Source organism: Bacillus rossius, chromosome 1, assembly GCF_032445375.1.
Source record: "Bacillus rossius redtenbacheri isolate Brsri chromosome 1, Brsri_v3, whole genome shotgun sequence".
Lineage (NCBI taxonomy): Eukaryota > Metazoa > Arthropoda > Insecta > Phasmatodea > Bacillidae > Bacillus > Bacillus rossius.
Window position 1 is genome coordinate 14,562,799 of NC_086330.1, and position 130,849 is coordinate 14,693,647.

Here is a 130,849-nt window from a genome sequence, read left to right on the forward strand (position 1 = left end):
AGCGACCCACCGTCATCTCAATGAACAATGACGTTTCTCTTGACCTCAAAATGTCATCGGTGGGCCTGAGCCGTGAAACGTCATTAGGAGATCCAGACTTCAATCTCTATACTCCTAACCAAGGTATAATTTATCTTATGGACACCGAGTTCTAGCCAATAAAGTCTCGTTGCATATGAATAGACTAACCATAGACAGAAGCATGGACTGATTTTTAAATTCTGAGAATGGATTTGGTTTTTTGACGTGACAACGTCTAATAAATTGATGAACGCCGGCTGCACGCACGAAAAAGTGTCCCGTAACGCACATTGTCCCACTACGGATGTCCCACTACAGATGTGTCCTGTTATGCTCATTGTACGTATGCGTAGCATCTATCTTCCACTCGATTGGAAGAACCATCGATTTGACTTTTCAATCATATTTTCGTCGTTTGAATTATTAATATTATGTAATTTAACGATCGTCCACCGATTTTCAGCACAATCGGTACGGTTATTAATTTCCCGCCTACCACTATAAGAAATAAACATGGCGGACTACATACGTTTTTAAAACTTCCACAACATAAAACAAAATTTTTATAAAAATATATATATATATATAACATCTGAAACAATAATTTACAATATGGCCTCGTGGCCGTGCGGTTAGCATCGCTGACTATCAATCCGAAGGTTGATGGATTGTATCCCGGCCGCTCCATTACCTTCATTTTTGTACTTGTAAAAATAAATACGGCGCGCGTGACACTACAAAAGTAATAAATATATTTGAATTAATTAATGTAAATAAAAGTAAATTTATCAATTAAATTGTAGATTTAATTTCACTCCTTCTTTGTATCCATACAAAATAGTGATAATTCAATAAAAATGATTCAATTTTATTCATAACAGTATGCAGAGGTAGATTTTATCATACAAAAGATAGAAAAATTTAAAAAAAAAATTCTTCTTCAAAGAATATAATATTTTTAATGCCTAAATGGTTTGGTTGCAAAAACCTATTACGGCTCAGTCTCAGGCCGAATATGATATTTCATTTTCTTCTGGATCAATCATTTCATCAATGTTTTGCTATGACGTTGTCACGTTAAACTATTGTCCGTAAACCAAATTTACAGACAACCAATTTTTTTTTAAATATGTTTTATTTATCGGAAGTAGATTACATATGACATAAACCAAGAAATACAACCGCATTAGTAGTGAGTAAATAAACACAATACATACACACAGCTGCAATGCCAGTCACTTTTTTCCATTGTCTCTTCTTGCAGTACATGATACAAATAAATATACAAGGGATATCACAGCTCACAGGAAGTGATAGCTTGGCTTCTGGGTTGTAGCCGTGTCCTTGGCGAATAATTCACCGACGTTTCGGTCGACATTGCAGTCGCCATCATCAGGGAGCAGTTACCTACTGAGGTTCCTACAAGTCATCCTGCCTTTATATACTCTCGCCCGAGGGGAAGGTGCTTCCTGATTGGCTGCAGCTGAGGGGCCAATCAGAACCTTCCTTTCTTCTGGTAGCACACAGGATTACAATACACGATAAAATATACATAACAGCATGGGGAAAATTAGACCAAAAAAACATAATTCTGCGCATGGACCTTTCGTTGAATTTCGATCGACCAGTAAGCGGATACAATCAATCACAAACGCGTTCGTTTCTATCTGATATTCAACAGACCCGTTTTTTGTAAGAATTGTTCAACTCGAAGAATCAGTTCAACGCAGTTCATATTGTAACGTACTTGACACGAACTATCAAGCATTTTCACGTATCGAAGTTCAGTCGTAACAAGTGCCAAGATATAACATAACTTTGGAAGTTATCTTTAAAAGATTTGTGGAATGGGAGTGCATGACTTGATGTAAGTTTTTGGACATACGCCATTGCTAAGAACTTTTTCTGTTGAAGAAAAACTAATAAATAAAATAAATAAATAAAAATAAAAATACTCAAAAAAATATACAAAAAACACACAAAATTAAGCAAACAATTGCTGTTGTCAACAAGGATATGAACACCACAAAATATTCCGAAACAGGAATATGGTCAGCAAACAAAGAAAAAACAAAGAAAAATGTACTAAGAGAACGAAAAAATCCCCATAAATGATGACAACACAAAAATATTGAAACCCAAAATAATTCAGCACAACAGTTGAAGCGAGACAAAAAACATGACAAAACGAAAAAACAAACAAATACAATAGTTTTACCTAAACAGAAACAAGCGACGTTTCGGGAACTGCTATCTGCTCCCGTCCTCAGGCAGAGACGCACATGGCACGGAAACACAGTCGCACCTGTGTTTCCGTGCCATGTGCGTCTCTGCCTGAGGACGGGAGCAGATAGCAGTTCCCGAAACGTCGCTTGTTTCTGTTTAGGTAAAACTATTGTATTTGTTTGTTTTTTCGTTTTGTCATGTTTTTTGTCTCGCTTCAACTGTTGTGCTGAATTATTTTGGGTTTCAATATTTTTGTGTTGTCATCATTTGTGGGGATTTTTTCGTTCTCTTAGTACATTTTTCTTTGTTTTTTCTTTGTTTGCTGACCATATTCCTGTTTCGGAATATTTTGTGGTGTTCATATCCTTGTTGACAACAGCAATTGTTTGCTTAATTTTGTGTGTTTTTTGTATATTTTTTTGAGTATTTTTATTTTTATTTATTTATTTTATTTATTAGTTTTTCTTCAACAGAAAAAGTTCTTAGCAATGGCGTATGTCCAAAAACTTACATCAAGTCATAACTTTGGAAACGGCATTTTTTTTGGACAGTTAGTTTTGGAAGTATTCTGATCCGAACATTCGTTACTGCGCGGCTTACGTCTCTTACTTTGTGGCAGAAATCATTTCCGTGCTTAGCCATTCAAATGAAAACATGCACTCTTAAAAGTTACGGTTTACTGAATTCTCAACTAAGAATGCGTCTCAAACTGAGGGTTATCGAAGTCACTAGCACCTGAAGCTTCGTAGAAACTACATACACTAGACTCTGACTTCTGAGATCTGTGTTATGTTGTAAACAACGTAGACATGCCCGTGAAAGGAAGCAATGACGTACGCAGGTCCGTTACTGAGGTTTCCCCACGACATAATTATGCATTTTATCCGGAAATGGCTTATGTACCAAAAAAAATGTGAGTGAGTCAGAGATGTGTAACATCTATCCTCAGTAACGAGCAATTTTTTATGAGTTCTGATGTTGCAAATACACTTATAATACGAAACTGGGACCCGAAACTCAACGTAAAATCCTTAAAAAATAATGCCGAGCGTATTACATATACGCCAAGTGTGTTTTCAAATACATTTATTGACGCTGATCACACGTAGTTTCCGCACCCGCCGCTAGAATTCGTTTCCGGAGCAGCTATGTCGTCTATTGAATCATTCCATTTGAAGACCGAAAATTTAAACTATATAACGAGTTGGCTCCGATAAAAGAGAAAAAAGACTTGAAAAAAATACTTAACTCCGTGTTTTGGACCTGATTATCGACAATGCATTTCATTAAAATACTGCCCATCTTGTTAAAATTCACTAAACAGTTAATACCATAAAGTTTCTCTTTGGCTTTGCGAACTTTTGGTTCGCGCCATCCGCCACAGATGGCAGCACTGTTGGTTACGCATTTCCGTTCCGTGCTACTTCCGTTCTATTCACGAAATCAGTTGCCGTTGTTGATTTTGATGTGTGATCTTTCTCGTAAATTTGTAGTTGATGTGTTTTTTTTTTTTCTCTTCAGAAGGTAGCAGCGTTTCTTCACTCTCCCCCCCCCCCCCCCCTTCCTGGTCGTCCTTGGTTGGAGGAGGAGTTGGGCAGGGTGCTCTGCTTGGGGAAGGCCGGATCGAACAAATGAAGGTATTGGTCAAGACCCATCCTCTACAGCGGCGCTCGCCCTCCAACTGAGGGAACGTCCTCATCAAATATTGCTGCAGCAAATTATCTGGAGCTGCGCGCCGCAGCACAAGAGCTCTGCTGCAAAGACCAGCTCGGCGCCGCTGCGGCGATGCTTGACGCCGCACAAGCGGGTTCCTCCCCGGTTGCAGACTCCGCCGTCACCCCTCCCCTCCCCCTTTTACACGCTCCAGCTGTCCCTTCATTATTCAAATAGTGAGAAATAAGAAGATCTATGACATATGGCGAAGCTACATTTTTTTAATTAGAGGCTTGAACGTTTTGACAGCTGGATACACGAACAATCATTGATGGAAGATTTACTTTCCGATACGGAATCTGCGAATCTCTACACAAGTTTCTTGGTTGTTCTTCTTGTGTATGCGTAATCGCACAGTCTGATTTGAATTTTATTCTTGTATTTGAAAGGAAATGTCTAAGGAATATTGAACAAGCAATACAAACCAGATCTCAAAAAAAAAAAAAAAAAAGGAATTAAATGATGACGGAAAAGCTATACCCTGGAAACTTGAATAAGTCAGATGAAAGGAACTGATTTATTATATAATATAAACTGTATTATATTATATAATATATACATAATATTGTGTGTGTCAATTATAATTTGTGTACTACAATTAAAACATACTACTCTTGCAAGCTTTGAAAAAGGATTATATCCAGAGTAGTTTTAAGCAATATATATAACCTATAATAAATGTTTCTATAAGCTATAAGTTTAATCTGTCCCTTCAGGGCGAGTACGAGAACGTGACAACAGTCACATTACACTTCGGATCATGGTACTTTCCTTTAGTATCTGCTGCATGGCCGAGGGTCACTCGGATCAAGTGTTACAATGTGTAGGTATAACAACACGGCATTAAGGAGTTAAATTTAATTATTAATTTGTCACTTACAGCTTATATATTCACATCCCTATATATTTTGTTTGTACAAAAACTTAGATCTCCGAAAGTTCTTCATAGATTGCTTTGAAATTTTGACACAACTTTGAATTCGTATACATGCGGTTTTTTTTATATATAATTAAATAAAAAAGAGCACGTGTGAATCAGTATACGTGGTAGAAGTGAAACTTTTTTTTGTAATTCGAACCTAGACTCGTAAGTGCTCTCTTTATATCTTTTTTGGCGTCAGAAATGTTTCAAAACAATTTTTCCACGAAAACGTTGCGTTAAAATTCGGCCTTCAAATAGTAATTGATATTTTACTCTCATAGCGCCCAAAGAAGTCTAACTTTTGAAAATTGTGAAATTAAACATATTAGAACGTGTGCTTTCTTTTTTCTTACTTTTTTTTTCATTTCAACCAGTCTGGGCCACAGCAACGCGTGGCCGGTACAGCTAGTGGTGTGATATTGGTTTACTGTAGCGTTTATACCAACACCAAGGATTTGGGAATTGTCAGGCGATGAAATGCTCACCATCGCCATATTGCAGCACTCAAAACATTTCAGAAATGGTGCTTGATAACGCCTGATGGTGATCAATAATTATTATTCCTCCGCGTCACCAAAAAAAAATAATTTTAAATAAGTGTGCCACCCTTGATTATTTCCATTAAATAATTTTACTACAGCGACAATATTTGCTGTGTTTGTAGAACTTTGTCCCATTAGATATTACGTAGAAGCTTAGCTTTTCATCATAAATAGCGTGTTTATTATTTTAAAATAAAAAAAAACCTGTTCAGAGACGTATACCAGTGTTGGGATGTGAAATTTAGGCCGTACGGCTTTGTATTAGCTTTCCATTATTTTTACACGATGAATCTGCAGGTGAAGTTTGTGGGTTTTGAATTCAGACTCATCCTGTATGATAGCCTCTCGACCCCAAGGCAACCTTCTGCCTCCTCTTGGCATTAGCGGTGTTTATCTAACAAGGATCTCCCGGTAAGTCTTCGTCCTTCGACATCCTCAGGTGTTGGGAAAGAGGTGTTTGCGAGGCGGGAAGGTCCTCTTCTGCAGGCAAATGAAAGTTGGTTCAGAAACATCGCCAATGGGGGGTAAGGCCGTCGTATCCCGAAGGCCTCCGTGGGAAACCAATGGCTGACGGCAAAGGCTTCTGCCATGAAAGGGCCGGTGGAGTATCCCAGGGGCTGGTCCTTCAGGACTCCAGCTTCCGAGGCGCTCCTTGTGGCTTGGACTGGTACAGTGGCGCGCTAGCTCTAAGCCGACAGTCTGTGTGAGCCAGCAAGAGACGTGGCATATCCAGGCAGTAGTGAGGGACTACCCTTGTTGATACTGGGGGTCCCCGCTGATGCAATGGCGGCTTCAGGATGACTTTTCGGGAGGGGATATCGCACAAAGAAAGGTCGTAGTTGCAAAAAAAATGAAAGTGGTCAGATATTGGCCTTGGAATATTATTTACAAATTACAGGTTTCAAATACACATAACCTTAGTAGCTCCATGCAACTTTTGATGAGATAAAAGTTTAACATATGAAATTAAATATTTAAGTAAACACTAAATATACACTAATCAATAAAAATTGGTCTCGGGAGGGGCTGACGCCCCCACCGCCCACCTTCTGGAGCCGCGCTTGCGCTGATGTTTCCCTGCGCGGCGAGGACTCTCGCTGGCAGTTGGTGGCTCTGACCTCTGAGAGCACGTCCTGAGGAGTCCCCACCCTGATCAGCGGCGATACTGCCCTGCTACTAGCTAGTGCAGGTTGGACGTGCTTCGGCCATATCACAGGCTCTCTGGGATTGTCTGTGGGGATGCGATAGACTTGGATAAGCGCCGTGTGATGGGTATTCCTCTGAGGCAACCACAGGTTACTTGTTGCAAGCTTTTGGACATACGCCATTGCTGAACACATGTACGTCTGTAGAAGAAAACTACAAAAATTACCCAAAAGACAAAAACACAAATTAAGCAAAAACTTGCTGTTTTCAACAGGATATAAAAACCACATAATATTCCATAGCAGGAATATGGTCAACAAACAAAGAAAAATGGACCAAGAGAACGAAAAAAAAACCCACAAATGATGAAATGAACCCCCAAAAAAAATCAATACAACAGTTGAAACGAGACAAAAACACGACTAAACGAAAAGACGAAACAAACACAATAGTTTTCCAAAACATAAGGGAACGTAAAAACCCCCACAAATGATGAAATGAACCCCAAAAATATTCAGCACAACAGTTGAAACGAGACAAAAACACAACATAACGAAAAGACGAAACAAACACAATAGTTTTCCAAAACAGAAGAGAACGAATAAATTCCTACAAATGATGACAGCACAAAAATATTGAACCCAAAAAAATTCAGCACAACAGTTGAAACGAGACAAAAACACGACAAAACGAAAAGACGACACAAACACAACAGTTTTCCAGAACAGAAACAAGTCATGCACTCCCATTGCACAAATCTTTCAAAGATAATAAAGGTTAGCTGATAGGTTGGCAAATATGCTGGGATAATTGCCTCAGACTCTCCTTGTAGCTCCTCGGACAACTCCATGCCGCTATGAAACGCCGTATTATTTTTCATATGACTTTTGAGTCCACGCCAAACTTTACTGCCTCTTCAGGGGAGAAGGTACACTGTTAAAAATTTTCACCTTCAATTTACGAAGAACTATTCATGGATCTCTGGAAACTTCCTGTTATCTTCGTAAAAAAAACTGTCTTAACTTTCATACTCTGAACATTTATCCAAAAGACTATTATTTGTACGTCAACAAAACATTCAATAAATTATGAAGTTTACAGTAAGAACAAACCTTTTTTTGTCATTTTTTGTTAACAACGTGACATAAATCCCAGGAGTCTAAATACGGTGTAGTTTCTACAAAAATTCAGTTATTTTAAATTATGCAGTACCCTTCGTTTATTTCACGTGAAATCTTCGTTGGTAAGTCTGTAAATTTACTGTAATTTCAAACAGTGTATCTAATGGTCCTACAAGGGATAATTGACGCGTAATAAATAAATTGTGGAACGGATTCTGAATTACACGCCAGAAAATATTATTCGTGAATGTTAAGAGCACAATTATTTTACGCTGGTTCCAGTATATCGAGTGGTTTTACAGCAAAGCAAAAAAAAAAATTTCATGCATACGTAAAGTGCGTAGTAAAATTTGTAAAATTAGAGTGAAGAGGGGTTTAGTTTCTGTTTTCCCGGGAGGGAATTCTGGTTATTGCATGTATGCGATTGGCAAACATGCACGAACAACAGATATTAGCACTGGGCAGCTCTATCGACACCCGGGAGCGTGTGACAACCTAGCGTGAAGGTGTGAAAAAAAATTATATTTTATTAATAAATATTTACTTTCTTTTCATTTTATTAACGGTTGTCAAATACTTTTCGCTTTTTTAGGAAATTTGAATCACTGGAAGTTTATTTTTTCATGAAATTGTGTAACGTTTTTATAAGAAAAGATAAAATCATTTTCACTCTTGTAATGTTGGTATCACAAATTTTAAATAGTGTTAACAAGGTATCATGAATATATCAAGTTAGAGAGTTGTTTTATGCAATATTTGCCATGTTAATAATTGAAATCAAAATGAGAACTTTGTCTCGCCTTTTTTTTTTTCATCTGAAAATCAAAACATTGTTTGTCATAGTAATTTTTAACGCTATTTCCTTACTTATGTGTTGCTAGCATCTATGTTTAGCAATGTTGACTTAATGATGACATATTTACGATTCTGCCTAGCGAGGTTCTTACAAAACCATCAAACATACTTCTAGCATTAGCACAACTACAGTTTGTTTTAATGACCAGAGTGACTTAACTTTAGAACAGACACCAAATCTACGGACTAATTCCAAATTCCATACAGCTGTGCAGTATTTGAATCGGCCAGCGAAAACAACCGTACCAGTATAAGAAGTATGTGAAATAGCTTTGGAGGAAATAGCTAAAAAATAATTCTAAAAATTTCCTCTTGAACTGAGTATATGTTTTTAAACAAATATGTTTAACACAGCATTAAAATTCATTCAAAGGAAAGAAAAAATCCGTAAGGGAGGGGCGGGGATGAAGTGGTCGTTATCATTATGACTTCCATTATTAACATAACAAATGACTGTACACATCTACTCCCTATCTTTTCATCCCCATGCCCTGGACATATCTTCTTGCCGTCTATTGGGCTGGTTTGTGTGTATGTGTATTGCGTATTGTGTGTGTGTGTGGGGGGGGGGGGGAGAAGATAAAGAGAGAGTGTGTGTCAACAACGCCAGGCTTGACAACAACACGGGATCATGAAGTAGCTTGGCTTCTGGGTTGTAGCCGTGTCCTTGGCGAATAATTCACCGACGTTTCGGTCGACATTGCAGTCGCCCATCACCAGGGAGCAGTTACCTGTTGAGGTTCTTACCAGTTGTCCTGCCTTTATATACTCTCGCCTGAGGGGAAGGTACTTCCTGATTGGCTGCCGCCGTGGGCCAATCAGAGCCTTCCTTTCTTCTGGTCGGCTGGGCTGTTTTGCCAATCAGCGGCGATCTGTCTGATCAGACTTCAGACAATGGCCGTGAAAGCCTGCGAACATTATTAACACGGGAACATCACAACAACGAGTACCTACGCGGGAAGTGATAACCGCCCAGGATAAACTTCCAAGTGCACGTTCTACGCTCTGCAACACTTACTTCGCTCTTCCGCCGCCCAGGAGCGCTGCGTCAGCCCGCAAGAAGGCGGACCGCTCCTTAAGAGTCTCTACCCCTTCCCCCCTCCTCCTCCACCAACCACCAGCTCGCTGGGACTGGGAGATTTCTTCCGAGTTATTTTTCATCCTGAAGTTTGCACGAGCACCGCCGTCCCCCTTTTTTTCACTCGACACCTTTTCTCGTTCTCCCTTCTTCCACACCTATTTTTTTTTTTCCTTTCCCTTCCATTTTTCTCCAGCGTCGAGGGTTCACATCACGTCACTCCCCTCCCCCCCCCCCCACTACCCTCCATCACCACCAATCCTCAAATCCACCTTCCACCAACAACCTTATTTCTTCACTGTTGAGAATTATTTCCTCAGATGAAACCCGGGACTGTTGCAAGCAGCTTCCAAGCCGAACTGCCGATACGTGAGCTGGGAGTGAGATGATTTCATTTGGACGCCTTTTCCTCATCGGGTTATGCGCTGTGTCGTCGTTCGCAGTAGAGTAGTTATTTCTCGTTACGTGTTTTATACTCTCGCCGCCGCCTTTTTCAGAATATTAATGATTTAGCGTCACCTCTAATCGCCTGTGTTTGTTTACGGGTCGGGTAAGGTCGTCAACATTTTCAAACACCTGAAGAAACTTTAAACCGATTGGAAAATTGCTTGAAACATGTTTAAAGCATTAAAGTTAAGTTCAAGATATTACGTCCGTATGTTAAATCAAGAAAAAAAATATTATTATTATTATTTTAGCTTGAAGTGTTACACCAGTTATTTTATTTCGAGAACTCTTAAGATAATATGAAGGTAATTCTTTGGCATGGCAAACCTGCTCTTTTTTTTTTTTTTCATGGAATCGAAGTCAAATTTCTTGTTTCTACCATACATCTGTGTTAAAATTTAAAACAGATCTTAGGTTAAATCAGAAACCTTTTTTTAAAACATATTTTATAAGCATTGGTTCATCATGAACAGTTATTTCAAACATTTTACTAACTTTTTGACTATGAACAATTTTAAAATAAATTAATTTAAAGAAGCCTTAAATAATACATAGGCCTACATATATATTTGGATTAAAAGTAATATCTTAAATTGTGGTCAAATGTATTTTGTACTACTAAAAGATAAATAATTAATTCTCATTCGAAAAATTAAAACAGTAGAGAGAAAGAAAGCTATAAAACCTTTCAGGTTCCCCTTGTTATTTCTATTTATTGCTGATACGGTCAAATTTCATTATATATATCGGACACACAGTCAACATAATGGAACATTCAGGAAAACAATTTTTCCTCAAAACTTAAATCGGTCACCTTTCTTACAGCTGAAAATTGTTAACATGGTTGCCAATTGTTTGTGATCAGAATTAGACTACGAAGAAAACACCTTAACCCCTACTTTTTTTTTGCTTTTGCCAGATGTTTACATACTTTATGTATAATAGTGACGTGACGAATGGAGCAAACATCCTTTGACACTCAAAAGAAGAGGAAAAATTTTCTGTCGAAATAACGAGCGGTTCTTTAGAAGAAAACATGTTATCCGGATGTCTTTGCCTGCCTCACTGTGTTTCTCTCTTTCTGCGCGTACATCAACGCACGACCAGCCAAGCCCCTTAAATGTTTTCGTCCCACAGAGCAGCCAATCCGTGCTCACGTGAGCTGAGGCCATCTTTAAGGCAGGCGCGATCGTGACTAATGCTAATGCCTCGAGTCAAAGATAACGTGCGTGTAACAGCATGTCCACAAAGAATGCCCCTGATATAAAATGTAATTGTATCGACTGCAAGCGTTGTAGATGTGTTGGATCAAGGTGACAGTTAAAGAGTAACTCAAAATGTTTTTAGATAAGTGCATGCGCAATACTGCCTTGTTTTATCGCTTGCAGCGCGGAAGAATTTCTCTTTCCCCAATTAGTAGAGGGTTTACCTGAAAAAAACTTTAATTGGAAAACAGGATAAAGCCCCTTTCCCCATTGGAATTTCTTTGTCCAAGAGTGGTTGAACGTCTAAGTCCCTGACCGTTGGATTTGTCGAGACGACAGAGCTCTTTTTTTCTCTGGCTTCAAAGTTCACCTGACATGCGATTATTTTTCCTTTGGGGTTTTATGAAAATTCATGTGTGGTAAGAATTGGACTCTAGTTTGGATGTGTGCCATACAACTGAAGGCACACGTATTGAAACATTTGTAAAAAAAAAAAAAAAAAAAAAAAAAAAAAAAACTTGGTTAGTTAAACCTTCCATTTGATGTATTTGTTGTAAAAAGTATAAATTAAACTGTGTCATAATATACCATATTTGAAACTGGGACCGTTCTTTTGTGGTCACTTCGTGTTAATAATAAAGCAGGGATCAACAGTGTGGTTCCTGAAGGAGTGTTTTCCCACACGTACGTTTTCTTGCACGCACACACACACTCTCTCTTCTCTCTCTCTCTCTCTCTCTCTCTCACACACACACACACACACACACTCTGTTGCCAGCTTGGAGAGACGATCATTCCTCCTGCCTCTCTTACCCCCCCCCCCCCCCCCCCTCGCCAAGCCACATGCAATATTTCCGGCTCACCAGGCCCGGGGTTCCCCGCGACAAAGAGCCACGGCAATAGAGCAGTGACGGGATGAATGTTGGCGAAGAAACGGAAAGCTCTCGGAGGAAAAGAAGGGGTTCGCCCCCTTCCTCCTCCATAATAAATCTTACCTGCTCGCACGGAGACAATATCGTGTGGGGGCGAAACCCCCTCGCCACCCAACTAAGCCGTGCCTGACGTTATATAGATGGGGGGGGAGAGAGAGAGAGAGAGAGAGGAAGAGAGAGACCAGTGGGTCCATTAGCCGACTCTTGGGCTCGCGACGGGCTCTGCGCACTTAATTAGGCGGACACGTAACACAGCTTCGGACTTGTAACTGGACTAAACGAAACGTGGTCTTAAAAAAAAAAAAAAAAAAAAAAAAAAAAAAAAAAAAAAAAAAAAGAATAACATATTTGTTCATATAGAAATGGGAATATTGTAATTTCGCGGATTTTACTTGTCCGATTCGCGAAAAATTTTCGTTTTTGTGTTGGTGAACATGTATGAAAAGTAAGTGTAGAATATTTTTTCGCCATTGCGGATGTTTAGTCTGTTGTCAGCTGTCAAAAAGGTTACATTTTGTGTTGGTACCATCGGCGAATTTTAAATGCATTATGAATTCTTGCCACAATGTCAAAAGGAGTACCACCTACTATACATTTACAAAACATCTCTCACTATCTCTCTATATATGTCACTCTATAGATCTGATTAGAATTATATATACATTTATATCTCTCTATCTTATATATAAAATTCTCGTGTCACAGTTTTCGTTTCCATACTCCTCCGAAACGGCTTGACCGATTTTGATGAAATTTTTTGTGCTTATCCGGTATCTATGAGAATCGGCCAACGTCTATTTTTCATCCCCCTAAATGTTAGGGGTAGTCCACCCCTAAATTTTATTTTTTATTTTTTAGACAAAATTTTTAATTTCTATTTTTTTATGATACAACATACAAAAATACATACAATCCTCAATTTTCACCCTTATACGATCAACCCTTATTTTTTAATAGAATTTTATATTTTTCAACCCCGGTCGATAGCTGATCAATTAACACTTGATCAATCTTCCCCGCCTACAGCGAGCTCATTACCTGGATTAACACATAGACCACATATTAATATGAAATTCCATCCCTAAGGGAGTGAAAAAGTGATAATTTAATTTTATAACAGAAAAAATCATGGGTCATAGACATACAAATAGTGAGTGAGTGTCATTTCTTTATGTCTGCCACACGATCATACACATAGTAAGGTCTGGCAAATTCATATTTTTCTCCTTGGTGAGACCAGCCCGCTTAGCGGAGCTCGCAGAGGCAAGCAAAATAAAGGCGCTCATAACAATATTGTTCTTAACTTCGTTAATAGATAGAGTTAGTTGCCTTAAATTTTAAACGCACCATCGTTTTATGTGTTTGTCATGTCTTTAATTTTCGTTTGTTTGTGCCGTATGCGTTCCTATACCATTCATCCGATTGCGATGAAATTTTGGTGAGTTGTTATGCGCATGCCCGTGAAGGTTTCTGAGTCGGTATAACTATTTTGCAATAGTTGGAGCACGAATCGTTTAAAAAAATGTGTTTATTTCATATTATATAGTGGCACTTCGTCTGTTTTTGTTGTATAAGTGCGCACGCATGACACAATTTATTTAAATATAAAAGAGAGTCAGAGATAGAGTGATATATATAGAGTGAGATAGAGAGAGAGACAGAGAGATAAAATGAGATAGAGCGAGGTATAGAGAATGAAATGGGTTAGATAAAGAGATATATATGTATAGAGCTATATAGAGATTTATATATAGAAGAGATAGAGATAGTGTGAGATGTATATGCAAATATGTAGATAGAGTTAAATATATGTCTAGAGAGATGGATAGATGATTTGTATATGTGTAACTACTTCAAACATATTACAAAACAAAACTGAATGAGGCATTGCAATGAATGCTGAGCATTAGCTAGATAATGGAATCTTTTCAATATTAGTAATCTCTTATTTTTAAGCTTTTTTCTATAGTGCTTTATAGAGTCTAGACTACATACAGACCACCAATTTTTAGATATATACAGGTAAATAACTATACACTGGCAGAACGTCTGTCGGGATCTGAAAGTGATATAAATTATTTTGCACACTTGACATTCAAATTAAGAAGACAATTACTAACTACATCTGATTTCAAAAAATGTCCCCTTCACCCTGTGTTCAGCCCGGGAAACGCCGGGTACTGCAGCTAGAAATTCCCTAGAAATAACTTATATGGCAAAACAACGTTTGCCGGGTCAGCTAGTATAGCTATATATCTATCCATAATCTTCATATCACTATCTATATCTCTCTATGTATCTATGCTTCTATATATATTAATTATCTCACTGTATATATATATATATATATATCTGCATCTCTCTATATATCTGCATCCATTCCTCGCTCTATCTCTCTATATATCTGTAATTCTCCCTCTATAAATCTCTCTGTACCTCTCAATACCTCTTTACACCTCTCTATATCTCTATCTCTCTGTGTCCATGTCTTATCTATATATTTATATTTACAAAACAGAAGACGAACACACAAACATTCATACATATTTTTATTCCAATCTAAATTACTGTATTTTTGTCCATCACAGCTGTGGCATATATATATATATATATACATATATATATATATATATAACACGCGCGTATTCGAATGCAACGTTGTGTCAAAATTTCTTAGCAATCTGAGGAGAACTTTCGAAGTTTTAAGATTTTTAACGAACGAACATTTCAATTTTTTTTTTATTTGTACGGTTAATACATGTATAAATCATTACTCGTACTTTTATTATTGAATCAATATAAATTATAAGACAAACACAATTCTTGAAATATATAGTAATTGAGTCCCTCGGTGCGTTACCGTGTGGCGTTAACATCCCGCGGGCAGACACAGGCGCGGCGCTGATGAGGTGGAAGGGGGAGTTCCACGCAGGGTGTCCACAAGGAAAAAATATTTCGTACCAACTTAGGCGAGAAAAATATGCTAGATTTGAAGAAAAAAAAGTACTAAATTATAATTCATTATGGTTTTAACAATTTAGGAAGTTATTATGACATTGCAATACTTGAAACTAAAAAAATCACACCACACACACACACACACACATGCATTCCATAGTTTTTTTTAAAAATAATTACGCTTAATAATAGAACATATTGAAGTTACGTTAATATTATTATATTAAAGAAAAAAAGTACTAGATCTGAGCGTAAATGTACTAGACCACTAAAAGTACTAGATCTAGTGGGAAAGCACTAACTGTGGACACATCTGGTCCCACGTCATGCCTGCGCGTGTCCGGAGGCGAGCGGAGTTGTCACAGGAAGTGCGCAGTAAGATGTCTAATCCGCGGGGTATATGTCGGCAGACACGTGGAGCAATCAGGAGTTACTTCCCCCCCCCCCCCCTCCATCATCCCAACCCTCTCCCACAAACACACACACTTTTTTTCCTTGTTTTAATCCAGCAGCCGACAACTCCCGCTCAAGCCTCACATCCCCCCCCCCCCCCAATTTCACCCCTTTTTTTCCCCTCCGTCGATTATTTCCCCCCCGGGTGATTTTTTTTTTTTTTTAAAGAAATGGCGAACCCCAAGGGAAGAGGAACAAAATAATAAAAAAAAACACCTTTTGAGTTTCACACCCGACTGCACCGTCGACTAACAAATGTTTACTCACCGACCGTTGCAATACATCCGCGTGCTCTTACGTGTCAACAACACAGGTTGTCGCCGTCGAAATTGTTATTTCACCTCGCCCAGAAACATCCTACTCGCGTGCGCAACTACCAGCGTCATAAATACAAGTTTTGATTGTAGTGGAGCACATGGATATAAAATCACTCTTTATATATATATATATATATATATATATATATATATATATATATATATCTGAAATACTATCGCAAGGCGAAGACATCTTGAACGTATCATTTATGAAGTGAGGGGCTACTAAAAATCCCCAATTTTTTTTCTCGTTTTGTGCTAGTTAATCCTTATGTTATTTTCAAGAATTAAAAAAATATATATATATTTTACAAATCACAAATTTAATGTAATAATATTTTCCGTTCGGAAAAATGTACGAAATTATAAACTTTAATTTAAATCATAATTTATATATATTAATTTGACCCCTGTTAATGAATAATCCATTGAAGTGACCACCCCCCCCCCCCCCCCCAAAAAAAAAAAAAAAAAATACGTCCGCGTGCTTTGGTGCGAAGACGCAGAGTTCTGTGTCCTGACGCGATAAGGCGTGAACATTTGGCAGGGACGATGGATTTTTTGACGTGACAACGTCTAATAAATCGATGAACGCCGGCTGCACGCACGAAAAAGGATACTCATAGTCCCGTTACGCACATTTTCCCGTTACGCTGTGTCCCGTTACGCTCATTGTACGCTTGCGCCGCATCTATCTCTCTTCCACTCGATTGGAACAACCATCGATTTGACTTTTTCGAGGCACATTAAACTTGAAATACTCCCATTCGTTTCCTACTTTTTCTATCAGCGTCCTATCCTTAACAGAATAACACAGATTGGAAGAAGTTAAATAGCAAACATGTATAAAAGTTATAGTTAAAATAATCTGTTCGTTAAAGTAATAAACATATTTGAATTAATGAGTGCAAATAAAAGTAAATTTATCAATTAAATTGTAGATTTCATTTCACTCCTTCTTTGTATCCATACAAAATAGTGATAATTCAATAACAATGATTCACTTTTACTCATAAAACTATGCAATCATTTCATCAACGTTTTTTTATGACGTTGTCACGTTAAATTATCGTCCGTAAACCGACTTTACAGACAACCAATTATTTTTTTTTAGGTTAGAGTACCTATACATATACACAGTGCCTCTGATAACGCGCGGGGTGATCCTGTAATGGCTTGCCTTTACCTTCCGCAGTATAAAGGAGAAGGAACGACACGACACCAAGTACACGAGAGAAATTCCCTCAACTCGTCAGGGAATGAGACCCTCTTCTCACCATCCAGGACATCCTAACATTGTTATTATGACTTTAAGTGTATATTACTAACTATGTACAGTTGCGCATGTAATTGACACACAAATGCAAGGACACCATTTTAGTGACTCCCAAGCTGTGGTTATCGCATATGGATGAGTATTAGGAATACAAACTAAATGCATCCTCCAATTAAAAAAAAAAAAAAAAACATAGACGAATGAACGGCAGCCATTTTGCTAACCTTTTTAAGAACAATCGTATGTAACGAAACGACAAAGAGAAAATTCTTTACGCAATTCCCACAGAATTAAATGCAGAACCAAGTTTTAAAAAAAAATTCCCTTTCACTTAGCCTACAGGTGCAGGTAGATTTAAAAGTACCAATTTCTTCAGGAAATGTTTTGGAAACTTCTATAAACTTCTAGAACATTTTAAGAACTTAGTGTTCATAGCATATTTATGTTCTCCAATATTACAAAAAGATCGATTACATATTTGCTCATTTTCCATTCAGCGGAAATATTACGACTAATTTTAACTTTAATAACTTACAACGAATTTCTTATTATATGCCAAATAATGTAATTATATAATTGTTTTAACCTTCAAACACTGTTTTTAATCCCTTGCAGTATAGTAAAAGCACCTATTATGAGACCTTTCCTAATATGAGACCCTAGACTTTCTCAGCCGGGAGCTCCTGAACTCTAGCGGACAATACACTAACTCGGTGCAGTGAACGTTTTCTTGCGTGTGTATTGTTTTCATTAGCGAGCGAATGTGTAGACAAGCGTGGTTACCGATTTTGTGTTTTACGAGCTATCGAGTTTTCCACCGAGATAACAGAAACGGCTTACATATAAATCAAGGTAAGGTTACTTGTTATAACATTCATACACGATGATTGCTATATAGATGAGTGGTTATGTGCATGCTAGTGAGATTGTGTTTTGTGCACTTTTTGTATCCGCAACACAATGTCTTTTGTTGCATATTGATGGCTCCTATTATGAGACCTACAGAGTACCCTTTTATGGGATACTATCTCATATTAGGAACCGGGTCTCATATTAAGAGCTTCCTGCTAAATAAAGTGTTATGCATTTAAACATCAGAATATCATTTAACTATCGCCTTGTTACAATACAATGATTATTTATTATGTTATAATGTAATTAAATTGCTTCATATCTAGTATATAGTAATATAATTCTCGTTATTAACAAACTGTAATGACATATATCATAAGTAATGCTGGTCTTAGAATATAAATTCATAGTCATAAATTAAGAGTTTTCTTTGCCTAAAATGACATTGATTTGAACTTTATTATTACCTTTCATATTAATGTTTTTCTTTTAGATGGATCCTAGCCGAAATCCGAAAAGGAAGAAATGGGACAAGGAGCAGATGATCCTAGCTGTCAAAGCTGTACAAACAGGTACTATGGGTTACAAGTCAGCAGCGAAACATTTTGGGGTACCAAAAAGCACAGTGGAAAGGTATGTGAAAAATACTGAATTGCGTTCTGATGATTTGGTAAATGTGCCATTAGGAAGAAGGCCTACATTAAGCTGTAAACTAGAAAATGAACTTGTAACGTACTGCATTGAGATGGATAAAAGGTTTTATGGGTTGAGGAAATGTGATATTAAAAGGATGGCCTTCCAACTCGCCATTGCTAATGGTATCAAACATCCATTCTCAGAAAAAAATAAATCAGCTGGTAAGAAGTGGATGGGTTCTTTCTTAAAGCGTCATCCACAGTTGTCATTAAGAGTTCCCCAAGGCATTTCTCATGCCAGAGTAAAAGGTTTCAGTCCTGAAAATGTAAAAAAATTTTTTGAGCTCTATGTAACTGAATTTGACAAAATTAAAGGCCGTCCTCATAGGTTGTACAATGTTGACGAGACTGGGGTAACTGTGGTACAGCACAGAGCTGAGAAGGTAATATCCCTGAAAGGAAAACGAGAAGTATCTGCACTGACATCAGCTGAGAGAGGGTCACTCATAACAGTCGTTACTTGCATGAATGCAGTTGGTTCTTTTGTCCCTCCATTGATAGTGTGGCCAAGAAAGAATATGAAAATAGAACTCATGGATGGGGCACCAGCTGGTTCTATTTGGGGATGCCACCCTTCTGGATGGATTCAGGGGGATTTGTTCACAAAGTGGTTTGATCATTTTATTGAATATACAAAGCCATCACTTGAAGACCCTGTTCTTCTTGTTCTCGATGGCCACTACTCACACACCAGAAATGTTGATGTGATACGATTGGCTAGAGAGAACCACGTATCAATCATTTGTATCCCTCCTCACAGTTCACACAAAATGCAGCCACTGGATGTAGGCTTCATGAAGCCACTGAAAACCTATTATGCCTCAGAAATACAGTCTTTTTTAAGAAACAACCCTAACCGTATTGTAACACCACTCTTGGTTGCAAAGTTGTTCAGTGCAGCATATCAACGAGCTGCAACAATGGAAATAGCTGTCAATGCATTCCGCAAAACAGGATTGTACCCATTCAACAGTGATGTGTTTCGTGAATGTGACTTTGTAATTCACAGTTGTCAAGAAATTCTTGATAGAGATGTTCATACCAGTGCAACTATCATCGCCACTTCGAATGACACATCAACTGGTGCAGGACCATCTAATTCTCACCCTGTTCTGCCTATGGATCGCCCACATTTTTCTGGCACAGAGCCTTCTGATGCTAGTCCTGCTCAAACTATGGACATCACACCTATCTCTCCTAAAGACATTAAGCCACTTCCTAGTCTTTCAGCAAATTTACAAAGCCGAAGATGTGGCAAAGCATCTGTAATAACCTCATCGCCTTACAAATCTGATCTCCTGAAGAGTATGGAAAGAGCTACAACAGCAAAAATTAAAAAAGAAGCTGCATGGAAATGTCATAAAACCCTGACGAAAAAACCTTCTGCCAACACACAAAAGACAAGATCACGAAGTTGTACAAGAAGATTAATCGAACAATCCAGCAGCGACGAGTCGGATGATGATTTCGACATCTTATCAGATAGCTCTGGTGAAGAAGACAACGATGCTGAGTGCCTCTTCTGTGGATGCATATTTTCAGATGACAAACATGGCGAACAGTGGATACAGTGTATTGTCTGCTGTCGTTGGGCTCATGAACATTGTGGTGCCACTGACAGTCACTTTGTGTGTCCTCAGTGCCAAAAGAGGATAAAGAAATAATGTGTCCCATATTAGGAAACCTTTTTTTTTCTTTGGAAAAGTGCAGTGTCTTCCTTTTTTTGCATAGGACGTAAATTTATTAGTTTAAAACAATATGTATATATTGCATTTTATAGTTAAACATATCAAGTGATTTATTAGACGTCAAATGTTAATTTATGTTCACTTAATAAAAATATATGAATTTTATTTAAAAGGGGTCCCATAATAGGTGCCTTTACCTTAATAATGTGGTCGTATACAAATTCGCTTTGCACCAAGTTTTAAGAAAATACTAAGATGGTTTAAAATAAATTCGAATGAACATGATACGAAGAAATTGTTTTTTATTTCGACCCCTGTTTTTAAGGTAATACTTCGTTTCACCAAATGTATTTCAGTCAAAGCTTTCGACGAAATTTAGGATTCATACAATAAATTATAACGGATTTTATAGTAAATATATATTTTTTAAAGTAATAATCATCTTTTTTTACTTTCAAACCTTGTTATTTCCACCCCTTGCGGCAATGGTTGATTATATAAAAATTTATTTTAGCAATAGTTCTACTCAATAATTAGAAAGTTCAACAAAAATAAGGATGGATTCGGTAGTGTACATAGTTGAAAAGTTTTATTTATTTTCTTATGCAAACCACCTTGGTTTTTCAACCCCTTGAAATAATGGTTTGTTTTGTCAAAAAATTTTATAAACAACAATTTAGATAATTATAAGATTTACAATAAATATGAATGTGTTTCATATTGCGCCTACTAAGGGAGTTATGAATTTTTTGTCATTCAACCCTTGTATATTCCATACCCTTGCAGTCATTGTAGGTCGCATAAAATAATTATTTCAGACAAAAGTTGTGTATAATAATTAAAGGTTTTACAATAAATTAGAACGAATTTGATAGTGTACATAGTACAGAATTTATGAATTTTTTAAAAATCTACCCTTTTTTTTAACCCCTTGCAGCAATGGCTCAACTTATTAAAAATTGCTTCAAACAAAAAAATTAGATAAAAATGATAAGAATTACAAACAATTGGAACGGATTAGATTATGTCCTAAGTGAGTTATGACTTTTTTGTCTTCAACCCTTGTTTTTTCAACCCCTTGCAGTTATGGTTGGTCGCATCAAAAACGTTTCAGGACAAAAGATTTTGGTATTACTCCTGCAAGTTATAAGTTCAAACGGATGTGATATTTTTCATATTATGGGAGTTACAACCATTTTTCTGTAGTTTTTTTTTTTAAAAAAAACCTCGATTTCTACCTCTTTATGTTGGATATTGCCCATTATCAAACTCGACCGATATTTTCCACTACTAGATTTTATTTATCAGTTAAGAAATGATTTGTGAAAAACTGCGATAGTTATCGTGTCCACAAAATTGTGATATATATATATAAAAACATTTAAGTTGACGATGGTTTTGGGGTCTATGGACCATGAAACGAAAAACTATACAAAAATTTTCCGGAAGTCACGCCGTGGTAACAACTACAGTAGGTAGCATTTCTTTGAACGCTACCCGAGCCGGCAGATTGCCAGCCCATTGCCATACGCCGCTGACTTAAAACATTGTGAAGAAATATCTCCTGAACTCTACTATAAAATCTTTAATGAGCTTTAGCTCTGTTCCTAGGGCCCACTCAGGCCTACCTGTTCCCACTCGCAGAGTTTAAGCAAATTTTGTGAGCCCTGTTTCGGACCCTCACCTTAGTAAGGTTTCAACTCTAAATTTTCCTGGTATTGCAGCTTGCCATTTATTTATTTTTTTATTTTAACTTGACGGTTTTAAGCCGTAACCTTCATTACAAGGCACTCTCTCACCACTTCAACTTAACTGACGAAATTCGGAAAATTTTAAATTCATTGGTACAGATTAGGCATTTACCCAGCACCCAAACGAATGAAAAAAAATAATTCTGGGGAAAAAGTTTAAAAGTTGAGACATAATCAGGAATAATATAACATTTTATATGAAACTCCCATTGAACACAATGTTAATGAAGTGTTCCACTGCTACTAGCGCCGTTAGTTCGCAGGCCGCCGCGAGCTTCACTAAGCCGACGAGACACGCCAAAGCACGGGATATGAGACTGAGACACTGTTGTTTTTAAGTAGTTTAGGGTCCACCCGTTTGATAGCAGCTGTCATAATATATTGTTACGAACGTGAGCAAGGCCGCGACACATGCAGGTGCAGCGCTAACTGGCTGACAGGTGGCCGCCGCAACATGAGACGTGCTGGGTCGCCGCTTCCCCCCTCCTTCCCACCGCTCCCCGCGTGGCGCTGATAGCTAGACACCTGACACCTGACAGCTGCGGAGTTACGCGAGCCGCCGACAGGTGTTTCGAGAGATTTCTGCCGTCGGGTCGGCGCGGAATGACGCGACAAGGCCCCAGCAGCGCTCGTGAATTCTAGAAGTGGCGTCTTTGATATATAAGCCGAGGATGCCGGCCTCAGAGTCAGTGAGTTCAGTTGGGAGCTCTCCCACGGCGGAGTTTCCGAGGCGATAGTGTCGCGGGCGCGGCGGAGTTCCGAGCGAAGTGTCGAGAGTATCCTGAGCGAAGTGTCGAGAGTATCCTCGGCGAAGGGTAGTGCGACGGCAGCAGCGGAATGCGGCGACGGAGTCCTGCGACGGAGATCCACGAGGGGTGCTGCGGCAAGAGTTGCACCAGAGGTGTGGCCCAGCGAGGTGTGTGGATTGTAAGAAACGAGTGACTGGGGAAGCAACATGATTAGGCATTTTTAGAAGACTATTTGTTAGTGATGTAAATATTGGAAATCAATAAAACTGTGTGTGATAAAAATCTTTAAAAGGGCTATCCTTTACGAACCCGATCGCAAAATTTTTGGTGTCAGAAGTGGGATAGCCCTAATTAATAGAATTAGGATTTGGTTTTATTATTAGAATAAAAGTTAAAAATTAGAATTTACTTTTTCGAGAATATAGTTAGTTTTTAAAACTTTAGTGAATTTGGAATTTTCTATAGTTCGTTTGAGTGCAGTTAAAGTTGTAGTTAGTGTTCGTTTTGAATGTAAGAGAGTTATTGTTAGAGTAATTAGAAGTTTAGTCTAGGTCGTTCAAAATTAATAACAGTAATAGAAGTACATAATTATTTAGGTTATTTAATTAGTAAAAGCTTTAGACAGAGATGGCTGCTAAAGAGGTTAGTGTAGAAGATATCCAGGAGATAAGAGTTGCCCTGGAAGAAATTTTAGTCAGTATGAAGAACTGTAACGAAATTTTAAACCAATATGAATAACTATAACAAAGAAATGGTAACCAGTATGAAGAACTTTACGGAAGAAATGAAGAGTGAAAGGAAGGAGAGAAAGAACCACCACGAAGAAAAGAAGAGTGAGTCAAATAATAGCCTAGAGGAAATGAAATGAAGAGAAACAGGGAAGAAATGAAGAATGAAATGAAGAGTAACAGGGAAGAAATGAAGAGTAGCCAGGAGAAAATGTAAAATAGGCTGGACGAGATGAAGAGTGGCCAGGAAGAAATGAAGAATAAAATTGATAACTGCCGAGAGGAGATGAAGAATGCTATGAAGACCGAGATCGAATACATCAAGAAAAACCAAGAAGAGATGCGAAACGAAATAGTTGCTGCACAAGAAGAAATGAAGAAGAAAATTGATGAAACCAGCATCTATTTGGAAGGCAAAGTGCAGTGTTTGGAGTAGCATCTTGCAGAACAAATGAAAGAGCTAGCCGAACATGAAGAAATGATGGCACAACAGCTGGCCCAACTCGAGCACACCACAGAACAGCGAATGGCACAACAGCTAGCTCAGCTCAAGCAGACCACCGAACAGCGTGTAGCAGCTGTAACTGAAGAGTGCCGTTGGATGATCAAGGAAGCTGCATCGGCTACGAAAAGGAGCAGTTATTCTGGAGATGTGAAGGTGGAAGGCGCAACCTGTCACCCAAAATTCAAGCCACACACCTTTGATGGCCAATCGTCATGGGCTGTCTACAGGCGACAGTTTTGAGGCAGCTGCTGAAGTAAATGGGTGGGACGATGAAGAAAAGGCTACGGAACTCGTCTTGGCCCTGCGAGGATCTCCACTAGAGCTGCTGCAGACCATACCAGTTACAGAGCGAAGTTCCGAGCGAAGCGTCGAGTGGATCCTTGGCGAAGGCAAGTGTCGGCGGCGGCGGAGTGTGACAACAGAGTCCCGCGGCGGAGATCCACGAGGGGTGCTGCGGCGAGAGTTGCGTCAGAGGTGCGCCCCAGCGAGGTGTGTGGATTGTAAGAAACGAGTGAATGGGGAAGCAACATTATTGGGCATTTTTTAGAAGACTATTTGCTAGTGATGTAAAATTGGAAATCAATAAAACTGTGTGTGATAAAAATCTTTAAAAGAGCTATCCTTTATGAACCCGATCGCAACAATATATTACTAACATAGCTACATTGATTGTGAGAATTAATGCATCAGGCATTATCAGGAAAACAAACCAGCTAAAATTAATTCACTTAACTTTGGTAGCCACATATTTTGGAATGTGGCAAACCAGAAATACTGTTATTTATAACAAAACAGTATTAAGTGGATTTTTTCTGCACAGTTTGAATTTATTCTTCTAAGCAATTAGTCGTCACGTACTTAAATTATCATTATAAAGCTAAATCTTTGGTTTTGAACCTCCCGCCTGAGTATTTCTTTTTATGCTAGTAGTTATGGTCCCACCCAAAAGATAGCGTCACGTGTCACGCTAAACATGGTTTCAGTTTCCACTGTAAGAGTCGCACTTCTATAACTCCCTCCTTGTTTTATGCACCGCACCACTACACCAGGTAGTGATGTGGCTTTGGAAAGAGAGGGCACACACAAAGAAGGGTGAGCGTCTTCCAATTTTCAAGTTACAGTTTTTGCGAATTTAATTTAAATAATTTGTTTAAATATAATCACGAACAATTAGTTAAAAAGCCCGCCCTAACCTGTTTGATATCATAGAAGATTTTCTCGCACGGTGGTTGACCGGTTCTTGCACGCTCGGCTCAGGCGGAACGTGACAATTTTTTCGTGCGTGGAGCCGACGTTCATCGATTTATAAGACAACTCGAGAATTAAAAATGGCGGGAGCATCCAACGAACTCTGTGGCTCCTGAGCGGAGGTTGTCCGCCCGGCAGATCCACCACGCAGCAACAAGCACGCCGCAGAAACAGCTGCGGGGATTAAAAACTTCACGGATTCGCTCGGACGTAAGCGGCGCTTCCAAACATCCCCCCCCCCCCCTTCTACAAAACCCAACAACTCCCTTTCCCCTGCCCGGAACTGGGCTCCGAGCGGCGTCGGATTAATCTCAGCTTTTCGACACTCGTCTGTGTTCTTTTGTCTTTTCCCGCGCCGTTGTAATCCGTCACTCGGCTCCTTCCGTTCTCTTTCGCCGCGTATCCGCAGTTATTTCTTTTTTTTTTTTTGGTCTGAAGATTTTTGGCTACACGGTCTTCCTGATGAAAGATTTTTTTTCCTTCCCTCCCCCACCCCCCTTTTTTTTTTTTTTTTACAACAGTACACTGAAGCCTACTCCTCGAATGCTACCGTCTAAAACTTTTAGTGGATGAACGCTTCGTTACTGATGAGCGAATCAATGCTTGATGTGACAAAACGTGTACAAAAACAAAAATAATAGTTGGTTTGATATTCTGAGCGTGCGCTTGTGAGTTTTATTTTCTTTCTTTTGAAAACTCTTTTCGTTGAAATTTTAAAATTCAACTTCGATTTGCGCGGAAGGATGCTCGCCGGCGCGCGGTGCGAGGGACTCTGTGTTGTTGAGTTGGTAGGAATGGCGACGATCTATCGATATATCGGAACTATCGATATCTAAGATTTAAAATATCGATAATTTGGTATCGATATTTCAATACGGGTAATAATGTTCGCAGGCTTTCACGGCCATTGTCTGAAGTAGCTTGGCTTCTGGATTGTAGCCCGCGCGTTCTTGGCGAATTATTCACTGACGTTTCGGTCGACATTGCAGTCGCCATCTTCAGGGAGCAGTAAGGTAACTGCCACACGGCTACAACCCAGAAGCCAAGCTACTTTAACGCCGGTAATTTGTATCGACATTTTGTTCCAATAATATCTATCAACCAAACACAAAACTAAACTCATCCCGTTCTTTCGAAAATTAAGTGAAACGTCATATCCAGTGGTAAGTAACGCAAGAACGTAATCTGATTATTTTTTTTTAAATCCAGCTAGTCAGCTAAAAAAAAAAGTTTCGTTTCAAAACCATGATGGTGTTCGTTTCAAACTCGGAAATTCGAAACACTCCATAATTGCGTAAACTTAATTTATTATCTTTGGATCCTTTAAAATAAAAAAATAAAAAAACATATCCCTGGGGAGAGAGGGGAGGATATATTCTGTTTTAAGCCCGAAGCGACTGAACGAGGAACGTTGTTAATAAAGCCGCAACGCAGAGAAGTCGGCATGAAATACCGGCGACGGAACTCTTTTTTTTTTTTTTTTATTTCCGCGTTTAGGCGGGGCTCGCGCATTCCGCCGCAAATTATTCATTAGCGCCTTTTGCTCTCCGAGCCAGGCAGAGCGTCGCTCCAATCAGGGACGTGATTGCCGTGCGATCCCACACGGAATAATTGATTGCGCCCGGGCAGTCGGAACAACCATTGAAGAGGGTTGAAATGGTGGAGGGGGGGAGGTACCTTTTCCTCTGCCCCCCTTCCCCCCCCCCCTCCCCCACCAGACTCCATCCCGGACAAGAGCGGGGGCTGGACAGAGACCATCAAGTATTCCGTTTCTTGTCGCGACTCGACGACAATGTCAGCTGGTAGCAGAGGGACCTCTAGCTGCTCCGTCACCATCAGGGCGTATCTCCCGACACACAGCCTCCCTCTTTGAACAGAAAGTGCGTTCAGAAACCTTTGCTGCTTTGTTTTGTTTCCTGTTTATTCTTCTACACCCCCCTTGCCCCTTCCCACGCCTCCGGTGTCCCCCAGGGAAATACGGGGCAGGTCCCAAAACATAGCTTCCTCCAAGAGTACAAAAAAAAGGGGGGGGATTTTGTCTGTAAAGTAGGTTTACGGACGATAATTTTACGTGATAATGTCATAAGAAAACATTGATGAAAAATTGCAGACTTTTTAATTTTCAAATATTATTTACAGTTTTTGAAAATTCAATTTAAATAATTCGTTTAATTAGTTAAAAAAAAAAAAGCCCGCCTTAACCTGTTCGATATTATGGAAGATTTTCTCGCACGGTGGTTGGCCGATTCTTGCAGGCTCGACTCAGGCGGAACGTGACAATTTTTTCGCGCGTTCAGCCGGCCTTCGTCGATTTATAAGACGTTATCGCGTCAAAAAAGAAATGAAAATGGACGTGTAGCTTGTCGCCCGAGGCAGGGTCTGCATGGATGGAACGGGGCTGATCCTCCCACCCGGCCAGCCTGGATAATGCGTGACGTGGGTTGAGTCCAGGGTATGGAGCAGCGACGGAATCAATTGGTGGGGGGAAAACGGGAGTACCCCGAGAAACCACAACGTCTGCCCGTTTTTTCCCGTGACAAACTATCAAAACTCAGATTTTAACTCTGACACACAAAATTCTGCGAGGTTTTGTAACCTCGACAGCGCGTTAGATTCATCCTCCATGGGATGCTGTATTTTTCTAACGTGCGACATCTTAGCTCTCGGTATACGGCATTTTGTAGGAGTAATTCCGTGAATGGAACAGAAGTCTCGCGGAACGGAAATTTTGTAACCACGGTGCTGCCATCTGTGGCGGATGGCGCGAACCAAAGTTCACAAAGACCAAGGGAAACTTTGTATTATTAACTTTTTAGTGAATTTCATTAATATATGGCAGTATTTTAATCAAATTCCTTGTCGAAAATCAGATCCAAAGCCGGGGTTCGGTACTTTTTTTAAAAGTCTTTTTTTCGCTTTTATTAGAGCCGTTAACATTAAATAGTTTAACTTTTACGCTCTGCAAACCGAATGATTCATTTGTCAACGTAACTGTTCTGGCAACGAATTTAAGCGGCGGGTGCGAAACTACGTGTGATTCGCGTCTGTGCATGTACATAGCTAAAAACGCAATTTTCGTATTTTTAACACGTTCTGAATTATTTTAAAGAATTCTAGGATAAATTTCGTGTCCAAGTTTCGTGGGTACTATAAGTGTATTTGATCGTTATCGAGGTTAGACTATACGGGAAGCCTACGATTCACTCGTCCTTCTGGACATACCCGAATACTCACGTTGGCAAACCTTCTTTTCACAGACAAGATAGCCAAACCCATAAGTTCCCCGAAGTTCATGCTCGCTTTTTTTTTCCGTACCACAGGAGGTATATTTATTTGGGGGAAACCGTTTACATGATTTCACAGTATCTTTAATGTAGCTATCCTAACCAAATCAACCGTTCACAATGTTTTAAAGTATTTATAATGTAGCTAACCTAACCTAATTGACCATTAGCTATCATGAGTTGTATATTTATTTAGAATGAACAAAAAAAAAACAACCGAAGATGCACGATCGGGTGTTTGGCTCTCTCGTCTGTTGAAAGAAGGCTTGCCAACGTGAGTATTCGGGTATGTCCAGAAGGACGAGTGAATCGTAGGCTTCCCTAGACTTTACACATCACTGGCGAGTACTGAAAGACTCGCCCACACTTTTGAAACAAAACTTCTTTGGGCGCGATGAGATTAAATTTTCAAGGCCGAATTTGAATACCTGCGTTTTTTGTGAAACATTGTTGTGAAACGTTTATGACGCGAAAAGGACAGAGAATAGGTACTTGGCCAAAGAGATAAGAGCACTATGCTATATACGTTTCTGGGCTCGTTTTAGTTCTTCTCTTTGTGCGATGATTCGAGCCCCGCCCAAAAAAAAACTGAGAGAGACAGATGAATGAAAGAATAATACAGAGAGTGTACCCATGCGCTTCTTTCAGAAAATAGGTACATGCATGTATACAGTCAGCTGTGAATGCCTTGAATTTTATATTTCCCACCAGCGCGCTCGCGTTCCTCCTTGTTCAACCAGCAGCGTAGAGAGCGCTGTGGAGACAGTCCCTGCAATTTACATAGATAGCGCTACCTGTTATGAATTTCATATTTCGTTCAGAGATTTGGCGTGTTCTAAAATGGCATAATTGTTTGAAGAAACAGTAACACGCACAGTTTTTTTTCTTTATGGTGAGAGTATTTCAACTGGAAGTAATATTTATTAAGAAATTATATATTTTTTTCTCTTTCTCTCTCTCTATCTCTCTCTCTCTCTCTCTCTCTCTCTCTGTCTGTCTCTTTCTCTCACTGAATTGTTACCCCCCTTACGATGTACTTACAAGTCGAGGTTTTAATTGCTAAAGAAGTTTCACCTCTATCGCGTGTACTTATTTACATGCGCTCTTTTTTTTACAATATTATTGGCCAATAAGATCATCAACGTTGGGGCTGAAAAAATATATATTTTTACTGCCAGCTCCCGCCGTGGTCTACACCAATCGCAAGTACATTCCATCGGCGGTCAACCGCCTGCCAATATCGGGTCAATAGTTTAATATCCTGCCACACCAGTGGATAATAATTACAACCTAGGTGCTGAATAAAATTCAAATTAGTAATGAGTCAATCAAATACTCGAATCTTCAAATACTATCAAATAATAAGTGTTAAACTTATCTGATATTCTAGGGAAAAGCTTAAAAAAAAATATTTGAGAAAGAGCAATTCAGAAATTCAAACATCTAACACTTTTAATTGACAAGACTTGTACTATTATTTTACACAGATTAAAACAATCATATCAAAACGTTTGTGTTCGCCGTCAGATACAGTGCTCTATCATGGTTTGTTTAGCCCTGCTGGATACATTAGTGATAACATATTTTTACATATACTAAAAATGTAAAAAGTGTTTTTACTAAAAAAAAGTAATATTTAATTGTTTTTAGGACTTTAATTGGCGTGTTTTTGTTAGCATATATATATTTTTTTTTTTTTTACATATATCTGGTGAAGTGACACTTTTAAGTAGCTTGGCTTCTGGGTTGTATCCGTGTCCTTGGCGATTAATTCACCGGCGTTTCGGTCGAAAATGCAGTCACCATCATCAGGGAGCAGTTACCTAGTAGGCCAGATACTTCAGACAATGGCCGTGAAAGCCTTCGAACATCATCAAGTGACTCTTTATTTACAATCGACTTGCAAAATTATACAGTTCGTAATTTTAAGCTAGTTATTTTCCGAAAATGAAAGCTGTGATTTTATTGATACTATACCCAGTTAACCCTAAGTTATTTTTTTTTTTGCTCGCGAACCAAAATGGCATTAAATCAGGGGGGTGGGGGGAACGGACGGTGCGTATTTGTTTTTAATAACTAAAAAAAAATGTGCCCATGCTAAGATAAACATTTTCGTCCGCTATTTTTTTTTACGTGACAACGTCTAATAAATCGATGAACGCCGGCTGCACGCACGGAAATGTGTCCCGTTACGCACATTGTTACGTTACGCTGTGTCCCGTTACGCTCATCGTACGCTTGCGCCGCATCTATCTCTATTCCACTCGACTGCTTATAAAGTGAAGTGAAAAGTTAATGTGGTTTTCATTGCTTATTACAACAATTTCGGCAATAAAGGTTAATCATTCTTGCGTTTTAAAAAATCTGATTACTAGTATAATTTCAAGTATTTATTATTTTATTATTAAAATAAAAATGATTCAATGTTATTTATAAATGTATGCAATCGTTTCATCAATGTTTCGTTATGACGTTGTCACGTTAAACTATCGTCCGTAAACCGACTTTACAGACAACCAACTTTTTTTATCGTCATTATTATTTTGTGATCGGGCCTCGTTGCGCTAGGGTCGGGCCGGGTCTCGTGTCTACACCCGGGACACGACCGCGCGGGGCGGCACTCGACGACTAGAGGCCCCGCGCAGTGTAACACATCCTCGAGCAGTCTCTCAGAGGAGAGCTGTCAGCCGCACGCCCGCCCTCTAGCACCCCCCGCCCCTCCGCCTGCTGCAACCACCACGGCGCCGCCGATAAAAACAACTGGACACATTCATTACGGCCTTTGTCGCCGCCAGATGGCCTCTGGAGCACCGCCGGGGCGACCCCTGTGACTCTTGTTCGGGGTCCGCATCCCCCCCTGCCCCTCCATCCCACCTTATAGGTAGAGACCGGAAAAAATTCGCGGATTCATTTCGTGATAGGCTACAATTCGGACATGTGAACAATTTCTGCTGGTTCTGCTATTGGCTCGCAGGTTTAACTGGAGCTCTCTGGACAAATGACAAGACTATCGACCAAAGAAGCCTCGAATCACAAGCTACCCCAGTGGAGACGCCTCACAAGTTAGCACCCAATGGACACGCGTGTTTGCTTGAGAAATGCAGAGGACAATGGAGGCTATCCTAGAGGTCATTGAATCCGCGAATTTTTCAGGTCTCTGCTTATATAGGAAACCTAGGGTTGCTGTCATAACCTATAAACACACAGGTTAGAATTGTCTAAGTTATGCCTGTTCTAAGTTACCAAATTTTTAAGTTATGTGGTTCGGCGTTGTGTGTTCCTAAGTTTTGGCTGTTTTAATTTTGTGTTTCTAAGTTATGTGGTTCGACGTTGTGTGTTTCTAAGTTATGACTATTCTAATTTTTGTGTTTCTAAGTTACGACATTTCTTAGTTATGTGGTTTGGCGTTGTGTTTCTAAGCTATGACAGTTCTAAACTGTGTGTTTCTAAGTTACGATAGTTCTAAGTTATAATTGTATAAGTTACGAAGTTTATAAGTTGCGCATTTCTAAGTTGTGATCTTTCTAAATTATGACAGTTCTAAGTTATGTGTAATTTTTTTTCGAGAATTCTTAAGTAATGACTATTCTAAGTTGTGTTTGTATCCCGGAAACCTACCGTTGTCGTCGGTGTTGTCGTCGTTGTGTTGTCTATAATATATGTTTTATCTTCATCTTTGGGTTTGTATGTTTGCTACGTTGTCCAGGTTTCATTGTTTGCCTGCATTTACTGCTAATGTTAAAACAGTCTCCCACTGTGTTCGTCTGTGCGATTTTTTTTTCTTCATGACTTAAATTCCTTCCACGGAATTGTTGTGCTGTCTGATATTTAAGTTTGAATGTGTTCGCATGTGCTGTCGTCGTTGTGTTGTCCATAATACCTGTTTAGGTTCGTCGTTGGGTTTATCTGTTTGACATCAGCTTCTTTAGGCATGTTCTATGTTGGTTTATGTTATCATTTTTATTCCTTAATTTGCGTTCTGGAAATTTTTCCCATGGCAAAAAGCGCAAAACTGCAATGGCATATCTACAAGAAATTGAATTAATTCAAAATTCTCCAATGCATGAATCATTTAAAGTGACAAACTCAGCTTAGACTTCTGGGAGTGGCGGTTTTAAGTAATATGGTATTACGCTCGGATAAATAAGTTGTAATTTTTTTCTTTGAAAATAAAACATATATGCTCACGTAAAATAAAAAATGTATTTTTAATATTTACATTTACATGAAAACTGTATCACTACAAAGTAGTGTTCGCAGTGATAATGGGTTCGGATTCTTACCCGGACATTAAAAAATGTTTCTAAAACCTTCCCTGAATAGCTTCCAATTAATACTGCGCACATTAATAATTAACAAAAAAAAGTCGAATAATGATTCATAATTCGATTATCTGTTCCATGGTTTAAAAAAAATAATGCTTGGATGCAGCATCAAAGAAAATATAAAATTATGTGCCAATTTTCGTGAGAAATAGTCAGTTTTATCTCTAAAAACTAATTTCTTAAATGCAAAAAATAACCAGAGCCGTGTGTTGTGAAAAGTTACAATATCTTTCTTGTAGTATTACAAACTGTTTCTTGGAAACAGTTTGTACAAAAGAACACTTTTTTCTGTGTGGAGAGTACGAATTTTTTTTTAAATAATGGTGCTCTTAAAGGTTTTTTTTAAAGCATTTCTGACTTCATGTCAACGGAAGTTAAATTAATATATAAAAATATAAATGTATACGCTTGTTTTACTCTGAAACGACTTTGGTTAGGTGCTGTCCGTAGTATATTATTTTTTTCTTGGCATTCTAGAATTTTTTTCATCTTAGGCTTCCAGCGATGGGGGGGAGGGGGTGAGGGGGAAGACTAGCCTCTATCGTCCCTCCCAGAGGACTGCAAGTCCCTTCCCCCTTTCTGCTCTTTCTCACTCACTGGTTCGCTCTCCTTCTTCCGACTTCCAAACCCACATGCGGATGCAAATCTAATGCGGGCCTCGTGTCCAAGATAAAGATAAAAAAAGGTTAAACGCATTTGGGAACTTTTCTGCCCAGGCCTTCTCTTCTCCTGGGCTATCCTCTTTCGTCCCGTACCTAACCTGCACTGTCGTCTTGCACCCTCGCGTGACTGGTGTGCCATTGCACAATTTGTTAATCGGCATACTCACATTGTCTATCTATTTTATAGTTATGGTTTTTACTTTATTTTGTATAGCAAACTGGGAGCCATAATTTTCTTTATTATTCTTGAATTTGTAAAGTATTTTGTAACCAACATGTTCAGCATAATTTACATTTATATATATATATATATATATATATATATATATATATATATATATATAAAGGACAAGTTTGTGTGTTAAAATTCCTATATTAGTTTTACAACAAAATGGTTTTACTTTTGTCCATAATTTTGATTTGGGAAACTGCGCCATAGTGTAACTCTATTTGTTTTACATGTGCAGTCTTTCATGTCTCAACTCTATGGTCTTCTTCAGTTACATAAAATAATAGTTATATATATAAATTATGCTGAACATGTTGGTTACAAAATAATTTACAAATTCAAGAATAATAAAGAAAATTATGGCTCCCAGTTTGCTATACAAAATAAAGTAAAATCCATAACTATAAAATAGATAGACAAAGTGAGCATGCGCATTACCAAATTGTGCAATGGCACACTGAGCCCAGGGTTTTACATGTGCCCAGTTGTACCTGGGCCTAGCGTAATTAGTTACATAGTCATGAAGTTAGGATTGGAGAGTTAAGCTGTGGAAATGATGGTTGCCGTGGCTGGTCAATCCCCTCCTACACAGCACACCCCTCCTGCCCCTCCTGCATGGATGAAACCCCGAATTACAACCCCCATGGGCTTCGGCTTGAGACGCACTTAGAGTCTTTCCTAACCCAGGCCCCTTCCGACCTCAATACACTTAGGATAAGATAAGTTAGAGGGAAGGGGAAATACTTCTTCCGCCATGTTCAAAAGAAGCTTAACATGTCTTCTTGTTTCAGGTCATTATTTTCTAAATACTTTGAAACCTGTTGAACTTGCGGACTTTTCCAATGGTTTAAGTTTCTCAAAATGAAAATATATACATTGCATCCTTTTTTTGCATAATTAGCTGTCAAAGCTACTTTTTTTTTAAATTTATAAGACGTGCAAATAATGAGAGTTGAATGTGCTACAGAACTTATTTTTTTTAATGTTTAAATGAAGGTAATACTGACTACTTCAAAATATATTGTTTTGTTTTTTTATTTTATCTGGCATTCCTTAAAATTTCGGGGAACATACATAGTCTTATTTTGCTGACGTGACCTCAGCACAAAAGCCAAGGGGGAAACCTTTAAATAATGATGAATATATTAAGAAAAAAGAGTATTTATCAAAGTCTACAGTTTCCAAGTAACCCCCTCCCCCCCCCCCCCCCCCCCCCACCCGGGCAGGACTGGTGCCTGGCCCCGGGTGACACAGCACCCTGGGGGCGACGGAAGCGACTGCGTTGTGCGCAACTTTCCGGAAGATATTGACCGAGGATGCCCCTGCAATTAGGGAAATAGGTGCGACTACAAGGGATAGTGGATGAGGCAAGGGGGGTATTATAAGGAGGAAAATAAATGTTTCCCTCAATTCTCGTAATTTCAAGATAATTAAGGACGGGGGCGGTGGGGGGGGGGGGGGAAATAATAAAAAAAAACCTAATGCAAATTGCCTGCCATTGGGAGAACGTGAAAGTAACTGAAGGGTTTTGAAGCTGAGCTCACAGAAAATTGTGGCGTGGAAAACCGTGGAGTCTACAAGACCAAGTGTTTTTTTATTTTTCTTCTCCTTTGAAATAATTGACAGTAAAGGTACATAATTTGATCAGACGGAACTTTAAAGAAAACAGTAACCCTCTCATTAGGCATGACTCATTGTCACGTTCCGCCTGAGCCGAGCGTGCAAGAACCGGCCAACCACCGTGCGAGAAAATCTTCTATAATATCAAACAGGTTAAGGCGGGCTTTTTTAAGTAGCAATTTAAAAATTTTTATATGACGTTATCACGTAAAATTATTGTCCGTAAACAGACTTTACAGACAAACCCCTTTTTTCTGTAAAAATTCGCAGGAAATGTTTCGGAAAATACCTTACATTCACAGAAATCTGGTCGGTAATGCGATATTACAGAACTTTCCGGAATTCTTGTTGTTTCGAGAAGCCAAGGCACACGAAGCAATCCTACGACGATGAAGTCTGAAATTGTTTTTTTTTTTTTTTCTGTTGAGACAGTCACAAAATTAGCAACTACATCTTAATGACTAAAAATGAGGCACAAATCTCCTGAAACAGACGAACACATTTGTAACTTCTCAACGTGATAGCAAACTGACACTGTTTGCATTTTATTACATTAGTGTAAATGGTAGCGTTTTATCATTCACGGTATTTTAGAGTCGTTGGGATCAAGTGATTAATGAGGAAGAGTAATTTTTGACGTGAATTTCCGACAGGAATATGAATGTCTTAAATCTCAGGTTGGGAGTCACTTCGGCTGAGGATTCGACACCGCATAACACTCGTAAACTATGAAAGCTACAGAGTTGAAGTAAATATATCTTATTAGGAGCAGTTTTTCTCGTGGTTGTTACGTATGACTCACCCGGTTAACATTTGCAGTGATGACGCAATGAGCGTTGGTGGGGAGCGTCGAATGGAAGTCAGTGAGAGTTGTGACTACGAAAATAAAAGATCGATTTGCGTGATTTAAACTTTAAGTTGCTCGTGAGTGCGCGCTGAGTGGTGCTAGTTGAGTGGAATAACTGTAAAGTTACTCACTTTGGTTTTGGAGCTATTAATCGAAAAATGCCTAAACGAAAACAGGTTAAGTTTGAGAAAATAAAGGAAACAAGATAAATCACCCAATCGACACAATTAAAAATGCATAGAAGTGTCGTAGGTATTGAAAGAGGCAAAGAAGTAGCCGAGATAAGTGAGCCAGTAGGGCAAACGAGACCTCAGAAAGACTAATTGTCGCTCGAGCGAGTTTCACCTGGTAGCCTTCTTTTCACAGATGAGAGAGCCAAACGCCCGATCGTGCATCTTAGGTTGTTTTTTTTTGGTTCATTGTAAATAAATATGGCGGTGTTGATAAAAGGATACTAATGGTCAATTAGGTTAGGTTAGCTACATTATAAATACTTTAAAACATTGTGGACGGTTGATTTGCTTAGGATAGCTACGTTAAAGATACGGAAAAAAACATGAACTTCGGGGAACTTCGGGTTTTGGCTCTCTCGTCTGTCAAAAGAAGGCTGCCCAGTTTCACCCATCTACCTCGTCAGAAGTGACAAGGAATGCAGGAAACTGTTTTGGAAATTGATGTGGATATGATCTCTGGTGATTTTGATGTTGATATGGAGTCATTGAAGCCAGTGGTTGTGAACGGTGGGCCAAGTTTGTCGCGGTTTGGTGTCGCAATTTTTTTCTGGCGTGGCCACCCGACCGTTCATCGAATTCACATAAAAAAAATAAAGCAACATCATTGTTTTTTTCTTCTTTACTTCATACACAACATTCCCGTACAGCGCGGTGAAAATTCATGAAACTAGCCCTTGGCAGCTTTAGTCCAAAATAAAACCTACTTAGAATTTTTAGGTAGATTTTGAAGAAATTCTACATATTTTAGCCGTTACCATGGTGCGACTTACGGAGTATTTTTATATAGTTTTTCGTTTCATGGTCCATAGACCACTCAAAAGTTTATATATATATATATATATAAATTTTATGGACACCATAACTGCCCATTTTTTACAAATCACTTCCAAACTTATACATAAAATTTAGTAGTAGAAATCTCTGTCGAATTCGTTAATGGACAATATCCGAAAAAAGGAGTATAAATGGGGAACGTTTTTGAAAAACAGAAAAATCTATGTAACTCCAATAATATGGTAAGTATCACATCCGTCTGAATGTATTATAACGCGTAGAAGTAATGCCGAAATTTTTTTTCTGGAAATGTTTTTGATACGACCAACCATAACTGCAAGAGGTTAAAAACCCAAGGGTTGGCAGACAAAATAAAACCCTGTTCGTATGCATAAATTTAATCTTAAAATTTTTATTTTAAAAATTTGTCAGAAACAATTTTTTTATTAGACGAATCATTACTGCAAGGGGTTACAAAAATTAAAAAAAAAATAACTCCCTTAGTAGCTATACTATTAAATCCGTCCAAATTGTTTGTAAATCTTATAATTTTTACCTAAAACTTTAGTCTAAAACAAATTTTGGTAAGACAAACCATTATTATACCTAGTGTGTTGAAAAAATAAAGGGTTGTATTTAAAAAACAAAATTCATAATTTATACGTTCCATGTACAGTGTTAAAATCGTTCTGTTTTAATGATAAACCTTAAATTATTAACTACAACTTTTGACTAAAAAATTTTTTACGCCCAACCATTACATCAAGGGGTTGAAAAAACAAGGATTTGTGGACAAAAAAAATCTTAACTCACTTCATAGACAAAAATTCGAAATCGTACAGATTGTGTATAAATCTTATATTTTTTTATCTAAAACTTTGGTCTGAAATAATTTTTATTAGACGAACCATTGCGGCAAGTTGTTGAAAAAATAGGTGGTAGAATTTAAAAAAATTCTTAACTCCTCAGTAGGTACACTATCAAATCCGTTTAAAAATTTCGTAAATCTTATAATTATTTATACAGAACTTTTGTCTGAAACAAGTTTTGATAATACAAACCATTACTGCAAGTGGTGGAAAAGAAAAGGGTAGATAAACAAAATGTCATTACTTTTTTTAATACATTTACTTTCATTTCCATTATAATTTATTGTAAAAAACCTAAACTTTATCCAAAACCTTTGGCTGGAACAATTCTTGATGAAACAAACTATTACCGTAAAAACAGAGGTTTAAATTAAAAAAAAAATTAGTATTACATTCGTCAGAATTTATTAATAACTATCTTAAAACTTTGTCCCAAAAATTCAAAAAATTTATACAACTGCGTATTAATTCAAGGGATGAAAAACAGTGTTTGAAGTTCAAAAATAATTTCATAATATTACCTAATAGTCATAGTATGAAGTTCGTTAAGATATTCAATGCTAGATGCATTAAAAACAATTTGTAATATTTTCCCTGCATGGAATATAAGAAAATGTTGAATCGGTCTTTTTTTAATATTGACGAACATATAGGATGTTATGTAGGCTACATTAAGTTGTTAAAATGTTCCATAAGTTTATAATAAGTTTCCAAAATATATCTAAACTAAAAGATGTTTCGTAATTTACATATGGCTGTAGACTGTGCTGAAAGGTAATTTTTTTACTTGCTTTGTTTTTATACGGTACAGTAATTCAAGTTTATTTTTAAAAAATTCCCTAAACATTTAACAAATTAAATAATAATATCTCAAACTATGAGTGTTCCTTTATTTCACGGAAACATTTAACCTCGGTAACGAACAAATTAACAAATAATACGAATTTCGGACACCCAATTTAACGCATAATTCTTTGACACAATGGCGAGCGTGATAAAATATTAATTAGAAGTATATTAAAATTATTTACTATAGGAAAAAATGGTAAATATTTCACCCCCTAGCTAAAATTATATTTAACAAGATGATATTATCTTTTTTAAAGTTATACTTATTTAGGCTAGTTGAGGGTGAAATTTCGGCGGTATGCACCAGAAACGCAATGAAATAAGCGGGCATTACACAACGGAAATCTGACAGGCTGAAAGTCTAATGCGCATGCATGCAGAAACTGCTATAGCCATGAGCCGAAGTCGTCAAGATAGTGGACCCACAGGGGATATACTAAGTTGATTGGTGTGCCAAAGTAAACTTTATGGTAGTGAAACTATCCTGGAATACATTTGTAAACTTGAGTATTCGTAACCAAATAAAATAACTTTTTAAATTCCTATAAAAAAAATTTTTCTGTGGTTGTGTACTTAAATTAGTTCATGTTGATGATTTAATTAAGTTTCTGAGAGTTTCATTGTTGGAAATAAAACATTTATGCTCCTGCTAAACTCTGATGTATGCTCCCGCTAAACTCTGAGGTAAGCTACTGAGGTAAGTAGCCTACTGCAAGTTCCAATAAAATATACCTATTTGTATTCAAATAATGAGAAAATTTCTAAATGAGAAAGCAAATCTCACAAAACTAGTATCATCAAATTTCTTAGTCTTCACAAACGATTTAAGGTCAGTACTGTCATTACCTGAAATTCCGGCGACGTCAGTATGAAAATGTATATTTTAATTTGACATCTCCAGCACTATCATCGATTTAGTAATTAATTTAAGATTTTGAAAACGCCTATTTGAAACACGAAAATATATCAAATTTACACTCATCAGACACCTTAGGCAGCTTCGACCAGGTATTTAAGCCAACGATGTATTACATAAATGCGTAATAGTGTTGATATAATTAGTATTGCAGAGAAACGACGCACTGCTGCCATTCCTAAAGAAAAATATCGTTCTGAATTTTTTTCTTTCAAAAAATATAATTTTTAAAGTTAAAACACAATTATTATTTAAACAGCTGAAAATTCAAACACTGAGATTGTCACTGCAACCAGCCAAAACAACGATCTAATCAAACAGCAAAAAACATACACAAAGCCATCATTTAAAAAGTTCAGAGATTTTTAAGTAATAAATATTTTCCATATTGGTTGCTTCACAAACTCACAGTTTTCAAATTACTAAAATTGCAATAGAATTTAAATTATTGCATGAGTGATAGTCACTGAGTTGGCCAAAGGAGAAAATTCCGTAAGGTTAAGTGTTAATGCCAAAAGTGAAATAAAAAAATTTAACTTTTCTGTGGCTTTAAAACCAAATAAATAAAATGTTTATACAATAACTTCATGCTTGTAAGCACATGCATATTTGAACTAAACCACTCTTTTAATATCCAACATTTATTTCAAAATAACTTTACCATCGACAGTGCAAGCTCTTACATATTTTTTTACTAGTCTATATTTCTATTTAATTATTGTACAGCGGGACTGAAAGTTTGTTTTCAGGAAATCAACTAAAAAATTGTCAGACCAGTTTTACAAATTATAAATTCACTGTTATGAAATTACCTAATTCATGCTGAACGAACAACATAAGAACACATAAATTTGTTCGTTACCGTGGTTAGATGTTACTGCACGTGTTAATGACACACGAAACTACAGATATCGTGGAATAACATCATGTCAGTGTTAAGAAGACTGCAAGTATCCGCTCTACCACTCTGGTTCTGGGGTAGAGCGCCTGCCTTGTGACTTGTAGGACCCGGGTTCGCGCCCCGGCTCCTCCAAGGCGGATTGCCCAGACAAAATGGCGGCATTTTCTCTGGTAGGAATACAATCCCTTGTAACAAGTCAGGCTACCAAAGAAACGGTGGGTGGAACAGAAAAAAACCTTCCAGGTGGCTTCCAAATGGGGAGCCCGTTTCTTTTCTTGGGCTCCCCATGCGGTGGCCATTCCGGGGGTTTCTCCGGGGGAACGGAGTTTTGCAAAAATATTTTTTGTAGTTTTGTAGCGTTTCAGTTTTTAGTAACTGTAGCTTTATCATTCCACCATGTTATAAATTGAGCTCAAACCAACATTGAAAAAAAAAATCTTTTTGACGTGACAACGTCTAATAAATCGATGAACGCCGGCTGCACGCACGAAAAAGTGTCCCGTAACGCACATTGTTCCACTACGGATGTGTCCTGTTTGCTCATTGTACGCATGCGTGACATCTCTCTTCCACTCGATTGGAACACCAATCGATTTGACTTTTCAATCATATTTTCGTCGTTTGAATTATTAATATTATGTAATTTAACGATCGTCCACCGATTTGCAGCCGACAATATATTTTTAATTTCCCGCCTACCACTAGGTAAAGGAAATAAATATAGCGGACTACATACGTTTTTAAAACTCCCACAACACATAACAAATTTTTTATAAATATATATATCTTTTGAAACAATTATTTTCAATATGGCCTCGTTGCTGTGCGCTTAACATCGTTGATCCAAAGGTTGACGGTTCGAATCCCGGCTGCTGCAAAATGTTTTTTTTTTTGTACTTGTAAAAATAAATACGGCGCGGGCAACACTTCAGAGGTAATAAATATATTTGAATTAATGAATGCAATTAAAAGTAAATTTATTTATTAAATTGTATATTTCATTTCACTCAATTTTGTATACATACAAATTAGCGATAATTCAATAAAAAAAGATTCAATTTTATTCATAAAAGTATGCAGAGGTAGATTTTATCATACAAAAGGTAGAAAAATTTAAAAAAAAAATTATTTCTCAAAGAATATAATATTTTTAATGTCTAAATGGTTTGGTTGCAAAAACCTATTACGTCTCAGGCCGAATATGATATTTCCTTTTCTGCTGGATCAATCATTTCATCAATGTTTTGTTATGACGTCACGTTAAACTATCTTCCGTAAACCGACTTTACAGACAACCAATTATTTAAAATAAAATAGGTATTTGAATAAACTGTGTATCAGTCAGTGAAAGGGTCGCATGTGGAGATCATGTTTTTGATATTTTAATGTGAAATTCTAGTATGTAACTGTCTGAGCGCACACCATACGTTGGCCAAATTTGGTGAGCCAATACCAAAACTCTCCCGGATATTTATAGTCACAAAAATAAATAACCTCAACTTTAAAATTACATTGTAATCAGGGGATTGCGACATTGATAACACAAAATTCTCAACACTAACTGCGTGTTAGTCCAGTACAACTGGAACCTTTTAACACTAAACTTTTGATAATTATATAAAACAATTGTTAGAATTACTTTTCATACTTAGCTCAGCACATTTTTTTTACAGAAGGTGAGCATATAAATTTATTAAATTTTTGCTAGTGACATATAAGTGATAGCATTAATTAATTTTTAAAGCAGGAATTACGCGTCAGAATTGCAATAAAACAACAATTTATTGCCACGATATGACTGAAAAAAATGTACGCGCGTGAGAAGTTATACTTCTTTGGCATCATTAAAAAATAGCTTTTTAATGCATGCAAATAATTAATTACAATAACATAACAAAAGGGCTGGAAAAAGATAGTCAATAAAGTTCAGTTTAAATTAGAAAAATTAAATAAATAAAATTTAGAGAAGAATAAATATATATGACATAATTTGTACTAATTATTATAATATTCTTAATTATTTATTATTGATTATTCAATATTTTAGAAGAAAATAAATAAATTTAATAATATTCATTTTTTTAAATATTTATTATTTTCTTAATTTAATATTCCCTTCTCATTTTTATTTAAAAGTTTTCATTAAATTTGATCATTTACTTTTATAAATATTTATTATTTATTCAATTTAATAATAAATATTAATATTTAAATTTTTATTTGATTTTAATTTTTATCAAATGGTTTTATTAAATTTATTTCTTTATTTTGTAAATATTAAATAACAAATAATAAATATTTAACATTTATTAATAATATTTATTATTAATTATATTAAATAATAATATTTTAATTTATATTAATAAGTAATACATACGGATAGTTAACCTCAATTATATTATTACGAATAGTAAATAATATTAATCAAAATATTCAATTTAAATCACTACTGAATATAATTTATTAGCACATATATAATGAATGTAGAAACTAGAAACATGTGGATAAATATTATAAATATGAAAACAGTGATCAGAGGCGACGAGCGTGCCAACATGCGCGACTAATAGAGGTTCTATTTCTATTTTGTTGGTAGCTTTTTTTCGAGACTTAATGAGCGGTTTAGCGGGCAGCTTCAACCTGTTAATTTTGTGTTACAGTGATGCGCGCGCATCTTAAAATTTCACTCTCATCATTTTTTCATAACGCGCCTAAAGAAGTATAACATCAATAAATAGGCTACAAACAGTTATCTAGTGCCGCCAAAATGGCCTCCTACTCTACTCTCATTGGTTGTTGCGCCATGCGTCCGTAACAGAAATAAAATATATTAATTTCCCTCCTGTGCGCACAGGACCGTCCTATGCGCCGCTGTGAATCAGTAGGTCAGCAAACATGGCTGTCAAATCTCGTGCGCATGACTTGCTGTTACTGTTATTCTTTTCGATTGCACACCCAGCTTTAAAGTTTTGCGCACAGGTCGCTTTGGCCTCTCCCATGCGAGAAGGGAGGGGGGGGGGGGGTTGTCACTCGCAATCTTGTATGATACTGCATGGCACGTGCTAAGAAGCCCTAGTGCGGTTATTAGGACCACAATCACTTCGGCCGTGTGGGACTCCTCCGTGCAGTTGGATGGGGAAAAAAATCATCAGCCATGGGGACTGTCGACAGAAGTGAAAACTTAAAATTTTGTTTTTAAATGTGTAATATGAAACCATGAAACCATTTCTACGTCAAATGTACGCAAGGAAATGATTTTGGTATTACATCACTAGCATGTCGGTGACGCGAACCCATAAGTTTTGCCCCTACCAATAATAACTTTAAAACTAGAAGAAATTAAGTTTTTTCATTGAAAAAAAAAAAATATTAACTTAAATCTACAAATAATCAACATTATCTCTAATAAATCAATAACCTGACATTTGAATAAATTCACATCTTAAATAAATAAATAAAAGAAAAACATAACCTCAATTAACAACCTACTAAAAAATATCCAATAGGCTATTCGCAATATGTACTACACAATAACGTTAAAATTTCCTTGGAAAATAAAGATAAAATTAAAATCTTGTATCTTCAAAAATAGAATAAATTAAGTTTTATCCTTGAAATATAAAAACATTTACACGTCAAGTGACCATTTCGATGACGACTTACATGAATTTACTCCCTATCAAAACCTTCCTATAGAAGTTTTCACTTCAAAAATAAATGCGCGTGTGTATGTACGCTCGTTAGAAGATGTACTTACTTGGCGTGATCAAAATCTAAATATAAGTAATTTTGCATGAAATTAATTAACATAAATAGAAATAATAAAATAACTGGAGTCATGTTATGAAAACGTACTGTAAAGTATAAATTCAATCAAATTTAAAAATTAAAAAAAATTACTTATTATTCAATATTAATATCAACAAGTGTATAAAATTTATTATTTGATTTCGTAAAAAAATCGACAGGAATTTTAATTATTTATTATATAATAATTTAATAATTTATAATTATTTAAACTATACATACCGAAACTTTACCTCGCTCATACAAATACACTTGAAGAAGGTTATAAACACATTCACAATAAATAAACGTTTTTAATGTTATGGAGCATTATTCAACATCAATTACTTAAGCATAAGATTTAAAAGCTTTTTTTTTTTTCATCCTGTGAAAATGTCGTTGCATGGCGCGCATCATTGTCTCCTGACGCGCATGAAGAAGCAGGCCTATAACCCGTACGAGTCGGGACTTGGCCGAAGAAGTCTCCCAGCCAGCGGCCGAAGGACTCTTTCGGATGGGGGGGGGGGAGGGCTTAGCCCAACCCCTCCCTCCCTCCCTTACACGACCACACCCCGGGGGGGAGCGCAGTCAGTCCACGTATCCGCGCCACGCGGCCAATATCTGATTAGCGGACCATTGTTCAGCAGGCCGGGGAGGGGGGGGGGGGAGACACACACACACCCCCACCTTTCCCTCCTGCACCCATTTCTCCTGCGGCTGCGATAAGCTGAATCAGAAGCTGCCCGTGGGATCAGGAAGGGGCAGGAGGGGGGGAGGTGGAAAGCAATTACTGACGGGGCCCATTTTGAAACAGTCTCCCTACCCGGGATGGAGGGGGGGGGGGGTGTAGCTGTGGTCACAGACTCCCAAACGAGGGGGGGGGGGGGGTTGCAGAGCCTGCGCCGACACCAACACACACGTGGAGGGAGCGCTACGAGGGAAGATCTCTGGTTGCGGGTGAAGAGGGTTAGCAGCATGGGGGAGGGAGGGGGGGTTGTAGTTTGCTCAGAGACGCCCGCGCAAGCAGCAGGTGAAGTGTAAACCTAGCGCGCCTGTACCACCACCGCCACCCCTTGTCTGCGCAACCCTTCAACACACTCCCGACGATGACGCATTACCCCGCTGGAGACCCGACGCGCTGATGGAGGGGGGTTGACGCACAACCGCTTCCCTCCTCCGCGGGCCGGAGCTCTCCACGGCTTGCCAGCAAATAACAAACAACCGCGCGTAATCTCCCCGGTGCGGCTGTCCGGATCATGTCTGCGCCGGAACAGCCCAATCAATTTAAATGTTTGTTGTCATAGTTATAAGTGCTTTCCGAAAGTCATTATTCATATGAATTTCAGCGCTACACAGTAATTTTTTTTTGACGTGACAACGTCTAATAAATCGATGAACGCCGGCTGCACGCACGAAAAAAGTGTCCCGTTACGCACATTGTCCCGTTACACTCATTGTACGCTTGCGCCGCATCTATCTCTCTTCCACTCGATTGGAACAACCATCGATTTGACTTTTTCAAAGGCACATTAAACTTGAAACACTCCCATTCGTTTCCTACTTTTCCTATCATCGTCCTATCCTTAACAGAATAACACAGATTGGAAGAAGTTAAATAGCAAACATGTATAAAAGTTATAGTTGAAATATTCTCTTCGTTGAAGTAATAAACATATTTGAATTAATGAGTGCAAATAAAAGCAAATTTATCAATTAAATTGTAGATTTCATTTCACTCCTTCTTTGTATCCATACAAAATAGTGATAATCCAATAAAAATGATTCAATTTTATTCATAAAAGTTTGCAATCAATACTAATATTATAAATGCGAAAGTAACTCTGTCTGTCTGTTTGTTACCTTTTCCCGGCTAAACGGCTGAACGGATCGTAATGAAATTTGGCAAGGAGATAGATTATATCCTGGGGATGGACATAGGCTATATTGTGTCTAAAAAAATAATCTTTAAACGGGTTAAAAAAATATATATCTTAATTTTATGTAATGTGTGTCATAGATATACAAACTGTTAGTGTCATTCCTCTATGCCTGCCGTGCAATAGCTTTCAAGCCATTACGTTACGTTTTTCTATTGTAAGGAACTAAGTAGAGAGTGAGAAAAAAATTAAAGATCTTGTCAGTTTGTAGTGTCGCCATATTTGTTTCAATTTTCAATACCGTTTTTGTATATTACAATTCAAATTGCAGAAAAAAATCATGTTTCATAAACACATAAATAGTGAGTGTGTGTCATTTCTCTATGTCCACGAGGTCTTGCCGCGTCAATTTTCTCCTTCGGGTGAACCCGTCCGCTTGATTAAAAAAACAGCTTTTATCGTTGAATGATTTCATGATTTATTTCATGAAAATCTGCTCTCATAAAAAAGTAAGTTTTATAGACATTCAATAGGTCTCTCTCTCTCTCTCTCTCTCTCTCTCTCTCTCTCTCTCTCTCTCTCTCTCTCTCTGAATATCAATCTATGAATCGTTACAAATTTATTTCCTTTATTTTTTTTAGTTTGATTTGATACAATATGATTTCACTAAAAATAATTTATACCCCTTCCTATTTTCATTTCCACATTACGAAGTTTCACTTCTTCCGCGCGTTGGGACTCCACGCAATATTTTTGCATGCAATTAAAAACTATTTTTTAATCATGCCAAAGAAGTGTAACTTCTCATGCGCGTACCTAAGTACACGCACCCATTTTTTATATTTAATTTCTTCTATATATATTTTTTTTCTCTCTACCTAGGGCACTCATAATTCTTTTAAATTTCACGTGTATGTTTTCAATGTCATTCGAGTTGTACAATTTTTTTTGTCAAATTGGTCATTATTTATACTTTGTTTCATTTTGTAAACATAAGTATTTTAGGTATTATGACAAATAAAAAAAATTAGTTACACTAACATTCTTAGGTTTTTATTGTGTGGATAGTTTGAAGTTTAATATTATGTAGGTATATAAATTCTTAAACTTATAAATTTCTTCGAAATTTATTCATAGGTTGGCAGGGCCTACTAATATTTTCTATTTTTCAATATTTTAATTTTTTTTACAGTACCTACTTATTTGCAAGGAGTTTGGTTTAATGTTTATAATTTATCTGCCGACCGTTAAGAGTCTTAGGGCTGCCGAGACCGAAGACCAGAAATATTTATCAATTATGTAATATATTGCTGAAAAATTTGAATTTTACTATTTCAGAAAAGTTGATTTTTTTTATTAATTAGAATAGTTACGTGTAATTGCCATCTTCCTTTATTTCATATTAAACATTATGTTTGGTTGAGTGTAAGATAATTTTATTTATGTATGTTTTAATTTCATTTAATTTCTTATATATATTCTTACCTACCTACTTCTATTAAATTTCAGGCGGATGTTAACATTGTCATTCCAGTTGTATAAACTTTTTTGTCAAATTAGTTGTTATTTATACTTTTTGTTTCATTTTGGACTATGTTTTTTTTACTTAATTCAAAGATTTGTGGTGTGTACAGGGCGTGATATCTCTATTAATTTCTATACTCCTTTGGATAAGCGGAATATTGGCACCACAGTTTTACATATAAACAAATCCTACAAATGTTTTAAACATTATGACAAATAAAAAAATAGTTTCAAAAACATCCTTTTTTTTTTTTTTTTTTTTTGGTGTGTATACTTTGAAGTTTAATATTATGTATGTACGTAAATTCTTAAACATAGAGTTATTTATTAATTTATTTAGAAAATTATTCATAGGTAGGTAATAAGTTTTTCTATTTGTCAATATTGTTATTATGGTAGATAGGAGTACAGTAAATGCCTACATTCTTATATTCCTTTATATCTCTTTCGATTTGGAGTGTTTCCAAGCCATTCGGGGTCCTCAACATCACCCCCTCCCCCCCCCCCCCCCCCCCCCCGGTGGTTAAAGCCCCAAAATTTCGAAAGTTTAAATTTTTTTAAAAATCTTTCTCTTTAGATTTTAAGTGTTTTCGAGTCATTCAGGGTCCTCGAACACCCGCCCCCCCCCCCCCCCCTCTAGGAAAAAGCCCCAAAATTTCGATAATTTTAGGAATTTCAAATATCTATTCATTCAAGATGGAGTGCTTCGAAACATTCGAGGTCTTGAACCTCCTCCCTTCCACAAAAGTGAAAGCCACAAAATTTCGAAAAATTGGAGGAATTTGTATTAAAATTAAGTCATTACGAACTAAAGTGTCCGGGGCATGGTGGAACTTTTACCCAAAGTCGACTTCCTACCCAATTTTGAGGGAGGGGGGAAATGCAAAACCCCAAAATTTCGAAAAATTTCTTAAATTTAAGTATACTTTTTTACTATTTGGAGTGTTTCCGAGCCATTCGGGGTCCTCAAACTACCCTCCCTCCACAAGGAGTCAAAGACCCAATAATAAAAAAATTTCCCGAAATTTCTAAAACCTATTCTCTTTCGATTTAGAGTGTTTGCGAGCCATTCGGGGTCCTCAACATCGCCCCCCCCCCCCCCTTCACAGGGGTCAAAGCCCCAAAATTTAGAAAATTTCAAAAATCATTTTCTTTCGATTTTTAGTGTTTTCCTGCTATTCAGGGTCCTCAAAATAACCCCTCCTCCTCTGGGGACAAAGCCCCAAAATCTCGAAAATTTCAGGAATTAAAATATCATTTCTTTCGAGATGGAATGTTCCGAACCATTCGAGGTCCTGAACCTCTACCCCCCCCCCCCCCCCCTTTTTCTCAAAAGAGAAAGCCACAAAATTGCGAAAAATTGGAGGAAATTGTATTTAAAATAAGTAATTACGAACTAAAGTGTCCGGGGGATGGCGGAACGTTTACCCAAAGACGTCTTCTCTAACAAATTTGTGGTAAAGGGATTGGGGGAATGCAAAACCCCAAAATTTCGAAAATTTTCTTAAATTTAAGAATACTTTTTTACTATTTGGAGTGTTTCCAAGCCATTCGGGGTCCTCAAACTACCCTCCCCCCACAAGGAGTCAAAGACCCAATAATTAAAACATTTCCCAAAATTTCCAAAAACCTATTCTCTTTCGATTTGGAGTGTTTACGAGCCATTCGGGGTCCTCAAAAACACACCCACCCCCTCAGGGGTCAAAACCCCAAAATTTAAAAAATTTCAGATATCATTCTCTTTCGATTTTTATTGTTTCCCAGCCATTCAGGGTCCTCAAAATCACCACTCCCCCTCTGGGGACAAAGCCCCAAAATTTCGAAAATTTCAGGAATTTCAAATATCATTTCTTTCGTGATGGAGTGTCCCAAACCATTCGAGATCCTGAACATCCACTTTCCGCAAAAGTGAAAGCACTAAAATTTCGAAATATAAGAATATATATAATTGGATGTTGGCATGTATGACGTCGATAAACTCTTACACCGTTTGACCGATCGCCATGACATTTGGCACATCGAAGTGTTTTTATCATGAAGAAGGTTTTTATGCTATCCATTTTTTTGTAACTCGCCGCTAGATGGCGCTGTAGCGCATCAACTTCTAAACCTTTCAACCGATCGCCATGGGTAAACAAAAAATCATAGGTCACAGATACACAAACAGTAATTATGTGTCATTTCTTAATTTCCAACACACTGGACATATCGCTATCCATTTTGCTGTAACTCGCGGACAATATATCACCCGGTGTTCAGCACGGGCAAAGCCGGGTACTGCAGCTAGTCATTTCATAAATGTTTTTTTTATGACGTTGTCACGTTAAACTATCGTCCGTAAACCTACTTTACAGGCGACAATTTTTTTTTGTTTGTGAATGGAACAGAAGTATACTTGTAAATTTGTACATGTAAATGAAAAACAGTGTAACCTAGCATTTATGCTTTGTGCTGTTCCAGTACCTCCAATTGTTAAAGTTAATTGTAAACCGTTGCATGAGTAGCTTTCCAGTATTAACTGCATACGTTAATAAGCTTAATAAAACAAAATAAAGTCCAATTCTTGACTATTCGATCATCTTTTCCGTGATTTAAAAAACATTATGCTAGCGTGAAACATCAATTAAAATATATAATTATGCACTGATTTTGTTAAGATTGGTATTATGTCTGGAAAAGACGTATTTCATGTATGCAAAAATAAACATAGCCATGTGTTGTACGAGGGTTATTTTTTTTTTCAACCTCCGATCGGCTGTAATAAAAAAACGGAAATGAATTGGGAAATTATTTTAATGTCAAAAGAAACGTAATACATCTTTACTCTATTTTTCCACATAATCACCGTGCAGATTGAGGCATTTGTCGTACCGATGCACCAGCTTTCCAATACCCTCTGCATAAAATGATGCCTCCTGCCTATTCAGCCACGTTTTAACACACAACACTCATTCGGCGATGGATTTCTGCTGCAGTGTGCCCTTCTGCCTGTAAGAAACGGACGACTCCACGCAGCTCGCATTTCGCCGTACAGTTTATCGTTGCAGCCATGTTGACATTCCCATAACCAAGCTTCAACTGAGGTGTGAGTTGGCCGCTCCACATGGTTGGTGGAAGGGGGTAAAAACTACGAGACGTGTCGATTCGTGAACGAGCGATTAGGGTATCGATTAATGGGCATGCCATGGAGAAATGAAACTGTAATCACACTGCAGGGCACTGTTAAAACGTGGCTGAATAGGCAGGAGGCATCATTTTATGCAAAGGGTATTGGAAAGCTGGTGCATCGGTATGACAAATGCCTCAATCTGCGCGGTGATTATGTGGAAAAATAGAGTAAAGATGTACGTTTCTTTTGACATTGAAATAATTTCCTAATTCATTCCCGTTTTTTTATTACAGCCGATCGGAGGTTGAAAAAAATAACCCTCGTACAAAGTTACAATATCTTTCTTGTAATGTTACAAACTTTTTCTGGGCATCTGGTTTCCAAAGGAATCTTTTGTAAAAATACAGAAAAAAAAAATTTCTGTGTGAAAAGAATGGTTGGACGGATAGACTAGTATAATGCGTGGATTAATGAATGAATGGTTTGTAGAATGGGCTTAAAGTCTCGTCTATATCGAGGTCATGAGAGGTGATAAGAGGATATGAGATAAGAGAGTGGAGCACTGACGGAATAAACCGGTGATGGGTAATGGGCTTACCCATGGCTCACGCATCGCTCGCCACGTGTGCCCTTGGGAAAGACACTTGAAGAGTGAATAATATAAAGTTGAAGTATGGACGAAGCTACGTAGTGATGAACAATCAGCGTAGAGGACACATACCCGCAAAAAGAAAACGGTTTTTTTTTTTCAATGAAAACATAACCATAGCCACGCTACTTAAAAATTATTTTTAAAACTTATTTTAAATTTAATTTCTTCATTTTGTGTTCGTATTTCATCGACAAAGCTTGTAACATAAAAATAGTGTCATGAACCTGAGAATACTAAAATGTATCATTGTGTTGACTCTTGATTTTACCACGGACACGATAGGAAAAAACAAACAAACCATGTTTGGCCTGCTCTGTAACGCACTGTATCTTAGCGCTTTGCGCGGGAAACTCGACTCACTCTATATGTACATAAACTCTGCGGCAAGATACAAAGGTCACGAGGCCGGGAGGGGAAACAGCACGAGAACACGGATGCGAGAAAGGGAACGACCTCTTGAGCAAAGGACACCCCTTGGCTTCCCTCCCTCCACAACTCTCTACCACCCCTTCTCCCACTCAACCTCCTCCCCCCCCCCCCCCCCACCACTCAACCTCAAGCGTCCTTTACGTCCTTTGGCAGCGCTCTACAAAAACCGTAGCGCCGCGCTCTGTGGCAGATACAGCCGGCAGCCTCGCAGATAACTGAACGCATTTCAGACGAAGCCCAGAGGCAATTTCGCAGCGCCATCTTTGATAAAAAGCGCCCAAGGGACAGGAGTTGCCAACATGGTAAAAAAAATAGGTTGTGTTGGGAATAATACGTAGGTACGTAGCAATTTCAACGCTGATCACTTTTTTTTTAGTATTATTTAATTTATTCTAATTCATAGGTACTATATTTTTTTTATTATTATTTTTCTTAGTTCATTCATGGAATAGTTACTAATATTATTTTTGAAACTGTAAAATTTTCCATTGGCTGCTTTTATCAATATCTTTTTTTTTTTTTTTTTTTTTTTTTTTTTTACGTTTCACACGTGAAATCGACACTCAGTCACTATAAACTTGAGCAAACTTTTGAGTTGTACTTTGTTCTTGTAACAATTGATTTAATTTATAAACCCTAAATACATTTTAAAGTTAAAATAAAAAATTTCTATAAACTGGAATCCATCTCTCTCATTCTTGATGAAACGCGTCTAGTACTTCTCTTTCAAAATGTCGTACATATATTTTTTTTTGTGGTTGAAATGTTTCGCTTGGAGGAAACGCAATTGCTACACTTTTAAAATGGTAATTTTTTATTATTTTGGCTAATCTAATATACAGTCATAATTCTGTGATAACACAGAAATATTATATTATATGTAGACTGGTCACGGTTGTATCTGTGTTAGTGAAGCGCGATGGTAAGTGCGATGCTCGCTGGTATTATTACCGCAATATCGCCTCTAACAGCAAGTTTTTCTCGTTATGCATTGGGCAAAATACGAGATTTGAGCGGTAAGCATCATTCGACTGCGGAGAAATGACGATAAAGATGTAATGCAAGGTCCTTCCAAGAATTTTTACGAAGCGTTTCATGTCAAAACATTATTCTAAAAACAACTATTTCAGCCCTGTTCACTCTCCTAAAAACATAGTTTAAAAACTAAATGCGAAAACAGAACTACCCATCCATCCTCAGCGCAATCTTAAATAATAATCTTAAACAAACACCACTCGAATATCTTGAGCAGTTTTCAAATTTGAAGCTCTGCATATTGCGTGTGTGTGCCCAGGTAGGTGGGCCCCTAAAGGAAGATGTCAATAAGGATAGCTTAATGAATAAGATCAGGTGAAATTCTGGTTGATTTTGCATAAATTTCACTGAATAACGGACATTAAGTTATTTCTTGAAAGTATTTTGAAATGAAGTATAATTTCAAAAGCAAATCCTCTAATTGGTCCTTATGATTTAGGTCAAGACCGATTATTTCACACTTTCCCTGTACTGTGTATGTAAAGTTTGTAAATTTTTCCTACACCTCATCTTCGACAAAACAGACAACCCATCGCACGTTATACATGTAACTGAAATTTGGCACCTCAATTATCGACCGCAACGATACCACAAAATAATCAATAATATAATTTAAATATAAAACTAAAATATAAATTACACAATGGAGTTTCACACTGGAGTATCACACAGGAGTTTCACACTGGAGGTTCACAATGGAGAATCACACTGATTGATCACACCGGAGGACCACACTGGAGGTTTACACAGGAGGTTCACATAGGAAATTCACACTGGAGGTTCACACTGGAGGATCACACTGAAGGTTCTCATTGGAAGTTCACACTGAAAGATCACACTAGATGATCACACTGGAAGAACACACTGTATGATCACACTGGATGATCACACTGGATTATCACACTGGAGGATCACACTGGAGGTTCACACTGGAGGTTCACACTGGAAGTTCACATTGGTTGATCACACTAGAGGATAGCACTGAAAGATCACACTGGAGGATCACAACTGTAACAAACATGCCGACGAAAAATCTGCAAATAATCATACAGTTGTCTGACTCTCTACTGTTTTCCTATCTCTCTTCCTCTCCAACATCTATTGCCCCACTCGTAAGCGTTGAATTTTTGTTGTGCTCCGACGAGTCATCGCCTTGACTTACCATAACGCTAAATAGAGTGATGTAAAAGTTCAGGTAATTATTTCAAGGACCTCGTTATACACAGAGTTTTTAAAATTGTAATTAAATTACTCTTCCTGCGCTGTTTCTAAACGACTCTTGCGTTTGAAACAGGGTATTAAAAAGACGTACGTACTAGCCCATTTAGCCCTTCAGTTCAGGTGCACAGCTGCCAATGCCGCTTACTTCAACGGAAAGTGATTAAGGTGATTTAGGGGCGGTGCCCGTCCTGTTAACTGTGTAATCCCGTATCTCCTCCCCCCTCCCCCCCCCCTCAACACCCCAACACTTCCTTCCGCTCTGTCCGCTTGTTGAACAGCCCTTCTGCGCGCATTAGCCACACTCACGGCTTAATACGTGTTGTTGCCGCTACTTTTAATGTGGCGCGGAGTTCGAGCCACTCGCCCCCCTCCCTCCAACAATCCCTGGGGATCCCGCGCCAAATGGAGTCCCGCGTTTGGGGTCGGGGTTGCTGTGGCCTCAGCGTCTCGCTAACGAGGTGGCCTTGGATCCTGTATCGAACCACAGCAAATAGTTCAGTGGCGTGTGCAGATATATATTTTTGGAAGTTTGTCCGAGATTGACATTTTAAATAATTTATAATTATTTTTTTCAATATCAATTTTTTCTTAATTGTATATGCCTTAAATTATGTTTTATCAACTTAAAATGTAAAAAATTGGAGTGTTTTTTTACATGCTAATGCACTTTGTTTATTTAGTTTTAAAGTTTGTTTTTCACGGTATTGTTTATCTAGATTAGCCAGAACCTATAATTTTTGTTATTATTTTTACATGTTTGTGTTTTTAAGTGGTACACATAATAAAAACCTTAAAAACAATAAAAAAAATATTAGCCTGTACATGTAATTGCTTGAATAATAACGGTTCAAGATGGAGCTGTGGTGAGACACTGGGCTCGCATTTAAGAGGACCCAGGTTCGAGTCGTAACCCGGCCATCCTGCATTTATAGTTTGCATGATTTCCTGAAATCACTCCAAGGAAATGCATATCCAACATCCTCATTTTATATTTTTATTGTTTATATCTCTTCATGGCATAGATATCGACAAAAATCAACTCCCGAAATGAATTAAGAGGCAAGAAAATGTCTCGAACAGATTTGGAAACATGTTAACCACAAACATGTGTACACTGCTAGAAATTACAGTTCATTTAAATACTTTTCGACGAAGAATTCACTTCAAATAAACACAGAGTTCGTAATTTAAGATAACTGGATATTAATAAAAACTACGCCGTATTTAAACTTCCGCAATCAGTATGAACAGTGTAAATACATACGTGGGAGAAATGAGTTTTTGAATTAGTTTTCTATTTGTTTTGCTCATATACCAAGATTGTTCTTGTGGCTTCATGTTCAAAGTGAGTGAACATTTTACCCGTTAATTTACAAAGATAACGACGAAACTTTTACGAAGATCCCTGGATAATTTGTAACCAGCGTTTTTCTTGGATTTAAGGAGGAAATTTTTGAACGGTGTGTATAATTTTATTTCGTTCGCGACTGGACCAGAGGTTTTTGGACACGCCTCCCTGGGGCTTTTGCAACCAATTGCAAACCAGTTACAAAATCAAAGCTCCGAATCCCCTGTCAAAAAGCCATCACTAGAGACCTGCAAAATTCGCGGATTCAATTACCTCTAGGATAGACTCTACTACACTCTACACACTCGGGCAAATGCCACCTGTTCATTGGCTGCTGACTTGTGAGTCGTCTCGACCGAGTGTCTGTGATTCAACACTTCTTTGAGCGATTGTCTCTGATTGGCCCTCATTACTCCAGATTAACAGTGAACCAATTGCAGAAGCAGCGCTAAGGTATAATTATTTGAATTGTAGCATATCACGAAATCAATCTGCGAATTTTGCAGGTCTCTAGCCATCACCAGGGACCGGAAAAATTTGCTGGTTCAATGACCTGCAGGATGAACTCCATAGTTCTACGTACACTCGGTCAAATGTCACCCACTCATTGGCTGCTGTGTTTTGAGACGTCCCAACGTAGCAGCCTGTGATTCGATAAAGCCTGAGGTTAGGTGTTTCTTATTGGCCCAGAGTCATCCAGGTGAGTTGTGAGCCAATAGCAGAGGCAGCACTGAGGTATAACTATTTGTATTTTAGCCTATCGCGAAATGATTTCGCGAATTTTTACGGTCTCTAGCCATCACAAACCCAACAAACGTGATCGGCTCTGGTGCGTAGAGGAGTGTGAAGTCTAACGCGAAGGCCGCTGAACTGGCGAAGTTCTCCCGACCCTAATTTAATCGCAAAACCAAGGATATTGGGAAATGAACGTAAACGCTCCCAGTATCTGGGATACAGTTTAAGTAAAATAACCTTAAATCAAAGTGACCTGACTAGGTATTCGTAACCCACGACCTCCAAAATGTCAGTCCGGTGTGTGTTGCTATTGTTCCTCGTTCCTGTACAGTGTTTGCTGGCTGGCGCATCCCTCTTTAACACTTGTAGTCTGTTCGGCAATTGAAGTGAACAATCTATATTGTAATGATACGCGGATTAATTAAACGTTTGTGTGAGTTATGGTGTAGCATACATTCTAGTCGACATCATTCATTAGGGCTATGAAAAATAAAAATTACATTTAGTCATATCTAAAGACCAGAAAAAAATCGCAGATTCATTTTATGGTATGTGAAATGCAAATAATTATGCCCTTTAGCTGCTTCTGCTATTGCTTTACTGTCCATTTGGAAGAATCTTGGCCAATTAAAAAGACCCCCCAATCAAATGAATATCGAATTACAGGTAACCCTTTTCAGTCGCCTCTAGTTCAACAGCCAATGAACAGGCGACATTTGCCCAAGATTGCAGAAGATCTTTGAGTCAATCCTGCAGGTAATTTAAACCGCGATATTTTCCAGTACCCAGTTATAAGTTATAGTTATAGTATAAAAGTTATACATTAATGTGTATTATAATTAAAGCTTAAGATTTTTGCTACGTACAAAATCAAATATAGTTTAGTTTAAATAAAAAAACAATTAAAATATTATCTTAAGAAATACAAATTGTAACCAAACGGGTTAAAGAGCCGCGAAATACTAACAAGAAAATAGCCGTGTTCCCTAAAGTAGATAGGGTCTCGAGCCATTGTCTATTGAAATACCTTGGCTTTATTTCGAAGTCGATCTGCGTCGGAGAGGTGTATTGCACCGACCGTTTCGCTTCGCATTGCAGCAGGCATCTTCAAGGTTGAAAAAATACAACAACTCTCAACCCTGAAGATGCGGGCTGCAATGCTGAGCGAAACGTCGGTACAACCTACCACTCCGACGCCGCTCGACCTCGAAAGCCAATGTGGTTTAACCTCTTTCCCGATTCGCCGTAACGTGACGTCGTCGGCGCGTGGGGTAGAAGATAATTCGACACCCGGAGGCCGTGCGATCGGCGCGCACGCGCGAGATGGGGACGCACCACAACGCCGAAATACCACAACGCCGAAATACCACAACGCCGAAATACCACAACGTCGAAATACCACAACGCCGAAATGCCACAACGCCGAAATGCCAAATTGACCACAACGCCGACAGCTAGAAAACTGCTGTGTACCACAACGCCGAATTACCACTACGCCGAAATACACTAACGCCGAAAAATGTCATTGCAGGACTGCCACAAAGGTTAGGTTAGGTTAGACTAGGTTAGGTTAGACTAGGTTAGGTTAGACTAGGATAGGTTAGACTAGGTTAGGTTAGACTAGGTTAGGTTAGGCTAGGCTAGGATAGGCTAGGTTAAGTTAGGTTAGGTAAGGTTAGGTTTGATTGTGGTATTTCGGCGTTAAGGTACATTTAAGAAACACACACAAATTCATTCAGTTGTTATTTCGGCGCTGTGGTACTCAGCAGTTTTCTAGCTGTCGGCGTTGTGGTCAATTTTGACATTCGGCGTTATGGTATTTCGGCGTTGTGGTGACGACCCGCGCGAGATAACGGAACGGTGTTCGTGCATGGCAGTGCGCGGGAACACGGCCCACGATGCCTCCGGGTCACAGCGAAACAGCGCGAGTGGCTAACAACAATTAATTACATTTTGCTGATCAATTTCGATTAAGTTAACAAGAAAAAAAATAAGGTCTAATTTTTTTTTTTGGTTAGCGAGAGAGCCGCCGACTGTTTACGGTGTGCAGGCGAGGTACTGTATAGTCGGTTCCGGACATCCATTTTATGTTCAAGCAGTAATTACGTTATTTATATGTTATATTTCAAATATTATTTAAATGGTTAATGTGATTCCTTTACTTATATATTTTTTTCTCAAATAAACATGCTTAAATTTTCCAGTAAGAATGCATGTATGTGTTGATGCTTTTTAACGTGATAACGTCACGCACGAAAAAAGCATGACTCATTGTCACGTTCGGCCTGAGCCGAGCGTGCAAAAAAAAACCGGCCAACCACCGTTCGAGAAAAATCTTCTATGATAGCAAACAGGTTAAGGCGGGCTTTTTAACTAATTGTTCGTGATTATATTTGAACAATTTTTTTTAAAATTAAATTTGAAAAAAAAATAATAATATTTGAAAATTAAAAAGTATGCAATTTTTCATCAGTGTTTTCTTATGACGTTATCACGTAAAATTTATCGTCCGTGAACCGACTTTACAGACAACCCTCTTTTTATATATATATATATATATATATATATATATATATATATAAAACTCTTGTAATAACTTTCGTGCGCTTATTTCTCTCCTGAAACAATACAACAGACGTTCCCCTACAACTTCCCGGTAGTAAATTAGCATCAGCCGTTACTCGAGCGAACTGCTGCTTCTCTGTCGGAGCCTCGCGGTGTTGCCAGCTCTCTTCGCCGCAGACGGGAACTCGCTCTTGCATAATGGCGGATGTTGGTCGCTGTAACTTGGCCCGGCGGGGATGGAGCTCCTCCTTAAACACGCCCTCCTTAAACACGCTCCGCGGAGCTAGCTCGTGCATTATTACTGATGATAGTGCTCCCTCCCTCCGTGTCTGGCGGTCCCTCTCGCGTGTCTGCAGGGAAGAATGGAGACGACCTCGCGGGTGTAAACAGCGACAACCCTCAAGTGACGGAACTCCCGTGTGCATTATTCCGAGGTTTATACACTCTTGAGTTATGAAAGTTCATTGCAAAATACAAACAACAAAACATCATAAAACATTTTGTTCTCACTGTCTTCCCTAGACGTCTTCAAACCTGATACTCTCAAGCACGAACAAATTAAATACACCACTATTACGTATCTTACTATTTTTTTTAATTCAATCTGTATACCTACTTGTTACCACAGAAAGGTGTAACTAACGAGTAACTAAAAACTGAAAAATTTATGTAAAAGTGTGGTAATGCACTAACCTCGAAAAAAAATTCTAAGTAGGTCTACTTATTTACAAAGTTAGCCAAAAGCTTGGATCAGTCTAAGAACTAAAAAGTCTTTATACCACAAGGCTAGAGATAATGGTTTATGGGAAAATTGTGTCTAGATAGTCTACAATCAATATTTACTTCTTACTCTTGTGGTTGGAAGAAATATATTTCACATGCTGTAATTATTTTAGAGAAAATCGCAATGTGCTCTATTGCAATGTGTGTTTCCTCATTATTTGTGTTATGCGCAAAACAAGATTCTTTTGCCACAGAATAAATAAGAAATAAAATGTATCGCAGTGAATCATTATATCTACATATAGATTGCAATAGTGTACCTAATCATCATAACATGATATAATTTTAACCACCATGAAATGGTTCATAACTGGCTAAAAATGTTTGGAATTTATGTCGGATTTTTTTTACAAACGTTTACAAAGTTGATAATGTTTTACTCGTAGGTTATTCTGTTTGGTAATAGCGTATTTTTACTCCTTGATGTCGGTTATACGTGATTATGTCCTGGTGCTAAGTGGAAGAGTGTGCATGCAAAAAAGAGAACATGTGTTGTTTTAAACATTTTATGTGAACTTGATTGGATTAGATCTAATTAAGTGTGAATAAACGTGTGTCTCTCAGCACAATTTTTGTGTTCGCTCGGTTTAAAACCCTTTTTTCCCCACTCAGGGGGGAGGGGGAACTTAATTAATGGAATGCCTTGTTATGATGGATACCAAATTATACAAATAGTTGCTTCGGTGAAATAAAAAAACTGGTGTTTACAAATAATATTTATTTATTTAAGAATTTATACAGCTGTAATAATAATATCAAAAGACAGATTTTTTATGGTCTTGGCAAAATCAAGAAATAGTAAAATCTAAAATATACCAATAACTTACTATAATTATTGATATTATACAAATTAAGACTGTTAACAAGCCGGATTGTATCATTCTGGTAACAATGGACGCCATTTTGTCTGTACTTCAATCTAAGCGACTAAATTCCCGTGTCCCTATGCCTGGCTCTGCGTACACGTGCCGATTTTTCACTGAAGTTTCTTCAAACGTATTTAACGTGAAGATTTTGAAAGAATAACAAGATACAAATATACTTCGAACAGGCTCTATATAAATATTGGAGTCAGGGCGTGTGCTCTCAAATTCAATGCAATAAAAATCGTAATGAAATAACCACAGGTATTACTGGTGGGAAAAAAAATGCTTATTCATGTTGAGAATAAATTTGAATCATAACTGGCATTAGAAATACAGACTTTTAATATCCTTTACGAATTCACGGGTTTACATGATTTTTCACATGGATTACTAGTGATTACTGGTGGATCGAGAGGGGAGGGGTATAGCGGCTTGCCCCCCTCCCCTAACCCTGAATTTTTTTTTTTTTTATTTTCTCCTAATTCCTTATCGTAGTTTAAAAATTACTTAAGTGTTATTTTACAGGACGTTTTTGAACCGCAAATAAAGTGTAGGTATTCATTATTTCAATTATAAAAGTATTGTAATTGTATTCAGGGACCCAACAACTAAATTTCCAAAAGAGGGGGAGGGGGGCAATATACCGTTTTATAAAGAATCATCGATCCCCCCTATATTTGTATTTCAAGGTGGAAAATGGTGCTATTTAAGCAGTTTTATTATCTAAAAATTGATTACACAGCACTTTCTTTGCCCCCGTTTGCCCCCACTCCAAGGTTACCCTTGCCCCCCCTCCCCCTCCCCTGTTGTTGCGTCCCTAATTGTATTATAAAAAATGAAGTCGGTCCTCCCCGGAGAACTATATTGAAGTTCCTGCGGTTGCTCGGAGGAGCGCAGAGAGAGCGCCGCTGTGCAGTCGGGTTGTAGTTCCTGACGTGTCCGCCCGGGGTGTTGCAGCGCCAGTGTCGCCGCCGACCACCGCCCGCTCGCCGGCCGAGGAGCCCGACTTCCGGCTGCCCATCGGCAACGTGACCACTCCGCTGGGCAAGGAGGCCGTGCTGTCCTGCACCGTGGACCAGCTGGGCAAGTACAAGGTGCGTTCCTTCAGCGCTCCGTGCCACGGGCAATCCTTCTTCCTGGGCGTATCACATGCCATCGCAGTCCTGCACCGTGGACCAGCTGGGCAAGTACAAGGTGCGTTCCTTCAGCGCTCCGTGCCACGGGCAATCCTTCTTCCTGGGCGTATCACATGCTATCGCAGTCCTGCACCGTGGACCAGCTGTGCAAGTACAAGGTGCGTTCCTTCAGCGCTCCGTGCCACGGGCAATCCTTCTTCTTGGGCGTATCACATGCTATCGCAGTCCTGCACCGTGGACCAGCTGGGCAAGTACAATGTGCGTTCCTTCAGCGCTCCGCGCCACTTGGGCAATCCTTCTTCCTGATGGGCGAACGACACGCCAAGGCTGTCTGTCTGCGTCTGGTGACGGGAATCGTCGGAACTGTCTCGCCACGGGAAACCTACTACGTAAGTCGGCAAAGTGCACTTTCTCTTCGTCGTTGTTTTCGTATATTTGCAGGGTGGTTCATTCACTTTTCTTTTTTTTTTTTTTTTTTAACTGTTTCATCTGTGCTGTTGACTAAATTCCTCCCACGGAATTTTTGTGCTCGTCTGATAAATAAGTTTGAATGCGTCGGTCTGTGCTGTCGCCGTTGTGTTATCCATAATACCTGTGGAAAGGTGCGTCTCTGGCCAGGTGGGTCGCTGGAAATTTGCGTCGCTGGAGCGGAGAGTGGCTGACGAGATGTGCGTCGCTGGAGCGGTGCCTCTACGCTCCTGGCCGTCGGCGTGTCGGAACGAGCGCTTGTTTACTCCCCTCTGCTCACGCGCCGTAATGGATTGCGAGCTGCGCCGAGTCGTTTCACCCTCCGCTGTCGTTACTGCGGAGAGGGAAATACATAAATAAGAAGTGGAATGGGATTTCTTCACGCAAACCCGAGGAAGGAACGAATTTTTTTTTCCCTCCCGGGCTAAAATTGGCACGCTCACAATATACTAAAGATTTACACAGCTTTGGAACACTTTACGAAATGACTTGGGCTCGAACGAAATTGTCTTTTGGGCTGTAAAAGCAAACAACAGAATAGCACTCTTCCGGCTTTTGTTTTGCAGTCTAATCTGCCGACCATAACTCTCAGTTTGTGTTTGTAATATGTAATTGTGTTGTTGTAAATGCGTGCTATGTTCTATTTCTTCCCGTGTTGAGTGTCAACCTGCTTTGGTATTACGACTGTTTGTGCGTCAATTAAAAATAATATGTAGTGTTACACTTCACTCTCTCTTGATGAATTGTGTAACTGGTGGATATTTTAGTTTCAAAAGGCAAAATAATGATTTCGTTTAGATATAAGTACCTCTATGTTTATTTGACTTTTGATTACTTTCACATATAATAACAAACTTGATAAATAGATTGACAAATATATTTAAATTATTAAATTATATTAACATGGATTTAAAATTACATTATCTAAAGAATGGGCCGGCCCTAATTAGAAAAATATCATTTATCATTGGACATAATTAAAATAGAATCAGAAACAATAAACAGGTTAAGTTTTTTACAATCCTAGTACGCTTAGATCGATTAAAGTCCAGAAAGAAAAATTTCTGGTGTTCCGAACTTTTCAACGTCGTGATTTAATGTTATTCTGAATAAATATATATATAAAAAAAACTGAAGAACTGGAGGTTTGACGTTCGCTGGCCGAAGTTGAGCTGCTAACGAGGTGCCAGGCTGTCTTAGTCGTCCTGATTGCTGGAGGAAGGACTCAAGGGTGGTGTTGTTAGGTCCGCATCCGGTCCTTGGACCCTGTCTGTGAACAGGTCCGAATCAAACATGATCAGAACATTATCACAGATAGTTAGCAGAAAATGCCTACTAACAAAGATTATTGTGGTCGGGGAATAAGGTTTGTCAAAAACTCACCATACAGGGAGATGGCTTCTAGCATAAGCCAGGGTGCGGAGCTCGCGAACACGCGGTTGTCGCGGACGTTTCCATGATTCGAAAGATAGAAAATATTATTAAGTATTATTAATAACGAAGCATGACTACTTCTACGAGGTACGCAGACTGACTAATTACTAATTACTAATGTTGTAGGGATCGCATCCCTTGCCTAGCCGATTACATCTTTAAACAATGACCGGAGTGAAGTCTTTATGTGCGGCTCGCCGACGATGCGGTGTGGTCAGTCTGGAGTCGCGGCGCGAACTAAGTTTGGGGCGGCAGCGACTCGTAATTAAAACCAGAAGTCAATCAAAATAAAGGAGGGAGGCTTCGGCTTCTGGACCGAAAGGTTCCGAACATTTCCGAGGGAGTGGTCGATGAATACTAACTTTGATATCTCGAAGTTGGTGGTACTGGCAGATGTCAGCGCGACCTACTGAGGGGTTTCCGAAACAAGGAGAGATCGACTGACACGAGGCGACTGCTAAAGCATTGGGCTTATGGAGGGGACTAGTGCAGTGCTCTGGTGGCTTGGAAATGAACTATGGGGCACTGTTTGTTGCGTGAGGCGCCAGGGAGCAGGCGTTTAGCGAGCGTTCAAACGCCCAGGGTAAATAACTCGCAACTCTGCCACTAGAGGGCAGAGGCGATCCATTCTGAGACTGGGGTTGTGGCCTCGAGATTGGCTCGGGGTTGACGCTCGGCCATTGAACTGGCCCCGTGTCCCTGAAAAAACGGTAAGGGGGGATGGAAAATGTGCTGCTGCCAGTGGGAAATTAAGCCAGCGATGTGCCGAAACGTAAGTTAAGACGAGCCGCGGGTGTGCCTGAAATCGCTCGCGTAAGGCTGGCTCTCAGAACCTAGCTGCTCTAATAGCTCGCAGGACATAGCATTTCTTGTCACGACTCGGATGAGAATTACGGGCGACGGACATGCGCCAAAGGCGGGGATAAGACGATAGCACTTGCTGAGTCAATAGTTGGTAGGCAAAATTATTTTTATGCTGGGAACGATTGGGGAGACAGGTCTGACAAAGATTAAACGGGAGTGTACAGGAGGCGGATGAAGTTTAAGTTCTTGCAGCAAAAGAATGACTGGCGACAGCATTTTTCAAAAATTCAAGTTTATAATTGTGCCAAAAATACTAATTGGTGGCACACTAGTATTAAATAAATATAAGTTATTTATTATATTATCGTTACAACGGCATGTAAATGAGATATTAAGAGCATTTCCATGGCCACAGAAACATATCGTGTAATCATCTCAGTTACATCACCAAGGTATTTTGTTTTTAATGTTTGGTAATGACTTAGTAATAAGAGCAAACGAAAGCTAGCTTACTACTATAAACCAAAAATTCCGGAATCAAACGTATAGAATTCTCAGCAGTCCAAGAACCTTCCAGGTGATTATGAAGTGCTATTGCAACAAGCTCTATGTGTGACTAACTTGCAGAAGGCTCTCCACTGATCCAAAGTAACGATTACCAAATATAAAATGCAACCTAAATCGCTCAGATACAGTACAGCACTACAACGAAACAGGTCATTGAATCCATTTTTACAGAGATAAAAAAATTGTAAATATTTCCAACTACAACCATAGTAAAATCAGAATGGACATCAACAGAGAAGACGGGTATGGATTGAATAATAAGTAGAACTATTTGTTTCGCCATACTATGACGTTGGCGGCGGAGGGAGAAATTGTTTCTGTGAGGTCCGGATTTCCCCTTTTCTGGATTTAAAATTAAAAACTAAACACAAGCAAATACAAAATAAGAAAATTACAGCAACTTAGTTACATACGTTTACAGAGAGATTAGTTTAGAAGGATGATTGTAAGTCTTAGTGGGCAGCAATAATGTATATTATCCCCAATATAGCCCTACATGCCTCAGATAAATAAGCGGCAGGAATTGTGTTTTTAATGATACTGTAGTCATGTCTTTCATAAACTCTACATGTGTGTTTCATGTATTTAATAATACTTATATGTATTTATTTATGACTTGTTTTGGCGAAATCGACAAATCATATGTTGTCTACTATTCCCTGATATATTTGTAAGGCAATCAATGCTTTTTAATTAAATTCAATTATAAAGAAAGAGTTAGCAATAAAAAATACATAGCTGATGTACGGACACCCTCCTTCATAAAACCTTGGCTACGGCTTTTGCCGTAATCATGAACAGCCACAGCTAAGGCTGCTCCACCTACTAAGTAGACTTATTGCGATTGGTCGTAGAACCCTCCCTCTCCCCATCCAACAAACGGCTGCTCACAAGGACCAATCCCAGCTCGGCTGTGAATATCCCTACGTAAATACCATGCCAGAGAACCCGAAGCCTCCAAACTGTTGATTGGGACTCGAAAGGAAGCTGCCGAAACGTACGGCACATATTCATCATTTCCACGGCCGAGACTTGGACCGAGAACAACGAGAAGTAGCTTACGACATGAGTACAGTACAGAGCACCGGTAGGTATTGTGTGCGGCACTCGAGTTTCTCCAGCCGGCGTGTGAAGCATATTGACTCTTCCCCCGTGTTTGATCTACTGTACCTCCTCGTGTCTGAAGGCGTTCGCCTGTTCGGCCAGTGACTGTTCAAACTTGGCAGACGTTGTTCTGCTTACAAGAAACTCGCAGCATTTTCTATCTCTCTCTCTCTCTCTCTCTCTCTCTCTCTCTCTCTCTCTCTCTCTCTCTCTCTCTCTGTCCTGCGTAATTTCTCATCAAAGATATTCCAATTTCCCTCCCGTGAGCTCGTCCCTCTTCAACAATCATCTCGCTCGAACGATAACAATTCCGGCGCTCGTGCTTTCAATACACAGTTTACTCAACATCGTCCTTCCCTCCCCCCCTCCCCCTCCCACCCACCCATATTCCATCCAGCGAGCCGCCGCCTTCCAACGGTCCAATCAGGGAGATTGCTTTATCGCGCCGGCTCACTATAAAACGATCACTTTCGTGACGTCGCTCTCGGAAATAATGTTCCCCCAAGAGCCACTTCGCAACAACTGTATTTTCGGAGTACAGTCGCGTGCGTCGTTAAATAAACTTCCCCCCTGGGCGGAACTCCTAGCCCTGCCTCCTTCCCTGCGGCGGGGCTCGACGGAGTTACGGGCCCTGCGACGGCCGAGGTCTGGCCGGCGCGAGACGGCACACGGTCATGCAGCGTGCTCCAGAGAGTCGCGGTCCCGCAGTGCTGGTACCACATCAGGGACTTGATGTAAGCTTTTGGACATACGCCATTGCTAAGCTCATAGCCAATGGTTACCCTGTCAACACCATCAAACAGCATATGAAATCCAACAAAACACTCAAATCCACAGAAACCGGCAGGAACCCTAGTCATTCCGTATGTTCAAGGGCTTTCAGAAAAAAAATAAGACGCCTGGGAAACAAATATGGACTTAAAACATGAGTATAATCTTTTTAACTTAGCTTAGCAATGGCGTATGTCCAAAAGCTTTCATCAAGTCATGCACTCCCATTGCACAAATCTTTCAAAGATAATACCTACCACATTAGTGGAACGGGCGCGACGCGACTCGACGCGATGGACGCGACAGATGTACCGCGACGGACGCGACGCGACGGGTTTGACGGACGAGATGCGACGGACGCGACTCGAATGACTTGATTTTCCAGCCAATCATATTCGACACATCTGTGACGTCAGCTCGGAAAAAACATTCGCGGACGTGGCAGTATTTCCATATTTGAAAGATTTCCTATTTACATTGATTGAGTCGCAGACGCGATAGTTATCTGAAACGCGATTCAGAATTTTGTTTTTGTAATGATGGTTGGACTGGTACATGGGTAATATTTTCAGTGTAGTTTTTTTTTTTTTTTTTTTTTTTTTTTTAACATTTTGTGCACGACATTTATCTGTGGAATCTTATAAAATCCGAAAGAGATTTTTTTGCCCCAAATGAACTTTGATGATGATTGAATCAGTTTCTCTCAGACATGTCGATTGAAAAGATGCTGTGAGATAGTCTTTCGGGAAGCCTAAGATGTACCTACATAAAGTTCTGTCCCTGCCCGAACACGCCCGAATATTCACCTTCGGCCGACCTCGGGTTTATTTATATATATATTTCTCTGTTTATTTTAATGTAGCTATACTAACCTAACGAACAGCCCATAGTGTTTTAAAAGTGTTTTAATGTAGCTAACCTAACCGACCACTTTTTAATATTTGAATTCATTTTTCCTGCGCAAAAATAAAACAAATCCCGAGGTTGGCCGAAGGTGAATATTCGGGCGTGTTCGGGCAGGGACAGAACTTGATGTACATCTTAGGCTTCTCGAGTCTTTCAGTACTCGCCAGAGAGGTGATAGTTAGATCTAACCTCGGTAACGTATATAGTCATGTGTTCTCATGTTGCAAATAAATACACTCATAAAATAGGAAACTCAGACACGAAATTTTACGCACGAAACACGGAAACAGAAGTATCCATCCACCCTCAGCGCATTTTAAAACACTTTTCAAAAACACACCCCACTCGGATATCTTGATCTGTTTTCAAATATCGTGACTTCTTCTGAATCTCTGCACACACCGTGCGTGTGCCTGGGGGACTTAAGGCTCTAATTACTTAGCTGTTGGGTTGAGGTATAACCCGAATTGTATCCCATGAAAAGTGTTTAGTTACCAAAGGGAGTATTATCGTCAAATTCTACCAGAGGCTGATCAGAAGTTCGAGTTAAAACTTTTGAAGTAACGCGACTTCCAACAAGGTTGCTTTAAACGTTTAACGCTACCACAGAGGGGGTATGAAAGCACTGTTGCGTTAAACGTTCAACGCTCCTGGGGAGGGGGAATAGAAAGAGACAGAGCGAGAGTGAATGCGTGGCACTCGAACGCATGCGCGTAGTATACCTGTTACAGGCCAGCGCGAGCGTTAGCAACGAGTAGCGTCCAATATTCCAAGCACATGCGCGTGGTATTCTTGCTAGGTATGCAGCGATGTTAACAGTGTGAGCGTCGTGAAATTAGCTGAAATACGTACTGGTTGTTCTATTTTATTGTTCTATTTTAATTTATAATATTCATTATTTCATTTACTTAATTTTTTAGTTTGATTTGATACAATATGATTTCACTAAAAATCAATTTATACCCCTTCCTATTTTCATTTCCACATTACGAAGTTTCACTTCTTCCGCGCGGAGGGACTCCATGCACTATTTTTTTTAATTTTAGTACTAGCTGCCCGATCCAGCTTCGCACGGCTATACTAATCGAAAAAAATTAAGCCACATCTCCCATTTACAGTAATGGCAAATAAAAAAAAATCAGTCAAAATGTATTACAATGCAGTATAATGTACCGGAGAGAAAATGAATAGCACCGATGGTTTCCCGACTCGTGCACGCAACGTACAACTGATGTACCCGTATTTCGCTACGGCAGTCTACAGGCAGATCACTCTTGCGCCGCTCATTATACATGCCCCTCCTTGTGGGTACGCCACTGCCACGCGATGCCCGTTGCCATGGAGACGCAGAAGGCATGAACAATGCAAAATCCTGTTCTCATGCAGACAAAGTACCCACTGTTGCCTAGTTTTAACCACCCATGGGATCTAATTTTCGGAAAATGTCATCCTGCGTAACATAAGGAACATTACTGTGAAGTTTCAAGTCTGTAAAATATATATACTTGAAAAAAAGGGCAATAAAAAAAACAAATTAAACATAGAGAGAGGGAAAAAAATCAATAGTTTAGGTTTGCGATTTAAAGTGATAAAAAGTATTTAAATACTAATTGAATTCTTATGAGGGTACTGATTGCTTCGTTGTTAATATCACACAGGTGTTTTTTTACTTGTATGGGAAAATTAAGAATGACAAGGCATCTAGTGCGTGGCAACAATGTTAATAGGCAATAGGAAATAAACTTCTAGCGCCTGCGGCATTGTCAACACACACTTCGTACGTGTACTGCATGTTGTATCTAACCCCCTCCAACGCATTTGATTCTAAATTGGACTTTTAGTAAGGATCACTAATGTTATTGATAATATAATATAGCCTATAGCCTTCCTCGATAAATGTACTATCCAACACTGAAAGAATTTTTAAATCGGACCAGTGGTTCCTGAGATTAGCGCGTTCAAACAAACAAACGAACAAACTCTTCAGCTTTATAATATTAGTATAGATTTCACCAGAAAACGTTATTTCAGCCACTCAGACGTGTCTTTCCCCTTTTGTATCCGCCTTAGACAGGGTAAATATTACGTACTAGTTTTTCATCTAAATATTAAGTTCAACTTTTCAATCCATTTTCCAGGACGCTTTTTTGATAAAAAAATAAATAAGTTTCCTATTAGGTTCTCAAACATATCGGTAATTTTCTGGGTGGGAATATAAATTTTCTCCATGGTTCATTTTCGACTAGGTGTCTTGTGTTTCTTTCTTCTTAACCATCGGCCTAACCACTTCCTTACCCCTCCCCCCACCCTAACCAATCACGTTGGGTCACTGCATTTTGATGTCATTTGTTTCGTGTTAGGACAATTACAAGCGGATATTTATCCCTTACTAAAGAATTGGATATTTTAGTTTTACTTCAAAACTTGTCACGTATATATGTGCGTGATATGCTGTTTGTAAAATGTCAGGCTAATATTCATATATATATAACTTTTTTTTTTATTTTACTAATTTTTTACGTCTGTACAGCTGGGTAATTTACGATATAATTTATTTTTTCAGAGATATTATTTTTAAAAAATCATGCAATCTGTCTGAAACTAAAAAAAAAAATTTAATGTGAAAGGTGAGGCGATTCTTAATACTTACTGCAAAAGGCACAAATAAAATTGTCGTCCCCAGTTAGGCTCTATTCATCTCTCCACCCCCTTCATGTTATCCGGGTGGGCCTGGTAGCGTGGAAGAAGGGGGGGGGGATAACTTGAAATGTTTTGTTTTGTTTGTGCGGGTGCGTGATAGAGCCTTAACTTCAACTCTTCTGTTTAACTTTTTTTCGTTCCGGCCGCTGTTTGCGAAGGAGTTTCCGCGCGCATCTTTCGGGAAACTTGCGTGGCGTGTTCGAACTGTTTTCTTTCCCTCCCCCCCCCCCCCCTTACAGAGAAAACCCCTTGGGGGCACGCGCCCCAAACTTTGACGTGCTCGCTGCGTCATTTGTCACCCCTTCCCCCCCCCCCCCCCAAAAAAAAATCTCCCACCCGCTGTTGTTGCGAGGAAAAATTTGCACTGTCGCTTCTTGAAAACCCTGCAATTCTTCGACCTGGCGTCTGAAGCAGCCCTATACAGATAGAGACCGGAAAAATTCGCGGATTCATTTCGTGATAGGCTAAAATTCAAACATGTGAACAATTCTGCTGGTTCTGCTATTGGCTCGCAGGTTTAAACAGGATCTCTCTGGGCAAATGACAGACTATTGACCAAAGAAGCCTCGAATCACAAGCTACCCAGTGGAGACGCCTCGCAAGTTAGCACCCAATGAACACGCGTGTTTGCTTGAGAAATGCAGAGGATAATGGAGGCTATCCTAGAGGTCATTGAATCCGCGAATTTTTCAGGTCTCTACCTATAGAGCGTAGAGCATGGTGACGCTAGAAACCCCGCATTACAAGTAATATTTTTACGAAAGGATTTATTTCACTGGTTTCGTTGTACTTCATATCTATATGTTTCGTTTCAAATTGTTTATATTTTGTTACTTAGATATGTATAGTTAGGTAACATTACAATGCATTTCAGTTCCGTTCTTTGATTATTTGCGTATCAATTCAAAGATTTCGCTCAATGAAGTTTGTTTCTATTAAAATATTTTTTTTCCATTAAAATTTGTTTCTTTTGATTCTGTTTCATGTAATTTTACTTCCTTACGTTTATTTCATTACATTTAGATACATTTTATTACATTTGTACACTATGATTTCATTTGGTTGATCCATTAGGTTTTTAAATCATTTCGTTTCATTTGGTTGTACTGCTGTACCTACTGCGCCTTCCTGAAAAAAATAAATGTAGGCATTAATGGACCAACATAGACAGAGGTGTATCTGTTTCATGCCTAAAGATTATAACTAACACGCGTTTTAGCCATTTTCACTCTTCTATAAATACAGTCTAAATCGAAATACGGACACCCATACCCATACGCCCTTTAGCGCTTTCTTAAATGCTTTTCGTGTACAGACACATCTAGGATATGTACCGAATGTGTTCCCAGAAAGGCGTGGCCTTCAATGTGCATTTATTATTTTCGACGTATATTCGAAGAAGTTCGTACTACAGCGAATAAGATCTACAGCAGCTGATCAATTATTTGTTTATCTAAAAACGCGGTGGCAGGTTTGTGTTCTTATTTGCTCTCTTCCCGCCGAGGCTTGCGGAGCTGGACGGGCTTTGGTGTCGCGGCATGCTCCCGTGTTGCTCGTTCTTGTCTCGTTTCAACTGTTGTGCTGGCTTGTTTCTGTTTTGGAAAACTATTGTGTTTGTTTGTTTCGTCTTTTCGTTTTGTTGTGTTTTTGTCTCGTTTCAACTGTTGTGCTGGCTTGTTTCTGTTTTGGAAAACTATTGTGTTTGTTTCGTCTTTTCGTTTTGTTGTTTTTTGTCTCGTTTCAACTTTTGTGTTTAATTTTTTTGGGGTTTATTTTATTATTTGTGTGGTTTGTTTTCGTTCTCTTAGTCCGTTTTTCTTTGTTTGTTGACTATATTCCTGTTATGGAATATTATGTGGTGTATATATCCTTTTGACAACAGCAATTTTTTGCTTAATTTGTGATTTTGTCTTTTGTTTTTTTGTAGTTTTCTTCTACAGACATACATGTCCTTAGCAATGGCGTATGTCCAAAAGCTTACATCAAGTCATACATTCATTCCGTCGATGCTCCATTCTCACGTCATCACCCACCATCGTCACTAATGGCTCCGATGTCCACTACACATCCGTCACTGTATTACAGTTTTCCCAAGTTTGGTACAGCCTTCAGGCTATTTTACATTAAAGACGTTTGAACCAAGCTCCCATTTTGTATTGTTTGACCTTGACGGCCATCCCGAGTAGCCTTGACCAATGAGCTCAGCTTTGAACGTTGGCCTACGTAATACGACACACTGATACATATTTAACGATTTCCTTTGATGCAGGGTAATACGGTGTGACGAGCTTCAGAAGAAACCATGCGATTTAAAAACTACCCAAGATATCCGAGTGGTATCTGAGAGCGTATAGGTTCTATTTCCGTATTTAGTTTTTTAACTGTGTTTATTGGAGACTTGTAATGGCTAAAACACGTGTTTTCAGATTAATTTTTACACATGAAACGCCCGGTCAAGATTCTTGAAAACAAACTAAGGGCCTTGCACAAACAACTTTATCTTCATTTCTCCGCAATAATATGTTACCGCTCAAGTTTCATAGTTCCTTCGTTTCGGCCAAGAAAACCATTTCGTTTCTAAGTTCGTCGACAGCGGGGACGCACCACAACGCCGAAATACCACAACGCCGAAACGCCAAATAACCACAACGCCGACCGCTAGAAAACTGCTGTGTACCACAACGCCGAATTACCACAACGCCGAAATACACTAACGCCGAAAAATGTCATTGCAGGACTGCCACAAAGGTTAGGTTAGGTTAGACTAGGTTAGGTTAGACTAGGTTAGGTTAGACTAGGTTAGGTTAGGCTAGGTTAGGTTAAGCTAGGCTAGGATAGGCTAGGTTAAGTTAGGTTAGGTTATATTACGCTAGATTAGGTTAGATTAGGTAAGGTTAGGTTTGATTGTGGTATTTTGGCGTTAAGGTACATTTAAGAAACACACACAAATTCATTCAGTTGTTATTTCGGCGTTGTGGTACACAGTAGTTTTCTAGCTGTCGGCGTTGTGGTCAATTTTGACATTCGGCGTTATGTTATTTCGGCGTTGTGGTAACGACCCGTCGACAGCCATCTTCCATGTACACGTGCACTATTAGTCTTAACATTCATTTAAGTTATATTAAGAGGCCATACACAGACTTACTTCAAGACCTGATTGTAGGGTCTATTATTTAGTCAAATTTACAGGTTCCCATAACTGTTAAAACAATGATATTTTATTTTGCTGATAGGGAAAGGATGAATGTGCCTGTCAAAAAATTTTATAATGTTTTTTAAAGTTCCGAACACAGGTTAAAAAAAAATCCCGAATGTATGGTTTTTCACAGCTGTTTTATGGCTCGTGTGTAATTCAATAGAAAAAAAAAGAGGGTTGTCTGCAAAGTCGGTTTACGGACGATAGTTTTACGTGATAACGTCAAAAGAATACACTGATGAAAAATTTAATACTTTTTAATTTTCAAATATGATTTACAGTTTTTTCAAATTTAATTTAAATAATTTGTTTTTATATAATCCACGAACAATTAATTAAAAAGTCCGCCTTAACCTGTTTGATATTATAGAAGATTTTTCTCGCACGGTGGTTGGCCGGTTCTTGCACGCTCGGCTCAGGCGGAACGTGACAATGAGTCATGCTTTTTGTGCGTGCAGCCGGCGTTCATCGATTTATAAGACGTTATCACGTCCGGGCCCAGCCCCGTTTATATTAATCTCAGTGTGTGAAATAAGTATACGTACTCGCTGTAGTTATTTTAAATTAAAATAATTTTATAAATAAAGCTTAGTTTGGACTTATAAAATAGTAACCATAATTATACCCTGTATTTTCAGGTTAAATAACATTCTAAAACGAGTGTAGGTAAGAAATAACCATGCAATTATAATGCAGCACTTGACTGTAAAATTTAGGGGGGGGGGGGGGGGTCGTCTCCTGTCCTGGGTCCAGGGCCCGTCATGGAATGTGGGGGACATGCATTTTTTCCTCTACTGTATTGCGGCAATAGTTTGCTTTGTTTGCATATGGTCTCATTTCTCAAGAATTAATGAGAAAAGAACAGGATAAAAGAAGAAACGTCTTTATATATTTCTGCAGCAAGAAAGAAAAAACCAAGATACTGCGTAGTCGCAAATTAACTTGTGACCACTTCCCTCCAACCTCTCCCCTAGAAACCTCTGGTTTCGTTCTGGTTTTAAAAATTTAATTGTTTTTCTATTTACATTAGTAATTTTTGCACTTGTGCTGTAATTTTAGTTTTTATTTTATTTATATTATATAAAAAAATAAATTATTTTATTTATTTTATTAGTTTAAGGTCTCAGAAATTTCTGGTTTAGTATAATTTATTTGGTAGTTTGTATGTTGTAAGTATTTTTAGAGTATTTTATTATTATAATTCTAGCTAGATTTTTTACAGTCAGATATATTAGCATGGCTAACTAAGTAATAAGTAGGTAAATATAAAAGTAGTATATAATAGGGGCTCCGGAAACAGGCGCCAGGCGGCGGATTGAAGATTGTCGGTCAGCCATTTGAATTTGTGACGTCACGGCGGGAAAATTCCTCAAAATTCCTCAAAAATTACTCATAATTACTCAAAAATTCTCGTTTTAAGAAAACATTTCCCGTTTTCGAGGGAAAAATTCCCGTTTCGAGGGGAAATTTCCCGTTTTAGTTCGTAAAAATCCCAGCGGCTAGAAATGTCCTTAAAGAGGCTTAAGCATCCTTAACTCAAGCCTCAGTTAAGCCTCTATCAGGATGTGACCCTGACCGTTGACCTTGACCTTGACCCCGGCGGCCATTTTGGATCCGCCATTTCGGATGACGTAATTGTGTTCTCGAACATTCCGGCATTGTGTTATCCGCCATTTTGAATTATGACGTCACCGTTGCAATTCCCGTTACGGCCGCCATCTTTAACTTTTTTATTTATTATCCGATTTTAATGAAAAAAATTTTTAAATTAATAAAAAAATTTAAATAATAAAATTTGAATAAATTATTTATAAAATTGTACTTTTACGACACGGAGTTCGGAGTCCTCGGTTCGAACCCGGTGAGGGTAAAAATAAAATAAAAATAGCGACCGATCCTTTCCCCGCGGTGGATGCTGGCAGACTGACTCCCACCACTTTTTTTCAAAGCATATATAACATCATCTAGTATGACGTCATGACCGCCATCTTGTCATCGGTGCTGAAAGCAATCATCATTTTACCGTCGGCTAGAGTGCACCGACGCCATGTTAGTTTAATTCGTATCCGCTAGAGTGCAGTAATCATTTATTATTGCTGTGACACCCGCCATCTTGTAATTTGGCCGCCATCTTGAAAATCCGTAATTATTTAGCTAGAAATTCGGGAAAAGTTCCAAAATTCATTAAATAAATCACTCATTAATTTACATATTGATTCGATCGATTCCCGTCCTCGGTTCGATACCCGATCGATGCAATAATGTTTAATTTTATGAAAAAATAATAATTTCAATAAACCATGTTCAAGATTCGTAAAGAGACTCTAAATCCTCTACGACCATCATCCTATCAGACATCAAGACCACCATATTGGAAATTCGTAATTGTAATGCTAGAAATTCGGGAAAAATTCCAAAATTCATTAAATAAATTTGTAATCTATATACTGATTGATAAGGTCGACTAAGGTCCTAGGTTCGATCCCTGGTCGATCCAAAAAAATTAATATAACATCAATTTAACATAATAGTAACAGGTTCGAGGAATTAAACACCGCAAGTTCTTTTACAAACATAATATTTATTACATAATCTCTATTCTACTATAGGATCACTTACGAAAGCTAGCAAATTTATAATCAATCATTTAGTTCCGCATCGGTGTGAAATGACTAATTCTTAGCTCCAATCGGTTTATACTAGACAGAGTCCAACCAGAACCTTTACTGACATAGTTCTCCTCTTCTTGACAGAGTTTCCGGACACCGTGTTTAACAGTTTGCTTCACATCGTTAGAACTGTAAATTACTGCAGCCGATGTCTTGAATGCACACTTTTTCACTTTGTCATCGAACGGATATGGCTTTCCATATAGACAGTCCAACCACAAGTTATATTTTAATGGACCGTTTGTTGCTACGTCATCAGTAAGCTGATTGATTATGTCCTCTCTGATATCATCAAGAAAATTACAAATGTCTTTCGTTTCACCTAACGTATTTAAATAATAGTAGTCCTTCAATGTTCCACGAAATGCAGACTGCGCCAAGTAGAAGCCATTATCGTTCACTTGTAATGCTCCGAACACAGTCTTAGGTTTATTTTCCTGTTCAGACGTCATACCAATCGGTTGCTGCACATCGGTTTTCTTGCTTGTACGCTCACGAGCCTTCAACCTAAACCGAGCAGTCGAAATTTCTGCAGGTAGTTCAGCAGTAGGCACACGGACTTCACCTTTACAGTTTTTCGCATGTCGTTGCAAATTATCAATTCGAGTAAACCATTCATGACACTCATCACAGCGAAACTTCAAGCGAAATGGATTCTTCTTGCATTTGCTCCTCTCATGTCTTCGTGCATCATGAGCAAATGCGAACGTCATATCACAGTAGCTGCAAGGATACCGGGGTGATGAAGACGAACCTTTCAGACCCGATCCAGATACTGACGTTGCCGCAGTTGCACCATCTCCAGGCATACTCTTATGAACATCAATGCATCGTTGTTGTATAGAAACCTTTACTTTCTGCCGAACAGCAGGACCTTTGCATCTCTTCATGTGCGTTTTCATATTATCTTGTCTTGCAAATTGCCTGTGACATTTCTTACAGCCAATCATTTTGCGATAAAGGTTTTTGGCACATTCTATATTCTCATGTCGTCGAGCATTGCTGTTGTTTGAGAAAATCTTGTCGCAGTAACAGCACCGATGTTCGTTAGTTGTTGTCGATTCGGCATCCATTGAAGTCTCCATTGATCGCGAACCAGCGTTCGCCGAGTTTCCCTGCGCAGACAGCACTAGCGGCATTAAAGTCTCTTCTGCTGGCGGTACCACGTCTGTTGAAGTCTCCTCCAGTGTTGACATCGACGTTGTCAACGGGATCTGCTCCACCATCGTCGACGCTGACGTCATGGTTCCCGCAGTCGATTGTACAACCTCCATCGAGTTCGTCGTTAAAGTCGGTAAAGATGCCATCGAGTTCGCAAGAACAGGTAATTACGTGATTAATGCACCAGAAGAAACAAACTAGGTGATCCTTACACCGACGACGTCAGTAGCAAACTGAGCGTCCTGTTGTCTAGGACTCGCTTATATACATGCACCGTATGGAATAATACGCTAGTCAAATCAAGAACAATTTACTAAAATACTAGAGTCAAAACAACATTAAAAATAGAAGGACCATAAACGAAAAGGCAGCACATTTGGAAGCACCGACAACGAAAAGACAGCACATTTGGAAGCACCGACAACGAAAAGGCAGCACATTTGGAAACACCGACAACGAAAAGGCAGCACATTTTGGAAGCACCGACAACGAAAAGGCAGCACATTTAGAATCGCCGACAACGAAAAGGCAGCACATTTGGTAGCACCGACAACGAAAAGGCAGCACATTTGGAAGCACCGACAACGAAAAGGCAGCACATTTGGAAGCACTGACAACGAAAAGGCAGCACATTTGGAAGCACCGAAAACGAAAAGTCAGCACATTTGGAAGCACCGACAACGAAAAGTCAGCACATTTGGAAGCACCGACAACGAAAAGGCAGCACATTTGGAAGCACCGACAGCGAAAAGGCAGCACATTTGGAAGCACCGACAACGAAAAGGCAGCACATTTGGAAGCACCGCCAACGAAAAAGGCAGCACATTTTGGATGCACCATCATAAAGGCAGCACATTTTGGAAGCACCATCAAATAAGAAAGCACATTTTGGAAGCACCATCGAATAAGGATGCACATTTGGAAGCTCCATCAACAAAAAAAAAGGCAAAAAGAAGCACAAGTTGCGAGATCTAAGTGTTAATTAGAAATCAGAATACAAGAAATAAAAACATTAAATTTTTATAATTAAAATCATTTATTTTATTTTTTTACATTATACAAAAGCAAGTAAAACAAGCCTTTATTGTATGTAGCCAGCTTTCCTCAGTTCCTTGAGTATGAAGGATATTTCTTTGATGCACGAATAGTTTCCTGCACAAAGCGAACCATGTAGAAGTCTTAGCCGGTCAACCAATATGTTTGCATGTTTCCAGGATGTGTAATCATTCTCTTCTACCACCATCTTCCTTGCACGTTTATAACAAATATTATGATCTCTGGTGTCTTCCGTTTTACCACCAACCTCAGGGTAACTTTCATTTTTGAGACGGTGATCATCACAAGCTTGATCAGATTTATTTAATATACCACGTCGTTTCCATCGTTTCGGTCTCAGAACACCCCCACATTCTTCGATCTTGTCAGCTTTAGGTGCTTCATCATAGTCTATGTCTTTGTCAACAGCCTCAGAGTCACTGTAACAATCACCGTAGAAGGAATCGTCTTCACCCAATTTACCGTAAGAATTCGATGTTCATAATGTTGAAGTGTCTTCATCGTCTTCATGCTTTCTTTTTAGGAGTCCATCATTTCTACAAAGTAGGAAAGATCTGCTTGAATTCGGCCGGAATATATTCTCACTTTTCACGTTAAGGATTCTTCCACTGTCTTTATTCTTCCATAAATCATCAACCTCCTTCAATTTAAGTTCTTTGTCGAGATCGGAACAGCCAGGAAAATTATTGTCGTAATGTAGATCACTCTTCCTTAGTCTAGTAGATTCATCGTTGTCCTCTAGCTTCTACGCAGGCTTGGAGTTACAAGTTCTGCCATGTCTTTTTAAGATCTCTCTCCGCGTAAACGACTTGCTACATCGAACACATCTTATCTTATTGCGTAGTGGATTTTTAACACAGTCATTCTTCTCGTGTTGTCTTTTATTCTTTCTCAAGATAAACTCTTTGCTGCAAAACTCACACCTATATTCTTTCGATACAGCGTCAGATGCTAAATCGGAATTCATATTAGTTACCGAGACTAATGCCAGATGCAAACTAAGAGTTTTAAATTTTTAAAGTTTTTAAAAATTTCGTCAGCGAGAGCTAATTTATCTTATGCAAAGGTACTTGCTGCAACTAGTTCCGCTTTTCAACATCATATGACGTCACGTATTGCTTGCAGGTAAATAATATTTATTTCTTTTATGCAGGATGTGGGATGCTCACTATCGATCGCATAAGGATAGCTACGATAGTCTCCAAGGAGAAGGAAATTCGTCCTTCCTGCTAGTGCTTCTCAGATTTCTCACGGTCCGCCATCTTGGATTGCGACGTCACGGTGGCCATAATGGATGAGTGTGACCTTGAACTTTGACCAAAACCGCAGAAATGATCGCAAGCACACGGATTAACCATCAAAATATTAACAAGAATAATCGGGAGCACACGGAGAAAACCACCATAATATTGACAAAAATAATCAAAAGCACATAAAATTTCAGGGGAAAAAAAATATTTAAAAATAAAAATAAATTAATAAAAAATAAAAAATTAAAAAAAATACATAAATATATTCTGCTAGCTTGTGAACTTCTCATTGTTGAACAAAGATAGAGTTCTAGTACAAGCCAGAATTTATTTATGTATTTTTTTATTTTTTATTTTGATTTTTTATTAATTTATTTTTATTTTTAAATATGATGATCATCTTCTCAAAAATGAAAGTTACCCTGAGGTTGGTGGTTAAACGGAAGACACCAGAGATCATAATATTTATTATAAACGTGCAAGGAAGATGGTGGAATAAGAGAATGATTACACATCATGGAAACATCCAAACATATTGGTTGACCGGCTAAGACTTCTACATGGTTCGCATTGTGCAGGAAACTATTCGTGCATCAAAGAAATATCCTTCAAACTCAAGGAACTGAGGAAAGCTGGCTACATACAATAATGGCTTGTTTTACTTGCTTTTGTATAATGTAAAGAAATAAAATAAATAATTTAAATTATAAAAATTTAATGTTTTTATTTCTTGTATTCTGATTTCTAATTAAGACTTAGATCTCGCAACTTGTGCTTCCTTTTTGCCTTTTTTTTGTTGATGGAGCTTCCAAATGTGCTTCCTTATTCGATGGTGCTTCCAAAATGTGCTTCCTTATTCGATAGTGCTTCCAAAATGTGCTGCCTTTATGATGGTGCATCCAAAATGTGCTGCCTTTTTCGTTGGCGGTGCTTCCAAATGTGCTGCCTTTTCGTTGTCGGTGCTACCAAATGTGCTGCCTTTTCGTTGTCGGTGCTTCCAAATGTGCTGCCTTTTCGTTTATGGTCCTTCTATTTTTAATGTTGTTTTGACTCTAGTATTTTAGTAAATTGTTCTTGATTTGACTAGCGTATTATTCCATACGGTGCATGTATATAAGCGAGTCCTATACAACAGGACGCTCAGTTTGTTACTGACGTCGTCGGTGTAAGGATCACCTAGTTGGTTTCTTCTGGTGCATTAATCACGTAATTACCTGTTCTTGCGAACTCGATGGCATCTTTACCGACTTTAACGACGAACTCGATGGAGGTTGTACAATCGACTGCGGGAACCATGACGTCAGCGTCGACGATGGTGGAGCAGATCCCGTTGACAACGTCGATGTCAACACTGGAGGAGACTTCAACATACGTGGTACCGCCAGCTGAAGAGACTTTAATGACGCTAGAGCTGGCTGCACAGGGAAACTCGGTGAACGCTGGTTCGCCATCAATGGAGACTTCAATGGATGCCGAATCGACAACAACTAACGAACATCGGTGCTGTTACTGCGACAAGATTTTCTCAAACAATAGCAATGCTCGACGACATGAGAATAGAGAATGTGCCAAGAACCTTTATCGCAAAATGATTGGCTGTAAGAAATGTCACAGGCAATTGGCAAGACAAGATAATATGAAAACGCACATGAAGAGATGCAAAGGTCCTGCTGTTCGGCAGAAAGTAAAGGTTTCTATACAACAACGATGCATTGATGTTCATAAGAGTATGCCTGGAGATGGTGCAACTGCGGCAACGTCAGTATCTGGATCGGGTCTGAAAGGTTCGTCTTCATCACCCCGGTATCCTTGCAGCTACTGTGATATGACGTTCGCATTTGCTCATGATGCACGAAGACATGAGAGGAGCAAATGCAAGAAGAATCCATTTCGCTTGAAGTTTCGCTGTGATGAGTGTCATGAATGGTTTACTCGAATTGATAATTTGCAACGACATGCGAAAAACTGTAAAGGTGAAGTCCGTGTGCCTACTGCTGAACTACCTGCAGAAATTTCGACTGCTCGGTTTAGGTTGAAGGCTCGTGAGCGTACAAGCAAGAAAACCGATGTGCAGCAACCGATTGGTATGATGTCTGAACAGGAAAATAAACCTAAGACTGTGTTCGGAGCATTACAAGTGAACGATAATGGCTTCTACTTGGCGCAGTCTGCATTTCGTGGAACATTGAAGGACTACTATTATTTAAATACGTTAGGTGAAACGAAAGACATTTGTAATTTTCTTGATGATATCAGAGAGGACATAATCAATCAGCTTACTGATGACGTAGCAACAAACGGTCCATTAAAATATAACTTGTGGTTGGACTGTCTATATGGAAAGCCATATCCGTTCGATGACAAAGTGAAAAAGTGTGCATTCAAGACATCGGCTGCAGTAATTTACAGTTCTAACGATGTGAAGCAAACTGTTAAACACGGTGTCCGGAAACTCTGTCAAGAAGAGGAGAACTATGTCAGTAAAGGTTCTGGTTTGACTTTGTCTAGTATAAACCGATTGGAGCTAAGAATTAGTCATTTCACACCGATGCGGAACTAAATGATTGATTATAAATTTGCTAGCTTTCGTAAGTGATCCTGTAGTAGAATAGAGATTATGTAATAAATATTATGTTTGTAAAAGAACTTGCGGTGTTTAATTCCTCGAACCTGTTACTATTATGTTAAATTGATGTTATATTTAATTTTTTCGTATCGACCAGGGATCGAACCTAGGACCTTAGTCGACCTAATCAATCAGTATATAGATTACAAATTTATTTAATGAATTTTGGAATTTTTCCCGAATTTCTAGCATTACAATTACGAATTTCCAATATGGTGGTCTTGATGTCTGATAGGATGATGGTCGTAGAGGATTTACAGTCTCTTTACGAATCTTGAACATGGTTTATTGAAATTATTATTTTTTCATAAAATTAAACTTTATTGCATCGATCGGGTATCGAACCGAGGACGGGAATCGATCGAATCAATATGTAAATTAATGAGTGATTTATTTAATGAATTTTGGAACTTTTCCCGAATTTCTAGCTAAATAATTACGGATTTTCAAGATGGCGGCCAAATTACAAGATGGCGGGTGTCACAGCAATAATAAATGATTACTGCACTCTAGCGGATACGAATTAAACTAACATGGCATCGGTGCACTCTAGCAGCATCGATGACAAGATGGTGGTCATGACATCATACTAGATGATGTTATATATGCTTTGAAAAAAAGTGGTGGGAGTCAGTCTGCCAGCATCCACCGCGGGGGAAGGACGGTCGCTATTTTTATTTTATTTTTACCCTCACCGGGTTCGAACCGAGGACTCCGAACTCCGTGTCGTAAAAGTACAATTTTATAAATAATTTATTAAAATTTTATTATTTAAATTTTTTTATAAATTTAAAAATTTTTTTCATTAAAATCGGATAATAAATAAAAAAGTTAAAGATGGCGGCCGCAACGGGAATTGCAACGGTGACGTCATAATTCAAAATGGCGGATAACAGAATGCCGGAATGTTCGAGAAAACTATTACGTCATCCGAAATGGCGGATCCAAAATGGCCGCCGGGGTCAAGGTAAAGAACAACGGTCAGGGTCACATCCTGATAGAGGCTTAACTGAGGCTTGAGTTAAGGATGCTTAAGCCTCTTTAAGGACATTTCTAGCCGCTGGGATTTTTACGAACTAAAACGGGAAATTTTCCCTCGAAACGAGAATTTTTCCCTCGTAAATGGGAAATTTTTTCTTAAAACGAGTATTTTTGAGTAATTTTGAGTCATTTTTGAGGAATTTTGAGGAATTAATACCGCCGTGACGTCACAAATTCAAGATGGCTGACCGACAATCTTCAATCCGCCGCCTGGCGCCTGTTTCCGGAGCCCCAATTATATACTACTTATAAACGTGTGCTAGAACTATTTTCTTGCGTGTGTGTTGACCGGCAGGTGGGCCACGCGTGCTTCCGCGCGAAGGTTTGGTAAATGTTGCGTGGTGGGGGGGGGGGGGGGGGGGTGAGGTACTGAAGTCAGAATTTTGGCCTTGGGACGGCGTGAGCCGCTGTCTTCGCTTCGCGTGAATACTTTACCCGGGTCGTTACCACAACGCCGAAATAACATAACGCCGAATGTCAAAATTGACCACAACGCAGACAGTTAGAAAATTCTTGTGTACCACAACGCCGAAATAACTACTGAATGAATTTGTGTGCCTTTCTTAAATGTACCTTAACGCCGAAATACCACAATCAAACCTAACCTTACCTAACCTAACCTAAACTAACCTAACCTAACTTAACCTAGCCTATCCTTGCCTAGCCTAAACTAACCTAGTCTAACCTAACCTAGTCAAACCTAACCTAGTCCAACCTAACCTAGTCTAACCTAACCTAGTCTAACTTAACCTAGTCTAACCTAACCTAGTCTAACCTAACCTAGTCTAACCTAACCTAGTCTAACCTAACCTAACCTTATTGGCAGTCCTGCAATGACATTTTTCGGCGTTAGTGTGTTTCGGCGTTGTGGTAATTCGGCGTTGTGGTACACAGCAGTTTTCTAGCTGTTAGCGTTGTGGTCAATATTGACATTCGGCGTTGTGGTATTTCGGCGTTGTTGTGCGTCCCCCTTTAAACCGGGGTCGCGCAAAACTCGCTCGTGTTGCAAAAAGAGCTCTGTAACTATGTGTCGCCAGCAGGTGGGCTGGCTGTGGGCAGATCGGTGCAGCGTGCTCGTGTCGCCGGCAGGTGGGCTGGCTGAAGACAGATCGGTGCAGCGTGCTCGTGTCACCGGCAGGTGGGCTGGCTGAAGGCAGATCGGTGCAGCGTGCTCGTGTCACCGGCAGGTGGGCTGGCTGAAGGCTGATCGGTGATACGTGCTCGTGTCACCGGCAGGTTCGCTGGCTGAAGGCAGATCGGTGCAGCGTGCTTGTGTCGCCGGCAGGTTCGCTGGCTGAAGGCAGATCGGTGCAGCGTGTTCGTGTCGCCGGCAGGTGGGCTGGCTAAGGCAGATCGGTGCAGCGTGCTCGTGTCGCCGGCAGGTGGGCTGGCTGAAGGCAGATCGGTGCAGCGTGCTCGTGTCGCCGGCAGGTGGGCTGGCTGAAGGCAGATCGGTGCAGCGTGCTCGTGTCGCCGGCAGGTGGGCTGGCTGAAGGCAGATCGGTGCAGCGTGCTCGTGTCACCGGCAGGTGGGCTGGCTGAAGGCAGATCGGTGCAGCGTGCTTGTGTCGCCGGCAGGTAGGCTGGCTGAAGGCGGATCGGTGCAGCGTGCTCGTGTCGCCGGCAGGTGGGCTGGCTGAAGGCAGATCGGTGCAGCGTGCTCGTGTCGCCGGCAGGTGGGCTGGCTGAAGCCAGATCGGTGCAGGGTGCTCGTGTCGCCGGCAGGTGGGCTGGCTGAAGGCAGATCGGTGCAGCGTGCTCGTGTCGCCGGCAGGTGGGCTGGCTGAAGCCAGATCGGTGCAGCGTGCTTGTGTCGCCGGCAGGTGGGCTGGCTGAAGGCAGATCGGTGCAGCGTGCTCGTGTCGCCGGCAGGTGGGCTGGCTGAAGGCAGATCGGTGCAGCGTGCTCGTGTCGCCGGCAGGTGGGCTGGCTGAAGGCAGATCGGTGCAGCGTGCTCGTGTCGCCGGCAGGTGGGCTGGCTGAAGGCAGATCGGTGCAGCGTGCTTGTGTCGCCGGCAGGTAGGCTGGCTGAAGGCGGATCGGTGCAGCGTGCTCGTGTCGCCGGCAGGTGGGCTGGCTGAAGGCAGATCGGTGCAGCGTGCTCGTGTCACCGGCAGGTGGGCTGGCTGAAGGCAGATCGGTGCAGCGTGCTCGTGTCGCCGGCAGGTGGGCTGGCTGAAGGCAGATCGGTGCAGCGTGCTCTTGTCGCCGGCAGGTGGGCTGGTTGAAGGCGGAGGACCAGACCATCCTCACGCTGCACAACAAGGTGGTGACGCACAACTCGCGCGTCAGCGTGTCGCGAGACGGCGACCACACCTGGCGCCTGCACGTGCGCCAGGTGAAGGAGGCGGACCGCGGCTGCTACATGTGCCAGATCAACACCAACGTCATGAAGAAGCAGGTCGGCTGTCTGGACGTGCACGGTGAGTCCACGTGCTCCCTAGCGGTCACTGTTCTACTTTATACCAAAGTTTTATATTATCCTACACATAGTTACACTCATCACTGACTCACTGACTCTCTAACCCCAAAGAGAAATGTTTACCTTAGTGAGAAACGTATCATGAAGCATGAATATTGGCAAGCCTTCATTCAACTGACGAGAGAGCCAAACGCCCGATCGTGGATCTTCGGTTTTTTTTTTTTTGTTCATTGTAAATAAATAAATACAATTGATGATAACTAATGGTCAATTAGGTTAGGATAGCTACATTATAAATACTTTAAATATTGTGGACGGTTGATTTGGTTAGGATAGCTACATTAAAAATACGGGGGAAAAAACATGAACTTGGGGAACTTCGGGTTTTGGCTCTCTCGTCTGTGAAAAGTAGGTTTCCCATGAATATTAGCCTATTCCATAGAGATGTGCATGAAATATAAATGGCAAGTGGAACGATAGATTAACATTTTAAATATAGCTTCATAAGTGGAACACGCCTTTGTTATTAAATTATAGAATTTGTATTATTCAAATTTTTTTTAAATTAATTCCTTAGGCGTCTTACGAATAACTTTGCTTGTAGTAAATAAAAGTTTATAGACATATCTAAAAAAAGTGTAGCTCTAAACGAAATAAAGGTTAACATTTTCCTTCTTTTTTTTTTTTTTTTTTTTGGAAATGTGAGATTTGCGTCACTGGGAAATTTTGTGTTCTTATGCCCTTTTGAAATGTGTTTTTAAATATGCCTATAGCTATGAAGTTTGTACTTTTTTAATAATCTGTTTTTTTTGTTTTTTTAAGTATATAATCATCAGTAAATAGCAAAGATATATGAATATATTTTTTTTCTCAATGTTTACATCTTGAGACACTTTAGAATATAACCATCCATCAAGCTTATACATTCTATGTTTTACAAATTTTATTTTTTTTAATTCCACTATTTTCTGGATTTTAATTATTTATCTGCCGGATGGAAAGAGTGGACCAAAAAATGAGGAAGACTTGTTGCCGTCAAATTATCCGTTTTTCCTTCCGAAGAACATCTTTCTTCCAAGCTAGTCCAGGGGTAATGGGCGTGTAGATTAATTGTCTTGCATAATTTAACTATGGTCCTCTCCCTTTTTCGTAACAATTAAAACAGCAATCTGTGGAGTCCTTGCCAAAGGATGAGAAGAAAGAGTAAAATAAGTTGAAAGGAAATAAGTAAATTAATTTCGCTTGTAAAAGAAGTGGGCCTACGCCTGTTTAAATTTCTTAAATTACTTCGTTAAAACCTTTTAATTACTGTTGTTGAAATTCTTGGAAAGCGATATAAGACTTACGTGGTAGCTTTACAATTTATTAAAACAGAATTTTTCAAAGAAAACTATACATGACTTGCTTATATTATTTTTAACAAATGTCTTTTTTCCCAACCACTTTTTGATGTAAAAACAACTTAGCTCTCGGTATACGGCTTTTGGAAGGAGTAATTCCATGAAAATGGAAAGGTAGTCGATGCATGAAAATGTGGGACAAAGATGTGGGCCTGCGTGTAGCAACATAAAACCGTATATAGTCAATTTTGTAAAACATTATGATTAGAGACAGGAAAATTTCGCGAATTCGTTTCGCGATAGGCTAATATACAAATAGTTTTACCTCAGTGCGGCCTCTGCTATTGGCTCACAACTTACCTAGATGACTCTGGGCCAATGAGAAACACTCAACCAAAGCTGTATCGAATCACAGGCTGCTACGTTGGGACGTCTCACAAGACAGCAACCAATGAGTGGGTGACATTTGACCGAGTGTACGTAGAACTATGGAGTTCATCCTACAGGTCATTGAACCCGCGAATTTTTCCGGTCCCTAATTATTATACATACCAAATGTATTGGTGTCCCAAATGACACTTTATGATAGTAAAACTACCCTGTAATATATTTCGGATAGAAAAATAGATATAGTAAAAATTAATCCTAAATTTAAAAATATGTTATAATAAACATCTTAAAAAACAGACTTCAAAATATACAAAAGTAACATAAGTTCGCTAAAAAACAAAAATAAATAAGTTTATACGCTAATTTAATAATTAATTGTTTTTTTAATTTATTGTAATTAGTAATTTATTGTATATTAAGTAATTATTAATTGTTTTATAAATTTTGAAGTCTATGCGCGACATGTATTTGGCACGAACCTGCATTCCGTATTTTTACTTCCTGTCGAAAAGGCAACACCAGGACATCAACGTTTGACTGGACATAAGCTTCATCAAGAGAGACGCAAGTTCCGAGGTTTTATCATCAACGCTGAAGTTAAGTGAAGAACACCGGGTCATACTGAGGCGAAATATATCGGTCTCAGATGGGCTTTGTAAATGGGGCAGTGGGGATTTGTCAAGAAATTAAAGTGGCCTGCTCATCGGAGAGAGCAAGTAGAAGAAGGCTAAATACCTGGATTGTATTCATTTTATATAGAGACTGGAAAAATTCGCGCTTTCGATGACCTCTAGGATAGACTCCACAACCCCCTGCATACTCAGGCCAATGCCACCTGCCCATTGGCTACTGACTCGTGAGACCTGTCAACTGGGACGCTTGCGATTCGATACTTTTTTTGGTTGAAGGTTTTCCATTGGCTCGAAGTCCTTCAGATAAACTGTAAGCCAATCACAGAAGCAATATAAAGGTACAGTTGTTTGGATTCTAGCGTATCGTGAAATGAATCCGCGAATTTTTACAGTCTCTAATTATATATATATATACATGAGAACACATTAATTAACTCGTCACCGAGAAGCGGACCTAGGCGAATTACCTGAATTTGTTTTCATTATATATATATAGCTACATATACACATACATACATGAGAACACGTTAATTAACTCGTCACCGAGAAGCGGTCTTCCATTTTGAATTAAGAAGTCTCATCCGCCATTTTGAAATTATTTTCATTATTCAAGATGGCGGACAGGCTCCTCAGCCAATGAACCAGAGCTCAAACTTACCGATGTATACTACTAACTCGCTCAAAATTTTTTTTATTCCGAGTGTGTTGGACGACGAGGGGTGAAAAGGGTGGGGGAAGGGAGGATTGGGGAACACACATAACTTAGAAACACACAACTTAGAACAGTCATAAATTAGAAACCTCGAAAAAAAATCCACGTAACTTAGAACTGTCATAAGTTAGAACGATCATGACTTAGAAACACATAAATTAGAAACACACAACGTAGAAACACACAGCTTCGAGAACGTCATAGCTTAGAAAGTCTTAACTTAGAACCATCACAACTTAGAAACACGCAACTCAGAACTGTCATAACTTAGAAAGACGCAACGCAGAACCACACAACTTAGAAACGTCATAACTAGGGACACCTGTATTTCGCGATTTCATTTCGTGTCAAGGTATTTCACAAAACACTGTAGCTTTTTCTAAGAGTCATGGCAAATTGTGAGGGTGCAGCAGTACGGTGACCACATTCTCATTGGCCCCGTCAAGAGCGGGACGACACCTCTCGCCGACCTCAGCCAATAACCACAGGAGAAAAGCTACAGTATTTTGTGAAATACCTTGACACGAAATGTATTCGCGAAATACAGGTGTCCCTAGTCATAACTTAGAAACACACAACTTAGAACAGGCATAACCTATAAGATTCTATCTTGTGTGTTCCTAAGTCGCGACGGCACCCCGGAGGATGGCAGCAGAGGTGGCGGGTGAGTGGTGGTGGTGGTTGCAGTGCCGCCCGACATCCTGTACGACGAGACGAGCGCCGACGTGGCCGTGCAGGAGGGAGACAACGCTACGCTCAGCTGCCGGGCCAAGGGCCGCCCCTCGCCGCGGCTCACCTGGAGGCGCGAGAGCGGGCAGGACCTGGTGCTGCGCCGCGGCCCCAGGGAGTTCGCCGAAGGTAACCTGCTGCTGAACCCGTTCCACCTTTGAACATATATATACTGTATAGAAGTCGCGAGTGGATAGGATTTACTCTACGTTTTTCAGAAGCGTATGATGAGCAGCTTGGGAACTTTCACCGCTGCAGTGCGCTGCCGTAACGCCCTGTATCGTCTTAGGTTGTTATTTACACGTTAGAGCGCAGCACTGTCCCCCGCTGTCATTCCCCCGCACCCCCCACCCATCATTCACTGCAGCTCGAGGTCGTTTAACGGGAGGGGGAAGGGGGTGTTTGAAGAGTTCGACACTCGTCCGCTAGGGACCACCACAAGTCGATGCCCTAGAGATGGTGGCGAGATTGCGGCGGTGAATTAACCAACTACCTCAAAACCGTATTAGAAATTTTAACCTGGGCTGGCGATTTCTATACAGTATATATATTCAAAGATTCGACCAAGCTTCGAGCGGACACGTCGTCACCGGCGAGAAGCCCGAGATGTCCATCAAGTTCTGTCCCTGCCCGAACACGCCCGAATATTCACCTTCGGCCAACCTCGCGATTTGTTTTTATTTTTGCGCAGGAAAAATGAATTCAAATTTTTAAAAGTGGTCGGTTAGGTTAGCTACATCAAAACACTCTAACACACTATGGACGGTTAGTTAGGTTAGTATAGCTACATTAAATTAAACAGAGAAGTACAAATATATATAAATAAACCCGAGGTCGGCCGAAGGTGAATATTCGGGTGTGTTCGGGCAGGGACAGAACTTGATGTACATCTTAGGCTTCCCGTCACCGGCTTGCCTCTGCGTTCAAGACCAGGGTTGACAACCGTGCACACGTTGCTGATAAACTAGTACCAGTAAACCTGAAGCAGCTTGGCTTCTGTGTTGTGGCCGGACGTTTCGTTCGACAATTGAAGTCGCCATCATCAGTTAACTGCTCCCCGATGAAGGCGCTACTGCAATGTCGACCCGAAACGTCCGTGAATTATTCGCCAAGGACGCGGGCTACAACCCAGAAGCCAAGTTACTTCAGACAATGGCCGTGAAAGCCTGCGAACATTATTACAAGTAAATCTGATTGAAGAAATACCGATTCTAAGAAACTCTGTTTGCTGGTTTCAGGAAAATAAATATATATATATGTATCTTTAGTTGTGACTATTACTCCAATATTAAATATATCTGCACTTTTATTCTAAATTAGTTTTTTGCTTATACAATTTTTCTATCGTTTTTATAGTATACCACGCCACTGGACATACGGCGCTAGGTAAAATTCTGTTTTTTTTTTTTTTTTTTAGAAATAACAAAAGATTTCACAAAAAAATTTTTGATTAGCTTTTCTAATGTACTGAAATAAGGCTAAATATGTTTTAATCTTTTGAAAATAAAAACAAACAAAAAATGTGTGTGTACTATAATGTACGCGCGTTAGAAATTATAATCACTTGGCGTAATAAAAAAACTTTCTTACATGCATAATTAATGGAAATAAAATGGAAGTTTGTTAAGGAATAAATTATATCAGTTGTATAGTTTGGTATGTCCGGGCACAGGCTGTGGTGCCGACCGCCACCTTGGCCTGTGACGTCACGGCGGCCATCTTGTATGACTGTACCTAACCTTTGACCATGACCTTGACCCTGGCGGCAATTTTGGATCCACCATCTTGGGTCCGCCATTTTGGATTTCGTCATTTTGTTTTCTCGAACATTCCGGCATTTTGTTTTCCGCCATTTTGAATTATGATGTCACTGTTGCAATTTACGTTACGGCCGCCATCTTGAAAATCTTTATTTATTATGCGATTTTAATGAAAAAATTAAAAAATTAAAAAAAATTCAGAGAATACATTGATATGTGCTGTTCCAAAATCAGCTGAAGTTTCAACATCAGCATTGCAGACTTCAATGAATGAAGAGCGTACATCGTGTCAGTGTAAATACTGTGGTGCATCATTTACTAAACCTGCAAATGCGCGCAGACATGAAAGAAGCGGTGGTCCGAATAATGCTCAAAGAATTCTGTTCCAGTGTATAAAATGTAATAAACTAATTTCACGTATCGATAACTTAAATCGACATTATAAAAAAATGCTCCGAGAAAGTTAAGTGCAAGTATGATGAACATGGTTGCAGTTTTGACTCATGTGTTGAACCAGCTAATGAGAATATACATATAAGTGAAACCCTGTCGATGAAAACTTCAGTCCGTCTCTGACCGCGTTGTCGTGCGGATCGGATAGTTAGACTTGTATAACATAATAGACCAGTATCTAGCTATTCTTGAGAACTCGATGGCATCATTACCACTATCAACACCGACTTGGATCGAAGGTCTACCATCATCAGTGCAGAGCCTGATGACAACGTCGTCTACAGCTACACCTACTCTCTCAGCACAGCAGGAGATTTCGACGCGTGCAACATCTTCCGCAGAGCAGACTTCGAAGGCTAAAGAAGTTTACATTTCGGTGTTGTTACAATGGTTGTTAACAGTGCCAGTGACATTGATGAAGGAAGGAGCATCCAACGGCGTTCCTTCTCCCAACTGTACTTACTGCGAGAAGATCAAAAACTTGAATATACGAGATTATGTAATACGCAATTGTATAATAACTCTGAACGCATTAAATAATCAGTGCAACAGGTGTTTAAGCAAGTTTATACACTATGGAAGATTAAAACGACACCTCAGGAATTGTAATAGACAGGCTGTACATCCATCAGAATTAAGCTGTATATTTTGTAACAAAACATTAGCAAATTTTCAAAGTGCAAAAACAACATGAAATATATCACTGTCATTTTAATGAAATCGATAATTCTTCTCTGTGTAAAAAAATGCGAAGTACCAATTTGTCGACCTGATTAACTGAAAAGACATTTCAAGTCATTTAAAGGACTTAGTCCGTACAGTAAGAAGGATGTTTAAAACGTGAAATGCTCAAGACTTTAGAAATTTGATTGTTTTTTTTTTTGTACTTGTAGTAGAGTAAAATTTATGTAATAATTTTTTTTTTAAATAACTTGTGGTATTTTTATATTCTCAAACCTGTAACCTTTACCTGAAATTACTTCATTTTGTTTATTGCCCATGTATCGGTTCTATAGGTAGATAAATGATTGATGTTTTTATGAATTTAATATTTTTTATAAATTTATGGGTCAATAAATACAAATTTCCAAGATGGTGGACATAACGTCTTACTGGAGGCTGGTAGTATAGGATTTTAAGCATCTTTAAGAATTTTGAACATGATTATTGGAATTATTATTTTTTACATAAAATGGCAATTTTTACATCATCCAGGGATCGAAGGACAGGAATCGATCGAATCAATCAGAATATTGATTAAAAATTTATTTAATGAGTTTTGGAATTTTTACCGAATCTCTAGCATTAAAATTACGGATTTTCAAGATGGCGGACATGACATACTACCTGATGATATATATGCTATGAAAAAAGTGGTGGGGGTCAGTCTGCCAGCAGCCACTGTGAGGGAAGGATCCATCACCTTTTTTATTTTTTTTTGCGCTCGAACCGAATTCGGGTTCGAACCGAGGACTCCGAGCACCATGCCTTAAATGTATGTTTTTTAAATATTTTTTAAATTTTATTTATTTTTTTATAAATTTTAATTATTTTACATTAAAATCGGATAATAAATAAAGATTTTCAAATGGTGGCCATAACTGAAATTGCAATGGTGACGTCATAATTCAAAATGGCGGGAAAAAAATGCCGGAATGTTCGAGAAAACAAAATGACGTCATCCAAAATGGCGGATCCGAAATGGCCGCCGGGGTCAAGGTCAAAGGTCAAGTTCACGGTCATCCAAGATGGCCGCAGTGACATCACAATTCAAGATGGCGGTTGGCACCACAGCCTGAAGCCTGTGCCCGGACATACCAAACTATACTACTTAGATCAAATTTAAAAAATTTAAGAAATTAACAGAATTCAATATTAATATAAATACGTTTATAAAATTAATTATTACTTTATAAAATAATTGAGAAAAATGTTAATTCTTAATGAAAGTCAATAAATATGCAGAATTTTTATTTTAATTTAATAATTTTAATTCTTTTTAAATAATAATGCAATAATTTTGAATTAAAATAATATATATACTGGAACATAACCTCACTTATACAAATGCACTTGAACACATTTATAAGCACAATTTCCATCACTTATATTCACAAAAAATAAATTTTTTAATGATGTGGACCAGAATTCAATGTATGATTTTTATTTGTATGTAGCAATTTTTTTTTCATCCTTTGATAATTTTTTTTTTGATGGTGCGCGCGTAAGTTGCACTATTCACTCACATCATTTTTGTTTCACGACGCTCCTAAAGAAGTATAAGTTGGAAAATAATAATATAAGGTTTATAAAAGTGTGTTTCTGTGAAGTAGGGGAAGGTTATGGGAGCAGCTGGAGTGTTGTGCCGCAGTGGAGAGCTACAACGGCAGCCTGCTGCACTTCTGGCGCGTGGACCGCCGGCAGATGGGCGCCTACCTCTGCATCGCCTCCAATGACGTGCCTCCGGCCGTCAGCAAGAGGATCATCCTCAACGTCAACTGTGAGTCGCTCCTCCTCTGGACACACAGCGCCTTGTCGAGGTGGAGGGGGGGGATATTCACGCGCGTGCTTCAAGCCTCAGTCACGATGCCACGTTGAACCCTGACGGGTCGTTACCACAATGCCGAAATACCATAACGCCGAATGTCAAAATTGACCACAACGCCGACAGCTAGATAACTGCTGTGTACCACAACGCCGAAATAACATTTCGTGTCCTGCATTTGGCCTCGGCCCCTTTGAGCGAGTGCTACATGATCATCCCTGAAACAAACATGGCTGCCCCGACACCGCAGGGTATTTTTTACCTAATCTCTATGCCTAAGCTAGTTATCCTGTAAGATGGTGATGCACCCGGCGCCAATAGATGGCGCCTGCTGCAGAATGTAAATAAGTAGGATTCATTGTGTCATTACTCAGGGAAGGAGCGGGCTTCCATTCGTGTTGGTAGCATCCCGAGAGTCAGGAATTAGCATCTGATCAGGACAGTCAGTAACATCTTATAGAACATGCTGCAAAGGCTAAATCTGTAAATATTGACTGTAATGATAATGTAACCGACTTGTATATAAGCTTGGCTTGTACTATACCAGTCAGAGATACTTACCCCAGAGAAATCTGGGGAAATACACTAGGAATCTAGAATTGGGTGTATTACTTTCTACTCTCCTCTTCCCTCCTCTCTCACTCTGTCTCACTCTTTCCTTCCTCTGGAGCGGCCTACGGGATTACGCTCTGGAATCCTTCGCTGGAGCGGCCCTTGGGATTATGCTCTAGCATCCCTCTTCCCCTGGAGCAGCCTCTTGAGAATTACGCTCTAGGATCCACCCCCTGGAGCAACTTTTCGAGGATTACCCTCTAGGACTTCCTTCCTGGAGCAGCCTTTCGAGGATTACGCTCTAGAGCCAGTAGTATATGTATGGGGCTCCGGAAACAGGCGCCAGGCGCTGGATTGTGATTGTCGGTCCGCCATCTTGGATTGTGATTTCACGGCGGCCATCTTGGATGAGCGTAACGGGACACAGCGTAACGAGACACAACGTAACGGGACAGGTAGTACAATGATCTTGACCTTAACCCCGGCGGCCATTTTGGATCCGCCATTTTGGATGATGTCATTTTGTTTTCTCGAACATTCCGGCATTGTGTTATCCGCCATTTTGAATTATGACGGCACCGTTGCAATTTCCGTTACGGTCGCCATCTTTAAAATATTTATTTACTATCCGATTTTAATGAAAAAAAAATTAAAAATTATAAAAAAATTAAATTAATAAAATATTAATAAAAATATTTTAAAAACCTACATTTACGACACGGAGCTCAGAGTCCTCTGTTCGAACCCGGTGAGGGCAAAAAAATGGCGACCGATCCTTCCCCCGTGGTGGGTGCTGGAAGACTGACTCCCACCACTTTTTTCAAAGCATATATATCGCCAGTTAGCATGAAGTCATGTCCGCCATCTTGAAAATCCGTAATTTTTATGTTAGAAAATCGGGAAAAAATATTAAAATCATTAAAAAAATTAATCAAACTAATTAAATAATAAATATCCTTAACACCACCATTGCACTTTTCGTGACGGCAGCCATCTTGAAAATCCATAATTGTAATGCTAGAGATTCGAGAAAAATTCCAAAACTCATCAAAAAAATACTTATTAGAATACCGATTGATTATTTCGATTCCCATCCTTGGTTCCAAACCGCTAAGAGCAAAAAAACAACAGATCCTTCCTCCACAGAAGCCACCTACAGACTGATCTACCACCACCAATACCAAGGTACATATATCATCAGCTGGTATGACGACATGTCCTCCAACTTGTCTTCATCCGCTGGAGACCACCATCTTGTTTTCGTCTGCTAGAGTGTGCTGATACCATGTTAGTATAATTATCTGGTCACCATACCTTTGTCCTCAACTGTTGACCTTGAAATTTGACCTTGACCTTGAAATATTACCTTGACATTGAAATATGACCATGACCTTGAAATATTACCTTGACCTTGAAATTTGACCTTGACCTTAAAATTTGACCTTGACCTTGAAATATGACCATGACCTTAAATTTGTCTTTGACCTTGAAATATGACCTTGAAATTTTTACATTGACCTTGAAATTTGACCTTGACCTTGAAATTTGACTTTGTCCTTGTCGACCATCATGGATCCAACATATTATGTTCAGTACATGCTACCAGGAGCTACCGCCTGCTAGTGGTCATTGCCACCATCTTGTTTTTGTCTGCTGGAGGACACCATCTTGTGTGTGTACTCGTATTACCATCTGGATAATTTTATTCCAACCCGCTACAGTGCAGTAAACATTTATTACCGAGGTGCCCCCGCAATCTTTAAAATTGGGATGCCATCTTGAAATCGTGTAATTATTTAGCTAGAAATTCGGGAAAAAATCCAAAATTCATTAAATAAATCACTCATTAATTTACATATTGAATTGCTGGATTCCTGCCCTCGGTTCGATATTTGACCAGTGACAGGTATAACTAAATATTAAATAAATTTTATATTTTGGTTTCCATTACCTTTCGCGGAGTTTATCAATCATTCACTCTACCAAAAACAACTCAAGACAATATACGACAATGTTCGACGAATTAAATACGTTGAAGGTAAGCCTAACATGAAAGTCTAGTTGTTAATAGTTAGAATAACCTCTAAACCGTTCATGTACAAAGCCATACATATAGACCAAGCGTCTTCGGACCGAGAAACCGTGTCAAAATCAACGTAAGACGTATAGACAAGTTATTTCCGAACATCACGACGGTCCTCATCGTCAGCTAATTATATTCAATTGAACCAACGGATAATGTTTTTACGCTTACAAGAGGACCAAGAATCCAATCAAAAAGGCAGCACCATTAGCAAAAAGGAAGCACATTTGGAAGCACCATAATCAAAAAGGCAGCACATTTGGAAGCACCATCAAAAAAGCAAGCACAATGGGAAGCACCATAATCAAAAAGGAAGCACATTTCGGAAGCACCATCAACAAAAAGGCAGCACATTTGGAAGCACCATCAACAAAAAGGCAGCACATTTGGAAGCACCATAAAAAAGGCAGCACAATTGGAAGCACCATCAAAAAAGGAAGCACAATTGGAAGCACCATCAACAAAAAAGGCAGCACATTTGGAAGCACCATAATCAAAAAGGCAGCACATTTTGGATTAACCATCATAAAGGCAGCACATTAAGGAATCTCCATCATTAAAGGAAGCACATTTGGAAGCTCCATCAACAAAACGACAAAAAGGAAGCACAAGTTACGAGAACTAAGTTTTAGTTAGAAATCAGAATACAAGAAATAAAAACAATTAAATTTTTATAATTTAAATTATTCATTTTATTTCTTTACATTATACAAATGCAAGTAAAATAAGCCATTATTGTATGTAGCCAGCTTTCCTCAGTTCTTTAAGTATGAAGGATATTTCTTTGATACACGAATAGTTTCCTGCACAAAGCGAGCCATGTAGAAGTCTTAGCCGGTCAACCAATACGTTTGGATCTTTCCATGATGTGTAATCAATCATCTTCCTTGCACGTTTATAATAAATATTATGATTTCTGGTGTCTTCCGTTATACCACCAACCTCAGGGTAACTTTCATTTTGGAGACAGTGATCATCACAAGCTTGATCAGATTTATTTAATATATCACGACGTTTCCATCGTTTCGGTCTCAGGACACCGCCACATTCTTCGATCTTGTCAGCTTTAGATGCTTCATCACATTCTATGTCATTGTCAACAGCCTCAGAGTCACTGTAACAATCACCGTAGAAGGCATCGTCTTCACCCAGATTACCGTAAGAATTCGATGTTTATGATGTCGTAGTGTCTTCATCGTCTTCATGCTTCCTTTTTAGGAGTCCATCATTTTTACAAAGTAGGAAAGATCTACTTGAATTCGGCTTGAATATATTCTCACTTTTCACGTTAAGGATTCTTCCATTGTCTTCGTTCTTCCATAAATCATCAACCTCCTTCAATTTAAGTTCTTTGTCGAGATCGGAAGAGCCAGGAAAGTTATTGTCGTAATGCAGATCACTCTTCCTTAGTCTAGTAGATTCATCGTTGTCCTCTAGCTTGTACGCAGGCTTGGCGATACAAGTTCTGCCATGTCTTTTTAAGCTCTTTCTCCGCGTGAACGACTTGCTACATCGATCACAACTTATCATATTGCGTAGTGGATTTTTAACACAATCATTCTTCTCGTGTTGTCTTCCATTCTTTCTCAAGATAAATTCTTTGCTGCAAAACTTACACCTATGTTCTTTCGATACAGCGTCAGGTCCCAAATCGGGATTTATATTAGTTACTGAGACTAATGCTAGATACCAATTGTGTGTTTTAAATTAGATCCATTACTTAAATAGAAATTTTTTCATATTTCATCAGCGAGAATTAATATATCTCATGCAAAATTACTTGATGCATGTAGTTTTGCTTTTCAACAACGAATGTCGCCACATGTTGCTGGCAGGTAAATAATATTTAGTTTTTTTATGCAGGATGCGGGATGCTCACTAACGATAGCAAAAGAAGGATAGCTTCGCTAGACTCCAAGGAGAAGGAAGTTCGTCCTTCCTGTTAGTGCTTCTTAGATTTCTCAGAGATTATTATTATTTGACTGAAAATGATTTGTTTTAATTTACACCCGATATAAATATTACAAGTGTTGATTAAGTTGCAGAAATTCACTAATTAAATGTAACCTCGAATAAAATGACATGTCTCATTAAGTAAAACAATCCTTCATGCAGAGTTCAATTTCTTATCTGTAACCAGAAGCACTCGGAGAAAACCATAAGATTTCGAGTCAGGAATAATCAGAAGCACTCGGAGAAAACCATCAGAAGTCTAGTCAGGAATAATCAGAAGCACTCTGAGAAAACCATCAAAATATTGTCAAGAATAATCAGGAGCACACGGAGAAAACCACCAAAATTTTTCTTAGATATCATAAAAATACAACAAAAAAAAATAAAAAATTTAAAATAAAAACAAAACATACAAAAACAAAATTTGGCTTGTACTGGAACTCAAACTTTGCACTACAATGAGATGTTCACAAGCTAGCAGAATGTTGGATCTGACGCTGTATCGAAAGAACATAGGTGTAAGTTTTGCAGCAAAAAATTTATCTTGAGAAAGAATGGAAGACAACACGAGAAGAATGATTGTGTTAAAAATCCACTACGCAATATGATAAGTTGTGTTCGATGTAGCAAGTCGTTCACGCGGAGAGAGAGCTTAAAAAGACATGGCAGAACTTGTAACGCCAAGCCTGCGTACAAGCTAGAGGACAACGATGAATCTACTAGACTAAGGAAGAGTGATCCGCATTACGACCATAATAATTTTCCTGGCTTTTCCGATCTCGACAAAGAACTTAAATTGAAGGAGGTTGATGATTTATGGAAGAATGAAGACAATGGAAGAATCCTTAACGTGAAAAGTGATAATATATTCCAGCCGAATTCAAGTAGATCTTTCTTACTTTGTAAGAATGATGGACTCCTAAAAAGGAAGCATGAAGACGATGAAGACACTACGACATCATCAACATCGAATTCTTACGGTAATCTGGGTGAAGACGATTCCTTCTACGGTGATAGTTACAGTGACTCTGAGGCTGTTGACAAAGACATAGATTGTGATGAAGCACCTAAAGCTGACAAGATCGAAGAATGTGGCGGTGTCCTGAGACCGAAACGATGGAAACGTCGTGATATATTAAATAAATCTGATCGAGCTTGTGATGATCACTGTCTCAAAAATGACAGTTACCCTGAGGTTGGTGGTATAACGGAAGACACCAGAAATCATAATATTTATTATAAACGTGCAAGTAAGATGGTGGTAGAAGAGATTGATTACACATCATGGAAAGATTCAAACATATTGGTTGACCGGCTAAGACTTGGGCAGGAATCCAGCGATTCAATATGTAAATTAATGAGTGATTTTTTTGATGAATTTTGGATTTTTTCCCGAATTTCTGGCTAAATAATTACACGATTTCAAGATGGCACCCAAATTTCAAGATGGCGGGGGCACCTCGGTAATAAATGATTACTACACTGTAGCGGGTTGAATAGAATTATCCAGATGGAAATGTACTCTATAAGACGAGTACACACACAAGATGGTATACTCCAGCAGGTGGTAGCTCCTGGTAGCATGTACTGAACATAAAATGTTGGATCCATGATGGTCGACAAGGTCAAAGTCAAATTTCAAGGTCAAGGTCAAATTTCAAGGTCAAGGTAATATTTCAAGGTCAAGGTCATATTTCAAGGTCAAGGTCAAAGTTCAAGGTCAAGGTCAAATTTCAAGGTCAACAGTTGAGGACAAAGGTATGGTTACCAGATAATTATACTAACATGGTAGCAGCTCACTCTAGCGGACGAAAACAAGATGGTGGTCTCCAGCGGATGAAGACAAGTTGGAGGACATGTCGTCATACCAGCTGATGATATATGTACCTTGGTATTGGTGGTGGTAGATCAGTCTGTAGGTGGCTTCTGTGGAGGAAGTATCTGTTGTGTTTTTGCTCTTAGCGGTTTGGAACCAAGGATGGGAATCGAACTAATCAATCGGTATTCTAATAAGTATTTTTTTGATGAGTTTTGGAATTTTTCTCGAATCTCTAGCATTACAATTATGGATTTTCAAGATGGCTGCCGTCACGAAACGTGCAACGGTGGTTTTAAAGATATTTATTATTTAATTCGTTTGATTAATTTTTTTAATAATTTTTAAATTTTTTCCCATTTTTCTAACATAAAAATTACGGATTTTCAAGATGGCGGACATTACGTCATGCTAACTGGCATTATATATGCTATGAAAAAAGTGGTGGGAGTCAGTCTTCCAGCACCCACCACGGGGAAAGGATCGGTCGCCATTTTTTTTGGACCTCACTGGGTTCGAACCGAGGACTCCGAGCTCCGTGTCGTAAATGTAGGTTTTTAAAATATTTTTATTAATATTTTATTAATTTAATTTTTTTATAATTTTTAATTTTTTTTTCATTAAAATCGGATAGTAAATAAATATTTTAAAGATGGCGACCGTAACGTAAACTGAAACAGTGATGTCATAATTCAGAATGGCGGATAACACAATGCCGGAATCTTCGAGAAAACAAAATGACATCATCCAAGATGGCGGATCCAAAATGGCCGCCAGGGTCAAGGTCAAGTTCACTGTACTACTTGTTCCATTACATTGTGTCTCGTTACGTTGTGTCACGTTACACTGTGTCACGTTACTTTCTTCCAAGATGGCCGCAGTGACATCACAATCCAAGATGGCGGACTGACAATCACAATCCAGCACCTGGCGCTAATTCCGGAGCCCCATTCATATACTACTAGAGCCTTTCCCTCCCTCCTCTTCCTTTATCCCTGCCCAGCAAGAGAACCAGCCGCAGCCCCTCTCTGCCCGGCGGACTGCCGACTACGAGAGCTGTTCAACAGTGACGACTGAGGACGTCACACCCCACCTCAAGCCACTCCAGCACTGGATGCTGTCGCCGGGACACGTCAATTTGGCGCCCAACGTGGGGCCTGTGTCAGTCTAGATAGGCTGAGGACCACGACCTACCACCGCTAAAGCTTCTCATCACAGCCGGAGCAACATCCACTTCCAGGAGTGCAGAAAACACCTGGTGGCGCCCAACCCATCTGAAAGATGTCATCTGGATCATGTGCAGCACCTCGCTGTAGTGCACCAGATGGACCTAGCATTCCTTGTATATGCTGCAATGCCCAGTTTCATACAATGCCTTGGTTTCATGGAACAAGTCATTAAACCTGCATATATCCATATATGCCAGCCATGCAGACAACTTCTGGTGGAGAAGAAGCCAACAGTTCCAGCTCCCCGGCGCCGCTTTGCGCCGAACTGCCCTGGGACAGCCCTAGTCCTCGTCACCTGCCAGGCCTGACATCGCGACTACCATCTCGCCTGTCTAGGCTGGGAAGATACACCACTGAACCTTGCTGGGGTGTCATTTACCTGCGCCCAGTGTAGAGTTAATCCCACTGCACCCTAAAGTACAAGATCTGCAAGTGCACCTCGGCCCTTTAGAGGTCAGGATCATGAGGATACTGTGCAATCCGTCCATCAATGGGAGCAAGCCCTACGGGCATATGCAATCCACCCCACCGAATGGGTAGACCGGATAGGTTCATTACTACTTGGGGAAGCCTCTAGATGGTGGAATAACCATGAAGGGCTGTATGACACCTGGGAAGAGTTCACAGGGGGCTTCCTGAACCATTTTGGAAACCAGCCAAGACTGGCAAAGCTTACCACCCAATTATATGGTACCAAACAAAAGGAAGGAGAGGATGTCGAAAGTTTCTTACTACAGAAAAGGAAACTTTATGAGAGGCTACACCCAGGGAGAGACCCAAATTAATTTCACCCTACCTTGTTGGATCTGGTGCGGCCCAACCTACGGCCATTTCTGCGGCATCCACCTCCCGAGAATTAATCCGAACTTATGGTTGGAGCCACTGCTGTGCAGCGAGACTGTCTCGAAACTAGGGGCACTGCAACAAGCAAACCGTGGTCACCACCAACCCCGGTACAAGAATATTCTACCCCCAACAAAAGATTGCCGAAGTGTTTGCACTGTCCTGAACAACACTTTCATCAAGACTGCCCAGTGCTCCGCTGCAAACAGTCTGAAAGGAATAGCCTCAACACAGAAGGCCCTTGGAGGGAAAAAGTGGTACCAACGAGTCCTACCGCTACACCCAAGGCAGAAGACCTCAACTCCCAAGCTCGGCTCGAAAGTAGAACGACCCCGAGCATCATGTGCATACAGCACCACCCACAACAAGAACTGCCAAGAGTCAAGGTGCAACTGGACTCACAGCCCATTCAGGCCCCTATCGACTCGGCCGCCACCACTAATTTTGTGCGCGAGAGTGTTGTGCAGATAACAGGGACCCCTATTAAGTCCCAACCCCAAATGGCCCAGCTTGCCACCCACCTTACTGGGCAATGCTGTGGTGCAATGCTGCATAGCCGATGTGGAGATGGAGATCCCCTGTCTAGTCGCAAAGGACCTTCGAGAATAACTCGTGCTGTGCCAAGATTGGCTCACACAGCAGCAGGTGACATTGGACTTCGAAGATAAAACTATACGCTTCGGACGAACGTCCCGCCAAACTCTTAACTGGGGCACCACAGGAATGTGTGACCCGAACGCCCCTAATCAAAGTGGTGTTAACACTAATCCTGGAATCTGCACGGAACAACAAAGAGACCACCCTCAGGTTGTGTTGGCGCAAGGGGACCAGCGACCCCAAGAAACTCCATCCCCACGCTCTGCCACAACCGAGCTGAGCCAAAATAACTCAGGCAGTGGTTTTCAGTGGTGCCAGAAAGTAGAAACCCCAAAGCGGAAATCGACCATGCAGTCATGGAGACAGCTGCAGAGCGGCACCTTCATAAAGGCAAGATGCAACCAGAATAAAGAGTCCTTTCCAGACCGAGGAATATGGATTCCCCATAACAGGATTCACCTGCAGCCATGGAGACAAAAAGCAGATCTGTCAAAAAAACCCGAACCCCCAGGAACCTACGAGCCTCTCTCCACCAGGGTAGGTCCGTACCTCCAGGACCCTACGACCACGGGAATGGCTGGTCATACCAGCCCGTTACCGGCTAACCTCAGCATAGTGCAGTGGCTAGTGTAGGGAGGTCAGCCCTGGGACTGAAGCCCAGGTTACTGACCTCTGGCTGGTGCGACGATACAGGCCGAGGCCACAGAGGGAGGGGGCGAATTGTCGTGTCCTGCTATTGGCCTCGGCCCCCTTGTGCGAGTGCTACATGATCATCCCTGAAACAAACATGGCTGCCCCGACACAGCAGGGTATTTTTTACCTAATCTCTATGCCTAAGCTAGTTATCCTGTAAGATTGTGATGCACCCAGCGCCAATAGATGGCGCCTGCTGCAGAATTTAAATAAGTGGGATTCATTGTGTCATTACTCAGGGAAGGAGCGGGCTTCCACTCGTGTTGGGAGCATCCCGAGAGTCATAAATTAGCATATGATCAGGACAGTCAGTGACATTTTATAGAACATGCTGCAAAGGGTAAATCTGTAAATATTGACTGTAATGATAATGTAACCGACTTGTATATAAGCTTGGCTTGTACTGTACCAGTCAGAGATCCTTACCCCAGAGAAATCTGGGGAAATACAGCAGGAATTTAGAATTGGGTGTATTACTTTGTTATGGTAGGAAAATCCTACCTAACGAGAATTTCCCAAAAGGCAGGACAACCGCAATACACTGGAGTCTAAGAGGTTGCATAACCCCTAGATCCCAGGAAACCCGAGACTCACAAGTCGACCGAGCCCCTAGCAACAAGGCAGTGAGTGCTGATTGGCTCAAGATGATGTCACTTCAAGTCTGTGCTGATTGGCACTTGATGATGTCATGCTGGGTTCGCCGGGTATAAATACAGGTTTGTTAGCAAGCAGCAAGCAGAAGGTACCTGGCTGCCAGCCAGAGGCTTCGTCTTACCACCGCCCCGAAGAAGACAACAGATCGTCACGCTGCCGCCATCGCCCACGACGCCCGGAACTTCGCTACACCGCGACGCTGCCGACTTAGAAAAATCTGCACCAGGGGCAGAAGGGAATCGCTGCTCCGCCACGAGAGACAGACACCAACCGGACTTTGCCTGCGGAGGCCGCGCCGTCACCTCTGGAGTCTATCACCTCCATCAGCAGCCGAGGTGGGACTTAGCCGAATTTCAACAGAGCCGTAAGTGGAACTTTAACTTTTCACTCTGGACCCGGACTTAGCCGCAGACGACATAATAAGAAGAAACGGACTTAACCTCAGATGCCACGACTCGCCACCAATACTCGCCAGGAGCGAGTAGGAACTCGCTCGGCGATTAATTTTGTGAAAAGCTGCTAATCAAATTTGAAGTCCTCAGGGGTGGGCGAATACCCCCTGAAGGAAACTAGTGAAGGGAGCAGACTTTTGATTAGGGACACTCGCTCAGCGAGTGGCGAAGGAGCGAGTCGGCGTAACGAGAGTGGAAGTCGACATCTACATCGTCCGCACACGGCGAAGAGGGGTTTATAGGCAGCGTTGGCGAACTTACCCGAAATTTACTTTGTACTTAGAGTAGTAATTTGATAGAGACAGGACTGAGACGTTTGATAACCGGAAATAGAAAAAGGACGAGTTGACCGCACCTCAATAGTGTGTAGGCGAAAGCGCCACTAGGGAACTGACTAAATTGTTAAATATAATAAAAATGGAGGGCGGACCCAAACTCACAGAGTTGGTCTAAGTTTAAGTCGAGTGTATTTTTTGAATTGTGTGTCAGATACAGATTGTGTTTAATTGAGTAAAGTTAACTCTAGTTTGGAATTTTGGTAGTAACAGGAAATTAATTCAAAGAAAATAGAATACCAAATTTATATTGTTTGTTGCCATAGCTAACATAATCGGTAAATGTCAGGATCATTATTTGTTGTTATTACGAGATTATTGCATCAAATTAAAAGTGTGTAATTTGTGTTCACAGAGATCGTCAGCCATTTGCAGTAAACCTGTTTCAGCTATTGAAGCAAACGGCGACGTATCATTACCAAGTTTGCATGTTTGTCGTGTGCTATATCATAACCAATAAAAGCGTATTGTACACAAAACTGTTTAAGTTTCTTCGCAAGATAAAAACCCACCCTATCTCCCTTGGCAACTCTGTTCGAGTTGCTGCAGGAGATAACAACTTTCTGCTCTCCTCTTCCCTCCTCTCTCACTCTCTCTTTCTTTCCTTCCTCCGGAGCGGCCTTCGGTATTACGCTCTGGAATCCTTCGCTGGAGCGGCCCTTGTGATTACGCTCTAGCATCCCTCTTCCCCTGGAGCGGCCTCTATAGGATTACGCTCTAGAAACCTCTCCCTGGAGCGGCCTTTCGAGGATTATGCTCTAGGACTTCCTTCCTGGAGCGGTCTTTCGAGGATTATGCTCTAGAGCCTTTCCCTCCCTCCTCTTCCTTTATCCCTGCCCAGCAAGAGAACCAGCCGCAGCCCCTCTCTGCCCGGTGGACTGCCGACTACGAGAGCTTTTCAACAGTGACGACTGAGGACATCACACCCCACCTCAAGCCACTCCAGCACTGGATGCTGTTGCCGGGACATGTCAAACAACTGAATGAATTTGTTTGTGTTTCTTAAATGTACCTTAACGCCAAAAACCAGAATCAAATCTAACCTTACCTAACCTAACCTAGCGTAATATAACCTAACATAGCCTATTCTAGCCTATCCTAACCTAGTCTAACCTAACCTAGTCCAACCTAACTTTTTTGGCAGTCCTGCAATGACATTTTTCGGCGTTAGTGTATTTCGGCGTTGTGGTATTTCGGCGTTGTGGTGCATCCCCGACCCTGACACGCTCAGCAGCCAATGTAAAACAAGCTCGCCGTGACGTCACCCCGACAAAATACACGCTCCGACGGCACCGCGAGAAGTACACTCTATTTCTAATTTCTTCGTGTCGTGCTGCCCGACAGAAAGAAGGTAAAAAACAACGGAAACTGAAACCTTACAGAACTAAACTTCAAAAATATATTTACCTTCTTGGTAAATCGTTATGCTGAAAAATGAAATTTCGTTTTACGTGCGGATACATTTTGATTTTTTTTTAGCTCTTGCTTTCATCTGTTTATATGAACGGATACCCCATCGTGTTTATGAACAATGTTGTTATTGTAGATTCGTCAAGATTTATTTTAAGAATGGACGAGTTCAGCAAAGAACTTTCAATTAGTAAGTTTCTGTCTCGTGGTATTCTGTATAACATTGGGTTGAAGGACTACAGAAATCTGCCAAAAAGAAACGAAAAAAGCATGGGCTGATATAGCTATTTCTTTTTCTCTTATTCACTGTTTTTAGTGCATTCTGTACTGCATCTTTATGGAAGTCTATGACTTGGAAAGATTCGCCGAAAGCCAAATGATAAATCGTCTGGTTAATGTTGTCGAGGTATTCGTGACCCTACGCTATTAAATCTGTCGTGCTGGAGCTGTACGACGGTGTGTCATGTCTGTCGTGTCGTGTTCGTCGTGGCATTGTGTTAAATCTTCGCGAGCTGATTGCAGTACTATGTCAGCTCACCAACCACGCTGTATGTGGAGCTGCTACACAGGGAAAAAAAAAAGTTCTGTAATTTTACAAAAGATCCCCCTGGAAAATAGTTGCCAAGAAATGTTTTGTAATACTACAAGAGAGATAATTGTAACTTTGTACAAAATGACTATACGGTTATTTTTACATATTTGAAATACGTTTTTTCGAGATAATACTGAGTATATTTTGTACTCAAATAGGCGCAGAATATTATATTTTAAATGATGTTTCATTCAAGCATACTTTTTTTTTAACCATGGAAAAGATGTTCGTTCCTCGGTAATGCGTTTGAGCGGGCGGTGCTGTTGTGTTGCAGTCCCGCCGGTCATCAAGGTTCCCAACCAGCTGCTAGGGGCGCCACTTGGCACGGACGTGCAGCTCGAGTGCCACGTGGAGGCCTTCCCCAACACCATCAACTACTGGATCAAGAACCGCGGGGAGATGCTGCTGGACGGGTGGGTGTCTCCACCCACCGGCGGCGACCGCAGCTGTTATGGCTGGTGGCAGGCACTGGACGTCCGATCAATAGAGACCTGAAAAATTCGCGGATTCAACAACCTCTAGGATAGCCTCCATCATCCTCTGCATATTTCTCAAGCAAACACGCGTGTTCATTGGGTGCTAACTTGTGAGGCGTCTCCACTGGGTAGCTTGTGATTCGAGGCTTCTTTGGTCAATAGTCTGCCATTTACCCAGAGAGATCCAGTTAAACTGCGAGCCAATAGCAGAACCAGCAGAATTGTTCGCATGTTTGAATTTTAGCCTATCACGAAATGAATCCGCGAATCTTTCCGGTCTCTACCAATCACAGACGATGCTTCGTTTTTTTTTTTAACTCTTCGCTGCAGTCTCGAAATCTTTTCCGCGAAGAAAAAATGCATGGCCCACGTGACAGATAAAGAGACCGGTAAATTTCGCTGTTTCTTTTGGTCACTAGTTTGACGATGGGGGGACAATTTTTTGGAAACTTCCTCTGCGGCTGTGCACCAGGCAGCTAGCAGCTGGCAGCAGAAAGGCCTAATTGCATCGACCCGCTTAAAAGACGGTGAGGTTCTGCATTAAGAAATTTGAGTTCAGAGGAGGCATAGGTCTGCGAATTTTAGCCGGACGCTGACTCAATCCAGATCTCTAATGATTATAGACCAGAAAAGTTCGCGGATTCACTTCGCGATAGGCTAAAATTCAAGTAGCTGTACCCCAATGCTGCGTCTGCTATTAGCTCACGACTCATCTGGAGGACTCTAGACCAATGGGAAACACCCAACCAAATCTGTAACGAATCACGGGCTACTACGTCGGGACGTCTCGAAAGACAGCAGTCAATGAGTTGATGACATTTTCCCGAATATACTTAGAGCTGTGGAGTCCATCCTGGAGGTAATTGAACTCGCGAATTTTTCCTGTGCTTCTAATGATAGACTATGTTTTCCGCTTATTGCACGGACATGGGCCCAGACCACCGATTGAGATTACTTGTGTCAGTCAACCTCACCCGTGCAAAACCTTTGAGATTCAGATCCCCTCCCCCTCCCCCCCCCCCCCAAAAAAAAACTCCACAGTGAAGCCAACAGATTTGTAGAGAACGGAAAAATGCGCGGATTAATTTCACGTATGATAAACCCAAACAACTGTATCTTTATGTTGCTTCTGTGATTGGCTTACAGTTAGCCTGAAGGACTTTGAGCCAATGGAAAACCTTCAACAAAAAAAAAGTATCGAATCGCAAGCGTCCCAGTTGACAGGTGTCACGAGTCAATAGCCAATGAGTAGAGACCTGCAAAATTCGCGGATTCATTTCATGATATGCTACAATTCAAATAATTATAACTTAGCGCTGCTTCTGCCATTGGTTCACTGTTAATCTGGGGTAATGAGGGCCAATTAGAGACCCTCGCTCATAGAAGTGTCGAATCACAGGCCACCCAGTCGAGACGACTCACAAGTTAACAGCCAATGAACAGGTGGCATTTGCCCGAGTATGTAGAGTGTAGTAGAGTCTATCCTGGAGGTCATTGAACCCGCGAATTTCGCAGTTCTCTACCAATGAGCAATTGGCATTTAACCTGAATATGTAGGGGGTTGTGAAGTCTATACTAGAGGTCATCGAAAGCGCGAATTTTTCCAGTCTCTACAGATTTGCACCATTGGTCGTGGGGATCCTCTTAACGCGTTACGCTCGGTGGGTGAGGGTCGTGGGTTCGAAACCCAACGTTACTCGAGTTGACGAGCACCGGGTCGTGCACGAAGCGTACCTCCCGTCACCTGAAACGTAACACGTAAAACCCTGTCAAGATAAAGTTATTAAATCGTGAAGAAGAACGTATTCTTTAAAATCCAATGAAATACAGAGCAATTAAATATTTGCAGAATGAGTCTGCATTCGACAGACCTAACTCTGGTTGTAGGTTCATCACGAAAATAATAATAATAAATAGAGACCGGGAAAATTCGCGGGTTCAATGACCTCCAGGATAGACCCCCACTATCCTCTACATACTCGGGCAAATGCCAACTGTTCGTTGGCTGTTGACTTGTGAGTCGTCTCGACTGGGCAGCCTGTGATTCGACACTTCTATGAGTGAGGGTCTCTAATTGGCCCTCATTACTCCAGATTAACAGAGAACCAGTGGTAGAAGCAGCGCTAAGGTATAATTATTTGAATTGTAGCATATCACGAAATGAATCCGCGAATTTTTCAAGTCTCTAAAAATAAAATACTGATGCAAGTCTTTGAAATTTTTTTATATAAATAGTAGAGATAGTATTCGATATGGAATGGTGATTTTTAATCGCACAAAGTTATACAACCACCGTAAAACTTACCGTTGTAAAAGGATTACACTGAAATAGTTCTGGGTAACACCCTTATTTTCCCTTTTTTTTTTCATGACGTGTTGCTACCCCAAACTTTCTTTTTTATTATTCGTGATGAACCTGCCGTCAGGGACGTTGTGAAAAGGAGGAGGGGGGGAGGGGTGACAAAATCCCAAGGAGGGCACGCGCACCAGAGGTTTACGCTGATAGTACAAAATTTTAAGCTTATTGATAGTTAGAGACCTGAAAAATTCGCGGATTCAATGACCTCTAGGATAGCCTCCATTATCCTCTGCATTTCTCAAGCAAACACTCGTGTTCATTGGGTGCTAACTTGTGAGGCGTCTCCACTGGGTAGCTTGTGATTCGAGGCTTCTTTGGTCAATAGTCTGTCATTTGCCCAGAGAGCTCCAGTTAACCTGCGAGCCAATAGCAGAACCAGCAGAATTGTTCACCTGTTTGAATTTTAGCCTATCACGAAATGAATCCGCGAATTTTTCCGGTCCCTATTGATAGTAAACAAGTTGTGTAATACACGTAGTTCACATTTATATTCATGGCCATTGGTAACATTTACAGTCTTTAAATTTCATTCATACTTTATCATTTCCTAAGATAACTTTTTTTATTTATTTAAAATGCGCTATTTTTTTATATTTTATGTAGTAATGATCTTTAGGTCTAATTGTAACACATGTTAATATATAATTTTTACATTTTAACATTAACTTAATATTACTTTTTTTCCATTGCCCTAAATAATGGCGTCGACTAGAGTGTAGGCTACACCATGACCCATATAATTATTAATCAATGTATCATTAAGATATAAATTCTACACTTCAGTTGACAAATATACCGAAACGGCTGAATAATGAGGAGGACTAAATTTTTTGCCGCCGGGTCCTTGGTTTCTTCAGTTGGCCCCTGCGCATTTGCCGAAGACAATTGTCGAATACAGACTCACCCTTTATTTGATAGCTCGAATAAGGGTTCTAAAAGTCCCGTCGTACAATATGGAACCACGTAGTCTGTCTGACGGCAGGTATTTGTTATACAGAATGTCCATTAAAAAAATGTCCCAGATATAAAAATTAATAGCATCAACTGTAAGCGTTGTAGTGTGTTGGTTCAAGGTCACAATTAAAGATTAACTCAAACAATTTTAAATAAGCGCTTGGGCGAATGCTGATTTGTTGTTTTCTCGGTCGCAGCGCCAACTGTGTTGAAAGGGTGGCTCTTTCACCAATTAGTAGGGCCATGTCTTTTTCGCGAAAAGATTTCGAGACAAGGTGAGAGTCAACACACTTAAGCATCGTCTGTGTTTTGTGATTGGGTGAGTTTATTTCAGATACAGGTCTATTGTTAGAACAACCAATCACAGTAATTCAGTGTGGAAGAAAACGCATGTTGATTGGCCCGGTGAAATAAAGGTAGAATCTTCGTTTGCAGACGGCCGCCAATAGAGGCACAATAAGCTAGGTTAGTTTACCTTCAGTTCGGTGTGTGGTTTGTTTGTAGACGGCCTAAAATTAAACTGTTGTGATGTACCATTTGAAATGGGATAATTCTTGTTGTGGACAACCTGTGTTCGGCACGTGAGTGGTTCCTGATGGCGGCTGGTGGCTCGCGTGTCGGCAGGCTGAAGTACGCCATACGGGAGAACCGGTCCTCGTACAAGATGTACATGTGGCTGGTGATCCGCGCCTTCGGTAAGGCCGACATCGGCACCTACAACTGCGTCTCCACCAACAGCCTGGGCCGGGCGGAGGGGACCCTGCGGCTGTACGGTGAGAGGGGGGGATCACGGCCAATCACCAGAGACCTGCAAAATACGCGGATTCATTCGGTGATATAGGCTAGAATTCAAACACATAACACCTCTTAGATAATTTTGCCATTGGCTTACTGTTCATCTGGACGAATCTCAACCACCTGTGTCGCACCTGTGTTTCCGTACCAATTGCGTCTCTCTGCCTGAGGACGGGAGCAGTTAGATAGCAGTTCCCGAAACGTCGCTTGTTTCTGTTTTGGTAAAACTATTGTGTTCGTTTCGTATTTTCGTTTTGTCGTGTTTTTGTCTCGTTTCAACTGTTGTGCTGAATTATTTCGGGTTCAATATTTTTGTGTTGTCATCTTTTGTGAGGGTTTTTATCGTTCTATTCTGTTTTGGAAAACTATTGTGTTTGTTTCGTCTTGTCGTTTTGTCGTGTTTTTGTTTCGTTTCAACCATTGTGCTGAATTTTTTTGGGTTCAATATTTCTGTGTCGTCATCATTTGTGGGGTTTTTTTCGTTCTCTTAGCACATTTTTCTTTGTTTTTCTTTGTTTGTTGACTATATTCCTGTTACGGAATATTTTGTGGTGTTTATATCCTTATTGACAACAGCAATTTTTTATTAATTTTGTGTTTTTTGTCCTTTTTTTATTATTTACTTATTTCTTTATTTTCTCATATTTTAGTTTTTTAGTTTTTCTTCAACAGAAAAAAGTTCTTAGCAATGGCGTATGTCCAAAAACTTACATGAAGTCAGGAATCTCAACCAGTTATAAACCCTCAACCAAAGAAGGATCGAATCACAGACAAACCAGCTGAGACGACTTACTTACAAGTCGGCAGCCAATGAACTTGCGTTATTTGCCCGAGTGTATAGGGGTATGTGCAGTCTATCCTGAAGGCCATCGAAACCGCGAATTTTGCAGGTCTCTACGAATGAGTAGAGTCATCAGCGCAGCTCCAGAAGGGAAGGGGAAGCCTTCATTTCGAAGACGAGAGAGAGCCACACCCGAAGTTGCCCCAAGTTCATGCTAGCTTATTTTTTTCCGTATCACAACAGGTGTATTTATTTGGGATGTAGCTTACTCATACGTCATACGCCTTTCTATATCATTGTATGAACCGGCGTGGCATTACATTTTGCGGTCGATTAGGATAGGTTAGCTGCATTATAAATACTTTAAAACATTGTGGATGGTTGGTTACATTAGATAAGTATAGCTATATTAAAAATACTGTAAAATCATTTTATGGTTGCTTAGCAAATAACATTTTAATATGTAGCTATCCGGGGCTAGGAAACCGTTTACATGATTTCACAGTATCTTTAATGTAGCTATCCTAACCAAATCTACCGTCCACAATGTTTTAGAGTATTTATAATGTAGCTAACCTAACCTAATTGACCATTAGTATCCTTTTATCAACACCGCCATATTTATTTACGATGAACCAAAAATACCGAAGATGCACGATCGGGCGTTTGGCTCTCTCGTCTGTGAAAAGAAGGCTTCCCGAAGGGAAGAGGGGGCTGGTGTGTTGTGGTCAGGGTTGACTGGTTTCAACCACGGTTAAAATCAAGTGATTTTATTTTCTCAAAAACAACATAGTTGTTTGAAGTGGAAACTTCTATGGGAAGGTTTGGATAGGGAGTAAATTCACGTAAGTCGTGAATAACAATATAACAATATTTTTTTTAATAATGTTTTTTTTATTTACGGGAAAGAATAAATTTATCTGAATAAGTTTTAAATTATACACAGCTAAACACTCCTCTAAAATTAAATTAATTAGAAAATTGTAGAAGAAAGTATAAAAAAGAGGAAATAAATAATTTTATTATTTAAAAAATTCATATTTTGTGAGAAATCCCTGACTGTACTGTAAATCCCCTTTCTGTGGGGGAAAACCCAAGCTGTGGAGAATCCTCCTCCGGTGGGGAAATCCCCTTTTCTGTGGTTAAGTCCCAGTCAGATGTGCAGATTTGCTGGACTTCAGTTCTTTGATGTCTGGGTTAAACATAAGTGGCAGAAAGCGGTATGTTGTATGGCTTTCATTTGAACATGCTGAGAACCAAAATATCTAATGTAATTAAAAAAACCTGGTTTAAAAAAAAACAGGTTAGTTGGTTCTTTTTTTAAAATATTTTTTGAACACTGGTTTTGGGCGATTACCCCCCCCCCCCCCCCCCCCTTCCCATTTTTTCCCCTGAGAACGAATTTTATTTATCTTTATTTGGTTGTGTACGTATATTTATGCTTATTACAAATATTTCAAAGTGGCATGGAACTACAAAACTATTAATTGTGTATGTCCCGTTCCAATCAATATTTTATATTTACGTCCCACGTGGTTAAACTTGCCGACTTTTTAAATTATATATATAGCATATTTTTTATTAGCTGGCATAATTGTATTTATATGTTTTTGGCAGTATGGGTAAGGAGATTGAAATGGAATACAATACTGAAACTTTTTAAGTTCAAAGTCAATTTTACTGGCTGCTACATGATATGGTCTAATTTCTTTCAGTAAAAAAAAAATATATATATATTATTTTACGTGGCCTTTTAAAATCATTAGAATTGTTATGATTCCAAAAAGGCTAAATAAAATTTAATATTTTTTTTTAAAGAATTTTTTTAACAAATAGATGAAATAGCCACCAGCATTGCCTTTAAACGCCAATAATTTTCAGTTATTTACTACATTTGGTTTTCCTTATCCATACTGCACAAAAATGTTTTTAAAAAATCAACTTTGCTGGCTAATTATGCCAAAGTATGCACTATCTATATATTTTAATTTTTTTAAAGTTCGGCCTCTCAAAGGGTTTACAAGTTTAACAGTGTTAAATGTAAAAATAAAATAATGAGCTAGTACGGGACATACGCTCTTAAGGTTCGGTATTTGGAACCATGAATGGGTAAGTATTCCAAGGCCAATCTCTGAATTATTTACTGCCATGTGTTGCAACTGTGTCGTTTCTCAGCTCGATAGCCACTCCCGAAAAACCTTACTGGAGCTGTCCTTGACCTGACAAATCATAGGCCACGACACATCCTGACGTCAGTGCGATAGGATTCGTGGTCACGACATACTTTCAGATTTAAAAGTTTAATTTTTTTTTTGTGAAAAGCATGTCAGAAAAAAAAATATTTTTTTTTTTAAAACAACGGTTGAACTGGTGCATGGGTAATATAATAATTCGTAAAGTTTTAAAGTTTTGGTTTGATAAACGTATCTGTGAAATCTTTTTTAATGTGTTTAGGCCCGGGGATTTTTTTTGAAGAACTTTAAAGTTGGATAAAACAGATTTTTTCTCAGTGTGTTGAATTTAAAAAATTATAATTGTAAACATTGATGGCTGGCTTGTGTGTGGTGTGTTTGTAATGTGGTCGTGTCAGCACCCGGATGTTCGTAATAACGCGTTATTTTGCTGTCTCATCGCGTCTTTGACGCTATTGTGATTCCAGCATAAGAGCGCGCTATACACACTTTATGTGAATCTGCTGCAGTTTGTTTAGAGTAAAGGAAACATAATATTGGTTAATTTAAATAATAAATTCTCTGCGTAATTATATGGCTTGAACAAGAAGTTATTTAGGACATAACGCCATTTCTGGCTACACTGTAAGAATTTAAAATTTCATATATATATATATATATATATATATATATATATATATATTTGATGTAATGTCGTGAATGATACAAAATATCCTTGTGTGTGCTTTCAGAAATAAAAGTCTACTCCGGCATCAACCATGAGTCGGCGGAGAACAGGGTTTCAATCGTTGGAGGCGAGTATACTTGTCATGACCGAGACTAACTAACATTACTGTGCTGCAGTGAAGTGCAACTGGGTGTGATTGGTTGGAATTCGCTTCAGTGGAAAATATATTACTTCAGGAATATATATGCAAAGTTTTTTACCTGAAAGAAATGAGGTTTCTGTTGAAATAGTTCAGATGTTACATGCTGTACACATAAAAACATATACAACATAACAATCCCTCACGACATAAGCTACGATTAAATTAACATATGATTAAAAATACAAAATACATTTTCCTAGCTCTTTTTGGTTGTATTTTGTATTTTGAATGCTCGGCAATCTGAATATTTTGTATGTTTTATTGTAAGAAACATAAATGAAACCCATTTTTTACTTATGCCGAATTGTTATTTTATCTATATTTAAAATCGTTCTGATTTTACTTTACTATAAAATTTTATCTCATTTATGTGTGTGTGTGTATGTATATATATATATATTTATATATATATATATATATATATATATATATATATATATATATATATATATATATATATAAGAAACAAATTGCATTCGTCCCACAATGATGACGATAATAATCTTTTGGTAGTAGACAGTCTTTTTTGTCTTAAATTCGCTGGATAAGATAGAGGGCTGATTTAGGCGAATCAGCGTCATTGCGTTGAGTGAATTCATTAGAAACGGGTGGTTCACAGGCGAGTTAGCTAGTAATCTCAACAAGGGGTGTGTCCAGCGATTCATTAAAGATGGTGGGCTTAGTGTCACATCAGCATATATGTCATGTAGCTTATAGCTAACGTGTAGCCTATGTAGTAGATATTGTTACGAGTGGGGAAAAACGAGTTTTTAAGGAAAGCTCAATTAATTTATACAGTTTTAATTGCTACTAATATTAAAATTACTAATTAAATCAGCACACTTAAAGTATGTTCGCAGATCAATTTGTTTATGTGGATTTCCTTTCTTATCAGCGTTTTATCCTATGGATTTAATTTTGGATATTAATTATATTGATTACATTAGAATTTTTTGTTAAAGAATTTTTTTATGTTTCTACTGGTTCAACTGTTGGATATAGAATTAGTTTAATTTATTATTTACTAATTAGGGATTATTGATTCTTTTCTTATCATTCGGTTTCTGATGAAAGTTTAATTATGCTGTTTGGTTCAATTCTTTTATTAATAGTTTTACGATTCTTTAAAATGGCGAAGATCACATGGGTAATTAAAGATGTTATAAAAGTTAAATAACTAAAATAATGTTAATATAAATTTCGCATGAGAAAACATATGTGTGAAAACATATGTTTATATAAATTTGAAAAATTACTGACCATTAATTTTATTATTTAACGATTTATACTTGCACAAAAATTAAAATCACAAGTAGCATTAAAAAGATCAAAAAATTAATCAACCACTGTGATGCATTATTCAATTTCAAAATCAGATTAAAATTAAAAATCTTGAGATAGGTCACACCAAAAAATTAACTTTTAACAGTGTGACGTGATTTAAAACATATTTGAGGTTCAAATATATATGATGGAGAAAGTTGGAAGCCGCTGTCAAATACATTGAACAGTGTGACAGGGCCTAGGGTGTACTCTGATGCACCTGTCAAACAAGGGAACGGAGTTAACATTGAATGGTTGGTCATTGCAACGTTCTATGTGCGCGCACGTGTGTACAGTGTGTGTGCACCGAGTGTTCAGTGTGTTTACCGTGTGTCCAGCGTATGTACGGGATGTGTGTGGTTGGTCCAATGCGTGTACTGGTTGTACTGTGCCTCTAGTGCGTGTGTGTGTGTGTGTGTGTGCTGTGCGTCCAGTGTGTGACCTGTGTGTACTGTGTGTGTGTGAGGGTGGACCGCGAGACGCCATGGCTCGGACCCGCAGGCCTGGCGGAGGCGGCGAGGGGGGACCACGCCAAGGGGGCCGCGAGCATCTCCGACAGACAGAACAGGACCTGGGGCAGGTGCCCCTCGTCGGCGACCGTCCTCCTGAGCTGCGTGTTCCTCGCCGTGGTCTGCTCCGGCGCGAGGTGACCCCGCTGAAGAACTGTCCCTTTCCCCCTTACCCACCCCCGCCACCACCTTCACTTCCAACCCTGTTGCGTCGCGTCGGACGGCTGACGGAGTGCATCCCACCCCCCTCCCCTTCCCCCCACCAATCTGAGCACTTTGTGTTAGAATAGAGACCACGTGGACACACGGCGTGGAGGCGCCGACGGTCTGTGCCACGTTCGCAGGACGCCCGGAACACTTTGAAGAAAGGGCGGGGCCGGCGCGGAAGACCACCATACTGGAAAACTACCATAATGACAGTATTCCTCCTGGCCTCTTCGAAAAAGGTACTTTTCCCGCCCTTTTCCTAAGAGGCCAGGCGGAATACTATCCTTATGGTAGTTTTCCAGTATGGTGGTCTTGTCGTCGCCCCGGATGAAGCGGATGGGTGGCCACGTCTGCGTGCAAGGGCGTCGCCAGCCGATGGCCTGGGGGGGGGGGGGCAAATTGTGGGAAAAGTATGTATTTTTTTGCATTTGGCTACATTTTTTTTGAATCTCTGGGGCTCTATGGGGGGAGGAAACTGTACCCCCCTACCCCCTCTACCCTGGCGACGCCCTTGTCTGCGTGATCACATGGTGACCGGGTGAAGCCTGGTTTTTCACACCAGCTCGTGGTTGGTTGGACGCCCGATAAACACTGGCGTGATCGCGCCGTGAGAAACAGTTTTAGATGACTGGTGTCTAATGGAAGTGACTGGTTGTTCAACGACGGCGATTATAATCCATACCTCCTGCTACTAACCATCATCAGATGTGGTCGAGCAATGTTCTGGGCGTGACAATGTGGCGATGGTGAGGCTGAACAAGAGACTTCAACTACGTCACAGCATGCCATATCCCGACAATCCCCAGCTCCATGGAGGTGAAGAAACTGGTTAGAAGGATTGTAATTTATGGTAACGACTGTTCAGTGATGGTAATTTTAATTCACACTTACTAAGGGGATAGATAGGTGCCGAAAGACTTCATATTGTTTTCAACTATTTTTACGCCATCACAACTCTTTATAGTTTTTAAGATAATATTTTTTGCCCTCGTTCAAGCAAAAACTATACGCTGTTAGAATTTTTCGCTTTAAATTTAATAATAACGCTGCTTTCAAATTATCCAGCACTCAAAAACTTGTTACTGCAGAAACAATGTTGTTTCGTCCACGTGTGTGTATTTGCCCTGTTTACACCGAAAAAGAGAACTTGTAAGTTGTAATAACGGCATAGTTTCTACGAAGAGCCAGCTTCTAACATTTCGAAGAACTCTTCGTTTATTTCAGGTGAAATCTTCGTTTCTGATAAGTCCGTAAATTTACTGTTAATGCGAACATGTAACTTAGGTTCATTCCTCATAAAATTCATCAATACTCCCCCAGGCATATGATCCCGCTAGGGCGTTATCCTGGTTAGGAGAAAGATGGGTCTTTTACATGCCTGACACTGTCGCCAGTGCCCAAACATGGGTTCCGAGAACCGGGAAATAGATTCGCCATTTCCAATCGCGGCATGTTACTGGAGAGCGCCCGGCTAGGTCGAGAGGTTGAGGAGACCCATCCCAACTTCGGCCCCACCGACCCGCCCACAGGTCCGCCGTAAACTCCCAGACCTCCAGCAGAGCCAGCCCCCTCTTTGGGATCTGAGTAGCACCGTCACGGAACCTGTTAATGCGAACAGTGTACATCAGGAGATTTTCTATGACTATAAAGTATTGTATATTGTCAGTATAAATCATTCACAAGAATTAATTCACTACCAAACGCCAATGACTTACAGGGAAAACTATTTGTAGCAACTTCAGGCATTCCACTAAATCGTATTTCATGTTTGAACGAAACCTAATATTGATTAATAAACGATAAAACAATGTTATGGTGTGAAAAAATGTTGAAAATAAAATGACGTTATTTCGATTCCTCTCTCCCTTCCCCTTAACCATTTTTTTCAACGTTTTGTGTGTTGCATTATGGTGATGGTGTGGTAGAAAGTGGCTTCATCTACATCACAGTAAGCCATCTCCCGACAGTTCCTAACTTATGTTAGAAGCTATGGTAAATGTATCGAATATGGTCCGGTTACCAGTATGATCCACTAGCCAACGAAATATTTAAAAAAAAAAAAAATGCCTCCCAACAAGATTTGGAGGTACACATTAATCAACCATAGATTTGTAACACTGTTAAAAACTGTTAAAAATTTTCAATTTTTAATTTACAAAGAACGCTGGTTACAAATTATCCAGAGATCTTCGTAAATTTACTGCCATCTTCGTTAATTTTCTGACACTGAGTTAAAAAATAAAGTTTACTTACTTTAAACATGAATCCAAAAGAATGTTATTGGTAGCCTATGTTAACAAAACGTTCAGAAACTAGTTAAGTCTACAGCAAGAACATTGTTATTTTATCCACTTGTGTGTGTTAACTTTGTTTAGAACGAAATAAACCTACAACGGGGAAGTCAAAATACAGAGTAGTTTCTACAGATTCTGTTGTTTGAAATTACCAAGAACTCTTAGTTTATTTGAGTTAAATTCTTCGCGGAAACGTCCGTAAATTTATTGTAACTTCCAACAGTGTATGAACCTTAGTCAAATTACAATTCAAAACTAATATGAGCCATAATGAGCACAGGTTCCTTACATTTTTGTAGCGTCCAGTAACTTTCTTGTCACGAAATTTAAACAATTAGCTGTGAAGTTCAGTTAGTTTTATTGAGATACTTAAGTATAGTAAAATATTCCGTTCATTTTCATTCGCAATGACGGAACTCAAATCACATTTAATAAGAATTATCATTGGCTGAACACTGTGGATGTTCTTTAAAGGAATAAGTAATTGAGTTTTGGGGAACGTTATTACTAGATTTTCTATCTCGACGTCCTTTGCTAGTGCAATAATTTTTACACGTAATTATTTATAAAATGCCACATGGTAAAAAAAAACTGCTGGTGTAATTAAGTTGTGGTGATTCCCGCTAATATGAGACCTAATTAAATCAAAATCTGTTGCCCGGGGGAGGGAGGAATTTCACGTTATGAGCCAATTACCATTTAATTTTTGCGAACTTTTAAATTGGCAGCGAGCAGAAATAAATAGTCCCATGTCATAAACGCTTTTTTAAAATAGTTATGTTGGAATCATTGGCCAGCGAATAATGTTCCTTTCTCTTGCACTCAACTAGATAAATAATTTTTTTTCTCTATCGGGGCTTATTTTCCAAACTAAGCAACAATGTAGTACGCGACCAACGCAAGAAAAACAGATGTTTTTAAAACACACAATTCACAAAATGTCACAAACCCTATGACTGAAAACAGTTAAAAAAAATTTTTTTCACCAAGGCTTTTTTTGAATATTTACATTTTAAATGAAAACAAGAGAAATTGCCAATAATATGATTTCAAAGTGTTATTTCCTTTCACACTGTGAAAGTTTTAGAAGTGCAAATATAATGTATAGGCCTACTTACAATTAAAAAAAAACTAACATCATGGGCTTCTCTGCACATAACGTCTGCGTTTTTAATAGTTTTCGGAACACTTCTCTTTAAATATGGCCATCGGAAAAGCCAGCCAGAACGCAAGAGAGTTCGAAGATGAACAATACTTGCTTTGCATTATTGCGGGGTTGCTTCTTGCGTTCTTGTGCATAGTTTATGGGGAAGCCTTCTTTTCACAGACGAGAGAGCCAAACGCCCGATCGTGCATATTCGGTTTTTTTTTTTTTTTTTTGTTCATTGTAAATAAATATGGCGGTGTTGATAAAAGGATACTAATGGTCAATTAGGTTAGGTTGTCTACATTATAAATACTTTAAAACATTGTGAACGGTTGATTTGGTTAGGATAGCTACATTAAAGATACTGTGAAATCATGTAAACGGTTTCCCCCAAATAAATACACCTGTTGTGATACGGAAAAAAAAAGCGAGCATGAACTTCGGGGAACTTCAGGTGTGGCTCTCTCGTCTGTGAAATGAAGGCTTCCCTAGTTTTTGAACTAGGCCAAGTCACAAAGCCCATCCAGGTTCGTTTGTGGCCGAGATCGCTGAGGCATCATACCAAATATTGTACAAGACTACTAAAATATTTTATCAAACTCGTGTAACGATGACCCCGTCAACTACTAAGCGTCATGTTGCAGTTCATGAGTGCCAAGTCGGTAATCAGGGAGTTCGGAGTCCATCGTCGTCTTAAACCTCTGCACGCAGCGTACTTCGCGTTACGTTTATTACGTCTATACAGGTACGTCAATAATTTTGAATTTCAGATGTGGCGGGTGGATATATAGGTTAACGAATTGGGAGTGGCTCCCGAAATGGCTACTTCAAAAGAAACCCCTTAGTACGAGTACCTGTTCCGTGTTTTTTCTTCTTCTTTTTTTCAACTCGATTTTTTCAAACATCCATATCTAAATATATATAACTCAAAGGTGACTGACTGACTGACATAGTGATCTATCAACGCACAGCCCAAACCACTGGACGGATCGGGCTGAAATTTGGCATGCAGGTAGATGTTATGACGTAGGCATCCGCTAAGAAAGGATTTTGATTAATTCTACCCCCAAGGGGATATATATATATATATATATATATATATATATATATATATATATATATATATATATATAAGCGAAATACCACTCACTGACTCACTCATCACGAGATCTCTAAAACTATACACCCGATTGACTTTAAATTTAGCATAGTTACTCATTTTGTGATGTAGACGCTCACTAAGAACGGATTCTGCGGAAATCCGATCCCAAGGGGAGTTTCGGGGGCGTAATATATCAAAATTTCCAGTTTTTGGTAGGAAATCACCATGGCAACGGCTGTTGCTTTGTTGATGCTTCATTCGTCTCTATGGCAACGACTATATTGTTAGTGCAGTCCTCATCACCGTTGAAATATTGCGGGTATTTTAAATATCAAAAATTGCCCTTTTTAATTAATTGTATATATTTTACAGACTTGAAACTTTACAGTAATGTTCCTTATATTACGCAGGATGACATTTTCCGAAAATTAGATCCCATGGGTGGTTAAAACCAGGCAACAATGGGTACTTTGTCTGCATGAGAACAGGATTTTGCATTGTTCATGCCTTCTGCGTCTCCATGGCAACGGGTATCGCGCGGCAGTGGCGTACCCACAAGGAGGGGCATGTATAATGAGCGGCGCAAGAGTGATCTGCCTGTAGACTGCCGTAGCGAAGTACGGGTACATCAGTTGTACGTTGCGTGCACGAGTCGGTAAACCATCGGTGCTATTCATTTTCTCGCCGGTACATTATACAGCATTGTAATAAATTTTCACTGAATTTTTTTTTAATTTACCATTACTGTAAATGGGAGATGTGGCTTAATTTTTTTTCATTAGTATAGCCGTGCGAAGCCGGGTCGGGCAGCTAGTGTGGGATAAAGTTGTATGTGTATTTCTATTTGTATTTCTATTGTTTGTACGACTATGTGATTTTTCAATGTATAAACAAATGCTGTTGTTTCTTTATTGGGTTTGTGTGCAGCGTTTCGAATTACGTAATTGGTGAAAATTAACAGTTTGGGTACAACATTGAATAATATTAACAACATTTATTAGTTTTTTTCACTAGCACGAAATTTGTTTTAATATAAAGTTAATTAGCTTGATTGTATTATTTACATGAGTATGAGTATAAATTTTTTCAAGGCTTCATTCTAAATATTAAAATATATTTACTGACTTACACGAGATTTTCAAATTTTCTGGTATAAAGTGCTAATTTGACAAATTCACGATTTAATTTATTTCATAATTCAGTTGTCAAAAACACTATTATTATTTATCATGTTCTGCCTTAAGGCCCTAATCTCCGACTCACTCGCATCTTAAGTAGCTAGTTATGACTTACAAAATACCTCTTCAGCATCATAATACCACTCAAATTAGCGAGCTATGAATTGTAGAGTTATTTTATGTACTTAAAGTAAATGTTTAATACCTATGTTTAAGGCAGTGTGAAAATGAAGTGATGACGATTTTATGAACATTAAGTGATGGAAAAGTAACTTATTTTGTTGATTCCAAAGTGATATTAATTTCATGAAATGAATTTAAGATTGGAGTTTGTCAATAGTGTTGTCCATATGTACATAACTTGTAATATTTGATTGTGCCAATAAACATTGTAATAAAATTTCTGTACCAGTTACTCTACAATAAATTATAACCTTTCTGTGACTTCTTAAACCAACTTAAAGACTATTTTGTTCTCATTCACTGAAACTAATTGTATTCTTAATACTAGAGTTACTAGAATGCAGTTGAAGAAATGCAATATTAAAGTGTAACACAGGCAATCATTCAAAACGAGAAAAAATGTCATTCTAGTTATGTCATAAGATTTGAATTTCAAGCAATAATTAAGACAATTTTTATTTCTCGTGTATCAACATAACTTTTCAATATCCCTATATACTTTTTATTTAGCATTTTGTAGTCGGAAAAAAATCATTGTCAAATTTCTAGACATTGCAACGCTTAAGGCCCATTCTAAATTGACACGGAAATGTAAAAATGGAAACGGATCTACACATGCAATAAATTTAGGTTTCTCTATTCGTCTGCCTATTCCAGAATGCACTAAAAATTAACAAATGACCACCAAAGATATTGAACTTCACGGTTAAAAAATAATTAATTTAATTTTAAATCAGTTAAGAGGAATAAAAAATGGTCAGGATTTACATATATTGGTAATAAAAATAAAACAATAAAGTTTTGACAGAACAGTAGATATTCTTGTACTTGAAACAATTTTTCACGTACGTATTTAAAACGTAAATCAACATGGTTACCACCCCGGCTGAATACTCAGCTTCCATCGGTCGCACAAAGTAACATAAACGGAAGAGCTAGACATTGCCGAGCTAATCCCTAAGTGTCCCGTGTCCTAAAGCGTACCATTGTAGATATATCTATATGGTTCAGTGATATCTGTCTACGTTTATGTGATCCGTCTCCGCTTCCGTGGCATTGTAGAACAGGCCCTAAAATCGTTAAGTCGTTCACCAAAAACGTCGGCAATACGCTGCACAATTCTCATAAACGTCAAGAGTTGTCTTGAGTGACATTTAAGCGCTTTGTAGTAACGACTTGTTTAAAACTAAACAACTTAATTTTATAGTTTTATCTCCTTTGTGTTCGTTCTCAAAGCCAAAATATTACATTATTTCTTACACAAGTAGTAGGAATAAGGGGGTTCCACGCCAGAAGGTGGATCGTGGATGCTCATTAGCAAAGGGACGGCGCGAGGGCGTGAAGAGGGCGGGGGGGGGGGGGGGGGTCGTCTATAAGTGGGTGAGTGGGAGGTTCATCCGCAGCCAACACATTCACGCACTCCTGAGCGCTGCTATTTCCATGACGGTCTTTGCCATCGAGCACTTCAGCTTCAGACACAATAAGACAGCTTCATGTAGCACGCCTTCATGTGAATCACCATTATCTCCAGCACACCTCAGAGCGTCTAATGTAATGAGTTCCGCACGACTTAAATTTTTAGGATAATTTGTTCAGCACACCTCAACTAGTATATTGTAAAATGCAACTCACAACTTACTGTGATTTCCTGTACTTTCTTCAGCACACCACAGTGTCTAGTGTAACGTGTTCTGCACGACTTAATGTATTAGGGTCATGTGTTCAACATAAGTGTATTACTGTACTTTCTTCAGCACAACTTAACGGTCGGTTGTAACGCGTCTCGCACGACTCAATGTGTCCGAGTTACTTGTTCCGTTCTATTTAATAGTTGGTGCTGTGACCAGTCGTAGTTTTCGTAACATAGGAGATCCTGCGGTGGGATACAGGCCCAGTTGCCTTCCTGTCTCATGACGTGCCACAACAATTCCCCGACTTCGTGCAGGGAACAAGTCACAGACAAATTTAATTTATGTTATAGTGCGTGCATTCAATAAACAACTCGCACCAATGCTCTGGGTCTCATTTCATGGTGTAAGTAATTTCCTTGGGGGCCTTAACATCCTGGGGTAACTCTGTCTGGTCAACGTGCTTCTGTCTGCAATTCACATGGCGACATCACGCTCCAGAGGTCACCCAGACTAATTGCTCTGTGAATTATTGACGGACAGCCAACCACAAGTCAACTGGCGCCCCTGCATTCTCACCCTAATAACATACACAGAAAAACACAACAGGACAACTTAAATGGAGCTCCTGTGGACATGTCCATACTCCATGGCTACTCGAAGCAAACTCAAGTGTTTTAATCGTATAATAAGTCGATGACCTGCTACCTTCTGTCATGATGTTGAGGATGCTATTGATGGTTGCCGCGGGGGATAGCTAGCATATTAGAGAAATTCCTGTGTGCTAGTTCACAGGGTGATCGAGATTCTGGTTCCTCAGGGTGTGACATCGCCATCGCCGGCAGACAACAGGTGTTGGCGGAACAGAGATATCCCCGGCTGTTATAGACCCCAGGGACGCTATGTTAATTAAGGCAGTTAGCTACGAAATCATTACCATAGTGAATCGGGCATAAATGTTTTATTGACATACATCTCACATACATGGCATTACCTCTGACATGGTCTGTCTATTCCTAAGGCCTCGGCTCGCCACTGCACTTACCGAAGATCACTTGTTCGTGATTAGTGGTGATGCATTATGTTGTGGTTAATAAACTGAGAGCCCTCTGGCCTTTGGTTAAAAGATTAAGTGGACAGGTGCCGTTGGCATCCTGCATTCAACTGAATACATGACATGGTTACTCGAAGGCTGTGCCTATGACATGCGACTTAAGTGAACAAACAAAAAATTGTGTTACACTTAAGCATAGTGACATTACAAAACACAAAATCTAAATCGCATCAAGTCGAACACACAAAAAACCAATAGAAGCATAGGCAAATAACTACATAAAATGCTATGCCTAATCAACATTGTTTTGGGCCTTGAACTAAGTAGATGCCACATGGGCTGAACAAAGAGCTGACCCCGAAAGTCCTTAGGCCATATTAATTGAAAAGGTGAGTTCTCTGAGATTGGTAAAATACTAACTGGTGTGGAGGCGAGCTGCAAAGTCGACAAAAAATGAGGATGGCGATGATAAATCCCCGAAGGACTCCGCGGTGTGTGGACACAGCTATCCATATCCCCGGTGGCGGCTGAATTCAAACTTCCCGAACTCCTGGTCGCCTCACGCCACCAGAAGACGGCTTCCCACACCAATGTGCAATGACCGGCTGAATAGTTCAGGCGACGTCTTAATCATAATCGCACTAAGTCACAATTAGTTATATTTTTAATAAGTGTTGATTGCAACCAAAACATTGTCTTGTAATTACTGTTTTAATAGTATGAATTAATTAGTACAAAGGAATAGCCCTGGTCGATTGCTGCTCAGATGACAATCGATACATCGGCCATACCGGCCGTTTGTAGTGTTGCACTCACTCGCAGTGCACTGATTCTCCACACGTTAATGAGGCAGCGATGTGACATAGCGGTTTGAGCGAATCGAAGGAGCACCAATGGGAGTTGTCAAAGTGATACCGAAGTTGCATGAGCGAGCAGCGAACTTTGATTTGTTCGGACCTGTTCGGACATCGGAATGGACTGATGTGAATCTTAGGCTTTCCATCAGTCGCCTACTGGTTGCGCATAGGGACAGATGCATCGTGTGTTAGCTCCATACTCGCATTTTTCCATGCTCGTGGACTTCTCTGGTCATTCTTTAATGTCTTTTGTTAATTAAGTGTTTTAAGACTGTGAATTTCTGTGTGCTAGGGTATTTATGATATTAGTTTATGTAGCGATGCAGGTATTTTCATATTTATTATCGTCAGTGGTGAACACATGAAGTATTCGGGGGTTAGGGTTAAAAAAAGAAATAACATCTGAACTAATTTATTAAAACATTGCTTTACTATTAACATTAACTTACTGACATATATAAACCTACGGTGTTAGCCTAAGGTGATGAAGCTTCTCACACAGTAGCATAATGTGCCATCCACCACTCTCTCGTGATGGAAACCCAGGGTGGACCTAGTAGATGGAGGCCTTAATTGAAAATGTTAATGGTCTGGGAGAGTGCCAGACTAGCTCATGTGTCTAGCCAATGATGTGTGAGAACTTCGGCCCAAGCGTGGACCACTAAGCTTATAGGCTACAATTTAATTATTGAATAACTAGCTGATACACTGCTGCACATTCTCTAGTCAGAATAGTGTGCTGATGCCTAGCAAGAGTTATTTAGTTAAAACTGGTAAATAACTTAAAATATTTTATGAAAAGACATGGTTTTAATTGTGTGTTACTCTGTTACACATAGGTAGGTTGTGCTGACAAATTACAATTACACTTGGAAAAACACTTTGCACATTATATCAGTGATGACACACGCCAGATTAGTCATAGCAGCAGACTTGCTAAGGTAGGGTAGTTTTAATTAGAGATGGCTAATCCCATAAATTGTTTAATCAGTATGAGCTATGATTCTACATTAGAATACTAAAGAAAAATTTTCTTGATGCCAGCAGGCATATGCACGACTAATTAATTAATGTTCTTTTCTTTTGAACCAGCAAGTTCTGTAAGTGGTTAACCCCGCGAGCAGAATGGTAACAAGGGCAAGGTGAAGTTAAATACACTGGGTTCTGTCCTGCACCATCAAAATGACTCGAGGATACGAGGGTAGTAATTAGAAAAAATTGTAGGTCGATGAAGTAAAGTTACCAGAATTAAGAATCAGTGAGGCAACGGTATTTGATCCCCACAGAACAGTACATTCGTCCTGGGCCATGAGCTGATGAAGATTAATGGAAGGGAATGGCATGAGAGAGGGGGACAGTGTCAATTCGCGCCAAAACCCACAAAATAAAATGGTAAATAATTATTTTGTGAAACTTACATGCTAAATAAACATGTTAAAAATCACTTTAATGAATTCCTTGAATGGAAAACAAATAGCTGAAGGTTTAAATGTGCTGCTGTTAATAGTAAGTTAAATAATTAGTTTTAAAAATATGACTCAATTGGATACTGTTTGTAGCTTGCTGTAAATACTCCATTTGTGATAAATTTCTGTTTCAATAGTATGTAACACATTATATATTGTAAATACACAAACACTGTTATGTTACTTGCAATTTGGCACCATTGTTTACTTGACTTGTGTGGATGTGGCGAGGGGTGTATTCCACCAATGGGGTTGGTACTGGTGGGGCGTGGCCCAGGCTTTTCTGCCACAGGTACGGAGTCAACTATCTTCACTGATATTTTTCAAGTGTTTTCATAACATGGGGATACACCCCCTCCCCCTTATCACCCCCTGCATCCACCATTGCTTCCCATCATAAAACTACTCAACTATTTTCAGTGTCGTGTTTTACTTAAGAACATGCATGGTGGCCTACAGTAAAGTTTATCCTGTGTTACCGACATTAAGGCTTTCCAGTGGCATGTAACTGGACTCTCTCCCAGCTAAGTTAGTCTGCTACATTTAAAAAACCTTAGCTACATTGGTCATCCATTTGGAGCCTTTCTCTCATGCTCTGCTGTGAGCTGCTGTTGGGTCTCAACCCTTTCATTCTTAATTTCCCCTCTTTTTTTCTGCCTTATATTTGCATCCTCATTACCGAAGGGCAAGTGCATGACTACATATTGTTTAAAATATAAAATAATGTGACGTCGTCCCGACCATGGCCTCTAAGCCCGTGCTCAGCACCGCTAGTACTGATCCCATTTTCGGAGCACACCCCCAGCCCAGCGGGAAGGAGTCAGGCGAACGCCTCGGGCGTGACCCCAATAGACGTAAAGAAACTTAAGGGCACAGAACCCCGGGGGCTCGAACCCATAAAACAACTAAGGGAAAAGACATTAGGACAAAATTACTAATTCCCAGACATTGAACAAGTGCGTCGTAGCCACTCCGTGCGAGTACCGCACGCACAGAGCAGACAACGAACCTCATTAACATTAACCGCGGCCACTGGCATTAATTAAAGTGCCTGTGACAATGATCAAGTCGGATTAGGAGAAATCCCACTAATACAGTTCACAGGGAGACAATATGTTAATAAATTTACAGTCGCCAACTTGATGCCACAATTCAAATAATTAAATAGGTACTCTAAAACAATTGTTAAGCCTTAAGCGCCCAATTACCCGGTGCTACCTTTTAATTGGGTACCTGGAACGTGTTTTTAGCTTATAATAGAGCAAATTAAGTTAATGTAAGTTTTTGATGCCAGCTCACAAAGGAGGTGAAAGTTTCCCTCCATTGCGAGGCGGCCATGTTCGGCAGTCTCCAACCACTCCGTGCCGGGTCAAGACGTGTGTCCATGAGCAGCCTTCCACTTTGTTTCACCGATTGTTCATTCTGTAGTCATTTTAATATCTAAACCTTTTCTTTTACTTCATAGCTGCTCACGTCGACTCGACGTGTATTTTGCGGGCCCGGGCTTATCCCGACCGCCTTCGTTAG

General features: G+C 39.5%; 1 protein-coding gene across 1 annotated transcript; it reads left to right on the top strand.

Annotated features, from left to right (window-relative positions):
- The first annotated feature begins 23,710 nt into the window (after positions 1 to 23,710).
- LOC134528640 (lachesin-like) lies at positions 23,711 to 118,347 on the top strand. The gene is made up of 10 exons (XM_063362438.1): positions 23,711 to 23,780; positions 25,567 to 25,638; positions 61,825 to 61,961; positions 85,972 to 86,179; positions 89,940 to 90,110; positions 94,566 to 94,694; positions 108,223 to 108,361; positions 112,362 to 112,510; positions 116,237 to 116,299; positions 118,199 to 118,347. The coding sequence occupies exons 1-10, from the start codon at positions 23,711 to 23,713 to the stop codon at positions 118,345 to 118,347; spliced, it is 1,287 nt and encodes a 428-aa protein (XP_063218508.1).
- Positions 118,348 to 130,849: the final 12,502 nt, after the last annotated feature.

Coding starts and splice junctions, on each gene's coding strand:
- LOC134528640 (XM_063362438.1), top strand. CDS start 23,711: ATGAAGAACTTTACGGAAGAAATGAAGAGTGAAAGGAAGGAGAGAAAG. Junction 90,111..94,565: donor CCCCAGGGAGTTCGCCGAAG/GTAACCTGCTGC, acceptor GTTGTGCCGCAG/TGGAGAGCTACAACGGCAGC. Junction 108,362..112,361: donor GGGGAGATGCTGCTGGACGG/GTGGGTGTCTCC, acceptor GCGTGTCGGCAG/GCTGAAGTACGCCATACGGG.